General features: G+C 57.5%; 15 protein-coding genes and 1 long non-coding RNA gene across 36 annotated transcripts; 6 read left to right on the top strand and 10 right to left on the bottom strand.

Annotated features, from left to right (window-relative positions):
- Window positions 1-11505: 11505 nt before the first annotated feature.
- On the bottom strand, window positions 11506-18258 carry LOC128074280 (uncharacterized). 3 transcript variants are annotated; one of them, XR_008203150.1, is made up of 8 exons: window positions 18034-18258; window positions 17741-17816; window positions 17467-17568; window positions 17080-17142; window positions 16282-16566; window positions 14935-15066; window positions 12978-13123; window positions 11506-11911 (listed from the first exon to the last, which is right to left on the bottom strand). It is a non-coding gene; the product is annotated as an uncharacterized LOC128074280 (long non-coding RNA). The 3 variants fall into 3 exon arrangements; XR_008203148.1 differs by lacking the exon at window positions 17741-17816 and having other exon boundaries at window positions 11509-11911; window positions 18034-18256; XR_008203149.1 differs by lacking the exons at window positions 17080-17142; window positions 17741-17816 and having other exon boundaries at window positions 11511-11911; window positions 16282-16543; window positions 18034-18255.
- Window positions 18259-34600: 16342 nt separating this feature from the next.
- LOC128074279 (antigen-presenting glycoprotein CD1d-like) lies at window positions 34601-39346 on the top strand. Its single transcript, XM_052669967.1, has 7 exons — window positions 34601-35243; window positions 35674-36216; window positions 36403-36651; window positions 37505-37786; window positions 37874-38158; window positions 38245-38335; window positions 38410-39346. Exons 2-7 carry the CDS (start codon window positions 35943-35945, stop codon window positions 38543-38545), a joined length of 1317 nt encoding a protein of 438 aa, XP_052525927.1. The 5' UTR covers window positions 34601-35243; window positions 35674-35942; the 3' UTR covers window positions 38546-39346.
- Window positions 39347-39704: 358 nt separating this feature from the next.
- LOC128074278 (T-cell surface glycoprotein CD1b-3-like) lies at window positions 39705-42379 on the top strand. The gene is made up of 6 exons (XM_052669966.1): window positions 39705-39837; window positions 40128-40406; window positions 40868-41149; window positions 41238-41522; window positions 41603-41696; window positions 41791-42379. Exons 1-6 carry the CDS (start codon window positions 39777-39779, stop codon window positions 41834-41836), a joined length of 1047 nt encoding a protein of 348 aa, XP_052525926.1. The 5' UTR covers window positions 39705-39776; the 3' UTR covers window positions 41837-42379.
- A 505-nt stretch (window positions 42380-42884) lies between these two features.
- LTB4R (leukotriene B4 receptor) lies at window positions 42885-44734 on the bottom strand. The gene is made up of 2 exons (XM_052669965.1): window positions 44589-44734; window positions 42885-44112 (listed from the first exon to the last, which is right to left on the bottom strand). Coding segments are annotated over exons 1-2 (1107 nt in total). The 5' UTR covers window positions 44591-44734; the 3' UTR covers window positions 42885-43007.
- A 4234-nt stretch (window positions 44735-48968) lies between these two features.
- On the top strand, window positions 48969-75262 carry LOC128074274 (tenascin-X-like). 2 transcript variants are annotated; one of them, XM_052669958.1, is made up of 35 exons: window positions 48969-49071; window positions 49994-50214; window positions 50673-50906; window positions 51256-51368; window positions 51881-52034; window positions 52928-53719; window positions 53797-53886; window positions 54090-54377; window positions 54883-55176; window positions 55827-56120; window positions 56458-56751; window positions 57093-57380; window positions 57738-58031; window positions 58686-58979; window positions 59317-59610; window positions 59952-60239; window positions 60597-60890; window positions 61545-61838; window positions 62176-62469; window positions 62811-62965; window positions 63617-63749; window positions 64400-64693; window positions 66311-66604; window positions 67255-67548; window positions 67886-68179; window positions 69166-69459; window positions 70114-70407; window positions 70744-71037; window positions 72012-72136; window positions 72659-72779; window positions 73113-73264; window positions 73803-73899; window positions 74117-74278; window positions 74664-74827; window positions 75110-75262. In XM_052669958.1, the coding sequence occupies exons 2-35, from the start codon at window positions 49998-50000 to the stop codon at window positions 75188-75190; spliced, it is 8358 nt and encodes a 2785-aa protein (XP_052525918.1). In that variant the 5' UTR covers window positions 48969-49071; window positions 49994-49997; the 3' UTR covers window positions 75191-75262. The 2 variants fall into 2 exon arrangements, with proteins under 2 accessions (XP_052525918.1, XP_052525919.1); XM_052669959.1 differs by lacking the exons at window positions 48969-49071; window positions 49994-50214; window positions 50673-50906; window positions 51256-51368; window positions 51881-52034 and adding an exon at window positions 52512-52628.
- On the bottom strand, window positions 74217-79394 carry LOC128074275 (steroid 21-hydroxylase). Of its 5 annotated transcripts, none has more exons than XM_052669961.1 (10): window positions 78914-79394; window positions 78446-78535; window positions 77805-77956; window positions 77569-77664; window positions 77149-77256; window positions 76525-76866; window positions 75984-76153; window positions 75628-75731; window positions 75264-75533; window positions 74217-74313 (listed from the first exon to the last, which is right to left on the bottom strand). In XM_052669961.1, the coding sequence occupies exons 1-9, from the start codon at window positions 79092-79094 to the stop codon at window positions 75286-75288; spliced, it is 1491 nt and encodes a 496-aa protein (XP_052525921.1). In that variant the 5' UTR covers window positions 79095-79394; the 3' UTR covers window positions 74217-74313; window positions 75264-75285. The 5 variants fall into 5 exon arrangements, with proteins under 5 accessions (XP_052525921.1, XP_052525922.1, XP_052525920.1 ...); XM_052669962.1 differs by lacking the exon at window positions 74217-74313 and having other exon boundaries at window positions 75205-75533; window positions 76525-76710; window positions 76780-76866; XM_052669960.1 differs by lacking the exon at window positions 74217-74313 and having other exon boundaries at window positions 75205-75533.
- A 106-nt stretch (window positions 79395-79500) lies between these two features.
- On the bottom strand, window positions 79501-81259 carry CENPA (centromere protein A). The gene is made up of 4 exons (XM_052669944.1): window positions 81011-81259; window positions 80829-80926; window positions 80138-80215; window positions 79501-79724 (listed from the first exon to the last, which is right to left on the bottom strand). Exons 1-4 carry the CDS (start codon window positions 81096-81098, stop codon window positions 79590-79592), a joined length of 399 nt encoding a protein of 132 aa, XP_052525904.1. The 5' UTR covers window positions 81099-81259; the 3' UTR covers window positions 79501-79589.
- A 118-nt stretch (window positions 81260-81377) lies between these two features.
- Window positions 81378-95882, bottom strand: LOC128074263 (complement C4-like). Of its 3 annotated transcripts, none has more exons than XM_052669935.1 (41): window positions 95728-95882; window positions 95214-95403; window positions 94809-94986; window positions 94421-94491; window positions 94235-94323; window positions 93606-93688; window positions 93442-93538; window positions 92962-93070; window positions 92693-92816; window positions 92270-92382; window positions 91968-92138; window positions 91652-91837; window positions 91034-91219; window positions 90672-90827; window positions 90285-90411; window positions 90070-90141; window positions 89539-89733; window positions 89245-89359; window positions 89101-89171; window positions 88812-88951; window positions 88190-88390; window positions 87853-87904; window positions 87689-87778; window positions 87032-87229; window positions 86704-86779; window positions 86386-86542; window positions 86168-86284; window positions 85616-85781; window positions 84974-85140; window positions 84694-84864; window positions 84429-84488; window positions 84197-84290; window positions 83887-84115; window positions 83711-83801; window positions 83308-83382; window positions 83072-83174; window positions 82884-82973; window positions 82587-82676; window positions 82236-82319; window positions 81787-81919; window positions 81378-81649 (listed from the first exon to the last, which is right to left on the bottom strand). In XM_052669935.1, the coding sequence occupies exons 1-41, from the start codon at window positions 95805-95807 to the stop codon at window positions 81508-81510; spliced, it is 5139 nt and encodes a 1712-aa protein (XP_052525895.1). In that variant the 5' UTR covers window positions 95808-95882; the 3' UTR covers window positions 81378-81507. The 3 variants fall into 3 exon arrangements, with proteins under 3 accessions (XP_052525895.1, XP_052525896.1, XP_052525897.1); XM_052669936.1 differs by having other exon boundaries at window positions 83887-84112; window positions 95728-95880; XM_052669937.1 differs by lacking the exons at window positions 94809-94986; window positions 95728-95882 and having other exon boundaries at window positions 95214-95312.
- Window positions 95883-96361: 479 nt separating this feature from the next.
- LOC128074267 (class I histocompatibility antigen, F10 alpha chain) lies at window positions 96362-99083 on the top strand. Of its 2 annotated transcripts, XM_052669942.1 has the most exons (8): window positions 96362-96495; window positions 96605-96874; window positions 97103-97378; window positions 97468-97740; window positions 97814-97915; window positions 98033-98065; window positions 98203-98235; window positions 98394-99083. In XM_052669942.1, the coding sequence occupies exons 1-8, from the start codon at window positions 96429-96431 to the stop codon at window positions 98414-98416; spliced, it is 1077 nt and encodes a 358-aa protein (XP_052525902.1). In that variant the 5' UTR covers window positions 96362-96428; the 3' UTR covers window positions 98417-99083. The 2 variants fall into 2 exon arrangements, with proteins under 2 accessions (XP_052525902.1, XP_052525901.1); XM_052669941.1 differs by lacking the exon at window positions 98203-98235 and having other exon boundaries at window positions 96368-96495.
- Window positions 99084-99232: 149 nt separating this feature from the next.
- Window positions 99233-103633, bottom strand: TAP1 (transporter 1, ATP binding cassette subfamily B member). Of its 2 annotated transcripts, XM_052669940.1 has the most exons (11): window positions 103460-103633; window positions 102881-102983; window positions 102676-102806; window positions 102398-102603; window positions 101805-102002; window positions 101375-101503; window positions 101097-101282; window positions 100543-100716; window positions 100118-100277; window positions 99911-100047; window positions 99233-99760 (listed from the first exon to the last, which is right to left on the bottom strand). In XM_052669940.1, the coding sequence occupies exons 1-11, from the start codon at window positions 103548-103550 to the stop codon at window positions 99521-99523; spliced, it is 1755 nt and encodes a 584-aa protein (XP_052525900.1). In that variant the 5' UTR covers window positions 103551-103633; the 3' UTR covers window positions 99233-99520. The 2 variants fall into 2 exon arrangements, with proteins under 2 accessions (XP_052525900.1, XP_052525899.1); XM_052669939.1 differs by having other exon boundaries at window positions 99636-99760; window positions 100118-100716.
- Window positions 103634-103720: 87 nt separating this feature from the next.
- Window positions 103721-107482, top strand: TAP2 (transporter 2, ATP binding cassette subfamily B member). The gene is made up of 10 exons (XM_052669938.1): window positions 103721-103794; window positions 104035-104734; window positions 105176-105306; window positions 105376-105581; window positions 105795-105992; window positions 106067-106195; window positions 106304-106666; window positions 106734-106893; window positions 106961-107097; window positions 107174-107482. Exons 2-10 carry the CDS (start codon window positions 104133-104135, stop codon window positions 107351-107353), a joined length of 2106 nt encoding a protein of 701 aa, XP_052525898.1. The 5' UTR covers window positions 103721-103794; window positions 104035-104132; the 3' UTR covers window positions 107354-107482.
- Window positions 107483-108702: 1220 nt separating this feature from the next.
- LOC128074272 (HLA class II histocompatibility antigen, DM beta chain-like) lies at window positions 108703-111667 on the bottom strand. The gene is made up of 6 exons (XM_052669955.1): window positions 111554-111667; window positions 110509-110790; window positions 109443-109727; window positions 109249-109368; window positions 108906-108941; window positions 108703-108801 (listed from the first exon to the last, which is right to left on the bottom strand). Exons 1-6 carry the CDS (start codon window positions 111654-111656, stop codon window positions 108791-108793), a joined length of 837 nt encoding a protein of 278 aa, XP_052525915.1. The 5' UTR covers window positions 111657-111667; the 3' UTR covers window positions 108703-108790.
- Window positions 111668-111854: 187 nt separating this feature from the next.
- On the bottom strand, window positions 111855-114326 carry LOC128074270 (HLA class II histocompatibility antigen, DM beta chain-like). Of its 7 annotated transcripts, none has more exons than XM_052669950.1 (5): window positions 114227-114326; window positions 113493-113774; window positions 112607-112882; window positions 112196-112535; window positions 111855-112123 (listed from the first exon to the last, which is right to left on the bottom strand). In XM_052669950.1, exons 1-5 carry the CDS (start codon window positions 114309-114311, stop codon window positions 112021-112023), a joined length of 1086 nt encoding a protein of 361 aa, XP_052525910.1. In that variant the 5' UTR covers window positions 114312-114326; the 3' UTR covers window positions 111855-112020. The 7 variants fall into 7 exon arrangements, 6 of the variants coding, with proteins under 6 accessions (XP_052525910.1, XP_052525911.1, XP_052525909.1 ...); XM_052669951.1 differs by having other exon boundaries at window positions 111855-112322; window positions 112422-112535; XR_008203147.1 differs by lacking the exon at window positions 111855-112123 and having other exon boundaries at window positions 112210-112322; window positions 112422-112535; window positions 112617-112882; window positions 114227-114305.
- A 141-nt stretch (window positions 114327-114467) lies between these two features.
- On the bottom strand, window positions 114468-116889 carry LOC128074273 (class II histocompatibility antigen, M alpha chain-like). Its single transcript, XM_052669957.1, has 4 exons — window positions 116709-116889; window positions 115782-116048; window positions 114788-115069; window positions 114468-114696 (listed from the first exon to the last, which is right to left on the bottom strand). Exons 1-4 carry the CDS (start codon window positions 116779-116781, stop codon window positions 114536-114538), a joined length of 783 nt encoding a protein of 260 aa, XP_052525917.1. The 5' UTR covers window positions 116782-116889; the 3' UTR covers window positions 114468-114535.
- A 1229-nt stretch (window positions 116890-118118) lies between these two features.
- BRD2 (bromodomain containing 2) lies at window positions 118119-127014 on the top strand. 4 transcript variants are annotated; one of them, XM_052669947.1, is made up of 12 exons: window positions 118119-118135; window positions 122368-122668; window positions 123502-123639; window positions 123717-123858; window positions 123940-124148; window positions 124237-124608; window positions 124691-124819; window positions 124893-125147; window positions 125226-125425; window positions 125516-125826; window positions 125921-126043; window positions 126115-127014. In XM_052669947.1, the coding sequence occupies exons 2-12, from the start codon at window positions 122396-122398 to the stop codon at window positions 126243-126245; spliced, it is 2283 nt and encodes a 760-aa protein (XP_052525907.1). In that variant the 5' UTR covers window positions 118119-118135; window positions 122368-122395; the 3' UTR covers window positions 126246-127014. The 4 variants fall into 4 exon arrangements, with proteins under 4 accessions (XP_052525907.1, XP_052525906.1, XP_052525905.1 ...); XM_052669946.1 differs by lacking the exon at window positions 118119-118135 and adding an exon at window positions 118727-120634 and having other exon boundaries at window positions 125265-125425; XM_052669945.1 differs by lacking the exon at window positions 118119-118135 and adding an exon at window positions 118728-120634.
- A 489-nt stretch (window positions 127015-127503) lies between these two features.
- Window positions 127504-128225, bottom strand: LOC128074262 (class II histocompatibility antigen, B-L beta chain-like; the record flags this gene model as incomplete). The annotated part of the gene is made up of 4 exons (XM_052669934.1): window positions 127504-127654; window positions 127735-127758; window positions 127838-127948; window positions 128048-128225. Coding segments are annotated over 4 exons (327 nt in total), but the record flags the coding sequence as incomplete, so codon positions are not given.
- Window positions 128226-128229: the final 4 nt, after the last annotated feature.

Here is a 128229-nt window from a genome sequence, read left to right as displayed (position 1 = left end):
TTTAACTTTAAATTTAAAATTAAATTTAACTTTAAATTTAACTTTAAACTTTAAATTTAAATTTAATTTAACTTTAAATTTAACTTTAAATTTAACTTAACTTTAAATTTAACTTTAATTTAATTTAACTTTAACTTTAAAATTTAAATTTAACTTAATTTAACTTAATTTAAATTTAAATTTAAATTTAATTAACTTAAATTTAAATTTAACTTTAACTTTAAATTTAACTTTAAATTTAACTTTAACTTTAAATTTAACTTTAACTTTAACTTTAAATTTAACTTAACTTTAAATTAACTTTAACTTTAACTTTAAACTTTAAACTTTAACTTTAACTTTAAATTTAACTTTAACTTTAAAACTTTAAACTTTAACTTAAATTTAACTTTAAATTTAACTTTAATTAACTTTAACTTTAACTTAACTTTAACTTTAACTTTAACTTTAAATTAACTTTAACTTTAAATTTAACTTAACTTAACTAACTTTAACTTAAATTAAATTAAATTTAACTTTAACTAATTAATTAACTTAACTTTAACTATAAACTTCTAACCTTCTAACCTTAAAATCTTAACTTAACTAATTAACCTAACCTAACCTAACCCTAACTTAACCTTCTAACCTAACCTTTAACTACCATAACCAACCCTACAACCCTAACCTACTAATAACCTAACCCTACCATAACCCAACCCTACACCCACCCACCCCCACACTATACCCTTAACTACACTAACCCAACAAACCAATAACCTACCCTAACCCTAACCCTCAACCAACCACCAACCCCAACCCAAACCCAACACCCAACCCCACACCCTACCCCACACCCACCCCCACCCACCCCCCCCACCCCACCCACCCCCACCCACCCACCACCCACCACCCACACCCCACCACCACCCCACACCCACCCACCCCACCCCACCCCACACCACACCCCCACCCCCCACCACCACCCACCCACCCCACCCACCCCCACCACCCACCACCCACCCCCACCCCACCCACCCACCCCACCCCCCCACCACCCACCCCACCCCCACCCCCCACCCCACCCCCACCACCCCACCCACCCCACCCACCCCCACCACCCCCACCCCACCCCACCCCACCCACCCACCCCCCACCACCCCACCCCACCCCACCCCACCCCCCACCCCACCCCACCCCCACCCCCCACCCCCACCCCCACCCACCCCCACCACCACCCCACCACCCCACCCACCCCCACCACCCCACCCACCCCCACCCCACCCACCCACCCACCCCACCCCACCCCCACCCCACCACCCACCCCACCACCCACCCACCCACCCCCACCACCCCCCACCCCACCCACCCCACCCACCACCCCACCCCCCCACCCCACCCACCCCCACCCACCCCACCCCCCCACCACCCCACCCACCCACCACCCCACCCACCCCCACCCCACCCACCCCCACCACCCCACCCCACCCACCCCCACCACCCCACCCCACCACCCCCCCACCCCCCACCCCACCCCACCCCACCCACCACCCCACCCACCCACCACCCCACCACCCACCCCCACCACCCCACCCCACCCCCACCCCCACCACCCCCCACCCCACCCACCCACCCCACCCACCCCACCCCACCCCCACCCACCCCACCACCCACCCCCACCCCCACCCCCACCCCCACCCCCACCCCACCCACCACCCCACCCACCCCACCCCCACCCACCCCACCCACCCCCACCCACCCCACCCACCCCACCCACCCCACCCCAACCCACCCCACCCCCACCCCCCACCCACCACCCCACACCCACCCCCACCACCCCACCCCACCCCACCCCACCCCACCCCCCCACCCCACCCCAACCCCACCCACCCCCAACCCACCCCCACCCCCACCCCACCCACCCCCACCCCCACCCACCACCCCACCCCACACCCCCACCCCCACCCCCACCCCCACCCACCCCACACCCCCCACCACCCACCCCACCCCACCCACCCCACCCCACCCCCACCCCACCCCACCCCACCCCACCCCACCCCAACCCACCCCACCCCACCCCACCACCCCACCACCCCCACCCCCACCCCCACCCCACCCCCACCCCACCCACCCCACCCCACCCCCCACCCACCCCCACCCCCACCCCCCACCCCACCCACCCCACCCCACCCACACCCCACCCCACCCACACCCCAACCCCCACCCACCCCCACCCCACCCACCCCACCCCACCCACCCACCCCCACCCACCCCACCCACCCCCACCCCCACCCCACCCCACCCACCCCACCCCACCCCCACCCCACCCCACCCCACCCACCCACCCCCACCCCACCACCCCACCCCCACCCCCACCCCCACCCACCCCCACCCCCACCCCCACCCCACCCACCCCACCCCACCCCCACCCCACCCACCCCCACCCACCCCCCACCCCACCCACCCCACCCACCACCCCCACCCCCCACCCCACCCCACCCACCCCCACCCACCCACCCCCACCACCCCACCCCACCCCACCCCCACCCACCCACCCCACCCCCACCCCACCCCACCCCCACCCCACCCCACCCACCCCACCCCACCCCCACCCACCCCACCACCCCCACCCCCCACCCCACCCCCCACCCACCCCCAACCCCACCACCCACCCCCACCCCACCACCCACCCCCAACCCCACCCCACCCACCCCCACCACCCCACCCACCCCACCCCACCCACCCACCCCACCCCACCCCCACACCCACCACCCCACCCCCACCCCACCCCACCCCAACCCAACCCCACCCCCCCACCCACCCCACCCCCACCCCCACCCCCAACCCACACCCCACCCCACCCCACACCCACACCCCCACCCCACACCCCACCCCACCCCACCCCCAACCACCCACCCCCACCCCACACCCACACCCCACCACCCCCACCCCCACCCCCACCCACCCCCACACCACCCACCCCACCCCCACACCACCCCACCCCCACCCCACCACCCACCCCCACCCCACCACCCCACACCCCACCCCCCACCCACCCACCCAACCCCAACCCTAACCCTAACCCTAACCCTAACCCTAACCCTAACCCTAACCCTAACCCTAACCCTAACCCTAACCCTAACCCTAACCCTAACCCTAACCCTAACCCTAACCCTAACCCTAACCCTAACCCTAACCCTAACCCTAACCCTAACCCTAACCCTAACCCTAACCCTAACCCTAACCCTAACCCTAACCCTAACCCTAACCCTAACCCTAACCCTAACCCTAACCCTAACCCTAACCCTAACCCTAACCCTAACCCTAACCCTAACCCTAACCCTAACCCTAACCCTAACCCTAACCCTAACCCTAACCCTAACCCTAACCCTAACCCTAACCCTAACCCTAACCCTAACCCTAACCCTAACCCTAACCCTAACCCTAACCCTAACCCTAACCCTAACCCTAACCCTAACCCTAACCCTAACCCTAACCCTAACCCTAACCCTAACCCTAACCCTAACCCTAACCCTAACCCTAACCCTAACCCTAACCCTAACCCTAACCCTAACCCTAACCCTAACCCTAACCCTAACCCTAACCCTAACCCTAACCCTAACCCTAACCCTAACCCTAACCCTAACCCTAACCCTAACCCTAACCCTAACCCTAACCCTAACCCTAACCCTAACCCTAACCCTAACCCTAACCCTAACCCTAACCCTAACCCTAACCCTAACCCTAACCCTAACCCTAACCCTAACCCTAACCCTAACCCTAACCCTAACCCTAACCCTAACCCTAACCCTAACCCTAACCCTAACCCTAACCCTAACCCTAACCCTAACCCTAACCCTAACCCTAACCCTAACCCTAACCCTAACCCTAACCCTAACCCTAACCCTAACCCTAACCCTAACCCTAACCCTAACCCTAACCCTAACCCTAACCCTAACCCTAACCCTAACCCTAACCCTAACCCTAACCCTAACCCTAACCCTAACCCTAACCCTAACCCTAACCCTAACCCTAACCCTAACCCTAACCCTAACCCTAACCCTAACCCTAACCCTAACCCTAACCCTAACCCTAACCCTAACCCTAACCCTAACCCTAACCCTAACCCTAACCCTAACCCTAACCCTAACCCTAACCCTAACCCTAACCCTAACCCTAACCCTAACCCTAACCCTAACCCTAACCCTAACCCTAACCCTAACCCTAACCCTAACCCTAACCCTAACCCTAACCCTAACCCTAACCCTAACCCTAACCCTAACCCTAACCCTAACCCTAACCCTAACCCTAACCCTAACCCTAACCCTAACCCTAACCCTAACCCTAACCCTAACCCTAACCCTAACCCTAACCCTAACCCTAACCCTAACCCTAACCCTAACCCTAACCCTAACCCTAACCCTAACCCTAACCCTAACCCTAACCCTAACCCTAACCCTAACCCTAACCCTAACCCTAACCCTAACCCTAACCCTAACCCTAACCCTAACCCTAACCCTAACCCTAACCCTAACCCTAACCCTAACCCTAACCCTAACCCTAACCCTAACCCTAACCCTAACCCTAACCCTAACCCTAACCCTAACCCTAACCCTAACCCTAACCCTAACCCTAACCCTAACCCTAACCCTAACCCTAACCCTAACCCTAACCCTAACCCTAACCCTAACCCTAACCCTAACCCTAACCCTAACCCTAACCCTAACCCTAACCCTAACCCTAACCCTAACCCTAACCCTAACCCTAACCCTAACCCTAACCCTAACCCTAACCCTAACCCTAACCCTAACCCTAACCCTAACCCTAACCCTAACCCTAACCCTAACCCTAACCCTAACCCTAACCCTAACCCTAACCCTAACCCTAACCCTAACCCTAACCCTAACCCTAACCCTAACCCTAACCCTAACCCTAACCCTAACCCTAACCCTAACCCTAACCCTAACCCTAACCCTAACCCTAACCCTAACCCTAACCCTAACCCTAACCCTAACCCTAACCCTAACCCTAACCCTAACCCTAACCCTAACCCTAACCCTAACCCTAACCCTAACCCTAACCCTAACCCTAACCCTAACCCTAACCCTAACCCTAACCCTAACCCTAACCCTAACCCTAACCCTAACCCTAACCCTAACCCTAACCCTAACCCTAACCCTAACCCTAACCCTAACCCTAACCCTAACCCTAACCCTAACCCTAACCCTAACCCTAACCCTAACCCTAACCCTAACCCTAACCCTAACCCTAACCCTAACCCTAACCCTAACCCTAACCCTAACCCTAACCCTAACCCTAACCCTAACCCTAACCCTAACCCTAACCCTAACCCTAACCCTAACCCTAACCCTAACCCTAACCCTAACCCTAACCCTAACCCTAACCCTAACCCTAACCCTAACCCTAACCCTAACCCTAACCCTAACCCTAACCCTAACCCTAACCCTAACCCTAACCCTAACCCTAACCCTAACCCTAACCCTAACCCTAACCCTAACCCTAACCCTAACCCTAACCCTAACCCTAACCCTAACCCTAACCCTAACCCTAACCCTAACCCTAACCCTAACCCTAACCCTAACCCTAACCCTAACCCTAACCCTAACCCTAACCCTAACCCTAACCCTAACCCTAACCCTAACCCTAACCCTAACCCTAACCCTAACCCTAACCCTAACCCTAACCCTAACCCTAACCCTAACCCTAACCCTAACCCTAACCCTAACCCTAACCCTAACCCTAACCCTAACCCTAACCCTAACCCTAACCCTAACCCTAACCCTAACCCTAACCCTAACCCTAACCCTAACCCTAACCCTAACCCTAACCCTAACCCTAACCCTAACCCTAACCCTAACCCTAACCCTAACCCTAACCCTAACCCTAACCCTAACCCTAACCCTAACCCTAACCCTAACCCTAACCCTAACCCTAACCCTAACCCTAACCCTAACCCTAACCCTAACCCTAACCCTAACCCTAACCCTAACCCTAACCCTAACCCTAACCCTAACCCTAACCCTAACCCTAACCCTAACCCTAACCCTAACCCTAACCCTAACCCTAACCCTAACCCTAACCCTAACCCTAACCCTAACCCTAACCCTAACCCTAACCCTAACCCTAACCCTAACCCTAACCCTAACCCTAACCCTAACCCTAACCCTAACCCTAACCCTAACCCTAACCCTAACCCTAACCCTAACCCTAACCCTAACCCTAACCCTAACCCTAACCCTAACCCTAACCCTAACCCTAACCCTAACCCTAACCCTAACCCTAACCCTAACCCTAACCCTAACCCTAACCCTAACCCTAACCCTAACCCTAACCCTAACCCTAACCCTAACCCTAACCCTAACCCTAACCCTAACCCTAACCCTAACCCTAACCCTAACCCTAACCCTAACCCTAACCCTAACCCTAACCCTAACCCTAACCCTAACCCTAACCCTAACCCTAACCCTAACCCTAACCCTAACCCTAACCCTAACCCTAACCCTAACCCTAACCCTAACCCTAACCCTAACCCTAACCCTAACCCTAACCCTAACCCTAACCCTAACCCTAACCCTAACCCTAACCCTAACCCTAACCCTAACCCTAACCCTAACCCTAACCCTAACCCTAACCCTAACCCTAACCCTAACCCTAACCCTAACCCTAACCCTAACCCTAACCCTAACCCTAACCCTAACCCTAACCCTAACCCTAACCCTAACCCTAACCCTAACCCTAACCCTAACCCTAACCCTAACCCTAACCCTAACCCTAACCCTAACCCTAACCCTAACCCTAACCCTAACCCTAACCCTAACCCTAACCCTAACCCTAACCCTAACCCTAACCCTAACCCTAACCCTAACCCTAACCCTAACCCTAACCCTAACCCTAACCCTAACCCTAACCCTAACCCTAACCCTAACCCTAACCCTAACCCTAACCCTAACCCTAACCCTAACCCTAACCCTAACCCTAACCCTAACCCTAACCCTAACCCTAACCCTAACCCTAACCCTAACCCTAACCCTAACCCTAACCCTAACCCTAACCCTAACCCTAACCCTAACCCTAACCCTAACCCTAACCCTAACCCTAACCCTAACCCTAACCCTAACCCTAACCCTAACCCTAACCCTAACCCTAACCCTAACCCTAACCCTAACCCTAACCCTAACCCTAACCCTAACCCTAACCCTAACCCTAACCCTAACCCTAACCCTAACCCTAACCCTAACCCTAACCCTAACCCTAACCCTAACCCTAACCCTAACCCTAACCCTAACCCTAACCCTAACCCTAACCCTAACCCTAACCCTAACCCTAACCCTAACCCTAACCCTAACCCTAACCCTAACCCTAACCCTAACCCTAACCCTAACCCTAACCCTAACCCTAACCCTAACCCTAACCCTAACCCTAACCCTAACCCTAACCCTAACCCTAACCCTAACCCTAACCCTAACCCTAACCCTAACCCTAACCCTAACCCTAACCCTAACCCTAACCCTAACCCTAACCCTAACCCTAACCCTAACCCTAACCCTAACCCTAACCCTAACCCTAACCCTAACCCTAACCCTAACCCTAACCCTAACCCTAACCCTAACCCTAACCCTAACGTCTAACGTCTAAGTCTAAGTCTAAAGTCTAAAGTCTAACGTCTAAAGTCTAAGTCTAAAGTCTAAGTCTAAGTCTAAGTCTAACCCCCAGTCTAAGTCTAAGTCTAGGTGTCTAAGTCTAAGTCTAACCCCCAGTGTCTAAGTCTAACCCTTAGTGTCTAAGTCTAAGTCTAATCCCCAGTGTCTAAGTCTAAGTCTAACCCAGTGTCTAAGTCTAAGTAGTCTAAGTCTAATCCCCAGTGTCTAAGTCTAAGTCTAACCCCCAGTGTCTAAGTCTAAGTCTAACCCCCAGTGTCTAAGTCTAACCCTTAGTGTCTAAGTCTAAGTCTAAGTCTAAGTCTAACCCCCAGTGTCTAAGTCTAATCCCCAGTGTCTAAGTCTAAGTCTAACCCCAGTGTCTAAGTCTAAGTCTAACCCTTAGTGTCTAAGTCTAAGTCTAAGTCTAAGTCTAACCCCCAGTGTCTAAGTCTAACCCTTAGTGTCTAAGTCTAAGTCTAACCCCCAGTGTCTAAGTCTAACCCCCAGTGTCTAAGTCTAAGTCTAACCCCCAGTGTCTAAGTCTAAGTCTAACCCTTAGTGTCTAAGTCTAACCCCCAGTGTCTAAGTCTAACCCTTAGTGTCTAAGTCTTTGTCTAAGTCTAACCCCCAGTGTCTAAGTCTAACCCCAGTGTCTAAGTCTAAGTCTAACCCCAGTGTCTAAGTCTAAGTCTAACCCTTAGTGTCTAAGTCTAAGTGTCTAAGTCTAACCCCCAGTGTCTAAGTCTAAGTCTAACCCCCAGTGTCTAAGTCTAAGTCTAACCCCCAGTGTCTAAGTCTAACCCTTAGTGTCTAAGTCTAAGTCTAACCCCCAGTGTCTAAGTCTAACCCCCAGTGTCTAAGTCTAAGTCTAACCCCCAGTGTCTAAGTCTAAGTCTAACCCCCAGTGTCTAAGTCTAACCCTTAGTGTCTAAGTCTAAGTCTAAGTCTAACCCCAGTGTCTAAGTCTAACCCCCAGTGTCTAAGTCTAAGTCTAACCCCCAGTTTCTAAGTCTAAGTCTAACCCTTAGTGTCTAAGTCTAACCCTTAGTGTCTAAGTCTAACCCCCAGTGTCTAAGTCTAAGTCTAATCCCCAGTTTCTAAGTCTAAGTCTAACCCTTAGTGTCTAAGTCTAAGTCTAACCCCCAGTGTCTAAGTCTAACCCTTAGTGTCTAAGTCTAAGTCTAACCCCCAGTGTCTAAGTCTAAGTCTAACCCTTAGTGTCTAAGTCTAAGTCTAACCCCCAGTGTCTAAGTCTAACCCTTAGTGTCTAAGTCTAAGTCTAATCCCCAGTTTCTAAGTCTAAGTCTAACCCTTAGTGTCTAAGTCTAAGTCTAATGCCCAGTGTCTAAGTCTAACCCCCAGTGTCTATGTCTAAGTCTAACCCCCGTCTAAGTCTACCACCCTCCACACCTACCTTTCTCACCTACCTTCCAGTGTCCTTCCAGTCGTTGCCGTGACAAAGCAAGACACACAACATACGTGCATTGTTTAACTGTTTGTTTATTACAGCACTGTTTCCACAAGGCATGACTCATACAATCATATACATACGCGCTATACCAGCAACTACACATTGAGAAGCAAAACATGTAATGAACATGGATCTCTGATTCCAAGACTTAGTTTATAGGCGCAGCATCCACACATTCTGTACATGGCACAACACAGTTTACAGGCGCAACTTAACACATATTGCATACATGGCACGACGCAATTTACAGGCGCAGCACACGCATACGCAGTACACTTTAAGACATGGTTCACATAGATGTCAGACCAACCAGAGAAAGGGTACAAAGCCTCCACACCCCATTAGTGACACCACACTTGTGAGAATGTTGCATACCGCAACCCACCTCAAAAGCAGTGCAGATCTCAGCCCACCCAAACACATTGCAATTCTCAGAACGGCCACAAAGGGGCGCGAGTCTCAGACTGGCCGGGAAGGAACAAAATCGCCTCCGACGGCCCTTGGTTACGGGGTTGGGTTAGCCCTGCCTAGGAGCAAACAAAGCAAGGCTAGCCCAACCCCGTAACCAAGGCAAAGCTAAAGCCAATTTGGCTTACATTAATTGAATGTAAAGCTAAAGCCAATTTGGATGAAGTCAATTGAATGCAAGGCTAAAGTCAATTTGGTTGAAGCCAATTGAATGCAAAACCAAAGCCAATTTGGTTCAAGTCAATTGAATGTAAAGCTAAAGCCAATTTGGTTGAAGCCAATTGAATGCACATGCTAAAGCCAATTCGGTTGAGATAAATTGAACGCACATGCTGAAATCAGAGCAACTCTCAAAATAGCCGCAATGGGGCGCGAGTCTCAGACTGGCCGGGAAGGAACAAAATCGCCTCCGACGGCCCTTGGTTACGGGGTTGGGGTAGCCCTGCCTAGGAGCAAACAAAGCAAGGCTAGCCCAACCCCGTAACCAAGGCAAAGCTAAAGCCAATTTGGTTTACATTAATTGAATGTAAAGCTAAAGCCATTTGGTTGAAGCCAATTGAATGCAAGGCTAAAGCCAATTTGGTTGAAGTCAATTGAAAGCAAAGCCAAAGCCAATTTGGTTGATGCAAAATGATTGCAAGGCTAAAGCCAATTTGGTTGAGATAAATTGAACGCAGATGCTGAAATCAGAGCAACTCTCAAAATGGCCGCAATGGGGCGCGAGTCTCAGACTGGCCGGGAGGAACAAAATCGCCTCCGACGGCCCTTGGTTACGGGGTTGGGGTAGCCCTGCCTAGGAACAAACAAAGCAAGGCTAGCCCAACCCCGTAACCAAGGCAAAGCTAAAGCCAATTTGGCTTACATTAATTGAATGTAAAGCTAAAGCCAATTTGGATGAAGTCAATCGAATGTAAAGCTAAAGCCAATTTGGTTGAAGCCAATTGAATGCAAGGCTAAAGCCAATTTGGTTGAAGTCAATTGAATGCAAAGCTAAAGTCAATTTGGTTGAAGTCAATTGAATGCAAAGCCAAAGCCAATTTGATTGAAGTCAATTGCATGTAAAGCTAAAGCCAATTTGGTTGATGCAAAATGATTGCAAGGCTAAAGCCAATTTGGTTGAGATAAATTGAACGCAGATGCTGAAATCAGCACAACTCTCAAAATGGCCGCAATGGGGCGCGAGTCTCAGACTGGCCGGGAAGGAACAAAATCGCCTCCGACGGCCCTTGGTTACGGGGTTGGGGTAGCCCTGCCTAGGAGCAAACAAAGCAAGGCTAGCCCAACCCCGTAACCAAGGCAAAGCTAAAGCCAATATGGCTTACATTAATTGAACGTAAAGCTAAAGCCAATTTGGATGAAGTCAATCGAATGTAAAGCTAAAGCCAATTTGGTTGAAGCCAATTGAATGTAAAACTAAATCCAATTTGGTTGAAGTCAATTGAATGCAAAGCTAAAGTCAATTTGGTTGAAGCCAATTGAATGCAAAGCCAAAGCCAATTTGATTGAAGTCAATTGCATGTAAAGCTAAAGCCAATTTGGTTGATGCAAAATGATTGCAAGGCTAAAGCCAATTTGGTTGAGATAAATTGAACGCAGATGCTGAAATCAGCACAACTCTCAAAATGGCCGCAATGGGGCGCGAGTCTCAGACTGGCCGGGAAGGAACAAAATCGCCTCCGACGGCCCTTGGTTACGGGGTTGGGTTAGCCCTGCCTAGGAGCAAACAAAGCAAGGCTAGCCCAACCCCGTAACCAAGGCAAAGCTAAAGCCAATTTGGCTTATATTAATTGAATGTAAAGCCAAAGCCAATTTGGTTGAAGCCAATTGAATGTAAAACTAAAGCCAATTTGGTTGAAGTCAATTGAATGCAAGGCTAAAGCCAATTTGGTTCAAGTCAATTGAATGTAAAGCTAAAGCCAATTTGGTTGAAGTCAATTGAATGCACATGCTGAAATCAGCACAACTCTCAAAATGGCCACAAAGGGGCAGGAGTCTGAAAATGGCCTGGAAGGAACGCAGATGGCATGAGAAGGAAGCGTTGATTGGCCTGGGAGCAGAAGGGCCCTCAGGAAGGGTGCGGGTGGGTTGGATCGCTGGGCTGAGGCCGATGGGATGAACTGCAATGAGACCGAGCGCCGCATCCCACACGCTGCCTGCGATGACCTTGGTAGGGGCTTGTGGCAGAGTGACGGGAAGATCATGGAAAGGGAACGGAGCGGGGATTCGGGTAACGGTTGACCGAACCGAGCTGGCGGTGAGTGTGGGAGGCCTGGAAAGCCAATGGCGTCGCAGGGGGGAAGTCATCGACTGGAAGCGTCGAAGGCATCTTCACCTGTAATACAGAGACACGCTTTAGAAGGAGGAACGCCGAGACCCAAACGGTGCTCACCGTCAGCCCACCCCCACAAAATGTGGAAGCCAAACACCGCTCTAAGAAAAGGCTTCAGAGTAAGGTTAGGAGTATTTAACAGGAAAGGTGTTAGGGTTAGGTACATCAGGATTAGGGTTAGAGTGACCGTTAGGGAAGGCCAAGGCAAAGGCAGGAGCAAAAGGCAAGGAGAACAGCCGAGGGAACGCCAAAACAGAGGGCAAAGGGATGGGAAAGACATGGAGAACGCCAAAGGTCGCGTCAGAGGTCAGGCCCAAGAAGAAGGCCGCAGAGAACGCCAGAATGGAGACCAAAGAGATCGACGCAGAAGGCCAAAATGGAGGGCGAGGTCCGTGAGAACGCTGCAGGGAAGGCCGATGCAGAAGGTCAAGGGCAATGGCCAAAGAGAATGCGGCACAAAAGGCCAAAACCAAAGGCAAAGAGAATGCTGTAGGAGAAGACAAAACAAGAGGCCAAAGGGAATGGGCAAAGAAGGCCAGGAGCAATGGCCAAAAAGAACATGGAAGGGAACGCCAAAATAGAAGCCAAAGAGAACGCCGCAGGGAACGCCAGAACAGGAGGCCAAAGGAAATGGGGCAAAGAAGGCCGAGGGCAACGGCCAAAGAGAACGCAGCCAGGAACGCCAGAACTGAAGGCCAAAATAATGCTGTAGGGAACGCCAGAACGGGAGGGAAAGTGAACGTGGCAAAGAAGGCCAAGGACAAAGGCCAAGGGAATGTGGCACAGATGGCCAAAGCCGAAGGCCAAAGAAAACACAGTGAAGGTGGGCAAGGGCAAACGGCCAAGAGAATGCCACAGGGAACGCCAAAACAGGAGGGCAAGAGAACGCAGCAGGGAAAGCCAAGAGCAAGGAGAACGCTCCAGTGAAAGGCTGGAGGCGAGGAGAACACAGAAAGAAAAGGACAGGCAGCATCCAGGGCACCGTGAAGTGCAGAAATGAGCTCTGTGAACCCTACCTTGTGCCTCGCTAAGTAATGAGTAAACACCGGTGGGTGAGCATCGCCCTTACCTGCTGGGCAGACAATTACCAGCCAGCAAAGCGGGGTTCCGGGCATCCCAGGAAATGCAGATTCTGGTTCCTTGCTGCTGCCTGAAGAGCCGCGCATCTCCGTGCTGTCCTTACAGCGCTCAGGAGCAACGCAACTCTGCTGCCACCTGTGGGACACAACGCAGTAATGAAGGCGCTGCCCCGCATGTGTGGGGCTGCACCCTGAGCACAATGCTGTAATGATGACACAAGGGTTGTAATTAATTATAATTAACGTTAGGGATAGAATTAATGGTATTGATAGGGTTGAAGTTACAGATGGTCTAACATCAGTATTCTGCACTACAATTAGGGTTATTTGACAAAACATGGGGCATTATTTTTACGGCAGCATTCAGGGTAAGAGACATTTTCAACACTGGGTTAAGGGTTTGGTCTACAGATACGCTGCAGGTTAACAAAGTTATCGTTAGAACTCCCATTCAGCTGTGGGTTTAGGTCGAGGGTAACATTAATGCTGCCTCCCAGCTCACGCTAGAGTGCTAAAGACAAAGGGAAGCAGGACACCCAGGGCAGGCAAAGGAAAGCAGAACTCCCGTGGAAAGCCAAGGTAAATGCAAAGCAAACAGCCAAGCTAAGGCAAGGGCAAAAGCAAAGAGAGCACCGATGGAAAGCCAAGGGGAGGGCAAAGAGACCGCAGCAGGAAAGGCCAAGGGCAACGGCCAAAAGAACGCAGCACAAAATGCCAAAACAGAAGGCCGAGGGAGCACGGCATGGAATGCCCAGGAAAGGGCTAAGAAAACATGGCAGGAAGTGCCAGAACAGGAGGGCAAGAGAATGCTGCCGGGAACGCCAAAATCAAATGGTGAAGAGAATGTGGCTACAGAAAGCCAAGGGCAATGGCCAAGAGAACATAGCATGGGACACAATAACAGGGGGGCAAGGGAATGCCCAGACAAGGGCAAGGGCCAAGAGAACGTGGAAGGAAATGCCAAGGATGATGGTCAAGAGAACACGGCAAGAAACGCCAAAACAGGAGGGCAGGAGAACGCAGCAGGGAACGCCAAAACTGAATGCTGAAGTGAATATGGCAAAGAAAGCCAAGGGCAACGGCCAAGAGAAACCAGCATGGAACACAAAAACAGGAGGACAAGAGGATGCCCAACCAATGGCAACGGCTAAGAGAACATGGAAGGAAATGCCAGAACAGGAGGGCGAGAGAACGCGGCACGGAACGCCAAAACTGAATGCTGAAGTGAACGCGGCAAAGAAAGCCAAGGGCAGCGGCCAAGAGAACGTGGCATGGAACACAAAAACAGGAGGGCAAGAGAATGGAGTAGGGAACAGCAAGGGCAAAGGGAATGAAAACGCTGCAGTGAAAGGCTGGAGACAAGGAGAACACAGAAAGAAAAGGACAGGCAGCATCCAGGGCACCACGAAGTGCAATGAAGAGCTGTGGGAACACCGTGCTGTGCCATGCTAGGGAATGGATAAACACTGGTGGGTGTGCATTGCCCTTACCTGCTGGGCAGACAATTACCAGCCAGCAAAGCAGGGTTCCAGGCATTCCAGGAAATGCAGATTCCGGTTCCTTGCTGCTCCCATAAGAGCCACGCATCTCCATGCGGTCCTTATGGCACTCAGGAGCGCCGCAGCCTGCTGCCACCTGTGGGACACAAAGCAGTAATGAAGGCACTGCCCTGCAGATGTGCCTCTTTCACAAACCTGCACTCCTTTCTCTGATCAACGTGGCTGCGCTCTGCGCACGATTCTGCTTACCGGCAAGCACTGAGCTGGGAACAACAGACAAGGAGAAGGCTGAGGTACCCAACAACATCCATCTTCCATCTTCTCTGATAACTGCTCATTATACACCGCCCTCACCTTTGGTTTGGTAGGTGGGGATTCAGGAAGCAATGCCGGTCCCACAGACCCCTCCCTATCCCACACTGTGATGGGAGATCAGGTTCTGGAGCACCTGAGGACCCGAGCATCCAGGAGTCTTTGGGTCCTGATGAGACGAGTCCCAGAGCTCTGAGGGAATTCAGTGCTGCAGTCACCGAGCCACTCTCAGTGGTATTTGAGAAGTCGAGGCAGTCAGGTGAAGTCCCTGGTGAGCAGAAAAAAGGTGACAGCACAGCTGTTACTGCAGATATAAAGTGTGACCCTGGGAACTGCCAACATGTCAGTCTCACCTCTGTGCTGCAAAAAGTCATGGAGCAGATCCTCCTGGAAGGGACTCTGAAGCACGTTCCAGTGCGTCACCACCCTCTGTGTGAAAAGCTTCCTCCTAATAACCAACCTAAATCTCCCCTGTCTCAGATTAAAACCATTCCCCTTGTCCTATCACGATCCACCCTTGTAAACAGCCATTCCCCTTCCTGCTGTTCCCCCCTTCAAGTACTGTGAGGCTGCAATGAGGTCCCCCCCAAGCCTTCTCTTCTCCAGGCTGAACAAGCCCACTTCCCTCAACCTTTCCTTGTAGGAGAGCTGCTCCAACCATCTGATCATCTCAGTGCCTCCTCTGGACCCGCTCCGTGAGCTCCACGTCCTTCCTGTGCTGGGGGCCCCAGGCCTGGATGCAGCGCTGCAGATGGGGCCTCACAAGAGCAGAGCAGATGGGGACGATCACCTCACTCTCCCTGCTGGCCGCTCCTCTTTTAATGCAGCCCAGAACACAGCTGGCCTTCCAGGCTGCAAGCCCGCTCTGCTGGCTGACGTCCAGCTTCTCACCCACCAGGATCCTTCTCTGTGGGGCTGCTCTCAAGGTGTTCTTTGCTGAGTTTGCACAAACATCTGGGATTGCCCCTTCATCAGTGACATTGACAGTAGGGTGGAGTGCACCCTAATGACACCGAGCTGTGGGGTGCGGTGACACACCAGAGGGACGGGATGCCATCCAGAGGGACCTCAACAGGCTGAGTAGTGGCACTCAGCAACGCGCCTTCCAGCCCAGAAAGCCAACCGTATGCTGGGCTCCATCCAAAGATGTGCGGTCAGCAGGCGAAGGGAGGTGGTCCTGCCCCTCTGCTCTGCTGGGAGGCCTCACCTGGAGGTGCTGTGTGTGGATGTGGATGCCTGCAGTGCAGGACAGACGTGGAGCTGTTGGAGCACATCCAGAGAATGGCCACAGATATGAACCGAGGGATGGAACGCCTTTCCTATGAAGAAAGAGAGCTGGAGCTGCTCAGCCTGCAGAAGTGAAGGCTCCGAGGTGATCTGGTAACAGCCTTTCAATACTTGAAGGGAAGAACAAGGAAAGATTTAGCCTAGATATAAAGAAAATCTTGTACAGTGAGGGTGGTGACACAGTGGAACAGGTTACCCAGACATGTGATGGATGCCCTGTCCCTTCCAAGGTGAGGCTGACCCTGGGCAATCTGATCTGGCTGTGGATGTTCCTGTTCGTTGTGTGGCAGTTGGACGAGATCACCACCAATGGTACCAAGTACTCCGGCTGGGATAACCCACATCCATCACAGAGCATCTCTGGGCCAGTCCCAGTATTCAGCAGACCAGGGGCTCCACTTCATCACGCTGGGGTGATGCTGAGTACAGCGGTCCAGAAGAGGACAATCCTTGGCTTTCTATAAAGACAAAGCCAGATCTGCTGTTCAAACAGAAAGGACTGTAGGACCCCAAGGTGGTCAGTCACAACGTGCTCTGAGAACGATGCCTTGGGATCCATTACCATTGACAAATTCGTAAAGGAGATATGGGAGAGAACCAGACAAAACAGGAACAAATACCTGTTATCCCTATGCTCGAGTGGTGCAGACCATATCATGCTCAATGAGGATGAAGCAAATGGCCACTGCCATCTGGGACTGTTCTTCAGGTCCTGGTCAATGCACCTCACTCTATCGCCAGCTGTGTAGCACATTGGGCTGGAAGAATAGACCCCATGGAGCAAGGTAAGCCCCCTGCAACCCATTCGATCCCTGTATGAGCTTCCCACAGCCATCAAAAACCTGCCTGCATACAAACTAGTGCACAAACATGGGGCTCGCGATGTTCTGTTATCTGCTCGGCAGATCTCACAGTGCTTACACCACTAACCAGACAAACTCCGTCGATCCTTAAACCCCATTGAGCTGAAAAATTAGATCAACTGATTTATTACACCTAAGGGTGCACAGAATGCCCTTAAACAACTCTGCATGATTGGATGCAGTGCATAACAGCCCTGAAACAAAGAAAGAATAAATTACCCCATTCCAAAGATAAACAGCCCACACTGCGAAGGAAGCAGTGTCCAGGTAGAGATGCTGCCCTTATGGCTTCCATCCCTTAAATGTGGTCAGCATACTACCAAAAAAAACAAACAAACAAAAAAACAAACAAACAAAAAAAAACAAACAAAAAAAAACAAACAAAAAAACAAAAACAAACAAAAAAAAACACACACAAAAACAAAAAAAAAAAACAAAAAAAACCACAACAACAGGGAGATTGCAGCCCTGAAATAAAGAAGAAACCACTTACACCCTTCTCAAAGACCAAAACTCACCCATGCTTCACAGGAGACAGTCTCCAGAGATCAATGCTGCCCTTACATCTGCCAGCACTTCAGTGTGGTCAGGATGCCCCAAAAACAGGAAAGATCACAGCCCTAAAATAAGAAGGAATCACTCACCCTTTCTCAAGGATCAGACCTCACCCCACACTCCCAAGGAGACGGTCTCTAAAGACAGATACCACCTTAAAGGCTGCCAGCCCTTAAGTGGGGTCAGGATCCCCCCAGCAACAAGATATTGCAACCCTGAAAAAAAAAAGTCACTCACCCTGTTTCAAGGGTTCACACCACATTCTAAAGGAAGCGGTGTCCAGGTGCAGTCGCTGCTCCTTCTCCTGACAGACCTTAAATGTGGTCAGGAGCCCCCCAGAAAGTGAAATTACAATCCAACAATAAAGAAGAAATCAATGACCCCATTCCAAAAACAAACACTCAGCCCACACTCCAAAAGAAGCAGCCTCCATGGAGAAATGCTGCCCTTACAGCTTTCAGCCCTTAAAAGTGGTCAGGATCCCCAAAAAGGAAAGACCAAAGCCCTGCAATAAAGCATCAATCACTCACCTCATTCCAAAGGGTAGAACTCACTCCCAATGCTCCCAAGGAGGCAGTCCCCAAGCTGAATGCTGCCCTTGCTGTTTCCCAGCCCTTAAATATAGGCAGGGAGGGGTGGAGCCAAGCTCAGCCCTATCCGGTCCCACAGGTAAATTGCTTCCACCTGTGCTGGCAGGGCTGGCCACACCCCTCACCAGGTGCTCCATCACTGCTTCAGACTGTAAACAACAAAAAAAAGACTGATAACGAGCAGGTGTGGCAAGGGGAGTTTGATCAAAGGATGAGCAACAATGGCACACGTATTTTGACTGAAGTCTGTCCTCAAAGGCATTCAGTAAAATTTCTAATAGATAGGGGAGCGCAAATTTCAATACTGATACAGCACACAAATTTCAGTACTGATACAGCAAGATGCTGAAAAGCTGTGTGTGCAGCCTGGACGTCAAAGTTGAGATTACCGGTGTGATCGGAGAGAGCGCTGTCTGCCAAACTAGAGGGGACAGCTTGTGGCTCTCCAGTGAAAAACGTGTCGCCTACTTTCTTTGCAATTAAAGACCATTGTGAAAACAATTCAGGATTTGACATCCTCAAGTTTCAACCCCAAACCCCAAAGAAGTAGGGTGTCTGCAGCATGTATATACTTCGTGCAGCCCCTGTGCTCCTGGAATCAGAGATCACTGATGTACTGCAGCACCCTGTTTCTGCTGTAGCATGATGTGGGATTTCTGAAGTCATCGCAGATTTGGAGAAAAAACATTTCTGGAACACACTCCCCATATAACTCGCCCGTCTGTCTAGTTTCGAAACCAGATGGAAGGTGAAGATTAACAATAGATTATTGGCGTCTGAATCGTTACACAGCCCTGCTAGGAGCTGCTGTCCCAAACACTGCCAACATAACAGCTACTTGTCAAGCAGCCACATGTCAGTTCAGTCCTGTGGAACCCAGTGCCCCCTGTATGCCCCAGAACTCTTTCATGGCCCCACAGTGGGCTCTAGAGACACCTGGACGTGTCCCAGAGCTATGGAGTATGCAGCGAGCAGCTCCAGAGACATCATCGAACCCTCTCCCAGCTCCTCAGTGCACTCTGGGGTGTGATGGTGATGTGACACATGGAGGTAACAGGCTGGGCCAGGATGTGCCAGTGCCACCGCAGGTACCATTCGAGAAGCGCTGTGGGGCAGACGAGCATCCTGAGCTGGCAGTAACGGTGATGCCCGGTGCCACACTGCTGGGCAGCCATGTGGCCAATGTGACCGCAGTGCTGGTAGTGCACAACCCCTTTGAAGCAGGGGACACCCTGCTGGTGCTGCCTGTTGCATCCTCTGCTGGCATGTTCCTTCTCTGTCTTTTCGGCAGTTTGCTGTCTCTCTGGGGTCAGATAGTAATAGTGCACTTCTAGGGGTTCTGCTTCCTGTTTACGGGGATTATGGTGACACTGGGGTGATACTAGGGAGTGATGTGGGGGGCTGATGGGGGTTCACTGTGGTTTGACATCAAGGGGTGATGCTGTTGCAGTGGTGACACTGGGAAGGGATGTTGGAGGGTGATGTTGGGGTATTACTGAGGGGTAACATCAGGGAGTGATGCTGAGAGGTGATGACGCTGGGAGTGATGTTGGGTATCGGTGGGATTTAATATCAAGGAGTGATGCTTGAGGGGAGATACTGGAGTGACAGCGGTGCTGGAGGGATGTTAAAGGTGATACTGGTGATATTAAGCAGTAACAATTGTTAGGAGGTGCTGATGTTGGGGTGGCACTATGGTGATGTTAGGAGCGATGGGGTATCACTGGGGTGACCTCAGGCAGTGATGCTGGGTGGTGATGTTGGGGGGTTGCACTGGGTGACGTTGGGATGACCTTGGATAATAATAGGGAGTAAAGCTGGGGGGCTGATGTTAGTGTCACTAGGAGCTTTAAACAGGGAGTGATATTGGGGGTGATACTGGAGTGATGTCGGGCTATTACTGGGGATGACATTGTTGGAGTGATGCTGCAGGAGTCACGCAGGAATGATGTTGAGGTGACACTGGATTAATATTTGGCAGAGATGCTGCAGAGTGATGCTAGAGTGACATTGGGGGGATATTTTTTGTTGGGGTATCTCTAGGGGATGACATCATGGAGTGACATTGTTCAGAGGATGCTGAAAGGTGATACTGCCGTGACATGGGGGGGACATTTTCGGGATGTCATGAGTGATGTTGGTGGGTGGTATTGGGTATCACTTGGGGGGAACATTGTGGGCAGGTGGTGTGGAGTGATACTGGGCTGATATGAGGCGTGACTGTGGGGAATGATGTTGGGGTGTACCTTCAGGGTGACACTGGGGTCACGTTGTGGGGCTGGCATTGGGGGGGGGGGGGTGTCGTTGGGTGGTGATGGGGGATCACTGGGGTTGATCTCAAGGAGTGATGCTGGGGTGATGTTGGGGGTATTGCTGGGGGGTGTCATTGCTGGGATGATGCTGGAGGTGACCTGACTGCCTGTCCCCACAGCCCCAGTGAAGCTCCAGAGACGCTGGGTGACAACACGGTGACACAGAGCATCCCCATGCACTACAGGATGGGGATGGTGGCCACCTCATGAGGTGTGAGAACACTCCTGGGTTCCCCTGCACACCACAGTCCCCAAAGGGGTCTGTTTTGGCACAGCAGCGCGCATGAGCCAGTTTTAGCACAGGAGTACGCATGCGCCAGTCTCGGCTCTACAGTACGCATGCGCCGGTTTCGGCTCTACAGTACGCATGCGCGAGCCTTGGCACAACAGTGCACATGAGTCAGTTTTAGCACAGCAGTACGCCTGTGCCAGTTTCAGCTCTACAACACGCATGCGTCAGTTTTAGCGGAGCAGTACGCATGCGCTAGCTTTAGCTCTACAATACGCATGCGCCAGTTTTAGCACAGCAGTACGCATGCGCCAGTTTTTGCTCTACAACACGCATGCGCCGGTTTTAGCGCTACAACACGCATGCGCCAGTTTTAGCACGGCTGTGCGCATGTGCTAGTTTTAGCAAAGCTGTGCGCCTGCACCAGTTTTAGCGGAGCAGTACGCATGCGCCAGTTTTATCACTACAAGGCGCATGCGCCAGTTTTAGCGGAGCAGTACGCCTGTGCCAGTTTCAGCTCTACAGCACGCATGCGCCAGATTTAGCACAGCTGTGCGCATGCACCAGTTTTAGCGGAGCAGTACGCATGTGCCAGTTTTATCGCTACAAGGCGCATGCATCAGTTTTAGCGGAGCAGCGCGCATGCGCCAGTTTGAGCAAAGGGTACGCATGCGCCAGTTTCGGGTCTACAACACGCATGCGCCAGTTTTAGAACAACAGTGCGCATGCGCCACTTTTAGAGTTACATCACGCATGCGCTAGTTTTAACACAGCTGTGCGCATGCGCTACTTTTAGCACAGCTGTGCGCATGCACTAGTTTTAGCACAGCTGTGCACATGTGCCAGTTTTAGCGGAGCAGTACGCATGCGCTAGTTTTAGCTCTACAACACGCATGCGCCAGTATTAGTGCTACAACATGCATGCGCCAGTTTTAGCACAGCTGTGCGCATGCGCCAGATTTAGTACAACAGTGCGCATGCGCCAGTTTTAGCTCTACAACACGCATGCGCCAGTTTTAGAACAACAGTGCGCATGCGCGAGTTTTAGCCCTACATCACGCATGCGCCAGTTTTAGCACAGCTGTGCGCATGTGCTAGTTTTAGCAAAGCTGTGCGCATGCGCCAGTTTTAGCGCGGCAGTACGCATGTGCCAGTTTTATCACTACAAGGCGCATGCGCTAGTTTTAGCGGAGCAGTACGCATGCGCCTGTTTCAGCTCTACATCACGCATGCGCCAGTTATAGCACAGCTGTGCGCATGCGCCAGATTTAGCAAAGCTGTGTGCATGCGCTAGTTTTAGCACAGCTGTGCGCATGCGCTGGTTTTAGTGGAGCAGTACGCATGCACCAGTTTTAGCTCTACAACACGCATGCGTCAGTTTTAATACAGCTGTGCACATGCGTCAGTTTTAGCTCTACAACACGCATGCGCCAGTTTTAGAACACCAGTGTGCATGCGCCACTTTTAGGGCTACATCAAGCATGCGCCAGTTTTAGCACAGCAGTATGCATGAGGCAGTTTAAGCAAAGAGCAGGCATGCGCCAGTTTCGGCTCTACAACAAGCATGCGCCAGTTTTAGCGCTACAACACGCATGCGCCACTTTTAGCGCTACAACACGCATGCGCCACTTTTAGCGCTACAACACGCATGTGCCAGTTTTAGCGCTACAACACGCATGCGTCAGTTTTAGCGCTACAACACGCATGCGCCAGTTTTAGCACAACAGTGCGCATGCGCTGGTTTTAGGTCTACAACACGCATGCGCCAGTTTTAGAACGACAGTGCGCATGCGCCAGTTTTAGAGGAGCAGTACGCATGCGCTAGTTTTAGCGCTACAACACGCATGCGCCAGTTTAAGCACCGCTGTGCGCATGCGCTAGTTTTAGCACAGCAATGCGCATGCGCCAGTTTTAGCCGGAGCAGTATGCATGCGCTAGTTGTAGCACAGCTGTGCGCATGCGCCAGTTTTAGCAGAGCAGTACGCATGCGCCGGTTTTAGCGGAGCAGTACGCATGTGCTAGTTTTAGCACAGCTGTGCGCATGCAGCAGTTTAAGCACAGCAGTACGCATGCGCCAGGTTTAGCTCTACAACACGCATGCGCCAGTTTTAGCACTACAACACGCATGCGCCAGTTTTTAGCACGGCTGTGCGCATGCGCTAGTGTTAGCTCTACAATACGCATGCGCCAGTTTTAGCTCTACAACACGCATGCGCTAGTTTTAGCAAAGCTGTGCGCATGCGCGGGTTTTGGCTTTACAGTACACATTTGGTAGTTTGGCACAACAGTGCGCATGTGTCAGTTTTAGTGGAGCAGTACGCATGCGCCAGTTTCGACCTTACGATACGCATGCGCCACTTTTAGCTCTACAACAGTCATGCGCCAGTTTTAGCTCTACTACACGCACGCGCCAGTATTAGCATGTCTGTGCGCATGCGCCAGTTTTAGTATTACATTACGCATGCGCCTGTTTTAGCGGAGCAGTACGCTTGCGCGAGTTTTAGCGCTACATCACGCATGCGCCAGTTTTAGCACAGCTGTACGCATGCGCTAGTTTTAAAAAAGCCGTGCGCATGCGGCAGTTTTAGCAGAGCAGTACGCATGCGCCAGATTTATCGCTACAAGGTGCATGCATCAGTTTTGGCAGAGCAGTACGCATGCGCCAGTTTTAGCTCTACAACACGCATGCGTCAGTTTTAGTACAGCTGTGCGCATGCGTCAGTTTTAGCACAGCAATACGCTTGCGCCAGTTTAAGCAAAGAGTACGCATGCGCCAGTTTTAGCTCTACAACACGCATGCGCCACTTTTAGCGCTACAAAACGCATGTGCCAGTTTTAGCGCTACAACACGCATGTGCCAGTTTTAGAAGAGCAGAATGCATGCGCCAGTTTTAGTGGAGCAGTACACATGCGCCAGTTTTAGCACAGCTGTGCACATGCGCCAGTTTTAGCGCTACAACACGCATGCGCCCGTTTTAGCACAACAGTGCGCATGCACTGGTTTTAGGTCTACAACACGCATGCGCCAGTTTTAGCACGACAGTGCGCATGCGCCAGTTTTTAGCACAACAGTACACATGCGCCAGTTTTAGCACTACAACACGCATGCGCCAGTTTTAGCTCTACAATACACATGCGCTAGTTTTAGCTCTACAACATACATGCGCCAGTTTTAGCGCTACAACACGCATGCGCCAGTTTTAGCACAGCTCTGCGATTGCGCCAGATTTAGCAAAGCCATACGCATGCGCCAGTTTTATAACAACAGTGCGCATGCGCGAGTTTTAGCGCTACAACACGCATGCGCCAGTTTTAGAACAACAGTGCGCATGTGCTAGTTTTAGCAAAGCTGTGCGCATGCGCCAGTTTTAGCGGAGCAGTACGCATGCGCCAGTTTTATCACTACAAGGCGCATGCGCCAGTTTTAGCGGAGCAGTACGCGTGCGCCAGTTTTAGCTCTACAAGGCGCATGCATCAGTTTTAGCAAAGAGCACACATACGCCAGTTTCGGGTCTATTACACGCATGCGCCAGTTTTAGTACAACAGTGCGCATGCCCCACTTTAAGAGCTACATCACGCATGCGCCAGTTTTAGCACAGCTGTGCGCATGCGCTAGATTTAGCAAAGCTGTGCACATGCGCCAGTTTTAGCGTAGCAGTACGGATGCGCCAGTTTTAGCTCTACAACACGCATGCTCTAGTTTTTGCTCTACAACACGCATGCGCCGGTCTTAGCGCTACATCACGCATGCGCCAGTTTTGGCACGGCTGTGCACATGTGCTAGTTTTAGCAAAGCTGTGCGCCTGCTCCAGTTTTAGCGGAGCAGTACGCATGCGCCAGTTTTATCACTACAAGGCGCATGCGCCAGTTTTAGCGGAGCAGTACGCCTGCGCCAGTTTCAGCTCTACAGCACGCATGCGCCAGTTTTAACGCAGCTGTGTATATGCGCTAGTTTTAGAAAAGCTGTGTGCATGCGCCAGTTTTAGCAGAGCAGTACGCATGCGCCAGTTTTATCGCTACAAAGCGCATGTGCTAGTTTTAGCGGAGCAGTATGCATGCGCCAGTTTTAGCTCTACAGCACGCATGCGCCAGTTTTAGCAAAGCTGTGTGCATGCGTCAGTATTAGCGGTGCAGCGCGCATGCGCTAGTTTTAGCAAAGGGTACGCATGCGCCAGTTTCGGGTCTACAACCCGCATGCGCCAGTTTTAGAACAACAGTGGGCATGCGCCACTCTTAGAGCTACATCACGCATGCGCCAGATTTAGCACAGCTGTGCGCATGCGCCAGTTTTAGCGGAGCAGAACGCATGTGCTAGTTTTAGCTCTACAACATGCATGCTCCAGTTTTAGAGCTACAACACGCATGCACCAGTTTTAGCACAGCTGTGCGCATGCGCCAGATTTAGCACAGCTGTGCGCATGCGCCAGTTTTAGCACTTCAACACGCATGCGCCAGTTTCAGAACAACAGTGCGCATGCGCTGTTTTTAACAAAGCTGTGCGCATGCACCAGTGTTACGCTTCAATACGCATGTGCCAGTTTTAGAGCTACAACACGCATGCGCCAGTTTTAGCACAGCAGTACGCATGCGCCAGTTTTAGCGGAGCAGTAAGCATGCGCTAGTTTTAACACCACTGTGCGCATGCGCGTTTTAGCAGAGCAGTACGCATGAGCCAGTTTTAGCCGAGCAGTACGCATGCGCTAGTTTTAGCACAGCTGTGCGCATGCGCCAGTTTAAGCACAGCAGTACGCACGCGCCAGTTTTAGCTCTACAACACGCATGCGCTATTTTTAGCTCTACAACATGCATGCGCCAGTTTTGGCGCTACAATACGCATGCACCAGTTTTAGAGCTACAACACACATGCGCCAGTTTTAGCAGAGCAGAACGCATGCGCCACTTTTAGCACTACTACACGCATGCGCTAGTTTTATAACAACAGTGCGCATGCGCCAGTTTTAGCAGAGCAGAACGCATGCGCCAGTTTTAGCGCTACAACACGCATGCGTCAGTTTTAGCACATCTGTGCGCATGCGCCAGATTTAGCAAAGCAGTACGCATGCGCCAGTTTTAGCGGAGCAGTACGCATGCGCTAGCTGTAGCACCGCTGTGCGCATGCGCCAGTTTTAGCGGAGCAGTACGCATGTGCCAGTTTTAGCACCGCTCTGCGCTTGCGCTAGTTTTAGCAGAGCAGTACGCATGAGCCAGTTTTAGCCGAGCAGTACGCATGCGCTAGTTTTAGCACCGCTGTTGGCATGCGCCAGTTTAAGCACAGCAGTACGCATGCGACAGTTTTAGCTCTACAACACACATGCGCTTGTTTTAGCTCTACAACACGCATGTGCTAGTTTTGGCGCTACAACACGCATGCGCCAGTTTTAGCAAAGCTTTGTGCATGCGCCAGTTTTAGCAGTGCAGTACGCATGCGCCAGTTTTAGCGGAGCAGTACACATGCACCACTTTTAGAGCTACAACATGCATGCGCCAATTTTAGCACTACAACATGTATGCACCAGTTTTAGCACCACTGTGCGCATGCGCCTGTTTTAGCAAAGCTGTGCGCATGCGCTAGTTTAGCACTACAACACGCATGCACCAGTTTTGGAGCTGCAACACGCATGCGCCAGTTTTAGCACAGCAGTACGCATGCGCAAGTTTTAGCAGAGCAGAACATATGCGCCTGTTTTAGCGCTACTACACGCATGCGCTAGTTTTAGCACAACAGTGCGCATGCGCCAGATTTAGCGGAGCAGAATGCATGCACCAGTTTTAGCAGAGCAGTACGCATGTGCTAGTTTTAGCACGACAGTGCGCATGCGCCAGCTTTAGCAGAGCAGTACGCATGCGCCAGTTTTACCGGAGCAGTACGCATGCGCTAGTTTTAGCACAGCTGTGCACATGCGCCAGTTTAAGCTCAGCAGTACACATGCGCCAGTTTCGGGTCTACAACATGCATGCGGCAGTTTTAGAACAACAGTGCGCATGCGCCACTTTTAGGGCTGCATCAAGCATGCGCCAGTTTTAGCACAGCTTTGCGCATGCGCCAGATTTGGCACAGCAGTTCGCATGCGGCAGTTTAAGCAAAGAGTACGCATGCGTCAGTTTCGGCTCTACAACAAGCATGCGCCAGTTTTAGCACTGCTGTGCGCATGCGCCACTTTTAGCGCTACAACACGCATGTGCTAGTTTTAGCGCTACAACACGCATGCGCCACTTTTAGCGCTACAACACGCATGCGCCACTTTTAGCACAACAGTGCGCATGCGCTGGTTTCCGGTCTACAACACGCATGCGCCAGTTTTAGCACAGCAGTGCGCATGCGCCAGTTTTAGCAGAGCAGAACGCATGCGCCAGTTTTAGCACTACTACACGCATGCGTTAGTTTTAGCAAAGCTGTGCGCATGCGCTAGTTTTAGCAGAGCAGAACGCATGCGCCAGTTTTAACGCTACTACACGCATGCGCTAGTTTTAGCACAGCTGTGCACATGCGCCAGTTTTAGCAGAGCAGAACGCATGCGCCACATTTAGCGCTACTACACGCATGCGCTAGTTTTAGCACAGCTGTGCGCATGCGCCAGATTTAGCAAAGCAGTACGCATGCGCCAGTTTTAGTGGAGCACTACGCATGCGCTAGTTGTAGCACGCCAGTGTGCATGCGCCAGTTTTAGCGGAGCAGTACGCATGCGATAGTTTTAGCAACGCTGTGCGCATGCGCCAGTTTTAGCCGAGCAGTACGCATGCACCAGTTTTAGCACCGCTGTGTGCATGCACCAGTTTAAGCACAGCAGTACGCATGTGCCAGTTTTAGCTCTACAACACGCATGCGCCAGTTTTAGATCAACAGTGCGCATGAGCGAGTTTTTGCCCTACAGCACGCATGCGCCAGTTTTAGCAAAGCTGTGTGCATGCGTCAGCTTTAGCGGAGCAGCGCGCAGGCGCTAGTTTTAGCAAAGGGTACGCATGCGCCAGTTTTGGGTCTACAACACGCATGCGCCAGTTTTACAACAACAGTGGTCATGCGCCACTCTTAGGGCTACATCACGCATGCACCAGTTTTAGCACAACAGTGTGCATGTGCCAGTTTTAGCTCTGCAACACACATGCGCCAGTTTTAGCACAGCTGTGCGCATGCGCCTGTTTTAGCAAAGCTGTTCGCATGCGATAGTTTTAGCTCTACAACACGCATGCACCAGTTTTAGCACAACAGTGCGCATGCGCTGATTTTAACAAAGCTGTGCGCATGCGCCAGTTTTAGCGCTACAACACGCATGCGCCAGTTTAAGAGCTACAACACACATGCGACAGTTTTAGCAGAGCAGAACGCATGCGCCAGTTTTAGAGCTACTACACGCATGCGTTAATTTTAGCACCGCTGTGTGCATGCGCCAATTTTAGCAGAGCAGAACGCATGCGCCAGTTTTAACGCTACAACACGCATGCGCTAGTTTTAGCTCTACAACACGCATGCGCCAGTTTTAGAAGAGCAGAACGCATGCGCCAGTTTTAGCGCTACTACACGCATGCGCTAGTTTTAGCTCTACAACACGCATGCGCCAGTTTTAGCAGAGCAGAATGCATGCGCCACTTTTAGCGCTACTATGCGTATGCGCTAGTTTTAGCACTGCTGTGCGCATGCACCAGATTTAGCAAAGCAGTACGCATGCGCCAGTTTTAGCGGAGCAGTGCGCATGCGCTAGTTGTAGCACGACAGTGTGCATGCGCCAGTTTTAGCGGAGCAGTACGCATGCGCTAGTTTTAGCACCGCTGTGCGCATGCGCCAGTTTTAGCATAGCAGTAAGCATGCGCCACTTTTAGAGCTAAAACACGCATGCGCCAATTTTAGCGCTACAACACGCATTCGCCTGTTGATAGCACTGCTGTGCCCATGCGCCTGTTTTAGCACAACAGAGCGCATGCGCCACTTTTAGCGTTACAACACGCATGCACCAGTTTTAGCACAACAGTGCACATGCGGTAGTTTTAGCACAGCAATGCACATGCACCAGCTTTAGAGCTTCAACACGCATGCGCTGGTTTTAGAGCTACAACACGCATGCTCCAGTTTTAGCGCTACAACACGCATGCGCTAGTTTTAGCACAACAGTGCACATGCGATAGTTTTAGCACAGCAATGCGCATGCGCCAGCTTTAGCGCTTCAACACGCATGCGCCAGTTTTGGAGCTGCAATACGCATGCGCCAGTTTTAGCACAGCAGTACGCATGCACCAGTTTTAGCAGAGAAGAACGCATGCACCAGTTTTAGCAGAGAAGAACGCATGCGCCTGTTTTAACGCTACTACACGCATGCGCTAGTTTTAACACTGCTGTGCGCATGCGCCAGATTTAGCAAAGCAGAACGCATGCACCAGTTTTAGCAGAGCAGTACGCATGTGCTAGTTTTAGCACGACAGTGCGCATGCGCCAGTTTTAGCAGAGCAGTACGCATGCGCTAGTTTTAGCACAGCTGTGCGCATGCGCCAGTTTAAGCTCAGCAGTACGCACGCGCCAGGTTTAGCTCTACAACACGCATGCGCTAGTTTGAGCTCTACAAAACGCATGCGCCAGTTTTAGCACAGCTGTGCGCATGCGCCAGTTTTAGCAGAGAAGAACGCATGCGCCTGTTTTAACGCTACTACACGCATGCGCTAGTTTTAACACTGCTGTGCGCATGTGCCAGATTTAGCAAAGCAGAACGCATGCACCAGTTTTAGCAGAGCAGTACGCATGTGCTAGTTTTAGCACGACAGTGCGCATGCGCCAGTTTTAGCAGAGCAGTACGCATGCGCTAGTTTTAGCACAGCTGTGCGCATGCGCCAGTTTAAGCTCAGCAGTACGCACGCGCCAGGTTTAGCTCTACAACACGCATGCGCTAGTTTGAGCTCTACAAAACGCATGCGCCAGTTTTAGCACAGCTGTGCGCATGCGCTAGTTTTAGCGGAGCAGTACGCATGCGCCAGTTTTAGCTCTACAAGGCGCATGCGCCAGTTTTAGCAGAGCATTACGCATGCGCCAGTTTTAGCTCTACAACATGCATGCGCCAGTTTCAGAACACCAGTGTGCATGCGCCACTTTTAGGGCTACATCACGCATGCACCAGTTTTAGCACAGCTGTGCGCATGCGCCAGATTTAGCAAAGCTGTACGCATGCGCAAGTTTTAGCACAGCTGTGCGCATATACTAGTTTTAGCGGAGCAGTACGCATGCGCCAGTTTTAGCTCTACAACACGCATGCGCCAGTTTTAGAACACCAGTGCGCATGCGCCACTTTTAGGGCTGCATCACGCATGCGCCAGTTTTAGCACAGCTGTGCTCATGCGCCAGATTTCGCAATGCTGTGTGCATGCGCCAGATTTAGCAAAGCTGTGTGCATGCGCTAGTTTTTGCACAGCTGTGCGCATGCGCTAGTTTTAGCGGAGCAGAACGCATGCGCCAGTTTTGGCTTTACAACGCGCATGCGGCAGTTTTAGCTGAGCAGTACGCATGCGCCAGTTTTAGCTCTACAACACGCATGCGCCACTTTCAGAACACCAGTGCGCATGCGCCACTTTTAGCTCTACAACACGCATGCGCCAGTTTTAGCAACGCTGTGAGCATGCACCTGTTTTAGCAAAGCTGTGCGCATGTGCCAGTTTTAGCTCTACAACACGCACGCGCCAGTTTTAGCACAACAGTGCGCATGCGCTAGTTTAACGGAGCTGTGCGCATGCACCAGTTTTAGCGCTACAACACGCATGCGCCAGTTTTAGCACAGCAGTACGCATGCGCCAGTTTTAGCAGAGCAGAACGCATGCGCCAGTTTTAGCACAACAGTGCGCATGCGCTGGTTTTAACAAAGCTGTGCGCATGCACCAGTTTTAGCGCTTCAACACGCATGCGCCAGTTTTAGAGCTACAACATGCATGCGCCATTTTTAGCACAGCAGTGTGCATGCGCCAGTTTTAGCAGAGCAGAACGCATGCGCCAGTTTTAGCACAACAGTGCGCATGCGCCTGTTTTAGAGCTACAACAAGCATGCGCTAGTTTTAGCGCTACTACACGTATGCGCAAGTTTTAGCACCGCTGTGCGCATGCGCCACTTTTAGAGGAGCAGAACGCATGCACTAGTTTTAGCACCGCTGCGCGCATGCGCCAGTTTTAGCAGAGCAGTACGCATGCACTAGTTTTAGCGGAGCAGTACGCATGCACTAGTTTTAGCACCGCTGTGCGCATGCACCAGTTTTAGCATAGCAGTAAGCATGCGCCACTTTTAGAGCTACAACACGCATGCGCCAATTTTAACTCTACAACACGCATTCGCCAGTTTATAGCACCGCTGTGCCCATGCGCTAGTTTTAGCACAACAGTGCACATGCGCTAGTTTTAGCACAGCAATGCACATGCGCCACTTTTAGAGCTACAAAACGCATGCGCCAGTTTTAGCACAGCAGTACGCATGCGCCATTTTTAGCAGAGCAGAACGCATGCGCCTGTTTTAGCGCTACTACACGCAAGCGCCAGTTTTAGCACAGCTGTGCGCATGCGCCAGTTTTAGCAAAGCAGTACGCATGCAGCAGCTTTAGCGGAGCAGTACGCATGCGCTAGTTTTAGCACCGCTGTGCGCATGCGCCAGTTTTAGCAGAGCAGTACGCATGCGCCAGGTTTAGCTCTACGACACGCATGCGCTAGTTTGAGCTCTACAAAACGCATGCGCCAGTTTTAGCACCACTGTGCGCATGCGCCAGTTTTAGCAGAGCAGTACACATGCGCTGGTTTTAGCCGAGCAGTACGCATGCGCTAGTTTTAGCACAGCTGCGCGCATGCGCCAGTTTAAGCACAGCAGTACACATGCGCCAGGTTTAGCTCTACAACACGCATGCGCTAGTTTGAGCTCTACAAAACGCATGCGCCAGTTTTAGCACAGCTGTGCGCATGCGCTAGTTTTAGCGGAGCAGTACGCATGCGCCAGTTTTAGCTCTACAAGGCGCATGCGCCAGTTTTAGCAGAGCAGTACGCATGCGCCAGTTTTAGCTCTACAACACGCATGCGCCAGTTTCAGAACACCAGTGTGCATGCGCCACTTTTAGGGCTACATCACGCATGCACCTGTTTTAGCACAACAGTGCGCATGCGCCAGATTTAGCAAAGCTGTGTGCATGCGCTAGTTTTAGCACAGCTGTGCGCATGCGCTAGTTTTAGCACAGCAGTACGCATGCGCCAGTTTTATCTCTGCAGCGCGCATGCGGCAGTTTTAGCAGAGCAGTACGCATGCGCCAGTTTTAGCTCTACAACACGCATGCGCCAGTTTTAGAACACCAGTGCTCATGCGCCACTTTTAGGGCTACATCAAGCATGCACCAGTTTTAGCACAGCTGTACGCATGCGCCAGATTTGGCACAGCAGTAGTAATGCGGCAGTTTAAACAAAGAGCACGCATGCGCCAGTATTGGCTCTACAACAAGCATGCGCCAGTTTTATCACAACAGTGTGCATGCGCCACTTTTAGCGCTACAACACGCATGTGCTAGTTTTAGCACAACAGTGCGCATACGCTGGTTTTAGGTCTACAACACGCATGCGCCAGTTTTAGCACCGCTGTGCGCATGCGCCAGTTTTAGCGGAGCAGTACACATGCGCTAGTTTTAGCCCCGCTGTGTTCATGCTCCAGTTTTAGCCGAGCAGTTCGCATGCGCCAGTTTTAACGCTACAACACGCATGCGCTTGTTTTAGCACTTCAACACGCATGCGCCAGTTTTAGAACAACAGAACGCATACGCCAGTTTTAGCGCTACTACACGCATCTGCCAGTTTTAGCACAGCTGTGCGCATGCGCCAGATTTAGCAAAGCAGTACGCATGCGCCAGTTTTAGCACAGCAGTACGCATGCGCTAGTTCTAGCACGCCAGAGCGCATGCGCCAGACAGTACGCATGCGCTAGTTTTAGCACCGCTGTGCGCATGCGCCAGTTTTATCAGAGCAGTACGCATGCGCTAGTTTTAGCACAGCTGTGCGCATGCGCCAGTTTTAGCACAACTGTGCGCGTGCGCTAGTTTATCAGAGCAGTACGCATGCGCCAGTTTTAGCTGAGCAGTGCGCATGCGCCAGTTTTAGCACAGCTGTGCGCATGCGCCAGTTTAAGCACAGCAGTACGCACGCGCCAGGTTTAGCTCTACAACACGCATGCGCTAGTTTTAGCGCTACAACACGCATGCGCCACTTTTAGCACAGCTGTGCGCATGTGCCTGTTTTAGCACAACAGTGCGCATGCGCCAGTTTTAGCAGAGCAGTACGCATGCGCCGGTTTTAGCGCTACAAGGCGCATGCGCCAGTTTTAGCGGAGCAGTACGCATGCGCCAGTTTTAGCGCTACAATACGCATGCGCTAGTTTTTGCTCTACAGCACGCATGCGACAGTTTTAGCGCTATAACACGCGTGCGCCAGTTTTAGCACAGCAGTACGCATGCGCCAGATTTAGCAAACCGTACGCATGTGCCCGTTTTAGCTCTACAACACGCATGCGCCGGTTTTAGAACAACAGTGCGCATGCGCTAGTTTATGCGCTACATCACGCATGCGCCAGTTTTAACAGAGCTGTGCGCATGCGCTAGTTTTAGCAAATCTGTGCGCATGCGCCAGTTTTAGCGCTACAACACGCACGCGCCAGTTTTAGCACAACAGTGCGCATGCGCCAGTTTTAGCAAAGCAGTACGCATGCGCTAGTTTATCTGAGCAGTACGCATGCGCTAGTTCTAGCACGCTAGTGCGCATGCGCCAGTTCTAACTGAGCAGTGCGCAGGCGCTAGTTTTAGCACAGCTGAGCGCATGCGCCAGTTTAAGCACAGCAGTACGCACGCGCCAGGTTTAGCTCTACAACACGCATGCGCCAGTTTTAGCGGACCACTACGCATGCGTCAGTTTTAGCGGAGCACTACGCATGCGCCAGTTTTAGCTCTTCAAGGCGCATGCGCCAGTTTTAGCGGAGCAGTACGCATGCGCTAGTTTTAGTAACGCTGTGCGCATGCGCCAGTTTTATCAGAGCAGTACGCATGCGCCAGTTTTAGCACAGCTGTGCGCATGCGCCAGTTTTATCACAACTGTGCGCATGCGCAAGTTTATCAGAGCAGTACGCATGCGCCAGTTTTAGCTGAGCAGTGCGCATGCGCCAGTTTTAGCACAGCTGTGCGCATGCGCCAGTTTAAGCACAGCAGTACGCACGCGCCAGGTTTAGCTCTACAACACGCATGCGCTAGTTTTAGCTCTACAACACGCATGCGCCAGTTTTAGCGCTACAACACGCATGCGCCACTTTTAGCACAGCTGTGCGCATGTGCCTGTTTTAGCACAACAGTGCGCATGCGCCAGTTTTAGGAAAGCACTACGCATGCGCCGGTTTTTAGCGCTACAAGGCGCATGCGCCAGTTTTAGCGGAGCAGTACGCATGCGCCAGTTTTAACGCTACAATACGCATGCGCTAGTTTTTGCTCTACAACACGCATGCGGCAGATTTAGCACAGCAGTACGCATGCGCCAGATTTAGCAAACCGTACGCATGTGCCAGTTTTAGCTCTACAACACGCATGCGCCGGTTTTAGAACAACAGTGCGCATGCGCTAGTTTATGCGCTACATCACGCATGCGCCAGTTTTAACAGAGCTTTGCGCATGCGCTAGTTTTAGCAAATCTGTGCGCATGCGCCAGTTTTATCGCTACAACACGCATGCGCCAGTTTTAGAACACTGCGCTTGCGCCAGATATAGCAAAGCAGTACGCATGCGCTAGTTTTAGCTGAGCAGTACGCATGCGCTACTTCTAGCACGCTAGTGCGCATGCGCCAGTTTTAACTGAGCAGTGCGCATGCGCTAGTTTTAGCACAGCTGAGCGCATGCGCCAGTTTAAGCACAGCAGTACGCATGCGCCAGTTTTAGCTCCAGAACACGCATGCGCAAGTCTTTGCCCTACAGTGCGCATGCGTGTGTTCTAGCACAGCATTACGCATGCGCCAGTTTTAGCTCTACAACACGCATGCGCCTGTTTTAGAACAACAGTGCGCATGCGTCAGTTTTAGTACAGTTGTACGCATGCGGCTGTTTTGGCTCAACAGGGCGCATGCGCCAGTTTCGATAGACTAATACGCATGTGCCAGCTTTGGCGCTACACTACGCATGCTCTTTTATCGATATTTCACTTGTTTTACGTTTAAAGGCCATCATGTAAATACTTTAGTATTTGGTTTCCTAAAATCTGGTGCTCCGCGGGGCACCACCGATCACTACAGATCAGCGGGGGAAGGAGGAGAGTCTGAGGTGGCCAGCGCGCACATTGCGCTCCAGGAGCTCCTCTGATCCCTCTCAGCTCCCTAAAGCCGCCAACAACGCTTCCGCCCCTCATCACAGCGCGGTGCAGTTCCTCACTTTGGCCACGCGGTGGCAGTAGAGACCGCGGAAAGGGCTTCTCCATTCTGGTTTCAAGTGACGAACACAAAGTTAAACGGGGGGATTGGGTAGAAATGAAGAACAAATGAGTAAGAAAAAGAAGAAGAAGAAGAAAAGAAGAAAAAAAAGAAGAAAAAAAGAAAAAGAAGGAACAATTCTCCAAACTCAAGAAACCTGTGTTAACTGCTTATGAATATCTGTAAGAAATGATCGAATTTATATTGTCATGCTTTTTTTTTTTTTTTTTTTTTTTTAGTTGATGCAGTAAAATCTCACTATGTGGCTCATCTAATGATAGAGTAGGTTAGCAGCGAGCACAGGGCCACCTTACTGTTCTCTCAGACACTATCTTGTTGATATTTTTAATGTTTCGGGTTTATTTTTTTAGTAAATGCCTTTCTTGCATTAAAAAAAAAAAATTTAAAAACGCCAAAAAGTAAAACTTGAATTGTTTTTGAATTGTAAAAATGTATGTGGTGGTTCTGTTTATAGTAATGGGGAATATGCAAGGCGATTAACAGCGTTTTGCAAAAATCAAACTAGACTAACTTAACCATCTAAGTCTGATGACGTTATTATTACAAAGGTAATGTTAAGATCTGAAATTGTGATGTCCCTGTCTCTCTCAGCAGGGCCATTAGTGTCTGAAGGACAGTGGAGTGCTGCTGGTGGGCTGGTCTCAGTGTGCCTCCTCATGTTCCTTGTCCCTGCAGTCCATTCTGATGCGTCTCCTGGTCCCATGCTCCTTTCAAGTGACTCTTGGTCTTTGGAGGTCTCCCACTGGAGACTGACCTCAAAGTCACCTCAGGCAGGATTGCTCCTGGGACAGACTTACAAGAGGAGGAGACCACTTGTGCCATCCCTATGTGGTAACCCTTGAGGTTTCTTCGGTTCAGCCATGGGCCAGAAAGAATCCTTCCAGACCCATAGCCTGAATACCTCAGCCCAGCTCCCTGCAGAGGGCACCTCAGGGACCTCCCCAAAACCTCAGCACAGAACCTATTGGCTGCTGTGGCCACCCAGTGCCACCAGCAAGGCGAGAGCTGCCTTGAGAAGTGAGCAGTCCCTTCATCATCCTGCTGCATCTGTGAGGAGCTGCACTGCAGACACCATGCAGCCCCATGCCATCCTCCTTCTGTTCTTCTTCCCTGGGACCTGGGCAGAGCCAGAGGGTAAGTTTTAACCATGGCTTACCCTAACCCTTTCTTCTCATCTCACAAATCCTCCCTTATGGGGCTGTGGTCAAGCTGGGGGGTAAATGAAGCTGAGGTGATGGTGAGCAATGGGGGGCCCCAAGGAGCCATCAGCAATGACAAAACTGGGGACACTTCCCCCAGCTCTCTTCCCATCTCCTGCAGGCTCCCACATGCTCAAGCTTCTCCATTTCGCCACCTTCCAAAACAGCACCTCCGTGCTTGTGGGAGGACTGGGACTCTTGGGGGACGTGGAAATGGGGTCTCTGGACAGCCGCACTGGGAACATCCACTACTACCGGCCCTGGCTGCGCCCATCCTTGCCGAAAGGTGACTGGGATGTCATCGAGAGCTCCATCAAGTCATACGTGAGAGATTTCAGCAAGCTGGTACAGATGTACACCACAGTGCCCTGTACGTGTCCCTTCCCCACCCCATTTCCGAAGTCCCCTCTGGGACAGATCAAGCTTCAGTATAGTAAGGAACAGTGATCACACTGTGGCAGGCTATGATAAACAGTGCATATCTGCTGGGCAGACTGGGGACCTACAGTCACCTGAGGGAACAGTGGGTACTCTCAGCAGCCACACTACAGCCAATCCTTGCCAGCCCACCGGCTGCTCTCTACTGTCCTTCCAGACACTAGCCCTGACAGGAGGGACAGAGACATCACAGTTACAGGGCTGGACATCTCCTCGATGGGCTGTGCAGGAAATCAGACCACAGGTGCCAGATTTGGGCCCTTGGGGACACTTCAGCGTCACCACTTCTCTGTAGAGTGGTTCCAGAGAAGGGAAGTGATGTGCAGTGCTCATTCCCCGGGGGCTGACTCAGTGTCACTGGGTGCTAGGGCTAAGCCCCAGCATCCCTGCATGGGCTGTCCCCGTGTCACCACCATGGCAGGGAACATCCCAGAAGGAATAGGTTGTGCTTGGAGGGGGATGGGGTGCAAAGAGACATTGGTGCAGCACTGGATCCATTCCCCAGAGCCCAGCAGCCCCTTGGGGACTCATACATTTTCCCCAGGGCACCGAGAGAATGGTGTTCTCGGGAGGTGACAGTGCTGGGACAATATGTCCTTGTCCTGCCTGTGGCTGCAGGACACAAACATTCACTTGACTGAGCTTTGGACCACCAGGACCTTTTTTTGACACTGGATACGAGAACCAGAGTTTTTGGGCATGGGGCAACACTCAGTGAGACCCAAAGTGGCCACAGAGCTGAGTATCCCACATACCAACTCTACCACAATATCCCTTGCCCCCAGACCCTTTTGTCTTCCAGTCCTCCATAGGCTGTGAGCTCCAGTCCAACGGGACCATCAGGACCTTCTTAGACATTGCTTACGAGGGCCAGAATTTCCTCCGTTTCTGCCTGGACAAAGGCACTTGGGATCAGATGCAACATAACCAGTTGGCAGCCATAGCTGAGCACCTGATGATGAACGCCAGCACTCTCAATGAGGTGATCCAAGTGCTCCTCAACAACACCTGTGTGGACATTCTGAGAATTTTCATCCAGGCTGGGAAAGCAGATCTGGAGAGACAAGGTGAGCTGATCCTGGTGCTGCCACATCCGCCCCAGACGTGGGGGCTGAGCCGTGCCGCACTGCAATCCCCTCGTTTCCATCCCCCAGTGCCACCCATCGCTGTGGTCTTTGCCCGCACGGCCGGCCCAGCGCAGCTCCTGCTGGTTTGCCGTGTCACCAGCTTCTACCCGCGGCCCATCACCGTCACCTGGCTGCGGGACGGCAGAGAGGTGCCCCCGAGCCCGGCGCTGAGCACCGGCGCTGTGTTACCCAACGCCGACCTCACCTACCAGCTCCGCAGCACCCTGCTGGTGTCCCCCCGGGACGGGCACAGCTACGCCTGCCGCGTGCAGCACTGCAGCCTGGGTGACCGCAGCCTCCTCGTCCCCTGGGGTAGGTTGTCCCCCTCGGGGATGCGGCTCCCGAGCCCTGTTCCCTCGGCACGAGGAGCAAGAGAGCTGACTGGCTGTGTTCCTCAGAGCACTCCAAGCGGGGGCTGAGCGCTGGGCTCGGGGCGGTCCTGCTGCTGGCTGCGGCCGCCGTCGCCGCAGTGTTGGTGTGGAGATACAGGTGAGAGCACCTCCTGCCCCGCTGCTCCTCCGAGAGACCCCCGCCCCGCCCCGCAGCGCCCATTCCCGTTGCAGGAAGCGGCAGCGCTTGGACGAGGAGCGCAGCATCCCTCCGGAGGAGCACCGGAGCGCAGTGCAGGATGGGACAGCCGCGGGGCACTACGGGGGCTGCGGCCGCGGAACGCCCGGTGAGGGGAGGGGGCACAGTTGAGTGCTTCTCAGCGCTGCACCTCGTGAAGGCGCCCCAGTGCTCGCGGCAGCTCCCCCAGCCCTGATAAAGGTACCCACCTGCCCACGAGCAGCGAGCTGCACCCTCCCATTGGCACCTTCTGCATTTTATTGCCCACCCACCGCCTTTATTAACCCTATTCCGGAGATATTTGTGCCCAATTCCCCCTCCAGCGACGCCCACCAGCGGCGCTGGAAGTGCTGAGCAGCACTGAGCTCTACTGTGCTCCGAGAGGAAAGCGATGCTCAAACACTGCCTTGCTCACCATGGAGATGTGGGTGTGAGTGGGATTTGGGTGAAAACAGGCAGGTTTGAGGCAAACGGAGCGTGGAATAAATGAATAATTAGACCCATAGGTTGTGCGGAAATCCCAGCCCACAAGTACTTCCTCTGTGGGCATAACCGTGCTGTGGGGCGAGGTGCTCCCAGATGATGGGGGCAGCACCCCAATCTCAGCCCTGGGAGGAACCCATCCGCGCTCCTGAACAATTCCGGCTCTGAAAGCAGTGGATCCCAGCAGTTCCTCTGCGCACCTCTGGGCAGAACGGGGCTGGGAAGGGGCATGCAGAGGGAAGGGGCTCGAGGGAAAGCCAAGAGGGAGTGAGGAGAAGTGGTGCCCAGAGGGTACACGCACCATGGGAGCACCTGAGGGCCTCCGGGGCTCAGCCCTCACCTGGGAAGTCAAAACTCCACATTCTGGGGTCACCGCAGTGTCACCGGGGTCTGAGTGGGCAGAAGCCCCACAGCCCTTCAGGGACACCAATTGCAGTCAGGAGGGACAGCACTGGAACCATCCACCCCGGCTCTGCACTTCCCCTCGACTGAGTTTCAGTTCTGCTTTGGCCCCAGCATGGGGCCCATAGGAAAGGGGAAGAGAAATATGTCTGTTTGTGCCTGGGGGTGGCTGGCTAGGGGGAGATGGGGGCTCCTGGTCATCCCATGACCCTTTGCCCAGCACCCATCACATGCTGCAGCACCCCAATATTGGCACAAATGTCCTCACTCTCTGCCACCAGTACAGGGGTGCAGTTGCTGCGCGGTGATCCAAATGAGAACAAGTTCAGCCTCATTCCCTCATATGCTTCTTCAGCCCCCATCTTAGACCCTCCCCGAAACCTCACTGGCCAGCCCCATTGGTGGAGCGCAGCCTTTGGGACCCCACTGCACTTCCTCTTCCCACCATCCCCGCTGCACTGCCTTCGCTGCAGGCACGATGTGGCCTCACTGCCTCTTCCTCTTCCTTCTCCTCCACGAGACATGGGCAGAAGCAGAAAGTAAGTGGGAGCCCCTGCTCAACCCAGCCATCATCATGGGATCCTATAGCAGTGTGTGGGGAGGCATGGCTAAGAGACCTTTTCCTGTGTGATGGGAATAGTCTCCAGCACCGAGGGGCTGCCCCCAGCCTCACAGCACCCAAAGGGGCCCCTGTCCATGCCCACTTGCCTCTAGACTGGGGATCATGTGGATGAGCTTCTTGCCATGACACCCTGCATGTCCTTCTACAGCAGAGATGGTCACCTGGGCAATGGGGTACATCCACCATTCACTCCCCTCTTTCCTGCAGCCTCATGCCCTCCCCCTGAAGAATTACAGTTTTTCCAGCTCTTCTACACATTGCTCTTGGATAACATCAGCTCCACAGAACTGACTGGGACGGCTCTGCTGGCAGATGTGCCCATAGTGGTGCTGGATCCGCACACCTGGAACTTAAACATCTGCCGGCCATGGGTCCACGAAGCCACGGCTAAGAGTGAAGTGAAGAAGATTCTGTCCTTCTCCATGGTCGGCATACGCAATACGATTCGGTTCATGCATGAGATGGCTACAAAGGCAGGGTTGGACTGTGAGTAGGAGGGACAGCTGCAGACCAAGCAACAGAGTTTGTGGGATCTTCTAGGGGTCTGACAGCCTCCAAAAAGTGATGGGTTGTGGGGTCTTTTGGCAGGGGCTGACAGCCTCCAAAGGGTGATGGGAAACACTCTGTCTCCTGAGATTTCAGTGGAGCGCTGAAATGCATTGTGGGGTTTCTGCCCCCTGATCCTGCTCCCCTGATATGGAGGACATGTAGGATCTGCTCCCACAATTAACAGGGCCATGGGAATCACCTGGCACGAATCAAGGAAGGGGAAACACGAAGGAAAATATTGCAGGGGGACATTCTGAGGGACAAAGTGCTTGAGCTGCCACCCTGCACTGCTCGGCTCTTCTCCTTTGGCAGCTCATGTGGTCACGGTGCCCATCATGCCCACACCTCCCCAGCCATCTTCATGTCCCCATGCTCACATACCCTTCTGCCCCTTGCAGACCCACTGGTTTTCCAGATCCACACAGGCTGCAAGCTTTACACCAACGGAACAAGATGGAGCTTTGTCAACATTGGGGAAGGTGGCAGAGACCTGGTGACATACGACCTGAGTAGGGAGCGCTGGGTTCCCCAGAGGTCCACCCTGCTGGCTGAGCTGATGAGCAACACTCTCACTGACCTCCGCGCCGTGTCGGGGCTTCTGGAGCACATCTTCTCCACCTCCTTGCCAGACTACATCCTCATGCTGCACAAGGAAGGGAGGACAGATCTGGATAGACAAGGTGAGCGATCCTTGGCCCTCAGATAGCCACCCTGTTGCTCCCAGATTGAGTTGTGCTCACACTGAACTCCCATTGCTGCTGTCCCCAGTGCCACCCATCGCTGTGGTCTTCGCCCGCACGGCCGGCCCAGCGCAGCTCCTGCTGGTTTGCCGTGTCACCAGCTTCTACCCGCGGCCCATCACCGTCACCTGGCTGCGGGACGGCAGAGAGGTGCCCCCGAGCCCGGCGCTGAGCACCGGCGCTGTGTTACCCAACGCCGACCTCACCTACCAGCTCCGCAGCACCCTGCTGGTGTCCCCCCGGGACGGGCACAGCTACGCCTGCCGCGTGCAGCACTGCAGCCTGGGTGACCGCAGCCTCCTCATCCTCTGGGGTAGGGAATGGGGATTGGGATTTGGGTGGCCTGGAGCTGCCGCACGCTCACTACTATCCTCTGCTCTCTCCCCATTCAAGAAAACCCCAGTGCATCTTCCACCATCGTCGTCACCATCACCATCCTTTTCCTCACTGCCATCATCATCGGGGCAGTTTGGTGGTGGAGGCATAGGTGAGGGCTCTGGCTGTGGGGTCTGAGCTCCCCAAAATATGGCTCACAGTCATGTGAGCTCCCCATCATGGCTCACAGTGATATCCTCTTGCAGGAAACAAGCTGGGTCTGGAAGGGATTCCCGGGCACTCCTCATGTGATGCCCACCCTGCACTGAGACCCTCACTCCCTGCTCCATTTCCAAGCCAGCTGCACCGATGGTGGTGACAAAGCAGTGCCGCACCAGCAGGGGACAGAGCAGACCACAGAAGAGCATGGAGAGACAGCCAAGCGGCGTCCCAGTTCTCAAGCCCAGACCCCATGGTTTAGTGGAATTCATTGCCTTATGACAAAGTTTCCCTCTTCTCTTCCCCTAACCCTGTACTGTGTATCCAGCCTTGACCCAGTGTCTCTTCCTCATCCCAGTGCTCCCGCTTCATCCCTTCTCCTATACCCACTGTATGTCCCCCCTCACAGCCCCAGTCCTGTCCCTGCACCCCTTCTTCAGCCCATGTCCTTTCACATCCCAAAATGTCCCTTTTCTGCGCCCTGTCCTTCCCATCCCATGCCCCCATTCTGTCCCTGTCTCTCTTCCCAGCCCCCACATCCATCTGCTGTCCCCTGTGTCCCCTATCCTGTGGCTCTGGGTGAGGTTGCCTTGTTGGCCCTCAGCAAAATGGGGAAGAATGAGACAAAACTGTGAAGTTATGTACTTTATTTTTTCTTCCTGTAAAAACACAAACAGGCACAGGTGTTGCCATCACTGACTCTGGGAGGCAGGGCTGAGCCCATTGGGAGGGTATGAAGTCACCAGTGATGTCACCAAAGGATGAGGTGGCCGAGGGAAAGGGACATGTGGCCCCATCCAGCAGTGACACCATCAGCTATGACACAGCTTTGACTCCATGATGACACTCCATAGAGACCCCTGAGGACACTCCAACAGCATTCCAGATGAATTTCCTGGGACCCTGCTGTGACATCCCAGTGACACAATGATGACACCGTATGGTCCCCTGGACACCTGTCATATGCCATGGGGACACCTCTGTGTGTGGTGGTGACATCCTAGGCATGCTTCAGGACACCCCCGGGCCCCCAAACATCCTTCAGCTCTCCCAGTTCCTCCCTGAATGTCCTCACTGAGATCCACATGTTGAGACTCCCCGATATCCCCTGAGTTCTCCCAATAACCCCTAAAGGCAACCCTCCCCTAAAGCTCCCACAGTTACCCCTGGGAATCCCCAATGCAACCCTAGAGGACTCCAGGGACCCCTCCCCATGCCACCCCACAATGTAATGACAACATCCATCCAAAAGCCTTTCCATCCATCACACCCTCCCACTGTCCCCCATCTCAGTGCTTTCCAGTACCGTCCCCTCATCACCTGTCACTGTTCCCTCTGCCACTGTCCTCCCATCCCTCATCCCCACATCCTCCCTGGCCACCTCCTTGCCTCCATTCTCCCGCTGTCCCCGCGAGCTTCTGGCCCGATGGGTGACAGTCCTACGGGCACTGCTGGAGGCTGTGGAGCCCTCTAGGAGCCGAGGCAGGAGTGCAGCCCCAGCAGTGCGACACAGTCCCCGTCCGGCACAGGCATAGAGCAGCGGATTTAGGGCACTGCTGAGGAATGCCAGCGCAGTGGCTGGTGGCCGGATGGCCTTGGCAACCTTTCTTAGAGTCTCACTGCAGCTCCGCAGCTCCACCACCACTTCCAACAAGCTCCCGACATGGTAGGGTCCCCAGGTGACGGCAAAGGCGACCACCACGGCAGCCACCAACCGCAGCGTGCGGCCCCGCCGTGCCAATCGCGTCCGCCGCAGCCGCCGCAGCAGCAGCCCATAACCAACGGCCACGGCGACCAGTGGCACAGCCCAGCCCAGCCCTGTCTCCAGCAGGTTGTGGGTCACCAGCCAAGCGCTGGAACTGTGTTTCCGCTTGCACATCCCGTTCTCCACGTGCCGGAAAGCAATAGAAGGGGTGGCCAGCACCAAGGCCACCAGCCAAGTGACGGCAGCAGCCCCGTGGGCCAGCTGGGTGGCACGGTCACCTGCCAGCACTGCAGCTGATGGTCGGGACACCACCAGGCAGCGATGCAGGCCGAGCAGTGCTATGAGGAAGACGCTGGTGTACATGGCGGCTGCACAGATGTAGTTGCAACCACGGCACGCGGCTGGGCCCAGGTTCCAGTGGCCACTGCTGAGGAATTGGATGTAAACAGGGCCAGTGAGCAGTGTGGCCACGTCAGCCAGGGCCAGATGGGCCACCAGCACCATGGGGATGCTGCGGCGACGGGTGACGATATAGCTCCACAGCACAAACGCGTTGCCTGGCAGCCCTATGACCATTGCCAGTGACAGCAGGGTTAGTCCCAGTGCTGCATTGGGGATTGCAGAGACAGTCACATTGGAAGGAGGTGTGGACATGGCAGGAGACCTGTGGGGAGAGGGGTAACCAGCATCCTGCAGAGCAGACTCATGCCTACCTCCTTTGCTCAGTCTCCCCATCCCTCCCCTCCAATACTGCCCTTCCTTTTCTGTCCCATCATCCTTCCTTCCTTCCCCCCATTCTCTGAGGTCTCTTCTTCCTTTGCTACTCTCACCTCTTCCTCCTTATCTTGGCATTCTCCAGACCTCAAAGCTGTCCCCCAGACTTCCCAGTGCACCAACCACATGAATCAAGTTTTCCCACAAACCTCGCAGATGATCCCTTAGGCATCCCAATTTTTCACCCAGACTTTCTAGTTCCAAAAACCTCTCGGTCCCCTTCCAGCCTTGCCACTGATCCCATCCCACAAATCTTACAGATCCTGAAGACCTCCCAGCTGTCCATCTATCCCTCCCAGTTGTCCCAGGTGACCCTCACCAACGGCCCTGCCCTTCCAGCCTTCCCCCACTACCTCAGGGACTCACATATCCTTTCACAGAGACCCTGGCAAGGGTGATGGGTCCTCGGTGCCCCCGTTGTCAACACTGACCACGAACACTAGGTGCTACTTCCCTTCCGCTCAGTACCAGGAAGGAAACACTCACGCAAGAGGAAGAAGGCAGGGAAACCACAGGCAGGAAGGGGGCATATGAGGAGTGACTGCAGACCTTAATTTTCCCCTGCCTGAGTGGAGACAGGAGAGCGTAAAAGCTCTGATGGCACTGCCAACAGGTAATGAGATCCTCCAAAGTGTCCTCCAGGAGGATATTGCCTGGCTGTGGGGTTGGTAGGAGCACATCGAGATAGCATGGAGGGCACAGGGATGGTCTTCTATGTGCCTGCTAACACGTATGGCTAATGCACCTTCTTCCTTCCTTCATTCCTCCCTCCACCTTCCTATCCCAACAGATGAATCATAGCCTGAAAACTGGGAATCCCATAGATGATTGTGTGATGAGGCACAATCCCAAGCAAGACAAAGATCTGTTACCCAGCTTGCTGAAGGACACCTTCCCCCAGTCTACCACCACACCAAGAGAAGTAGGACTGGAGTTCTCTGACAACAGCACTCAACTTTGTATCTCCCACCCAATTCCTACAATGCTGTGACTGACAAAAAGTATCAAGACAAAAACAGCCATTTTTGCTCTCTGCTGATGCCCCCCCCAGCTCCAAAGCCATAGGCCTGAGGATCAGATGTTACCCAACAGAAAAATATAAATGGTGTCACAGACAGGATTGTAACAGATAAACTGCTGCAAAAATACAGCATGTCCCTCCCCAGCAAGGAGCGGGCTCAGAAGTTTGGAAGGACCAAGAGAAATTGGTGTCAGAATTAAACAGGAACGGGGAACAGAAATAAAAGCAAAGGGAAGTTAATCTGAGGACAAACCCCTGAGAGCAGAGGAAAGGAAAGGAGTTGCCCTGGGCATTCTTGGAGTCAGGACTGACCAGCAGCCTGTGGAAAACTGCTGCTGAATAATAACAGCTCATCTTAATTCCAATTAGACCTTAAAGGTATTCGGCAAAATGTTTTAAATACAGAAGCACAAGTTTTAATGATTAATACAGCAAGCAATTCAGCTAGGATGTCCCATGCAAACAGAACAAAACATTGTGTGCCAAACTGCCAGAACAAATTTCTGGCTCCCAGATGAAAAATGCACGCTGATCACTCACTCTGCGATTACGATTTGCAGAGAGAAATATTTCATGTTTCAGTGTTTTAAACAGAGGCCCTCAGCACCCAGTCCTTTAGTGTGAACATCCATCCCATCCCCTGTGGATACAAGGAGGCTGCACGGATTTTGCTGGGACCTCTCTTCCTCCCCCACAGCCCTTTTTAAGGCCAGCCTGTAGAGTTTAACCCTTGTTGTCCCTCAGCGAGTCTCGGTGACATAAACCTGGAACATTCTGAGTCAGGTCCTGTATTATTCCAAGCGCAGGGATGAGGTGCCAGGCAGTAAGGCACAAAGCAAGCACACGCAGAGCTGCATAAAGGTGACAAACAGGCATTGCTTTGAGAATTGCTCCCTGGTTGCTCTTCCTTACGTCAGTCCCTTGGTGTGCACAGCCAGGTGACAGCTCATTAGCTGTCCTGCAGTATCATGCAGGATTTCACACAGCACTGTGTGTTCTATCACATTGATTAGGCTTATATAATTAAGTCTCACTTCCTTTTTGTGGTGCTGTTACACATACTTGTGTTCTGGTTTTTACACTCTTGTCCTTGTATTGCTGCACCGTCACTGCTGTGGCCAACCACAAGTTTCCCCCTATGGAATTTCTCCTCACATTTTTGCATATTTGTCAGTTCAAGGAACGATTCCCTGCTGCTGCTTTTCATCACCATGATGCGTTGGGACATCTGACATAATTTTCCGGAATCCCAGAAACCACCACAAAATTGTCATGATAGGCAAAAATACAAACAGCACGAACAGTCGTGTCAGTGCGGTCAGCATTCAGCCCGGCTGTTCTGCTTCACCTCCTGAGCCAAGTGATGTAGCTGTTCCATTTTCCCTTTGACTCCTTATCTGACAGCTTAAAACAACACATTCCTTTCAACTCCTCCCACTCATAACTGTATCTTAACAGAGGTAATGGCTGTCTGTGTGGGTCTCAGTGAGGACAATCATGGAGGAATTGGGAGAGCTGAAGCATGTTGGGGTCCCAGAGGTGTCCTGAAGGATGCCCAGGATGTCACCACCACACGCAGGGGTGCCCCCAAGGCATATGAGGGGCACCCAGAGTGGCTTTGAGGTGTCACCATTCTGTCATTGGGATGTTATAGCGTGTAATGGCAATGCTAAGTCAGGGCTTGAAGCAGTGATTGAGCACCTCAGTCACCGGGAGGGTGGGAAGGTGGGGCCAACCAGGGGAGCTCAGGTGTATGCAATGCACCTGAGTGCCTGGGAGGGATGGAGCCAGAATCCACCCCTTCTCAGTCCTCATTTAAGGGCTGGCAGTGGAGGGGAGGCCATTTTGCTGGAGATCTCTGCCTACCTGAGACCTTTTGAACGTGAGCTATTTTTCTTCCTTCGTTTCTGTGTCCATGGCTGCTTTGTTTGGGCTTGTCCTTGTTTGCTTCAGAACTTGGCTAGAACTTTGCTAGCCCACTATAGGATCTGTGGGGATTAGAAAAGGGGACAGGGACAGGATGGGGGCTTGAGATGGGGAGGGCAGGTGGTATGGAAGCAGCAGGGTCCATTCAGGATAGCGTGGCTCCTGCTGGTTTGCTGTGTCACCTGCTTCTCTCCTGCCCCTTATGGCCCCGTGTGTTCCCTGTGGCACCAAAGGGCTCTGTGTGCTGCTGTGTTGGGGTCATGGAGGGAGAGAGCTGCGGGGCCACATTTAGGGTCACCTCCTGACCCCTACTTGTTATGCACACCACGCATCCCTCCCCCCCAGCCCTACGCGTGCTCGTCAACCCTACACGTGTCCCATGTCTCAGCCCCACATGTATCCCGCAGCCCCCCCCGGGTTGGGTCCGCCCAGCCGGAGGCAAAGAGCAAAACACGATCACGAGCCAGTGAACCCTGGCGGCCGTTTCTCCCACCCCGTGGGCTCTGCCCCTCCCCCCGAGGCCCTGGGGACCCCAAGCATCCGCCTCCTCCCTTCCCCAGCTCTGCCCTGTAACTCCTACACTGGGGGGCCCAACACCCAGGGACCCCATCTCACACTTCCCCATGGGGATGTGGGTGTCTGGGTGCCTCCAACCCCCACACAGTGGATCCCTGCCGAGCCTGTACTCCCCACCCCGTGTCCCACAGCAACAACAACAGCCCAGGAGGGGGGAGGAAGTGGGGGGGGGGGGGGAGGGGGGGGAGAGAAGCAGAGGGGGGAGTGCAGGGCCAGGCTGAGTCATGGCCCCACCCGGCCCTGTCTGTGGCTCAGCCCTATGGCCCCATATGGCACTGTCACGCAGCATGGTCCTATGGCACAGCCCCATAGCCTCAAGGCTCTGCCCCATAGCAAACCCACTGCAATATAGTTTCATAGCCTGGCCCCACAGCCAACCCATAGTGAGTCTACCCCCAAATTGTAGTGGGTTCTGTTTTTACTGAGAGCATTGGGGGATATGAGGCAAGCAGAATTGTGGTTACTGGGAGCTGTGCAGCAGGTGGCACTGACTTAATGGGAACACTGGGACTATTGGAACAGGTAGCACTGTGGTTACTGGGAGCACTGGGATTACTGGAACAGGTAGCACTGTGGTAGCTGGGAACCACGGGACAGGTGGCAGGGAATGCTGGAAGCTGTAGGTCAGGCAGAGCTGGGGTTCCTGGGGGCACCAGCTGTGGCTGTGCTGTGTTACTGGGATCATTGGTGCAGGCAGTGCTCAGTTACTGGTACGATTAAGACAAGTGGTGCTGAGATACTGGGAGCACTGGGATGGGCCATGCTGTGTTACTGGGATCACTGGAATCACCAGGACAGGCAGTGCTGGGTCACTGGGAGTGCTCCGGGCTGCAGCCCCCCCCGCGCTCCCCCACGCGTTGTGTCACTGCTCTGCTATGGCAGCTGGACCCCACATCTGGCTGCGCCGCCCAGATGTTTGGTTGCCACAGCGACCGCTGCCTGTAAACACATCGTGGCCCCCTCTGGGTCCGCCCGGTTCTGCTCAGCCCAGGGCGGAGGGCCCTGCGGGGGGGGGGGAGTCCGCTTCCCTTCGCTCCATGGGGAGGTGGTCCCTACATCCCCCGATGCTCAGCGTGTGGCCGATGTGAGGACATCGTGCCCCTCCTCGGCCACATTCTGCTCTGCTGCTGGCTGCTGTGTCCTGGAGCTGCCTGCTGAGCAGCCCACAGGTGCCGTGGCCACGCCATGAGGTCAGCGCTGGCCCTGCGCCCGGCCCGGGGCTATGAAAGGGCCGGAGCCGCCCCGGAGCCCTCAGTGCCGCGCTGCTGCCGCCGGGCCTGGCCCAGCAGAACCTAACAGAACCCAATTGGGCTGAACAGGGCTGAGGTGAGCAGAACTGAGCTGAGCTGAGCCAAGCCACACTGGGTTGAACCAAACCAGCCAGACCCAATTGGGTGCAGTTGGGCTCACCTGAACCCAACTGGTCCAGTTCCAGGCCCCACCCACAGGTCACATCCTGACCCCTGGGAGCAGCTCCAGCACTGGGAAAGTACTGGGGAGATGGGGGGAAGGAGGGGTGGGGATGGGGCTGCAGCATTGCTGCGTTACGGGGCTGCTGGGGTTACTGGAGGAGCTGGCTGGTGCTACTGGTGCTGCTGGAGTTGCTGAAGTTACCGGAGTTATTAGAGTTAGTGCAGCTGGTGGGATTACTGGAGCTGCTGGAGCTGCTGGTGCTGCTGGAGTTACTGGGGTTGCTGGGGTTACTGGTGCTGCTGCAGTGTCTGGAATTATTGAAGTTGCTGGATGGTTTGACTTGCTGGTGCTGCTGGCATTACTGGAGTTGCTGGTGTCACTGGAATTACTGGAGAAATTGGCATGCTGGTGCCAATTGCTGGTGTTGCCAGCATTGCTGATGTTGTCGGTCTCACTGGTGCTACTGGTGGTGGTAGTGTCAGTAGAATTATTGTGCAGTGGTGTTATTGGAATTCCTGACGTTATTTGTGTTCCCTGTGGTATTGGTGTTGCTGGGCAGGGCTGCTGATGGTTACTGGAGTTCATATATTCTGAAGGGTGGTGTGTGAAGCTACTGGAGGCAGTGGGAACTGGGATCACTGGGGTGTAGCTGGCAGCACTGGTGCTACCCCACAGCCCCAGCTCTGTATGGGACCCTCGGAGTCGGGGGGGGGGGGGGGGGGGAAGAGTGACACTGGGGGTGTGAGGTGGGTGTAACCCCACCCCACGGTGTCGGAGACCTTTGTGTGTCCCCTGGGGGGTCCCTGTGCCGCTGGCATCCGTCCCCTCCCTGCAGGATCATGACCCCGGGGCTGCCGCTGCTGCTGCTGGCGCTGGCACTTCGGAGAGCGCAAGGGAATGCGGGAACATCCCCCGGTCCTCCCCCTGTCCCCCCGGAGCTCTCCTGTGGGGCAGAGGTGCTGGAGGCGGTGCTGGGACGGCTGCGGGCACTGGAGGGAGAAGTGAGGGCGCTGCAGGGACAGTGCGGGGACAGCCTGGGGCCCCAGGCTGGCACTGGTATGGGGGCGAGGAGGGGGGAGATGGGGACATGGAGGGTGTGGGGATCAGGGATATGGGGGATGTGTTGGGGAGAATGGGAGATATGGGAAGACTTCGGAGATATGAGATGTATGGGGCTGTTTGAGGGATGTGGGGGGACAGTGGGGACATGAGGGACGCGGCAGGGAGCATGGGGATAGGGACGTAGGAGCTATGTAGGGGATGTGGATGGGAGGACAAGGGGATGAGGGGGATGCAGGGAAATGTGGAATGTAGGATGATGGAGAGTAACGGGGGAACATGGGTGATGTGGACAAGGGAACAGTGTAGGACATGGGGAGGACATTGGGACGTGGAGGACACAGGAGTGCATGTGAGACATAATGAGCTGTGGGGGTGTGTGAGGGACATGTGGGGAGACATGGAGAAGTCAAAGGGAGGTGTGTGGCTCACGAGGACCCTGCTCAACCCCACAGGGAGCACAGCAGCGCGGAGGCTGTGTGACACCCCTGGGGCAGGGGGCTGCTGTGGGTGCCGCATGGGGGAGGCCGGGGATGGTCTCCCGTGTCCCGCACCCCGCTGTCCCTTCGACTGCAGTGACCAGGGACGTTGCCGGGCTGGCCGCTGCCACTGCTTTGAGGGCTTCACAGGACCATTCTGTGCGACTCCCATCTGCCCCCCTGGCCGTGGTGGGCCCCACTGCACCCTCGGTATGTCACCAAGCCTGCTGCTCCCTTGGCATCTGGTCCTGATGCCGCTTCCAAGTATCCTTGTCTGTCCCCCAGTTTCCTCTGCTGTCCTTCAGTGCTCTCCCAGTGTCCCCATCCCAGTGCTTTCAGTTGTCCCAGATCCTTCCAGTGCCCTGAGTGTCCTGGTGTTCCCATGGCTTGGGCACTTTTGTTCCTTGGAAACTGCCTCCATGTCCCCATATTGTCTTCATTCCTTTGACCTACTGTCTTGTGGTGTTCTGAGGGTGTCCCCAAGCTGTGGCTGCCTCATCCTGTAGGGCTCAGAAGTGTTCCTGTGGGGCCACCTCCCATCTGGGCTCTTTCCCTGCAGAGATCCCCTCAGTGACGCTGCGCCTGGCTGCGCGCAACCAGACGTCCTTCCGTGTGACCTGGCCGCGGCCAGCCAAGCCTGTGGATGGCTATGAGGTGGCAGTCATCCCCATGGTGAGCTGGAGACGGGGATGGGAATGAGGACGCATCCTCAGCACAGTGATGTCCCAGTGTGGTGGCTCCATTGTGTCTGCAGTGTGAAACTTGTCCCCAGGATGGGCTGGTGTCCATGGTCATCGACTTCTGCCCCATTTGGGGGCATCTCTAAAGTGTCCTCATTGTGTCCCCAGCATGTCTCCAAAGTGCCTATTGTCTTCAGACCATGACAGAGGCCAGTTCACACCATTGCAGCATGGCTCAGGAGTGGAGACATCTCCCCACTGTGTCCCTTGTGCTGAGGATTAGTCGTGGTGGTGTCACCCATCTGCTGCTTGTCTCCAGCACATCCTCTGTCACACCTGTGGCACTCCTCTGCTGCCCAGCATGGAGGCAGTGATGTGTCCCCATGTGTCCCTGAGTCATCTCCCAGCTCTAGGAGAAGCCATTGACTGTGGCCACCTGCCTGGTTCAGGAAGAGGTCCCACATGGAGTCTTCAGTGTGTCTTTGATGTGTCCTTTGTCCCCAGGATGAACCAGCAGCACTGACCACCCACGAGCTGCCTAGTTCAGCTGTCACCTTTGAAGTGACAGGGCTGACACCTGGACAAGCTTTTGAGATCTTCATCCAGGCCCAGCGGGAGCAGCACCTCGGGGCACCGGGCACCTTGCGTGTCCGCACCTGTATGTGCCATCTGCTGTGGGACAGGCATGGGGACAGAAGGGGCATGGGATGGCGTGGGCACAAAAATGGGGGCAGGGATGACATTGCGAGGGGGCAACATGTATGGAGACAGCATTCAGCACAGAGATGGGAATGAGCATAGCACAAGGACAGGCATGGGGACAGGAATAACGCAAGCACGGGGTGGGGACATCATGGGCGTGGGGTCTGAGGTGGGGACAGGGATGATTGAAGTGGGGACAAGCGTGGGAGTGAAGATGGAATGGGAACAGGGATGGGAATGTCGCAGATAAAGAGATGGAGGAAGGAACAGGCGTGGGGTACGATTATAGGCAGTCATGGGGCAGGGATGGGTACTGGAATGGGAGCGGAGATGGGTGGTGTTTGCAGCCTCTGTCTGTCCCCATGTGTCTTTATTGTTCCCATGGCTCTGAGGGTCCACATGCATCTGTCTGTCTTGCAGAGCTCTGTGTGTCAGCAGTCTGTCCCTGTGGGTCCATATGTCTTCCTGAGCCTGTCCATCTGAATGTATCTCCATGGGGCTGTGTGTCCCATGGGCTCATCTGTTCACTTGGGGCCTTGTGTCCCTTCAGGTCTGTGTGACCCCAGAATATCCCCATGCATCCCCATGGGTCCACGTGTCTCTACATATCCTGATGCTTCCCTGTGTGTCCCTCTGTCTCTATCTGTCTGCGCCCGTGAGTCTGGATGTCTCCAGGCACTCCCTATGGTTCCCCAGTGTCCAATGTCCACAGTCTGTCCTTAGGCATCTGTTTGTCCTCCTCTGTTCCTGTGTCCCTGTGTCCCTGTATCCATCCCTGTGTCCCTGGGCTGTGGCAGATGAGGGATTTTGGGGACAGGCTAGTGACCTGGATCCCTTCTGTTTTCACAGTGCTTGCCCAGTCTCTGCCCAACCAAGGGGGGCTACGGGGGACCCCTACATTTCTGGCATCTCCAGTGGCCCCAGCGTCACCATCAGCCCGAGGGTCTCCAGCATCCCCACGGTCCCCAGTGTCCCTGGGGTCCTTGGGGTCACCAGCATCCCTGAGGTCTCCAGTGTCCCCGGAGTCCTCAGCAGCACCAACTTCCCTGGAATCCCCATTGTCTCCAGAGTCCCCAGTGTCCCCGAGGTCACCTACATCTCAATGGTCCCCAGCATCCCCACAGTCCCCACTATCCCCAGCATCCCCTGTGTCCCCAGTGCTCCCAAATGTCCCATCCCTGCATGAGCTGGGGGTCAAGCTTTCTTCCTACAATGGATCCTTGCTGCAGCGCCTAGAAAGCCACCTCCGGGCCACAGATTTTCCACTCCGAGGCAACCAGACAGTGCCTGCAGTGGCCCGTGCCATCCTCTCCTACCTGCTTCGCCGCAGCCCGGCCTTGCTGCGTCATCAATTCCTCCGCCACCTCCAGCAGAACCCCCACCCCAAACCTCAGGTGTTGCCAGGAGCTGCTGGTGAGGCCCTGGTGGATTTGGATGGGCTGCGGGGTCATGCGGAGACCATAGTGATCCGCTACCAGCTACTGGAGGAGCCGGAGGGGGATGAGGGGGAGATGAGGGTGCCAGGGGACACCACAGTGGCCCGGGTGCCAGGGCTGGTGCCAGGGGCCACATACCGGGTGGAGGTGCACGGTGTGGTGCGGGGACGTGTCTCCAAGTCCTACACTTCCCTGGTGACTGCAGGTAGGTGACAGGGGTGGGGATGGGGACAGCGTTGCTTGATGGCATCCAAAAACTCCACGCTACTCTTCGGATTGCAGGACTGGGTGACACCAGTGAGCCTCCACCAGAATGGAAGAACCTCTATGAGATGGAGGGGACTGAGCCCCAGGGGGCCATGGCCAAAGCAGGTAACCCCAGATGGTGGCAATGGGGTAACTCAGATGTTCACCAGCACTTGGTATCCAGGTTGATGTGGTTGGATGTTTGAATGGTGAGATGGGTGGATGGAGGAGTGAATAAGGGGATGAATGGAAGGACAGACTGAAGGTTGAATGCAGGTTAGATGGATGCATAGATATTTATACCTTGCATCTTGACATGACTGTTCCAGCACCATCAGAGGAGGAACCACCACAGCGGCCCCACCTAGGCACGCTCACAGTCTCCCACGTGACTCCAAACTCCATCCAGCTGGAATGGAGTGTCCTGGAGGGCTCCTTTGACTCCTTCACGGTGCAGTACAGGGATGCACAAGGCCAGCCACAGGCACTTGCGGTGGACGGAGAGTCGCGCACAGTGACCGTGCACGGGCTGTCGCCATCCCGCCGCTACAAATTCAACCTGTATGGGGTGTGGGGGCGGAAGCGCATTGGTTTCATCTCCACTGATGCTGTCACAGGTGAGGCTACTGTGAGCCCCCCTTTGGATCACTTCAAACTTCAAACTTGGGAGACAAAGGAACAAATCTTGCCCCTTGATTTGATGCTGTGAATGACTGTGTGCAGGGTCTGAGGGCTGGAGAACTGAAAGGATGGAAAGCTGGATGAGGGTGTGAGTGGCCCATGTGTTGGTTGTAGGTAGATAGATAGGTGGGACAGAGGGTGCCGACTGAATAGATGCAAAAATGGATTTTTGGATGAGTGGAGAAAATGAATGCGTGAATGGATGGGAAAAAAAGAAAACAATAGTGGATTTATGACAGTCTGGATTAGCTAGCAAAAAAGATAATTAAGTAGATGAGAATGGAGGGGAAAATATGGAGAAAGAAAGTTATATAGCTTTCTGTGCTGAGTGAGTGGCGGCTATAGCTGACTGGATGCACATATAAATAGATAAACAATAGCACAAATGAGTGCATAGGGGAAAGGACGTCTTTCTTCTATGTGTATTTTGTTGTGCTAAAGCTTCAGCAAAACCAAAGGAAGAATCACCTTCCTCACCACGCCTGGGTGAGGTGACGGCATCGCACGTCAGCCCCGACTCCGTGCAGCTGGAGTGGAGCGTCCGCGAGGGCTCCTTTGACTCCTTCACGGTGCAGTACAAGGACGCGCAAGGCCAGCCGCAGGTGGTGCCCGTGGACGGTGGGTCGCGCTCCGTGAGCGTGCCCGGGCTGTCGCCGTCCCGCCGCTACAAGTTCAACCTGTACGGCGTGTGGGGGCGGAAACGGCTGGGCCCCATCTCCACTGATGCCGTCACAGGTGAGGGCCGGAATTGGCACCTGGTGGGCTCTGGGTTTCCTGGAGGTAGAAAGAGAAACATGGCGTGGGCTGTGGATCTTGATTTCCTCTGGCAATGGGATGAACCCGATTAGGGTGCCTTTTTTAGGGAAGGATCCGTGAAATGTTGCGCTGAAGTATGAAGGGAGCGATGGGGAACGGGTGGGGTGATGGCTGCCCTTTAAGATTGTGGCTGTTGAAGCATTTGTTTGATTGGATGAGCAGATACATGAAGGAGCGAAAGGATGGATGGAAGAACTTAGGAATAGGTGGATGGATGGAGAAGGGATAGGTAAATCCTTGGTGTGCTGGTACAGTGGATGGATATGTTCACAGATGAGTTAGATAACTCTTGGATGGAAGAAGGAGTAAGCATTGCTTGGTCTGTCAAACTGCGCTCGTGGTTGTGTAGGGAAATGAGTGGATGGAGGTACAGAGAGAATCCTTGCATGAATGGTGGGACGGTAAGCTGGTTGAATGGTGGTGGTGTGAAGCAATGGCAGTTGGGTTAGATGGTTCAAGTGCTCAGAAGATTCAGAGTGGATGGAAAAAGGGTACAGAGAGAGGGTGGCTGGATATGACTGATGGGCAGGACCATGCTGTTATCCTGCGCTGTGTCTTCTGTATTGCAGCTGCAGAAGAGGTGGAGGAGCAACCACCATCCCAGCCGCGCCTCGGAGTGCTGACAGCATCCCATGTCAGCCCCAACTCCGTCCAACTGGAATGGAGCGTCCCCGAAGGCACCTTTGACTCCTTCACAGTGCAGTACGTAGACGTGCAGGGCCAGCCGCAGGAGCTGCACTTGGACAGTGGGTCCCGCACGGTGACCGTGCCTGGTTTGCTGCCGTCCCACCCCTACAAGTTCAACCTGTATGGGCTGTGGGGGCAGACACGTCTGGGCCCCATCTCCACTGACGCCATCACAGGTGAGGGTCCCCGCATGCTGCGCCTCTCTTGAGAGGGCCTTGAGCTTGGCGCGTGGCGTGAGCAGTGTGATGGGCTGTGCTGGTGACTGGCGTGTGAATGGAAACGGAAAGGTTCTGTGGCAAAGCGGGGGAAAGTATGGAGGGATGGGAGCAAGCAGGGTGGGAGGAGTAGGGGGTAGTGATGAGTGGAGAGGATTGGGTTGCATGGATAGAAGTATGGATGGAAGGTTGGGGTGGGATAACTTGTCAATCGGGACAGGTGGATGTTTGGAGAATGGTTGGTCAGCTGTTGAACGTGAGGATAATAGGATGGGTGGACATGGACTTTGTGCTGCAGCTGCCGTGCCAGCAGTGGAGGAACCACCTGCTCCACCACGCCTGGGTGAGGTGACGGCATCGCGCGTCAGCCCCGACTCCGTGCAGCTGGAGTGGAGCGTCCCCGAGGGCTCCTTTGACTCCTTCACGGTGCAGTACAAGGACGCGCAAGGCCAGCCGCAGGTGGTGCCCGTGGACGGTGGGTCGCGCTCCGTGAGTGTGCCCGGGCTGTCGCCGTCCCGCCGCTACAAGTTCAACCTGTACGGGGTGTGGGGGCGGAAACGGCTGGGCCCCATCTCCACTGACGCCGTCACAGGTGAGGATGCAGTGTGCTCGTTCCTTGTCCTGCTACTGACGTTGGGCTTGGCATATGACCTGAACCTTTAATGGCCCGTCCTGCTTACAGACCTCTTGGTTGAGAAAGAAGTGTTTTCTTGTAGAATGGAAAGTCTGTAGGGATGAGTGCATGCAAGCTTGGAGGAAGAATTGTTGGAAGGGGGAATGATTGATAATTTTTGTGGAATGGTGCTTGGGTAAATTTGTGCTGAGAGCGGAACCGGATTGTTGGATGAATGTTTGTTTGGTTGTTGTGGGCATGGAGGATTGCTTGTGTGGATGCTTTCAGCGCTGATTGCTTTTACTGTGTTGCTGCTGTAGCTCCAGCAGTGGAGGAACCACCTTCCCCACCACGCCTGGGTGAGGTGACGGCATCGCATGTCAGCCCCGACTCCGTGCAGCTGGAGTGGAGCGTCCCCGAGGGCTCCTTTGACTCCTTCACGGTGCAGTACAAGGACGCGCAAGGCCAGCCGCAGGTGGTGCCCGTGGACGGTGGGTCGCGCTCCGTGAGCGTGCCCGGGCTGTCGCCGTCCCGCCGCTACAAGTTCAACCTGTACGGCGTGTGGGGGCGGAAACGGCTGGGCCCCATCTCCACTGATGCTGTCACAGGTGAGGATGCAGTGTGCTCATTCCATGTCCTGCTGGCAGTGGGCCCGGCATATGGCAGGTGCCTTTCATGGCTCCTCTTGCTTACAGTCATCGTGCTTGAGAAGGAAACGTTTCCTTGTTATTGGTTTGGAATGTCTGTAGGGATGAGTGCCTGCAAGATTGGAGGAAGCTTGGAGGAGGGAATGGCTGTTAACTGTTTTGTGATGGATGGACGGAAGGATGGATGGAAGAGTTCTTGAATAAACTAGTGCTCAGAGCACAGCTGTATGGCAGAATGCATGTTGGTTGGGTTGTTGAATGGATGGAATGTAGATCGGGTGGATGTTTTTGCAACATATTACTTCCTGTGCATTGCAGCTGCCGTGCCAGCAGTAGAGGAACCACCTTCTCCACCACGCCTGGGTGAGGTGACGGCATCGCGCGTCAGCCCCGACTCCGTGCAGCTGGAGTGGAGCGTCCCCGAGGGCTCCTTTGACTCCTTCACGGTGCAGTACAAGGACGCGCAAGGCCAGCCGCAGGTGGTGCCCGTGGACGGTGGGTCGCGCTCCGTGAGCGTGCCCGGGCTGTCGCCGTCCCGCCGCTACAAGTTCAACCTGTACGGGGTGTGGGGGAAGAAACGGCTGGGCCCCATCTCCACTGATGCCGTCACAGGTGAGGGCCGGAATTGGCACCTGGTGGGCTCTGGGTTTCCTGGAGATAGAAAGAGAGACATGGCGTGGGCTGTGGATCTTGATTTCCTCTGGCAATGGGATGAACCCGATTAGGGTGCCTTTTTTTGGGACGCATCCATGAAATGTTGCGCTGAAGTATGAAGGGAGCGATGGGGAACGGGTGGGGTGATGGCTGCCCTTTAAGATTGTGGCTGTTGGAGTATTTGTTTGATTGGATGGGCAGATACATGAAGGAGCGAAAGGATGGATGGAAGAACTTAGGAATAGGTGGATGGATGGAGAAGGGATAGGTAGATCCTTGGTGTGCTGGTACAGTGGATGGATATGTTCACAGATGAGTTAGATAACTCTTGGATGGATGAAGGAGTAAGCATTGCTTGGTCTGTTGAACTGCGCTCGTGGTTGTGTAGGGAAATGAGTGGATGGAGGTACAGAGAGAATCCTTGCATGAATGGTGGGATGGTAAGCTGGTTGTCCAGTATGTGGCTGTGTGAAGCAATGGCAATTGGGTTAGATGGTTCAAGTGCTCAGAAGATTCAGAGTGGATGGAAAAAGGGTACAGAGAAAGGTTGGTTGGATATGACTGATGGGCAGGACCATGCTGTTATCCTGCCCTGTGTCTTCTGTATTGCAGCTGCAGAAGTGGTGGAGGAGCAACCACCATCCCAGCCGCGCCTCGGAGAGCTGACAGCATCCCATGTCAGCCCCAACTCCGTCCAACTGGAATGGAGCGTTCCCGAAGGCACCTTTGACTCCTTCACAGTGCAGTACGTAGACGTGCAGGGCCAGCCGCAGGAGCTGCACTTGGACAGTGGGTCCCGCACGGTGACCGTGCCTGGTTTGCTGCCGTCCCACCCCTACAAGTTCAACCTGTATGGGCTGTGGGGGCAGACACGTCTGGGCCCCATCTCCACTGACGCCATCACAGGTGAGGGTCCCCGCATGCTGCGCCTCTCTTGAGAGGGCCTTGAGCTTGGCGCGTGGCGTGAGCAGTGTGATGGGCTGTGCTGGTGACTGGCGTGTGAATGGAAACGGAAAGGTTCTGTGGCAAAGCGGGGGAAAGTATGGAGGGATGGGAGCAAGCAGGGTGGGAGGAGTAGGGGGTAGTGATGAGTGGAGAGGATTGGGTTGCATGGATAGAAGTATGGATGGAAGGTTGGGGTGGGATAACTTGTCAATCGGGACAGGTGGATGTTTGGAGAATGGTTGGTCAGCTGTTGAACGTGAGGATAATAGGATGGGTGGACATGGACTTTGTGCTGCAGCTGCCGTGCCAGCAGTGGAGGAACCACCTGCTCCACCACGCCTGGGTGAGGTGACGGCATCGCGCGTCAGCCCCGACTCCGTGCAGCTGGAGTGGAGCGTCCCCGAGGGCTCCTTTGACTCCTTCACGGTGCAGTACAAGGACGCGCAAGGCCAGCCGCAGGTGGTGCCCGTGGACGGTGGGTCGCGCTCCGTGAGTGTGCCCGGGCTGTCGCCGTCCCGCCGCTACAAGTTCAACCTGTACGGGGTGTGGGGGCGGAAACGGCTGGGCCCCATCTCCACTGACGCCGTCACAGGTGAGGATGCAGTGTGCTCGTTCCTTGTCCTGCTACTGACGTTGGGCTTGGCATATGACCTGAACCTTTAATGGCCCGTCCTGCTTACAGACCTCTTGGTTGAGAAAGAAGTGTTTTCTTGTAGAATGGAAAGTCTGTAGGGATGAGTGCATGCAAGCTTGGAGGAAGAATTGTTGGAAGGGGGAATGATTGATAATTTTTGTGGAATGGTGCTTGGGTAAATTTGTGCTGAGAGCGGAACCGGATTGTTGGATGAATGTTTGTTTGGTTGTTGTGGGCATGGAGGATTGCTTGTGTGGATGCTTTCAGCGCTGATTGCTTTTACTGTGTTGCTGCTGTAGCTCCAGCAGTGGAGGAACCACCTTCCCCACCACGCCTGGGTGAGGTGACGGCATCGCATGTCAGCCCCGACTCCGTGCAGCTGGAGTGGAGCGTCCCCGAGGGCTCCTTTGACTCCTTCACGGTGCAGTACAAGGACGCGCAAGGCCAGCCGCAGGTGGTGCCCGTGGACGGTGGGTCGCGCTCCGTGAGCGTGCCCGGGCTGTCGCCGTCCCGCCGCTACAAGTTCAACCTGTACGGCGTGTGGGGGCGGAAACGGCTGGGCCCCATCTCCACTGATGCTGTCACAGGTGAGGATGCAGTGTGCTCATTCCATGTCCTGCTGGCAGTGGGCCCGGCATATGGCAGGTGCCTTTCATGGCTCCTCTTGCTTACAGTCATCGTGCTTGAGAAGGAAACGTTTCCTTGTTATTGGTTTGGAATGTCTGTAGGGATGAGTGCCTGCAAGATTGGAGGAAGCTTGGAGGAGGGAATGGCTGTTAACTGTTTTGTGATGGATGGACGGAAGGATGGATGGAAGAGTTCTTGAATAAACTAGTGCTCAGAGCACAGCTGTATGGCAGAATGCATGTTGGTTGGGTTGTTGAATGGATGGAATGTAGATCGGGTGGATGTTTTTGCAACATATTACTTCCTGTGCATTGCAGCTGCCGTGCCAGCAGTAGAGGAACCACCTTCTCCACCACGCCTGGGTGAGGTGACGGCATCGCGCGTCAGCCCCGACTCCGTGCAGCTGGAGTGGAGCGTCCCCGAGGGCTCCTTTGACTCCTTCACGGTGCAGTACAAGGACGCGCAAGGCCAGCCGCAGGTGGTGCCCGTGGACGGTGGGTCGCGCTCCGTGAGCGTGCCCGGGCTGTCGCCGTCCCGCCGCTACAAGTTCAACCTGTACGGGGTGTGGGGGAAGAAACGGCTGGGCCCCATCTCCACTGATGCCGTCACAGGTGAGGGCCGGAATTGGCACCTGGTGGGCTCTGGGTTTCCTGGAGATAGAAAGAGAGACATGGCGTGGGCTGTGGATCTTGATTTCCTCTGGCAATGGGATGAACCCGATTAGGGTGCCTTTTTTTGGGACGCATCCATGAAATGTTGCGCTGAAGTATGAAGGGAGCGATGGGGAACGGGTGGGGTGATGGCTGCCCTTTAAGATTGTGGCTGTTGGAGTATTTGTTTGATTGGATGGGCAGATACATGAAGGAGCGAAAGGATGGATGGAAGAACTTAGGAATAGGTGGATGGATGGAGAAGGGATAGGTAGATCCTTGGTGTGCTGGTACAGTGGATGGATATGTTCACAGATGAGTTAGATAACTCTTGGATGGATGAAGGAGTAAGCATTGCTTGGTCTGTTGAACTGCGCTCGTGGTTGTGTAGGGAAATGAGTGGATGGAGGTACAGAGAGAATCCTTGCATGAATGGTGGGATGGTAAGCTGGTTGTCCAGTATGTGGCTGTGTGAAGCAATGGCAATTGGGTTAGATGGTTCAAGTGCTCAGAAGATTCAGAGTGGATGGAAAAAGGGTACAGAGAAAGGTTGGTTGGATATGACTGATGGGCAGGACCATGCTGTTATCCTGCCCTGTGTCTTCTGTATTGCAGCTGCAGAAGTGGTGGAGGAGCAACCACCATCCCAGCCGCGCCTCGGAGAGCTGACAGCATCCCATGTCAGCCCCAACTCCGTCCAACTGGAATGGAGCGTTCCCGAAGGCACCTTTGACTCCTTCACAGTGCAGTACGTAGACGTGCAGGGCCAGCCGCAGGAGCTGCACTTGGACAGTGGGTCCCGCACGGTGACCGTGCCTGGTTTGCTGCCGTCCCACCCCTACAAGTTCAACCTGTATGGGCTGTGGGGGCAGACACGTCTGGGCCCCATCTCCACTGACGCCATCACAGGTGAGGGTCCCCGCATGCTGCGCCTCTCTTGAGAGGGCCTTGAGCTTGGCGCGTGGCGTGAGCAGTGTGATGGGCTGTGCTGGTGACTGGCGTGTGAATGGAAACGGAAAGGTTCTGTGGCAAAGCGGGGGAAAGTATGGAGGGATGGGAGCAAGCAGGGTGGGAGGAGTAGGGGGTAGTGATGAGTGGAGAGGATTGGGTTGCATGGATAGAAGTATGGATGGAAGGTTGGGGTGGGATAACTTGTCAATCGGGACAGGTGGATGTTTGGAGAATGGTTGGTCAGCTGTTGAACGTGAGGATAATAGGATGGGTGGACATGGACTTTGTGCTGCAGCTGCCGTGCCAGCAGTGGAGGAACCACCTGCTCCACCACGCCTGGGTGAGGTGACGGCATCGCGCGTCAGCCCCGACTCCGTGCAGCTGGAGTGGAGCGTCCCCGAGGGCTCCTTTGACTCCTTCACGGTGCAGTACAAGGACGCGCAAGGCCAGCCGCAGGTGGTGCCCGTGGACGGTGGGTCGCGCTCCGTGAGTGTGCCCGGGCTGTCGCCGTCCCGCCGCTACAAGTTCAACCTGTACGGGGTGTGGGGGCGGAAACGGCTGGGCCCCATCTCCACTGACGCCGTCACAGGTGAGGATGCAGTGTGCTCGTTCCTTGTCCTGCTACTGACGTTGGGCTTGGCATATGACCTGAACCTTTAATGGCCCGTCCTGCTTACAGACCTCTTGGTTGAGAAAGAAGTGTTTTCTTGTAGAATGGAAAGTCTGTAGGGATGAGTGCATGCAAGCTTGGAGGAAGAATTGTTGGAAGGGGGAATGATTGATAATTTTTGTGGAATGGTGCTTGGGTAAATTTGTGCTGAGAGCGGAACCGGATTGTTGGATGAATGTTTGTTTGGTTGTTGTGGGCATGGAGGATTGCTTGTGTGGATGCTTTCAGCGCTGATTGCTTTTACTGTGTTGCTGCTGTAGCTCCAGCAGTGGAGGAACCACCTTCCCCACCACGCCTGGGTGAGGTGACGGCATCGCATGTCAGCCCTGACTCCGTGCAGCTGGAGTGGAGCGTCCCCGAGGGCTCCTTTGACTCCTTCACGGTGCAGTACAAGGACGCGCAAGGCCAGCCGCAGGTGGTGCCCGTGGACGGTGGGTCGCGCTCCGTGAGTGTGCCCGGGCTGTCGCCGTCCCGCCGCTACAAGTTCAACCTGTACGGCGTGTGGGGGCGGAAACGGCTGGGCCCCATCTCCACTGATGCTGTCACAGGTGAGGATGCAGTGTGCTCATTCCATGTCCTGCTGGCAGTGGGCCCGGCATATGGCAGGTGCCTTTCATGGCTCCTCTTGCTTACAGTCATCGTGCTTGAGAAGGAAACGTTTCCTTGTTATTGGTTTGGAATGTCTGTAGGGATGAGTGCCTGCAAGATTGGAGGAAGCTTGGAGGAGGGAATGGCTGTTAACTGTTTTGTGATGGATGGACGGAAGGATGGATGGAAGAGTTCTTGAATAAACTAGTGCTCAGAGCACAGCTGTATGGCAGAATGCATGTTGGTTGGGTTGTTGAATGGATGGAATGTAGATCGGTTGGATGTTTTTGCAACATATTACTTCCTGTGCATTGCAGCTGCCGCGCCAGCAGTAGAGGAACCACCTTCTCCACCACGCCTGGGTGAGGTGACGGCATCGCACGTCAGCCCCGACTCCGTGCAGCTGGAGTGGAGCGTCCCCGAGGGCTCCTTTGACTCCTTCACGGTGCAATACAAGGACGCGCAAGGCCAGCCGCAGGTGGTGCCCGTGGACGGTGGGTCGCGCTCCGTGAGCGTGCCCGGGCTGTCGCCGTCCCGCCGCTACAAGTTCAACCTGTACGGGGTGTGGGGGAAGAAACGGCTGGGCCCCATCTCCACTGATGCCGTCACAGGTGAGGGCCAGAATTGGCACCTGGTGGGCTCTGGGTTTCCTGGAGGTAGAAAGAGAAACATGGCGTGGGCTGTGGATCTTGATTTCCTCTGGCAATGGGATGAACCCGATTAGGGTGCCTTTTTTTGGGACGCATCCATGAAATGTTGCGCTGAAGTATGAAGGGAGCGATGGGGAACGGGTGGGGTGATGGCTGCCCTATAAGATTGTGGCTGTTGGAGCATTTGTTTGATTGGATGAGCAGATACATGAAGGAGCGAAAGGATGGATGGAAGAACTTAGGAATAGGTGGATGGATGGAGAAGGGATAGGTAGATCCTTGGTGTGCTGGTACAGTGGATGGATATGTTCACAGATGAGTTAGATAACTCTTGGATGGAAGAAGGAGTAAGCATTGCTTGGTCTGTCAAACTGCGCTCGTGGTTGTGTAGGGAAATGAGTGGATGGAGGTACAGAGAGAATCCTTGCATGAATGGTGGGACGGTAAGCTGGTTGAATGGTGGTGGTGTGAAGCAATGGCAGTTGGGTTAGATGGTTCAAGTGCTCAGAAGATTCAGAGTGGATGGAAAAAGGGTACAGAGAAAGGTTGGTTGGATATGACTGATGGGCAGGACCATGCTGTTATCCTGCCCTGTGTCTTCTGTATTGCAGCTGCAGAAGTGGTGGAGGAGCAACCACCATCCCAGCCGCGCCTCGGAGAGCTGACAGCATCCCATGTCAGCCCCAACTCCGTCCAACTGGAATGGAGCGTTCCCGAAGGCACCTTTGACTCCTTCACAGTGCAGTACGTAGACGTGCAGGGCCAGCCGCAGGAGCTGCACTTGGACAGTGGGTCCCGCACGGTGACCGTGCCTGGTTTGCTGCCGTCCCACCCCTACAAGTTCAACCTGTATGGGCTGTGGGGGCAGACACGTCTGGGCCCCATCTCCACTGACGCCATCACAGGTGAGGGTCCCCGCATGCTGCGCCTCTCTTGAGAGGGCCTTGAGCTTGGCGCGTGGCGTGAGCAGTGTGATGGGCTGTGCTGGTGACTGGCGTGTGAATGGAAACGGAAAGGTTCTGTGGCAAAGCGGGGGAAAGTATGGAGGGATGGGAGCAAGCAGGGTGGGAGGAGTAGGGGGTAGTGATGAGTGGAGAGGATTGGGTTGCATGGATAGAAGTATGGATGGAAGGTTGGGGTGGGATAACTTGTCAATCGGGACAGGTGGATGTTTGGAGAATGGTTGGTCAGCTGTTGAACGTGAGGATAATAGGATGGGTGGACATGGACTTTGTGCTGCAGCTGCCGTGCCAGCAGTGGAGGAACCACCTGCTCCACCACGCCTGGGTGAGGTGACGGCATCGCGCGTCAGCCCCGACTCCGTGCAGCTGGAGTGGAGCGTCCCCGAGGGCTCCTTTGACTCCTTCACGGTGCAGTACAAGGACGCGCAAGGCCAGCCGCAGGTGGTGCCCGTGGACGGTGGGTCGCGCTCCGTGAGTGTGCCCGGGCTGTCGCCGTCCCGCCGCTACAAGTTCAACCTGTACGGGGTGTGGGGGCGGAAACGGCTGGGCCCCATCTCCACTGACGCCGTCACAGGTGAGGATGCAGTGTGCTCGTTCCTTGTCCTGCTACTGACGTTGGGCTTGGCATATGACCTGAACCTTTAATGGCCCGTCCTGCTTACAGACCTCTTGGTTGAGAAAGAAGTGTTTTCTTGTAGAATGGAAAGTCTGTAGGGATGAGTGCATGCAAGCTTGGAGGAAGAATTGTTGGAAGGGGGAATGATTGATAATTTTTGTGGAATGGTGCTTGGGTAAATTTGTGCTGAGAGCGGAACCGGATTGTTGGATGAATGTTTGTTTGGTTGTTGTGGGCATGGAGGATTGCTTGTGTGGATGCTTTCAGCGCTGATTGCTTTTACTGTGTTGCTGCTGTAGCTCCAGCAGTGGAGGAACCACCTTCCCCACCACGCCTGGGTGAGGTGACGGCATCGCATGTCAGCCCTGACTCCGTGCAGCTGGAGTGGAGCGTCCCCGAGGGCTCCTTTGACTCCTTCACGGTGCAGTACAAGGATGCGCAAGGCCAGCCGCAGGTGGTGCCCGTGGACGGTGGGTCGCGCTCCGTGAGCGTGCCCGGGCTGTCGCCGTCCCGCCGCTACAAGTTCAACCTGTACGGCGTGTGGGGGCGGAAACGGCTGGGCCCCATCTCCACTGATGCTGTCACAGGTGAGGATGCAGTGTGCTCATTCCATGTCCTGCTGGCAGTGGGCCCGGCATATGGCAGGTGCCTTTCATGGCTCCTCTTGCTTACAGTCATCGTGCTTGAGAAGGAAACGTTTCCTTGTTATTGGTTTGGAATGTCTGTAGGGATGAGTGCCTGCAAGATTGGAGGAAGCTTGGAGGAGGGAATGGCTGTTAACTGTTTTGTGATGGATGGACGGAAGGATGGATGGAAGAGTTCTTGAATAAACTAGTGCTCAGAGCACAGCTGTATGGCAGAATGCATGTTGGTTGGGTTGTTGAATGGATGGAATGTAGATCGGTTGGATGTTTTTGCAACATATTACTTCCTGTGCATTGCAGCTGCCGCGCCAGCAGTAGAGGAACCACCTTCTCCACCACGCCTGGGTGAGGTGACGGCATCGCACGTCAGCCCCGACTCCGTGCAGCTGGAGTGGAGCGTCCCCGAGGGCTCCTTTGACTCCTTCACGGTGCAATACAAGGACGCGCAAGGCCAGCCGCAGGTGGTGCCCGTGGACGGTGGGTCGCGCTCCGTGAGCGTGCCCGGGCTGTCGCCGTCCCGCCGCTACAAGTTCAACCTGTACGGGGTGTGGGGGAAGAAACGGCTGGGCCCCATCTCCACTGATGCCGTCACAGGTGAGGGCCAGAATTGGCACCTGGTGGGCTCTGGGTTTCCTGGAGGTAGAAAGAGAAACATGGCGTGGGCTGTGGATCTTGATTTCCTCTGGCAATGGGATGAACCCGATTAGGGTGCCTTTTTTTGGGACGCATCCATGAAATGTTGCGCTGAAGTATGAAGGGAGCGATGGGGAACGGGTGGGGTGATGGCTGCCCTATAAGATTGTGGCTGTTGGAGCATTTGTTTGATTGGATGGGCAGATACATGAAGGAGCGAAAGGATGGATGGAAGAACTTAGGAATAGGTGGATGGATGGAGAAGGGATAGGTAGATCCTTGGTGTGCTGGTACAGTGGATGGATATGTTCACAGATGAGTTAGATAACTCTTGGATGGAAGAAGGAGTAAGCATTGCTTGGTCTGTCAAACTGCGCTCGTGGTTGTGTAGGGAAATGAGTGGATGGAGGTACAGAGAGAATCCTTGCATGAATGGTGGGACGGTAAGCTGGTTGAATGGTGGTGGTGTGAAGCAATGGCAGTTGGGTTAGATGGTTCAAGTGCTCAGAAGATTCAGAGTGGATGGAAAAAGGGTACAGAGAGAGGGTGGCTGGATATGACTGATGGGCAGGACCATGCTGTTATCCTGCGCTGTGTCTTCTGTATTGCAGCTGCAGAAGAGGTGGAGGAGCAACCACCATCCCAGCCGCGCCTCGGAGTGCTGACAGCATCCCATGTCAGCCCCAACTCCGTCCAACTGGAATGGAGCGTCCCCGAAGGCACCTTTGACTCCTTCACAGTGCAGTACGTAGACGTGCAGGGCCAGCCGCAGGAGCTGCACTTGGACAGTGGGTCCCGCACGGTGACCGTGCCTGGTTTGCTGCCGTCCCACCCCTACAAGTTCAACCTGTATGGGCTGTGGGGGCAGACACGTCTGGGCCCCATCTCCACTGACGCCATCACAGGTGAGGGCCCCCGCATGCTGCGCCTCTCTTGAGAGGGCCTTGAGCTTGGCGCGTGGCGTGAGCAGTGTGATGGGCTGTGCTGGTGACTGGCGTGTGAATGGGAACGGAAAGGTTCTGTGGCAAAGCGGGGGAAAGTATGGAGGGATGGGAGCAAGCAGGGTGGGAGGAGTAGGGGGTAGTGATGAGTGGAGAGGATTGGGTTGCATGGATAGAAGTATGGATGGAAGGTTGGGGTGGGATAACTTGTCAATCGGGACAGGTGGATGTTTGGAGAATGGTTGGTCAGCTGTTGAACGTGAGGATAATAGGATGGGTGGACATGGACTTTGTGCTGCAGCTGCCGTGCCAGCAGTAGAGGAACCACCTGCTCCACCACGCCTGGGTGAGGTGACGGCATCGCGCGTCAGCCCCGACTCCGTGCAGCTGGAGTGGAGCGTCCCCGAGGGCTCCTTTGACTCCTTCACGGTGCAGTACAAGGACGCGCAAGGCCAGCCGCAGGTGGTGCCCGTGGACGGTGGGTCGCGCTCCGTGAGTGTGCCCGGGCTGTCGCCGTCCCGCCGCTACAAGTTCAACCTGTACGGGGTGTGGGGGCGGAAACGGCTGGGCCCCATCTCCACTGACGCCGTCACAGGTGAGGATGCAGTGTGCTCATTCCTTGTCCTGCTACTGACGTTGGGCTTGGCATATGACCTGAAACTTTAATGGCCCGTCCTGCTTACAGACCTCTTGGTTGAGAAAGAAGTGTTTTCTTGTAGAATGGAAAGTCTGTAGGGATGAGTGCATGCAAGCTTGGAGGAAGAATTGTTGGAAGGGGGAATGATTGATAATTTTTGTGGAATGGTGCTTGGGTAAATTTGTGCTGAGAGCGGAACCGGATTGTTGGATGAATGTTTGTTTGGTTGTTGTGGGCATGGAGGATTGCTTGTGTGGATGCTTTCAGCGCTGATTGCTTTTACTGTGTTGCTGCTGTAGCTCCAGCAGTGGAGGAACCACCTTCCCCACCACGCCTGGGTGAGGTGACGGCATCGCATGTCAGCCCCGACTCCGTGCAGCTGGAGTGGAGCGTCCCCGAGGGCTCCTTTGACTCCTTCACGGTGCAGTACAAGGACGCGCAAGGCCAGCCGCAGGTGGTGCCCGTGGACGGTGGGTCGCGCTCCGTGAGCGTGCCCGGGCTGTCGCCGTCCCGCCGCTACAAGTTCAACCTGTACGGCGTGTGGGGGCGGAAACGGCTGGGCCCCATCTCCACTGATGCCATCACAGGTGAGGATGCAGTGTGCTCATTCCATGTCCTGCTGGCAGTGGGCCCGGCATATGGCAGGTGCCTTTCATGGCTCCTCTTGCTTACAGTCATTGTGCTTGAGAAGGAAACGTTTCCTTGTTATTGGTTTGGAATGTCTGTAGGGATGAGTGCCTGCAAGATTGGAGGAAGCTTGGAGGAGGGAATGGCTGTTAACTGTTTTGTGATGGATGGACGGAAGGATGGATGGAAGAGTTCTTGAATAAACTAGTGCTCAGAGCACAGCTGTATGGCAGAATGCATGTTGGTTGGGTTGTTGAATGGATGGAATGTAGATCGGGTGGATGTTTTTGCAACATATTACTTCCTGTGCATTGCAGCTGCCGTGCCAGCAGTAGAGGAACCACCTTCCCCACCACGCCTGGGTGAGGTGACGGCATCGCGCGTCAGCCCCAACTCCGTGCAGCTGGAGTGGAGCGTCCCCGAGGGCTCCTTTGACTCCTTCACGGTGCAGTACAAGGACGCGCAAGGCCAGCCGCAGGTGGTGCCCGTGGACGGTGGGTCGCGCTCCGTGAGCGTGCCCGGGCTGTCGCCGTCCCGCCGCTACAAGTTCAACCTGTACGGGGTGTGGGGGAAGAAACGGCTGGGCCCCATCTCCACTGATGCCGTCACAGGTGAGGGCCGGAATTGGCACCTGGTGGGCTCTGGGTTTCCTGGAGGTAGAAAGAGAAACATGGCGTGGGCTGTGGATCTTGATTTCCTCTGGCAATGGGATGAACCCGATTAGGGTGCCTTTTTTTGGGACGCATCCATGAAATGTTGCGCTGAAGTATGAAGGGAGCGATGGGGAACGGGTGGGGTGATGGCTGCCCTTTAAGATTGTGGCTGTTGGAGTATTTGTTTGATTGGATGGGCAGATACATGAAGGAGCGAAAGGATGGATGGAAGAACTTAGGAATAGGTGGATGGATGGAGAAGGGATAGGTAGATCCTTGGTGTGCTGGTACAGTGGATGGATATGTTCACAGATGAGTTAGATAACTCTTGGATGGATGAAGGAGTAAGCATTGCTTGGTCTGTTGAACTGCGCTCGTGGTTGCGTAGGGAAATGAGTGGATGGAAGTACAGAGAGAATCCTTGCATGAATGGTGGGATGGTAAGCTGGTTGTCCAGTATGTGGCTGTGTGAAGCAATGGCAATTGGGTTAGATGGTTCAAGTGCTCAGAAGATTCAGAGTGGATGGAAAAAGGGTACAGAGAAAGGTTGGTTGGATATGACTGATGGGCAGGACCATGCTGTTATCCTGCCCTGTGTCTTCTGTATTGCAGCTGCAGAAGAGGTGGAGGAGCAACCACCATCCCAGCCGCGCCTCGGAGAGCTGACAGCATCCCATGTCAGCCCCAACTCCGTCCAACTGGAATGGAGCGTTCCCGAAGGCACCTTTGACTCCTTCACAGTGCAGTACGTAGACGTGCAGGGCCAGCCGCAGGAGCTGCACTTGGACAGTGGGTCCCGCACGGTGACCGTGCCTGGTTTGCTGCCGTCCCACCCCTACAAGTTCAACCTGTATGGGCTGTGGGGGCAGACACGTCTGGGCCCCATCTCCACTGACGCCATCACAGGTGAGGGCCCCCCATGCTGTGCCTCTCGTGAGAGGGCCTTGAGCTTGGCACGTGGCGTGAGCAGTGTGATGGGCTGTGCTGGTGACTGGCGTGTGAATGGAAACGGAAAGGTTCTGTGGCAAAGCGGGGGAAATTGTGGAGGGAAGGGAAAATGCACGATGGGGGGAGTAGGGGGTAGTGATGAGTGGAGAGGATTGGGTTGCATGGATGGAATTCTGGATGGAAGGTTGGGGTGGGGTAACTTGTCAATCGGGACAAGTGGATGTTTGGAGAATGGTTGGTCAGCTGTTGAACGTGAGGATAATAGGATGGGTGGACATGGACTTTGTGCTGCAGCTGCCGTGCCAGCAGTAGAGGAACCACCTGCTCCACCACGCCTGGGTGAGGTGACGGCATCGCGCGTCAGCCCCGACTCCGTGCAGCTGGAGTGGAGCGTCCCTGAGGGCTCCTTTGACTCCTTCACGGTGCAGTACAAGGACGCGCAAGGCCAGCCGCAGGTGGTGCCCGTGGACGGTGGGTCGCACTCCGTGAGCGTGCCCGGGCTGTCGCCGTCCCGCCGCTACAAGTTCAACCTGTACGGGGTGTGGGGGCGGAAACGGCTGGGCCCCATCTCCACTGATGCCGTCACAGGTGAGGGCCGGAATTGGCACCTGGTGGGCTCTGGGTTTCCTGGAGATAGAAAGAAACGCATCGCCTGTGCTGTGGATCTTGATTTCCTCTGTCCATGGGATGAGCTGCTAAGTTCCCGTTTTGGAATGGCTCCATTAATCAGTGCACTGAATTACGACGGGACCGATGAGGAGTGGATTTTGTGATGCCTGTTCAGATGGGTGTGTGTGTCTTTGAGTAGTTGACGCTTGGTTGCACGTGCAGATTCTTGAGTAACGAGCTTTGGGCTCTTGCCGCAGTGCCTTTGTGCACTGGAATTGCAGTTGGATGGGCCCTGCCAGGTTCCACTTGCACACTGTTGTCAATAGGAACTTTTCCTGAGCTCTGGAGAGATTTTATTTGAAGGATGGATGGATTGCTCATGTTGTAGTTTGCTTGGGGATGACAGATGGAATGAATTAATTTTTTTTAATATAAAAAGAACTTGTTTGGTGAACATGTAGCAACTGGTTGGATGGAGGGATGTGAGTTTCTGTGGAGAAATGGTTGTTTGGAAGGACTGTTGGATGCACTGTTGAGTGTTGGAGGGATCTACATTCGGGGAAATGCATTGTTGGCCTCAGTATACAGTCTGTAGCAGAGTTGAAAAGGACCGGGATGGCTTCACACAGGAATTAAGCCCTACTGCTGAAAGCAGTGTTCAAACTCAGGTAGAGCTGGATGGTTGATGGTGTCACGGGTGGGAGGTGTCCCTGTGGGGGTGGTGCCTAGGAAGTTATAGGAGATCTATATGGCACCCTAAAGCCCCCTGTGGGTGGGGGTCACTGGGACACTGCAGTGGGGTGGGAGTGTCTTGGTGGTCAGCAGGTGCTGTAGCTGTGAGCAGGGCTCTCAAGAGGCCTTTGGGGGGGGGGTTCAAAAGGAGTTGGTGGGAGGGAGAGTGTGGGACATCCAAAGGAGGGCTGTGGGCCTCAGTGCCCTCCATCTCTTCCCAGGTGCCCCAGGAACGCTATGGGTGGGCACGCTGTGGCCCCGCAGTGCTCAGCTGCATTGGGCGCCCCCCCATGTCCCTCCGGATGGCTACAACCTCACCTACGGACCCCTCGGAGGCCCTATGAAGGTAACGCCCCATAGAGTTCCCTGAACTTCCCAGGGGACCTCAGTATCTCCTGGGGTACCCCAATATGCCTATGGGGGGATCCTAGTAACCCATAGGGCTGCCCTGCAACCCTGTTTGTGACCCTTGAACTCCTCCTGGGGATCAGCACGGCGTCTCTGAGGACCCTAGTGCTCCTCTGGGAACCCCCCCAGCCCCCTGAGATCCCCACTCACCCCTTTGGAGACCCCAGTATTCCTTGTGGAGACCCATATCTCCCCGCAGGGATCCCAGTGCCCCTTTGGAGACCCAGATAACCTCCCTGGGGACCCTGTTCCCACCGTGGGAAACCCAAAAGCCCCCAAGCATCCTAAGAACCCTACTGCATCCCACTATCTCTTGAGGTCCTCAATAACTAACTCCCTTTGCAGCACTCCCATCCTCCTCCTGGGCCCCTTTATGCTCCCTAGAGACATTAAACGCCCCTGTAATGCCCTTTAGGGACCCCCATAGCAGCCCAATAACCCTCCCATGTCCTCCCCCCAGACACTGCAGCTGCCCCCTGAGGCAACATCCAAGGAACTGTGGGGCCTGGAGCCCACTGGACACTATATGGTGCAGCTCCGGGGCCGGGGGCTGGAGCCCCTCGAGACCACCTTCAACACCCGTGAGCTGGGAAAGGAGGTCCCTTGGGGGGGGAAGGTGCACCCAGGTGTCTGGGCACTTGAGTGGGAGACTCTGGGGTGCCCAAATATCTGGATGCTTTGTGGTGGTGGGAACACACGGATGCTGGGTCCTGAAGAGGGGGGTACCCAAAAATCTGCATCTTTGTGTGGGGGGGCTCTGGGATTCCCAAGTGCCTGAATAATGAGTCTCTATGTAGGGGGGTTCCTTAGGTGGGGGGTCAGTAGGATGCCCTCGTCCCTTGATAGGTGAACAGGGACCCCCAACTGGTTGGGTCCTGTGGATGGGGGCACCTACACTGCACTTTGTCCCCCAGCACCCCTTCCTCACCCACACCCCCGGGACTGTGCTGAGGAGCAGCTCAATGGACCAGGGCCTTCACGAGAAGTCCTCATCTTCCTCGGGGGCGACCAGCGACGGCCACTGCGCGTCTTCTGCGACATGGAGAGCGATGGGGGAGGCTGGCTGGTGGGGCTGGGGGCAAGGGGAGGAAGTGGGGGGTGGGGGGCTATGAGGAGTCTGATGGGCAATGGGTGTCATGGGGTTTGGGTGGGTGGCTGGTGGTTGCCATTATAGGGGTTGGGTTGGCAATAGAGGAGTCCTGTGGAGCAATTGGGGGCATTTGGGGCATCTGGGGAGGTTCTGGGGGGGTTGAGAAGCAATGCAGGGGGAGTGGGGGGAGGCTGGAGGGGAGGTTAATGGGAGGGTCTTGTGGGGCAACTGGGGTAATTCTGGAAACTGCAGGGGGATCCCAGTGTTCTGTGAGACTCACATACCCCCTATACTATCCATGGGGATCCCAGTAACCCCCTGGAACTATAAATGCAGGAGCAACTCCCAGGGAGAAATTTGGGGCTGTGGTGGGTCTGGGAGAGGAAATAGGATGCCCTGGAGGGCAACACAAGGGTCTCAGGGTGCAGTGTTGGGGGTTTAGGGGGAGGTAATGGGGGGTCTGGGGGCAGTGTGGGGTCTGGGGGAGATTCTGACCCCACCCCCACACCCAAAGGTGTTCCAGCGCCGCATGGATGGGGGCATCAACTTCTGGAGGGGGTGGGAGGAGTACGTCCACGGCTTCGGGAACATCTCCAGGGAGTTCTGGCTGGGTGAGGACCTCAAAACCTGGGGAGACTGAGGACTGGGGTGGGGGCGAGATCCCCACCGGGGTGGGGATGGCTGATGGCTGCAGGACGTGGGACTGAACCCCACTGGGATGCGGGGTGGATCCCAGATGAGTGTGTGGGGTGGGGGGTGTAGGGTGCGGGGCAGGGCCCCAGTTGGGTCTGTGGGGCGGGGATGATGATGGCTGTGGGATGTGGGCAGGAAATGCGGCGCTGCACGTGCTGACAGCTTCTGGGCCCACGGAGCTGCGCGTGGACCTCCGGACGCCGTCAGACAGCGCCTTCGCCCGCTATCGGGATTTCGCCGTCGGTGGTCCTGAGGACAGTTTTCGCCTCCATCTCGGGGCTTACAGTGGCACAGCTGGTGTGTGTGGGGCTGGGGGGGATCCTGGAGGGTTCCTGGAGGGTATAAGGTTAACCTTGACTCATGGGAGGGCTCTTGGGGGCACCCAGATCACGGGGTGGGGGGGAATCCTGGGGAGAATAGGGGACAGTCCCTTTGCCCACAATAAGGGGGCTTTGCAGGGGTCTTTGGGATCATTGACCCAGTGGGATCTTGAGACCACAGGGAGCCCACAAGGGTTCGGGGGGAGAGGGGGGAAGAGGAGGCTCTGCCCCACAGGGTGGTGTCTATGAGGATGTGGGGACTCCTGGGGGTCTGTGGTTCATCCTTGGGGCTCTGAACCCTATGTGGGTGTCCTGGAGAGCTCTCTTTAGGAGTCCCCATAACTTTGCTGTGGGTCCTACAGGGGATGCACTGTCCTACCATGCTGGGAGCCCCTTCTCCACACGGGACCACGACCCCCGGGGCCGCCCCCGGCCCTGCGCCGTTGCCTACACCGGAGCCTGGTGGTACCGCAACTGCCATTATGCCAACCTCAACGGGCGCTATGGGGTGCCCTACGACCACCAGGTATGGCTATGGGGGCTATGAAGGGGTCTGTGGGGATCATAAACGGGTCTGTGGGGGCATAAAAGCAACCCAATGAGACAGGAGGGAGGGAGTCACTGTGGGGCCATGGGGGTTATGTGGGGTAAATATGGAGGGCTACCCCCCAATGTTCCTTTAGCCTTGTAGAAGCTGCAGGAGCAGGGAAGGGAGTACTTTGGGGCCCCCTGTAGGGCCTATATGTGTCTGTAGAACTGCAGTAAGTTGCCTATAGGGTGTGACCAAATCCCCCCTCCCTCTCTGCAGGGCATCAACTGGTACCCCTGGAAGGGCTTCGAGTACTCCATCCCCTTCACAGAGATGAAGCTGCGGCCGCAGCGTGACTGAGAGCACTAGAAAGGTTGTGGGGCACAGTGAAGCCTTTATGGGGTCAATAAAGCTGCGAGTAACCAGCACTGACCCACGCATCCCACACACTGGGCTCAGGAGCTATGGGGCGGGCAGGGCACGAGGCGCACACGGAATGGGGCGCAGCGCAGCACGGTGCCGGCGGTGACCCCCAAGTTGGGCAGAGCCCCATCAGAAGGCGGCTCCAGGCGGAATCGCTGTAGGATGTACCCCAAAAACACAAAGAGCTCTGCCCGAGCCAGCGCCTCCCCCACACATGAGCGTGCCCCACAACCAAAGGGCAGCAGCGCTCGCCAGGGGGCCCCTGGTTGCAGGAACCGCTCTGTGGGGCAGAACAGAGGTCAGAGAGTGGGTGTAGAGGGAGGAACCCACCCTGGGGTTCAGGGCCCACATCTGTGGGGTGGACCCACACATACCGGGCAGGAACTCAGCAGGACGGTCCCAGATCTTGGGGTCGTGGTGCGCAGCAAAGAGGTTTGGGATAACGATGGATCCCGCGGGCACTGGAATTCCGGCAATGCTGGGAAGGGACAGGCTGCTGCTGGGATGGACTGGGAGACCCTACAGTGGCCAACTGGGACGTACTGGGGCTTAATGGGGGCTGATGAGCTCTACTGGGCTGACCTACTGGTAGGGCCACGGGCTGCAGCAGTCCACACTATTACAAATTGGCCTACGTTCATTCTAGTGCAAAACACTGACAGTGGTGCATGGTTCTGCAGGCAGATGTATGGCCCCATACTGGTCCATACTGGTGCATTACTGGCCATACCTGGAGTGGCGCCGGGCGCAGTGTGGCAGCGCGAGAGGCGCAGGGGGCCGCAGGCGCAGGGTCTCGGTGACGGTAGCGCGGAGCAGCGGCAGTCGTCCCATGTCCCCTGGCTTCGGGGTCCCCGTGGGGCCCAGCACCTGGTGCAGCTCTGCACGCACTCGGTCCTGCACCTGGGACAGGGGATGTGTGTCAGAGCGTGTCACCAAGTGTCACTTCAGGTCGCTCGTGGGGTGGCCTTCCCCTGTGCGGGGACACAGACATCGGTGTGGCACAGAGGTGACACGAGCGTGACACTTTGGTGGTGGCCATCATACAGGGGACACCAGGGACACAGGTGGGAGCACCCCAGAGCCATTATCCACACAAGGAAATGGACATGGATGTGACATGCATGTGGTGCAATAGGGAAGCGCAGTAGGGTACGGGAGGGGACACCCAGCACACACGTGGGGACACCCTGGGGGTACGTGGGGATGGGAGACGGGCATGGGAACTATGGGGAAGCAGATGTGGCTGTGGCACAGATGTGATGTGGTGTCACCTGGGGGTGGTGCAGCAGGAAGGCCACAGCCCACAGCAGAGCTGCCGCTGTTGTTTCGGTGCCACCGATGAAGAGGTCCACGAGGGCCATGTGCAGGCGGTCCCCCCCCAGCGGCCCCATGGGGACAGTGGGGTCCCCCCCCAGCAGTGCCCCCAGCACTGTGTCCCTAGGGGGGGATGTGCAGCCCTGTAGGGACACATGCGTTACCCCCTGCAGCCGTGTCCCCCCTCTGTCCCCATGTCCCCACATCCCCACCTGGTGACATCGGATCTGGGTCTCCACGAAGGCGTCGCGGCGCTCCACCAGGCGCAGCAGCTCCCGCAGCCCCGGGTTGGGCAGCACCTGTGGGGCACAGGGACCCCCCTCAGAGCTTCTCTGGGCCCATACCCCATACCCCATCCCAGCCGTTGAGAATCCCCCCAGCCCAGCAGAAACCCCACAATACCCTCCCAGGGCTCTGTATAACCCCTTTAACCCCCCTCAGCCCCTACAGACCTCCCAGCCCCATCTGTAACCCCCCAAGGACAATATAGCCCATTCTCACTATAGACCCCACATGGACCTATCCCTCCTTCCCAGCCCCATGCTGATCCCATAAGCCCTATAGGGCCCCGTAGGGCTCACCCTTAGTGGAGGCAGCACATCCAGTGCCCGCACACTGGCCCAGCCCCACACCTCCAGCAGTTCCACCACACAGCGTGTAAAGGAGCGCACCTCTGCCTCGGGGGGCATCTGTGGAGTACAGGGCCTGGGGTCACCCAGAGTGACTTCTGGATCCCCCCAGAGTCTTCTGAACCTAAAGAGGTATGTGGTTATTTGGGTCCCTCTAGAGGTGGCTGGGTCCCCAAAGGGATGCCTGGATATCTGAGACCCCAAGTGGCCCCCGAGCATTTCGGATCCACCCTCCTTGGACACCTGGGTCACCCCAAGATCCCTTGGTCCCCTCCAGTGGCACCTGACATCTGAGACCCCCAGTAGTGGCACCTGAGTCCCCCCGCTCCCCGAGGTGACACCTAGACCCTGCATCCCCCCCGGTGTCCCCACCAGGTCCCCAAAGGCGAGGCGGCAGATGGTGCTGCAGGTGTGGAACGCAAATGCCTCAAAGAGGTCCACTGGGGCAGCCCCGTAAGAGCTCAGCTCCTGTGGGGAGGGAAATGGGGTCGCTGAGGGGGTGCGGGTGCCCCACAGGGGGGTCGAGGTGAGTCAAGGGGATGGGCAGCTCAGCCCTGGATCAGATGGGATCCACCTGGGGTTGTACGGCCCCGTGTTGGGGTGCTCACCTGGCACAGCGCCCAGCCCTGCAGCTCCAGGAGAGGCTCCAGGTGTCTCACAGCCCGCGCCAGCGCTCCCCGCGTTGCCCCCCGCTGCCGCCGCCACTCTGGGGATGCGTCCCCCAGCGCCAGGTCCTGCCCCCCCCGCGACACCAAGGACGCTGCGGGGTGACACCCATATCACCCCGGCACCCATGGGACCTCTCAGAACACCTCACACAACCGCAGGGATCCTTGGGGACCCATCCAGAGTCCCCCAGGCACCCCGAGACCTGTCCAGCACCCGTGGGGACTGTCAGAAACGTTCTTCCCCCCAAAAAACGCAACCAGACCCCTTCAGAAATCATGGGGACCCCCAGTTCCCCCTCCAGATACTCAACAGAGAGCTGCAGGGACTCCCCTCCACCCAAAACCCAGGAGGATCCCTCAGAACCCCCACAGACACCAATTCGTAATCTCCAGAACCTATGAGACCCCCCCCAGAACCCCCAAACCCCCTCAGATACCCATAGAGATCTTCATGGACCCCTCTTGGGACCCTCCCCAGAACTACAAAACCCAAAGAACCACCCTTGAAGATTCACAGGGCCCCCCCTCGGACTCACCCCAAACCCTCATGGGAGCCCCCAACCCCTGCAGCTCCCCCATACCCAGGTAACTGTGGGGGCGTCCCACGAAGTCTCCCCAGCGCCGTGCCAGCGCCTCACGGATGGCAGCTGCAGAGCTCAGCACCACCACCTCTGGGGGGGGGCAAGAAATGAGTGGGTTGGAGGGAAGGGACCCCCACGGGGACCTTGAAACCAGGGGCGGGGGGAGAAGTGAGAGGTACCAGGATAAAGTATGGGGCGGTGGGAGGGGTTAGGGATCCCAAATTATTTTGTGGGGGGTAGAAGGAGGGGACAAATGTGAAGGGGGGCAGGAAGGAATTGGGGGGCAGTGTTTGGGGGTCCCTCCACCCTCTCAATGGGTAATTCCAGGGAGATTGTGAGGTTGGGGATCTTAAAGGGGGAAGGTTCAAGGTCCAAAGGAGGGGGATTTATGGGGAAGAGGAGGCCATGGGGGTTCCAAAGGGGAGTCAAGGGGATGAGGGGGGTCATGAAAGTGCCCCCCCTACTCACCACGCCCCCCCAAGCGCAGACACAAGGGGTCCCCGTAGGTCCGGGTGAGGATGTGGAGGTGCTGTGGCCCTCCTGGGTGCAGGAGGTGCAGGGCCCCCCCCCATGGTGCCCCCCCCCACCTGGCTGACCCCCCCCAGATCAGGGCCAGGAGGAACAGCAGCAGAAGCATCACCACTGCCATTGTTCTGTGGGATGGGGGGCCCCGGTTCTGCCCCTATAACACCTTATAAGGGGGAGGGACCCCAAAAGCTCCACCCCCCCCACCCCCCCCCCCAAACCCCTCCTACCAGAAGAGAAGAATTGGGTTCACTCCCCTGAAATTATCGTGTGCCCACTCCAAATCATGATAAAATTTATGGGGGTATCCTGATAAAAATACAGGAGTTTCTCCCCCCACAAAGTGCTCCCAGCACCACGGGGTGCCCCCTTCCAAAAAAATAATCGCTCACACTCCCATTGTGTGCCCACCAACCAGCAAAGATCCCCCAAACCCACCCCCCCACCCTCTACCCATCCATCCTCCCAAGCGCCCCCCATCCCTCTGCTCACCACCTCCCCAAATCCCCCCCCATTACCACCATCCCCCCCAACCCAGCAGCAGAACCCCATCACCGCTCTGTGCGCCTGTGTGTGTGAGTAGGGGAGGGGGTGTTTATTGGGGGTGGGGGGGGGCAGCTCAGAACCCCTCCCCCTGCAGCCCCCGCAGGCGCCGTGCCAGCTGCAGGTCCTTGGGGTACAGCGTGACGCGGCGCGCGTGCAGCGAGCACAGGTAGGCATCCTCCAGCAGATGCACCAGGAACGCCTCCGCCGCCTGTGGGACCCCACAAAGCAGGGAGGGGTCAATTCCCACCTCCAGGCCACCCCACAAATGCCAGTCCTCCAAAACAACCCCCGGAACACCCCAAAAACAACCCCTACCCCCAACCTCCCTCCCTAAAACCACGACCTCAAATAACTCCACAGCTCAAAAACCTCCAATCTCCCCCCCCAAAACAATCCCCAATCCCAAAACAGCTCGCAGCCAAAGACCCCTCCTCAAGCCCAAAGAGACCCCCAGGCACAAGGGGTACCCCCAAATCCACTTTCCCTTCACCCCAAAAACACCTTTTGGGCACTACAAAGCCCCCCAGCTCCACCCAAAGTATCCCTCAGACACCCCCAACCCCAAACCATGAGACCCTTCAAAACAATGCCCCCTCAAAATAAACCCATAAGGCCCCCCACCTCCTGTAGGGCCAATAGGGCCATAGCTTGCCACTTGTAGTCCACGCCCCGCGTGAAGAGCAGGCAGATCTCCCGCACCTGGGGGGACGACAGGGGGGCATGGGGACACTGAGGGGACACAGGGAGGGGGCAGGGAGGGGGGGGGGTGGCATGGGGACACTGAGGGGGGCGAACACAAGCGTGGCATTGAATCATGGGAGGTGACGGGGGGGCTCAAGGACATGGGGGGGACACTGAGTGAAGGATGCTGTGTCCCTGACGGGCGGGACAGAGGAGGTAAGAAGGACACGGGGGGAGGTGGGGCACAAGGACACGGGGGATGTCCATGGAGGGGGGGTTGGAGGTGCAGAGAGGTTGGGGGGGGTCTGAAGGGTCGAATTTTGAGGGGGTGTTGATTTTGGGGGAAGATCCCACTTTAGGGTAAGTCCCATTGGGGGGAGGGGGGGCTCTCATTTTGGGTATGAAGGGTGCCGTTTTGGGTATGTGGGGGGTATTTTTTGAAAGGCCCGGTTGGGGATGCTCCATTTTGAGGGGTGGGGGTCCCCCCTTCTATGTACGGCCCCATTCTCGCGGTGTTCCATCGGGGGGGGGGGGGGGAGTGATTCATATTGGGGCCCCCAAATCTCATGTTGAGATCTCATTTTGGGGGGGGGGGGTCCCACGTTGAGTGGGGGGGATGGGGTCCCGTTACCACACGCGCGAAGGGCTGGCGGCGCAGCAGCAGAGCGGTGCTGCTCTGATAGCGGCGGATCTCCCGCAGCGCCCTCTGACCGGGCCGGTACCGGCGGACTGAAACGGAGCGAAGAGACGGGAAAACAACGGCGATAAAGGCTCAGCCCCACACCCCCCAGCACCCCTTCCGGCTGCACTCACCGCGGGGCCGCGCGGGAGGAGGCGGCGGCGCGGCGGCGGGAGGGGGGCGGCCCCGGCGCCGGGGGCTGCGCGGTTTGGGCCGCGGCATTGGGGCGCTCCGATGGGCGCCGCCGGAGTTCGAATCGCGCGCCGCGGAGTGACGTCACTTCCGGCTGCCTCACGGACGGCGTGCAGCGCCGCTCTGCGCCGCCGGAGGGCCAACTCTGTGGTGGCTCGGAGGACTGTGCGTCTATTAAACCCGTTCTGATCCCACTTCAATCCAGTATGACCCCAGTTGGACCCATTCTGATCTTTTTTGACCCAATGTGATCCCTGTTTGTTCCAACACAGTTCCAATTGCTCCCACTCAAACCCAGCACACTTCCGGTTGTTCTCAACACGGTCCCAATCAACACTACTTTATTTCCAATCCATCCCAACTGATCCAACATTGGTGCCAGTTCAACCCAAAAACGGTTCCAGCTGCACTCAGCATGCTCCTGGTGGCTCGCAGTGGCTCACAGCTGGCAGCCCAGTTGGCTCAGGCGGGTGCAGAACTCCTGCAGTTGGGCGCAGTGACCCCGCAGCCGTGTGGCCCTACAGCGTCCGGGGGACGGCACCTCCTCCACCCACGAGTGGGGGCCCAGCAGGAACTGGGGGCTGGAGATGGGGATAGGGTCAGGGGTATTGGGGTATGGGGTCAGGATCAGGGACACGGGGTTAGAAACACTGGGATACGGGACATGGGAACATGAGAACACAGGCACATGGGGACATGGGGCACAGCCCCTTCTCACCGCCCCTCAGGGTCCTGTGTCCCCCCGCTGCCCCCCATCACCAGGTAGATGTTGTGGGGCTGCAGGCGCAGTGGGCAGCTTTTCCGCACCAGCAGCCGCCTCCGCTCCCCAGGAGCTGCTGTTGTGTCCTGACCTGCACCAGTACACACACTATGAACTCACCAAACTTTCCCAGTACCACTCAAAACACTCTTGTATTGTTCCAGTATGGCTGAGACCCCCCCCCCAGCACTGCCCAATGCTACCCTAGTATGGCAAAATATATTCCAGCATCCCCTTCTCACCCAAAACCTCTTCCAGTGTTCCCATTATACTCATTCAGTCTCTACCAGAATTCCCAGTTCACCCAGTCTCAATTTCCAACCCTTACCAGTCCCTCCCAGTACTCCCTGCTTCTCCCAGCACTCCCATTCTCACCTTCCAGTCCTTCCCAGTGCCCTCAGTCTCACCTCCAAGCAGCACCTCTTTGATTTCTGTCTCAAACGCCATAAAAGCCCCAATCTCGCTCTGGGAAAGCACCCGAACCACCAGTGCTGGGGATCAGAGAGGGCAAGGGGTCAAAGGGGTCATGGAGGTCATAAAGATGGGAGTTCTGGACATCATAGGGCAGCTATGGGGTTTGGGGGTCAGAGGGATAATTGGCGAGAAAACTACAGGATCCTAGTGAATGCTTTTGGGGTTCAGGGGTCACTTGTGGGGTACAGCGTGCAGCTGTGGGGCTCAGGGCCAGGCAGATGGAATTTAGGGCAGTTAAGGTTTGGGATGCAGCAGGTCTGAAGTGCAGTGATTTGGGGTCTCACCATAGTCCACACGGGGGCTGTAACAGGCAAAGTCGTGGCGGTCATCAGCTGTCACCTCTTGTGTCCTCCTTTGGGCATGGGGACACCCCCCTGGGAACCCCCAACATCAGTAGGGTGCCCCAACATCATCAGGGCCCCAAAACACAAGGTTCTTGGTGAGAGTTCTCTCCACGTCCCGCATGTCTCTTCCCCACGTTCCCCCATAAACCCCATAATTTCACCCCAAGATCCTCAAAAGTTGGGTGGAGGGGTTCACTGGATGGGGGTCCCACAAATGGGGTCACAGTGGGGTCCCACCTTGGGCGCATTCACAGATTTTGGGGGAGCACAGTGTGGCGATGGTGCTGCTCCTTTGTGGGGCGTTGTAGAAGACGGTGCAGCGCTGCCCTGGATGGGGCACAGAGGAGTCAGATGGGCCACGCCTCCTCCGATGGCCACACCCACCAAGACCCCACCCGTTTAGGCCCCGCCCACTGAGTGCCCACCGGGCTCGTAGTAGTCATAGATGGCTGCCATTGCCGGCTGCATGTGGCCCACGGCCACCTCCTGGGTGGCCCCAAAACTGAGACACTGCCGCTCGGGGGGGACCTGGGGACAGGAACGAGAACACGTGGGGGAACAGGGGATGTGTGGGGAGAACGGGGTATGGTGTGGGGACAGGGACATAGGGGATACGGGATCACAGGGCCATTGAGGTTATGGGTGACACAGGGGGACACACCTCATCCAGGTACAGCACCAACTGGTTCCCATCCAGCTCATAGTGACTGATCCAGCGATCCACCACGTCCCGCAGCTGTTGTGGGACAGCAGCACCTGGATACGTCCTTCCCCAACACCCACATCCAACACCCCAACACTCCAACCCAGCAGCTCCACCTCAACAGCCCTGCACCCCAACATCCTCAGACCCAACTCTCCGACCCCAGCAACCCCAACTCGATGTTCCAGCACACCCAACCACAACACCTCAAACCCCAACAGCCCCATAAGCCACGACTCCAACATTCTGCCACCCCAACGACTCCAACACCCCAACGACTCCAACACCCCCAAACCCGAAACCCCACATCCCATAACTCCCCTCAGCTCCCCTACATCCCCCAAGTCCCTCGGGCCCCTACCTTGTCCAGGTCTGCCCTATGGGGTGAGAAGCCACTGAGCAGAGAGATCTCCACCACCGCCATCCCCGTTAGTGCCACCCCTGGGCTCCGCCTACAACAGGCCACGCCCATCAGCAATAAGCACCGCCTATCAGCAGGAAGCCCCGCCCACTGGAACAGGAAGCTCCGTCCCTCACCGGAAGCAGACCAGAAAGGCCACCTCGTGGGCAGGGCTCTGCGTGCTGCGGCGTCGCCGCTTCCGGGCATCCCATAAGGACATGGGGCTGAGTGGGGCGGGGCCATCTGCTTGCCCCGCCCCTTCCACAGGCCCTGCCCCTTCCATGGGCACTGCCCCTTCTGTAGGCTCCTCCCCCTCTTTAGGCTCCGCCTCCTCATAGTCCTCATAGTCCTCATAGTCCTCATCTGCTGGGGGTTGGGGTATGCAAAACAGGGCCGAGGCCACGCCCCCTGCGAGGAAAGGGCGGGGTCTTTGGGGCGGGGCCTCACCGTGGTACAGGATGGGGCCGGTGATGGCCACCTCCAGGTGCAGCGCCTGGCACGTGGCGTTGGGAGGTGACAGCAGGCGGAACTGGCGGAGCACCTGGGGACAGCAGGGGGACAGCGTGACATCGTGATGGGACAGCAGGACACCGTGACAGCATGAGGGGACACCGTGAGGGGAGGTTGTGAGGGGACATCGGCTCTTGGAGGTGACACCGATGTCCATGCAGCCACCCACCGTCAGCGTCCCTTCGCCGTGTCCCTCCACCTGCACTGTCACCGGGCTGCCCAGAGGCACCTGGGGGACATGGGGACAAAGCGAGGACACAGGGACCCCAAAACCTCGTGTTGATCACGTCCTACCACATCCCCCACATCCCACGTTCCCCATGTCCTACCATGTCCCATCCTACCATGTCTCCATGTCACATCCTACCAGGTCCAGATACGTCCCCTATGTCCTCACATCCCCCATGTCCTGCCACGTCCCACCACATCCCCACCTGCAGCTCCTGCTCCAGCGGCTCCAGCCCCGGCTTCAGCGTCACCTGAGTGCCACCAGCCCTCCCCCGGGCGCCCCCCGGCCAGGAGAGCCCCAGGTTCAGCCCCGCTGTGCTCCCACGGCCCCACTGCAGCCACATCTGGGCCAGCGCCTCCAGGGCCACCACCGTGTCCTGCAGGAACACCGAGCAGGTTGGGGACACAGTCACCAAAGGGGACCCCGGGGATCGAGTCCCCTTCACACCGAGGCACACAGGGGGCTCCGTGAACCCCCCCCCTCACCTGAGTGGAGTGGAAGCCACCTCCATAATTGCTCTGCTGCCGGAGCCACCGTGCCGCCCTCCCAGCCCCGGCGATGTCACGGCTCTGCAGCAGTGCCAGAAGGGCGTAAGCCGTCGCCTCCACTGTGGCTGCGGGGCCACCAGATGGCCAGAAGGTCGCACGGCCACCTGCATGGGGACGGAGTCACGGGGGACTCATATGGGGTCACGGGGGGCTCATATGGGGTCATGGGGGGTCCTATGGGGTCATGGGGACCCAGAGTGGGTGTGGAGAATGGATCTGAAGAAGAATTTGAAGAATCACTCTGAAGAATTAATTACAAGAACGAAATCAAAGGAAAGTCAATCTGAAGAACAGTTGTGGAGAAGAACCCATCCGAAGTGGAACGAATCTGTGGAACTTGAACAAGAATTAATTTTAGGAGGAATTAATCAGGAGAAGGAAATCAAAGAAGAATCTGAAGAACGAACGTGAAGGAGAGTAATCTGAATAGGAATGAATTTGAAGTATATGAAGAAGAGTTTGAGGAAGAACAAAATTGAAGGATTTGAATGAGAGTGAATCTGAAGAAGGGGCCAGAGGGGTCCAGGAGCCACCCATGGTGACAAAGGCATCCAATGCCACTGCCCCATGGGGACGCACCGTGGGCGCTCCGGGCCATGCCCCGCAGGCGTTCCACTGCCGGATGCGGCCCCGGAGGAGTGGTGTCCACCAATGCCAGTGCATAGGCTGTGATGGCCGTCCCATACGTCCCCAACTGCTCCACGCGGCCCCGTAGGAACGTGGAGGCTCGGGACAGGGATTTGTCCTGTGGCAGTGGGACATGGAGTGTGGAGAAGTGAAGAGACGTGGGAGACAGGGAGGCGTGGGGGATACTGGGGGACATGGACATGGGGGACACTAGGGAGACATGGGGATATATAGGGACATGGGACACAGAGGGATGAGGGGACACTGGGAGACGGGGGGACATGGAGGGATGGGGGACAGTAAGGGATATGGAGGGATTGAGGGACACTGGGGGACATGGGACATATGGGAACATGGGGGGTAGGGATGAACGAGAGATGGAGGAACACTGGGGGGACATAGAGGGGACCGGGGACATATGAAGGACGTGAGGATGTGGGACATGGGGGCACAAGGGACACATGGTATGGGGACCAAGACACCGGATGGGGATATGGGACGCACCAGGAGGGGCAGCTCAGGGCTGTCCGGGGGCAGCAGAGTGCGGGCACCATGGAGGGCCACCACCACGAATGCTGTCAGCGACACGGTGGCCTCTGGGCCGGGGTCTGCCACACCACCCTGGGGACATGGGGGTGAGACAGCGTCATGTGGGGACAGTCTGCAAGGACCTTCAGGGGACATTGCACGGGGACACTGCATGCAGCAGGGATGTCACCCACCTGCATCTCGCGGTGCACCACAGCCCTGTGCTCCAAGAAGGCGCCATCTGGGCGCTGCTGCCCCAGCACCCACCGCAGGGACGCAGCAGGGCCACTGGCAGCCACTGGCAAATAGGGCCGGGACAGGGCCAGCACACGCAGCACCAGAGCCGTCAGCCTGTGCCAGGACACCGTGTCACCACATCCCCAAATCCCCACGGACCGCATCTCATGCCCCTGTGATGTCCTCACATCCCCACGTCTCCATGTCCCCACACCCCAATGTCCCCATGTCCCACTGTTGTCCCCACGTCCCCACACCATCCCCGCTGCCCTCACCAGGTGCTGCTGTCCCGGTGCAGCCATGCCCCATAGGAGCCGTCACTTTTGCGGAAGCTCTGCACCCGCTCAAAGCCTGTGGGGACATTGGAGACCATTGGGGACACCGCAGACATCCTGGGATATCCCTCACAGCACTGCACCTCCACACGGAGCACTGCACACCCCATTGCAAACATCAAAGATAAATGCAAGCCATGAAGGAGAAATGCAAACCCATAGAGAAATGCAAACCTCATTACATCCCCCATACAGCACTGCGTCCCTTGGAGCACAGCCCACCCCATAAAGCACAGCCTGCCCCATAAAGCACAGCCCCACAGCTCACCCTGCTGCAGGGTTCTGAGGCCACGCTGTCGGTGCCCGGGGGGCAGCTGCCCCCACCCTTCGCTCTCATCCAGGAACCGCAGAGCAGCAGCAGTAGGTGCCATTGACATCAGGGACTGCTCCCCACAGCCCCGGGGGGAGCGGAGCAGAGAGTCTCCCACCCCCAGAGCGCCCTGCAGCGCCCAGCCTGGCACCTGGCCTAAGACAAGGGGGGCAGGGGGACATGGGGAATGTTGTGGGGACAGGGGGACACAGGATGGTGTGGGGATGGAAGGGGATATGGGGTCACAGGGGTGTGGGATATGTGACATGGGGATAGGATGTGGGATAGGCATGGGGACATGGATGGGGATGAGCAGGGGGACATGGGGACATTGGGACACCCATGGGGATGTGCAGAGGGGCACACATCGGGGGACACAGGGTTGTATATAGGGGACATGGGGATGTAATAAGGATGTGAGAACGTGTGGGGACACCCAGGAGACACACACAGGGGCACAACATGAGGAGACGGCCGGACACATGGGTATGGGGACACAGGGACAGAAAGAGGATCAGGGCTGGACATCAATCTCCCCAACAAATGTCCTCCCACGTCCCCATGTCCCCTGTGCCCACCCTCATGTCCCCACTCCGTGTCCCCATCCGCACACACCACTGACACGGATGCTCATGCTGAAATCCCCATCAGGGACGATCTCAGCAGGGACATCCCCTGGCAGCTCCAGGCTCCGGCTCCGCTTATCTGCAGGGACACCACACCACAGGGTCAAGCCCCACGTCCCCATGTCCCCACTGTCCCCCAGCCCTCACACCCACCATCTGTGTCCAGGACGTAGGTGGTCTCCTCCAGGAGCAGCTCTCCCTCGGGCTGCAGGAATGGGCGGCACCGTTCCCACCAAGGACATGGGGACACATGAGGGGACAAATGCAGTGCCCAGGGCCACCGAGGACCCAGTGTCCCCAAATCCCACAAGGACTAAAATATCCAGGGCCACCACAGTCACGGGGACATGGTGTCCATGAACTTCAAAGTGACAATCCCAGTATGCAAGACCACCAGAGACCCGCAAGGACAGCAATGTCCAAGAGGTCACAGGGCACAGGGGACCCCAGAGGTGACCCAGGTGACCAGAGGGGACTCTGCTGATCTCACCTCGACATGCAGGACTCGGGTGACGCGGTCTCCCAGCCCCCACGGCCCGCGGGCGGTGACGGTGATGGGGATGTCCCCAGGCTGGAGGGCCACCAGGGTAAGGGGTGCAGCCACTGCCCGCCCCGGGGGCAGCTCTAACATCTGGGGGACCCCATCCAGCGCCGCGCACACCCCGTCCACTGCCGACAGCGTCACCGTCACCTGCATCACCATCACTGTCACCCAATGCCACTAGGCTGTAGGTGGCCATGGGACAGTGGGGGACTATGGGACAGTGGGGCAGATCGGTATCCATGTGCCACAGGGGGATATCTATGGGGCAAAAGTGGTAGCAGGTGTCTAAGGGGGGATCTGTGGGGTAGAGGGGGATGTACGAGGAGCAGGAGGCAGCTATTGAAAGGAGAAGGTAATCTGTGGGGCACAGGGGGTTAACCATGGGGCAGAAAGAAGGTATCTATGGGGTAAGGTATATCTGTTAGAGGGAAAGAGATATGTATGGGGCAGCAGGGCAAGTATGGAGCACAGTGGTACCTATGAGAGCTATCTATAGGAAGCAAAAGGGTATTTATTGGAGAGAAAGAGGTATCTTTGGGGTGCCTATGGGGGTTTCTATAGGGCTTACGTTGATGCTGCGGGGCAGCCTGCTGTGGATGAGGGGCTGCAGCTGCAGCTGCTCTCGGGGACGGATGCTGGGGGGCAGCCGAAGTGCCACACGCACGTCCTGTGTCACCGTCACCCGCTGCGGCTCCGCCACGCACAGCCCTGCCAGGACCTCATCACTGCGGGGCAGCGCAGGGACACGGCAGGGACACAGGGACATTCGGGGGGTGGGGGAGAGGGGGGACATGGGGACACCACAATGGGGACGTCCGGGGGACACCGCAGGGCCACTGAGGGGTGGTGACACTCACCGTGTCTGGGGACAATGGCGACTGCCTGAATCTCCCACGTAGTGATGGAGTCAGGGAGCAGCACTGAGAGCCTGGGGAGATGGGGACATGAGGAAATTGGGACATGGGGACATGGAATGGGGACATGGGGACACAGGTACACACCGTGCTGTGCCAGCGACACGGACACGTTGCCACAGCCAGCTCTCAGGGAAGAAGCTCCTTGTGGGGACGTCCTCATCATCATCCAACAGCTGCTCTGCCAGCTGTGCCTCCAGCACTGCCATGGGGACAGCAGGGGACATCCTTACATGTGGGGATCCCAGGTCATGGAATCCCATGGCATGGGACGTCCCCATGTGCCACCCCCCATGGGGATCCCCCATCCGAATGTCCCCACATCAATAGAGATCACCAATGGCCACCCCTCCCCGCTATGGGGACACTGCTGACACTCACCCCGTGCCAACCCCCCGCGCTGTCCCCTCCGCCGCAGGTTCTGTGCCACCTCACAGCACTGCAGGAAGGCGTCTCGGCAGCCCCCCGCCGTCGTCACCCGCTGTCCCCGCTGCTGGCACGTGGCACGGATGGGCAGCGCCGTCGCTCCGTCCCGGCAGCAGCGCCACATCACCGCGTTATCGCGCCACGGCCCCGCTGCGGGGACACGGGGACACGTGTGGAGGTGGCACCACTGGGACACATGGAGTCGGGCCAAGGGATGGGGGACAAAGCGTAGGGAGATGAAGATGGGGACAGGAGGAGATGGCAGATGTGGGGACACAATGGGAATAGGGACACTGATGGCCCTGATGGCTGGGGGCAGCCAGGGGGCATGAGGATGAGGTGATGTGGGGACACGGCGACACAGAGGCAGTGACATGGAGATGAAGTGACAGGGGGATGTGGTGACACAGGGACACGGCGATGGGAGAGACAGAGACAGACACTGGGACACAGGGATGGGGTGACATGGGGACATCGGGCACTCACCCTTCTCCTCCAGCAGCTTCAGCAGCTCCAGAGAGCGGCGTTGGCGGGTGGGGGCAGGGGGACAGTGGGGGGCTGTGGTGGGGAGAGCCCCGTCACCATGTCCTCATGGCCCCACGTCCCCAAATCTCAATGTCCTCATATCAGTACCTTGCCATATTCCCACATCCCCGTGCCCCATATCTCCCTGTACCCCCCATGTCCCCGTCCCCACTCACCTGCCTGCACTGTGGGGCTGCCACCCTGCAGTCCCAGCACGAGCCCTGCAGCCCCAAAGATCCCAATGGCATCAGGGCCGCCCCCAGGGCTGCACCCCAAATCGCTGCTGCCTAGAGCCGCCTCCACCTGGGACACAGAACGGCGTCACCCCCCGTCCCCAAATATCCCCAACATGGCCACATGGCCCCATTTCCTCCAGGCAGCCCTAAAGGGTCACAGGGATTTGGGGGATCCTGAGAGTTTGGGGGAGATCTCAGGGCTCTGAGTGTCGGGGCTTTGGGTTTTGCGGTGTGCAAGGATTTGGGACATCCCCAATCTGGGGGAGTTTGGGAGTCACTGAAGGTTTGGGGGATGAGGGATTTGGTGTCTGAGGGATTTGGGGTCACCTTGGCAGCGTTCAGGCGGTGCCGTGGCTCCAGGCTCAGCACTGCAGTGTCGATGGCCCCAATGGCCACTGTCACTGGAGTCTCCGTTGTCACCGTCACCGTCAGCGGGTCCTGAGGTCGAAGGGTGGTCCCGCGAAGAGGGACCTTCACCTGCACCTGCAGCCATGGATCCCAGTATGTCCCAGTGCTCCCAGTGCCACCAGAGCTCCCAGTGCTCCCAGTCCCTCCCAGCACTTCTAGTACGACCCAGTTAACCCAGTTCTTCCCAGTTCCCCCAGCACACCCAGTCTCTCCCAGTCCTCCCAAGTCCTTCCCACTTCTTCCCAGCCCCCCCAGCCTCCCCAGCCCCCCAGAACACCCACCTGCTCATCACAGCCCCCCTGCACAGCCCCCCCCCACGAGGCAGCCACCACATTTCCCCCACTCAGGAAGAAGGCGACCACGTGTAGATATGGGGCCATGTCTGCTGTCACCGGCAGTGCCACCTCCGTCAGTGTCACCTGGGAGGCCACCGTGTGGGCCACCACCACCCTCCCACGGGCCATTGCCTGCAGAGACATGGGGATGTGTGACACCGGGCATGGCAAGCAGTGCAGTGTGCATGCCTAGCGTGCAACTCACATGCAACGTGCAAACACACATGGGACATGCAGCATGCGTGAGAAGCTGTGTGCAACATAACATGCATGACACACATCCGATGTGCAGCTGGGCATGCAACATGCAAGTGACATGTGTGCAGTGCAGCATGCAACACAATGCACGCCACGCCAATGCATCAGGGCATGCAAACCACACACACACTGCAATATGCACACAAAACATACAGCAAACGTGCAACGTGTAACAACACGCAATGCACACATGGCACCATGTGCACACAATGTGTGACACAGAACACGCAAAACACAGCGTGCAACAGGCAACGTGCAACAGAGCACACACAGTGTGCAACACAGCACAGAAGTGCTGGAGCTCACCAGGAGGTGGAAGCGCTGCGGGGCAGGGGGTGGCCCCACATGGTGCAGCTGCAGCCGCAGCTCTTCCCCGGGATGGAGCGACCCCCGGGGACCCCCCAGCACCAGGAACCGCCCAGACACCGCCGCCATCGGGGTCACCAACAGCTGTGCCCGCGCTGGGGGGACACCGGGCTGTCCTGCTTCCACCTGAGGGTCCCACAGACACCACAGTGCATGGAGAGCCCAAGTCCCATATTACACATCCCACACCCCATATCCCCACGTTCCCATGTCCCCATATCCCCCACCCTGTGTTCCCACATCTGTCCCCACTCACGCTCAGCTCCATCCTGGTGGCTCCTTTGGGGACATTGATGGGGACAGTGATGTCCCCGCTGTTGTCCGCCCGCAGCTCTATGAGGGGCGGTGCGGAGGCTCCGGTCACCCCCACCGTCACTCTCACGGGGACCCCCGGGGCTGCGCCTCCCCCAGCCTGCAGCACCCGACCCTGCGGGAGCACCATAGCACGCACCGGGTGAGAACTGAGCATGCGTACGGCCTCGCGCAAGAATGCAAAAGCGCGCCCCGAACACGCAGACATCTGCACCCCTCTGCACAGTCACGCGCAGATTTGCTCACCACGAGGGTGTACGGCGCTCCGGGCACGAAGAACCGCGCGCTCCTCTGCAGCTGCAGCGCCCATTGGGACCGGACCAGCGGCACCAGCAGCTCCCGCTCCACGAGTTCCCCCCCTGCGGGACACCGTCAGGCCACGCCTCCTCCTCACAACGCCCTCTGACCACGCTCACCCCGTAGCCACGCCCTTTTCTGTGGCCATGCCCCCTTCGTGGCCTCACCCCCACTTCGGGATCCCAAATCCCCCTGAGACAAGAAGGGGTCCCAAAATCCTCGAGGGACCCCAAAATCTTCCTGGAACCCTCGAAAACCCCTTTGAAATCCCAAAGCCTTCGCAAGACTCCAAAACCCTTTTGCGACCCCAAAAACCCCTCTGGGACCCCAAAAGCTTTCAGGTCCCGCCCCCTTTTCCGAAGTCCCGCCCACCTGCCGATTCGACCACGCCCACCGCCAGGCGCAGCTGCGCCCCCTGCAGGTCTGTCAGCGCCACGCCCGCCGCTTTGGCCACGCCCACCGGGGACACCTCCAGGGAGGCGTGGCCTTCTGTCACCTGGGGGCGGGGATAGTGAGAAGGGGAGTGGCTGTGGGTAAGGAGGCGTGGTTATGAGAAAGGGGTGGGGAAGAATGGGGTAATGGAAAGGGGCGGGGTTATAGAAAGGGGCGGGGTCAACCCCCGGTAGGTTTTGGGGTCTCACCTGGCACTGCTGCTCCAAGCCCCGCAGGAAGCGACCCCCCCGGCCCCCGGCATCCCGCAGCCCCACGCGCAGCTGTGCACGGCCCCACACTGGCGCTCCATCTGGGAATCTGGGGGTCCAAAGGATCAGTGGGGTCAGGAGGTCCACAGCAGTTAGTAGGGTCAGGGGGGTGGATCCCAAAGGCCAATAAGGTCAAAGAGAGAGATCCCAAAAGTTAATAGGGTCAAGGTGCCCCAGAGGTCAATAGGGCTGGGGGAACCCAAAGGTTATAGGGTGAAGGATTGACCCCAAATGACATCAGGGCCACTGATTTAGGGTGGATTGGAGGGGAATTGGGGGAATTCAGAAGAGCTGGAAGGGATTTGGGAGAAGACGGATGGAAATTTTTGGCTGGAATTTGTGGGGGACCGGGTGGGATTTGGGATTTGGGTAGGATTTAGATGGGGATTTGGGGGGATTTTGTCTCCAGGGGTCCCGTACTGGACGTGCAGGTGGATGCGCAGTGGGGCTGGTTCGGGGTCACTCAGCACAACGAAGCCACGCTCGGGGCGGATGCGCACCTCAAAGCCAGGCAGCACTGGAGACAACAGATGGGGTTATGGAGGGTATGGGGGCACAGCAGGGACCCCCCGGACCCCACTCACCATATTTGCGCACCTCGAAGGCAGTGGAGCCGTTGGTGCTGGGACTGGCAGCCAACTGTGCCCGTATGTGCCACGTCCCTGGGCTGGGGACACAGGGGCATGGTGACCCTATGGCTCCCATAGGATCCCTCTGGTGTCCTATAGCCTCCCACAACCCTGAATGGCCCCCGTGGTGTCCTATGGCCCCTTACAGACTCCCATGGTTCCCTATAGGCTCCTACTACAGTCTTCTATAGACCCTATAGTCCCTTATAGCCCTCCTCATAGACCCCTGTGGACCTCTAGAGCCCTCCAGAGCCCTTTTGGCTCCTATATTCTACAGCTTCTCAGAGTCCCTAAGGCCCTTATGGTCCCCCATATCCACCTACAACCCCTGTAGACCCCTATAGCCCTTAAGGTGACCTACAGTTCCCCCAAACCCCCTACAGCCCCAGCCCTGTATTCCCCCATAGTGCCTATCACCCCTATGGTGTCCTGTAGCTCCCCACAACCCCCTGTAGCTTCTATGGCCATTATAATGCCCCAGTAACCCCACTACTTTGGCCCATCTGCAGCCCCTGTAGCCCCAAATCCCCACAGCCCCCCGTCCCACCCCATGGCCCCCCATTGCCCCCTATAGCCCCACTCACAGGGCGATGTCAGGCAGCACCAGTTGGTCACTCAGCACCGTGTCCAGGGGCACCCGCTGCACCTCCCGCACTCGTGCACCCAATGGGTTCTGGGGGGACATGGAGGTACAGGGTGAGAACCCAGCCTTGTAGGGCCACCCAAACCCCACAGGGTTACCCACAGCCCCAGCCTTATAGGGCCCTTACCGTGATGGTGACCAGGATGGGTTCGGGGTTCGGCTGTAGGTCAGGGTCCATGGAGAAGACCCGGAAACGCACTGGGGACAAAGAGACAAATGGGGACAGGTGGGGGTTATGGATTTAGGCATTTAGAGTATATTTGGAGGGCTTTGGGTGACCAGGGGCATTCGTGGTGTGTTGGGGTGAATTTGGAGGAAATGGGTCAATGGAGGGTGAAAATGGGTGGGTTTGGGGGAATTTGGGGAATTCATGGTAGATTTGGATGGGATTTGGGGAGAATTTTGGGGTTTATTTAGGGGAGTTGGAGCATTTGGAGCACTGGGGGGAGAATCGTGGGCAGATGAGGGATGGCTTTAGGGTTGGGGGGCCCTCCAGGTGGACTGGGGGCACTCACCTGTCTGTCGGGGGGCATAGAGAGGTTTGTCTGTCTGTACAATGAGGTGACCCCTTGGCCCCCCCAGGGCCACATGCAGACTCCGGGTGATGGGGGGGGTCAGGTTGGGGCTGTGGGCCTCTAGGAGCATCCCCCGACCCCACAGAGCCCCACAGCGCTCAGCCTGCACTGGGGTGACCTGCAGGGGACATAGGGACGCAGCAGGAGACATTTGGGTTATGGGGATAAAGGGGGAGCTCTAGGGAAATGGGAGCTCTGGGGAAGGAGATGTGAGGTGACATGGGTAAGGGTGCACATGTCTCTGCATTCCACGGGGGTGTCCCCAATCCCCTCACCCCACAGGAACACCCCAGAGTCCATCTGCTCCATAGGGACATCCCCCCACATCCCACAGTGTCCCCATACCTCAATGTGCAGGAGCTGGTTGAAGTTGTTGTGGGGTGTGAGGGCAAATGGGACTGGGAGGGCGCAGGGCCCAGCCCCACGGTCCCCCTCAGCCCATGCAGTCACTGTCCCCATCACCGGCCCCACAGCTGCCACCAACAGCCCCATAGGGGTCCCCAGGGCCATGCGCCGGGGGGCCACCAGCACCAACCTGAGGGAACACTGCTTGAGCCACCAGCCCCATAGCTGCTCCATAAGCCCTCCCAGATCCCATAAGCATGAAGATACCCCTTAGGTCCATAGTTCCTCCCAGACCCCAGAGGAAACCCCCCCAGCTCTGGCCCCATAACCCCCTCAGCCATGCAGAAATCTCCCTCAATCCCACCAGGCTCCATCACATCACAATCCTATAGCTGCCCCCAGCCCCAACAGTGCCCCATAGTCCCTCACAGACGTTGCAAGACATTCATAGTCCCATAACTACCCCACAACCAACCCCAACCCCATAGCTACCCCAACCCGCAAAACCCCATACTCAGGGTCCTGGGAGCTGCCATCCATTAAGGGAGTGAGGAAGAGGAGGAAGAAGAGGCTGAAGGCCCAGCGAAGCCCCATGGCTCCTGCGGTGTGGGGCAGATGGGGGTAGCAGTGCAGGGGCAGCGGGGTTGGGATCAATCATTAACAGGAGGCAGACAACAGGGTCCACCTGCAGACCCTGAGGGCATCGACCTCAGCTGGGCCCACGTGGATGTGGGGAAGCGGTGCGGGGCGGTGCTGCGGGGAAATGACACAGATCCCAAAGGGAGCCCTGGGGGACACCACTGTCACCGCCCCCCCCAGGACACGGAGCCGCTGACCCTATGGACGCGACCCCCCCAAACAACTCCTTGAATGGAATGGAGGATGATTTCTCCTCCACTGCCCCGTCCCGCCGACAGAAACCCTCGGCCCTCTCCCCTGGGGGCGGGACACGGCCCCGTGGGGACACAGCCGAGTTCCCCGCTGCTCCGAGGCCCGGGGGGTTCCCACACCGCGCCCCTCTCCTCCCCCACTCTGCGCTTTCGCTTTCACTTCACAACCTGCAGGAGCGCATTCTGCCTGGCGCCCGATGACGTAACGCACGCTCCCATCCGCCATTGGCGGGGTGGAGGCGGAGGAACCAATGGGGGCGCGGGGCGGTGCTGAGGAGTCCAAAAAGCCGAAGGAGCGGTGCGGGGCGCGGAGCGGTGCGCAGCGATGGGGCCGTGCGGGGGCCTGGGCCTGGGGCTGCTGCTGCTCAGCGCCGCGTGCGGGGCAGCGGGCGGTGAGTGCGGCCGGACCGGGACCCCTCCCTGCCCGTAACCCCAGCCCGGGGCTGTGCCCGTGGGACCCCCACCCGCGGCTCACGGCCCCGCTGCGCTCCGACCCCGCAGAGCTGCACTCCATGCGGTACTTCTGCACCGCGATGACGGATCCCGGCGCCGGGCTGCCCTGGTTCGTGTATGTGGGGTACGTGGACGGCGAGATCTTCATGCACTATGACAGCACCGCGCGGAGGTTCGTGCCCCGCACCGAGTGGGTGAAGGCAGCTGGAGCTGTGGATCCCGAGTACTGGGAGAGGAACACCCGGAATGCACAGAGCACTGAGCAGATTAACCGTGTGAACCTGAACACAGCGCAGGAACGCTTCAACCAGAGCGGCGGTGAGCACGGCCGGGGCCGCGGCTCCGTGGGTGCGGGGCGGGGCTCCATGGCGCAGTGCCGCCCGCGCCCCCCAGGCCTGGCCCTGCCCGGCGGCACCGTGCCGGCGCTGCCCGTCACAGCCGCACCGAGCTCGGGGTGCCGCGTCCCGGGGGACCCCAACCCCTCCCCACTGCAGTGGGACCCCGGAGCCGGGGGGGCCCCTCATCCCCTGCCCGGCTGTGTTTCAGGGTCTCACACGGTGCAGCGGATGTGCGGTTGTGACATTCTTGAGGACGGCACCACCCGGGGGTATGTTCAGTATGCCTATGATGGGAGAGACTTCATTGCCTTGGACAAAGACACGAAGACGTTCACTGCGGCAGTTCCAGAGGCAGTTCCCACCAAGAGGAAATGGGAGGATGATGGGAGCATTGCTGAGGGGTGGAAGCATTACCTGGAGGAAACCTGTGTGGAGTGGCTGCGGAGATACGTGGAGCACGGGAAGGCAGAGCTGGGCAGGAGAGGTGAGGGGGGGTGGCGGTGTGGGGCTGGAGGTGGGGCGGGGGCTCAGCATGGGGAGCTCAGCCCGGCCCTCACTGCCGCCCGCCTGCAGAGCGGCCCGAGGTGCGAGTGCGGGGGAAGGAGGCCGACGGGGTGCTGACCTTGTCCTGCCGCGCTCATGGCTTCTACCCGCGGCCCATCGTCGTCGAGTGGACGAAGGACGGCGCGGTGCAGCACCAGGACGCCCACACGGGGGGCGTCGCGCCCAACAGCGATGGCACCTACCACACCTGGGTCACCATCGATGCGCGGCCGGAGGACAGGGACAAGTACCAGTGCCGCGTGCAGCACGCCAGCCTGCAGCAGCCTGGCCTCTACTCGTGGGGTGAGTGAGGTGCTGTGGGGCTGGGGGGCTCCGGGCTGCCCCTTCCCCTGCTGACGACCCCACTCTCCTCCAGAGCCGTCAGAGTCGAACCTGGTCCCCATCGTGGTGGGGGTGATTGTTGCCATTGTGGCCATCGCGGCTGTTGTTGGATTCGCCATCTACAGAAGCCGTGCAGGTAAAAGCAGATGGGTGCAGGAGGACAGCGGGGGCTGTGGGGGGATCTGAGGTCCCCTTAGGAGCCCCTATCCTGGCTGTGATGTGAACCTGTGCTGACACATCTCTCTGTGTGCAGGGAAGAAAGAGAAGGGCTACAGCATTGCTGCTGGTGAGTGATGAGGCTGCCTGGTGCCAGGGCAGTCCTGGGGCCCCTGCTTTCTCCCAGGTTCCCATTCCTGGTGCTTGGAGCTGCTCCATGCCCCATAGTGAGTGCGGGGGGGGCTCATGGCTGTTTTTCCCTTACAGTAAAGGATGGTGGATCCAACGGCTCAGCCACAGGTGCGGTGTGGGGCTGGGGGTTGGAAGGGGTCCCTGTGCCCTCTGTGGTTGTGCCCCCAGGGCTGGGCTGTGCTGGGGTTCTGCAGGGAGACCCCCAGAACAGAGGGTTGGGATGGGAATGCAGTCCCATGGGACACCATCTCTTCTCATCCCCACAGGGAGCGACCGCCCCGTCATCTGAGCGCTGTGCTTCAGCGTGCAAGGGGAAGGCTGTCCCCACCAGCGTTTGGGTTGGTGCTGGACACAGCCCCATCCTCTCAATCTCACACATCCCCCTCTGCTTTCAATGCTGACTGTTAGCTTTGCTTGCACTGCTTCCTATGAAATAAACTGATGAGCGTTCTGTGCTCAGCTTGTCTGCCGCGTGCTCCATGCTGTGGTTGGGGATGGGGTGGTGAGAGGGCTGTGTCCAGGTTTGGCTGCTCAGGGTGCTGAGTACCTGCTGCCCTGCTGCTTTGCTCCGCCTGCTGCTCACTCCCCCCATGTTTTCCCCCCCCCCCCCCCCCCCATCACCTCCCCTCTGGGACCCCGTGCTGATGGCTGCCTGCTCCCTGTCCTAGATGAGCTCTGGTTTTCCCAATGCCATCCCTGTGTACTGGGATCTCCTTGCTCCTCCTCCCCGCTGTCCCTGCATCTGTTCCCCCTGTGCCCCCAGCTGGGTGTCCTGCAGCACTTCCTCCCTGCTCCCATCCTGCTTCCTCTCTAATCCTCACTCTTGCCCAGTCCACATCCCTCATCCCTCCCTTCCCCAAATTCGTGTCCCTGCTGTGCCCCTCTGCCTGCAGTTCTGTGTACTCCCCACATTGTACCCTACACTCAAATAAATATGGTTGTTTTGCTGCCCTCCAGCCCTCTCCTGGTTTCTTTCCCACTGTCTGGGTGTTGCTGGGGGCTCTGATTTTTCCACTGAGGGTGTGGGGAATCTGGGGGTCCCTCACTCTCCCTGCACTTCCTATAGCCCCAGGATTCCGCACCATGAGATCCCAACACAACACCCCTGGGTACAAACATGCAGCTTTATTCCCGGTTCTGTGTCACACCCCTGGCCCTGGCACTCAGTGACACTGCTGTCCATGCAGTGGCCGTTGTGTGTCATACAGCAATGATATGGCAGTGTGTCCGGCTCAGCATCCATGTGCCCATGGCACAGCTCTTGTGGTCCCTTATCGCTGTCCTGGTGTTCCCATCTCCACCCTAAGTGTCCCCATTCTCAGTCCCAATGCTCAGTGTCCCCATCCTACCTCCTACTGCCCCCACCCCCTGCCGTCCCCATCCTTAACTCCTGCTATCCCTCATCCCCACTCCCTCTGTCCCCCTTCCTTGGTGCTCCCTGTTGTCCCCAGTCCTGCAGCAGGTGCCACGTGGGGCTTCCGGGGTGCAGCACCTCGTGGGGGGGTCCCTGCTGGCGCACCTCTCCCCCATCCAGCACAGCCACTCGCTGTGCCCGCGCTGCCAGGGCTGCCCGGCCCGTCACCATCAGCACTGCACGCCCCGACCCTCTGGCTGCGAGGATCTCCTGTTCCACCTATGGGAGAACTGGTCAGTGGGACGTCCCCAGCCACAGCCAGGGACTGAGGGCCTCCAAGGGTGGGGACCATGGGGAACGGAGTGCAGACTGAGGGAACGCAGGGCTGAGGGGGATGTGGGGACATGGAGGACATGGGGGACATCCCACCTGCTGCTGGCACTCAGTGTCCAGGGCGCTGCTGTGCTCGTCGAGGATGAGGATGCGGGGGTCCCGCAGCAGCGCACGGGCAATGGCCACCGCCTGCCGCTGCCCCCCGGAGAGCTGTCCTCCCAACTCGCCCACCTCTGCGGGGATAGGGGGTCAGGATGGGAGGGAACCCTACAGGGGGCATGAAATGGAGCGAGGACACCGTACCTGTGTCGTAGCCTTGGGGCAGGTGGGTGATGAAGTTGTGGGCGCCCACCTTGCGGGCAGCTGCTGTCACCTGCGCCCGGCTGCAGCACCCCAACCCATAGGAGATGTTGGCGTGGAGCGAGCGGGCAAAGAGCAGCGGCTCCTGGGGGACCACGGCCACCTGCAGTGGGAGGAACAGTGGGGACACAGCGGGGATGCAGCAGTGGAGGTGATGGGGATGGCTGGGGATGTATCAGGGACACCTGAGGACGTGGCTGGGGACATGGCAAGGATGGCTGGGGACTTGGCTGGGACACTGGGGAACACGATGGTGATGGCTGGGGACCCAGACATCTGGTGACCCAACGAGGATGCCTGCTGATGTGCAATGACACTCGGTGACCCACGGGGACAACCAGGAGCCATGGGGACATGCAGTGACTCACCTGGCGGCACAGGTAGGAGTGCTGGTAGCTGGGGAGGGGGTGGCCGTCCAGCAGCAGGCGCCCGGCCGTGGGCTGGTGCAGGCGTGACACCAGGGCCACCAGAGTGCTCTTCCCTGCACCCGGGGGTCCCAGCAGCGCCAGCACCTCCCCAGGGCGCAGCTCCAGCGATACGCCCTGGGGACACAGATGTCACACCCACGGTGTCCCTGTACCCACCCCTTCATGGCCCCAAGGCCTTCCTGCTGTGTCCATCTGTCCCTGTTCCCCCCCGATCTCGTTTTGTTTCCACACCTCTGGTATCACACCTACACACCATGCCCTCCCCACCATGTCTCTGTCACTCATCGTGTCCCCGTGCCATATCCCCACCACATACCATGTCCCTGCACCCTCAATGCCACGTCCTCGTGTTCCTCTGTGACACCCCCATACCATCCTTGTTGTATCTCCTTGTGTATCTCCTTGTTTCATATCCTCACGCCCTGTCCATCATGTTCCTGTGTCCCCACACCTGTCACACTGTCCCACCACATCCCCATGTCCCCTGTGCCCACCTTGAGGACGGGCTCCTGGCGCCCAGGGTAGGAGAACCAGACGTCCTCCAGCTGGAGGTGGCCCTGCAGGTCACTGGGTGCCACTGTCCCTGAGGGTGCAACCTGTGGCTCCCGGTCCAGGAACTCAAAGATCTTCTCCGAAGAGCCCACAGCCTTTGTCAGTGTGGGGTAATAGCGGAGCAGGACCTGGAGACAGCGCGGTGATACAGCCAGGAGGGCAAGGGGATGTGGTGGGGGGACGTGGGGACACGGGGACGTGGGCATCCCCTCTGGCTCACCTCCACAACATCAGTGAACTGCATCTGGTAGAGGAGGAAGGTGACAAGATCCCCAGTGCTGACGGTCCCTGCAGCCACCAGCTGCCCCCCATAGTAGAGGATCCCCACCTTCAGGGCCAATGCTGAGAACTGAGGATGCCATGAGGTCACCAGGGGACACCTCCCCATGGGACACCAAGTTCCCAGCCCCACTCTGTCACCTCCCCATGCTGTCAGTGTTGTGCCTGCCACATCCTGATGTCCCTGTGCCATCATATCCACATCCCACAGTCCCCATGCCATCATATCCTCTGTCACCCCTGTGCCATTATGGCCCCCAGCCCCTCAGCATGCTGTCCCCATCTCCTGACATCCCAATGCCATCACATCCCCACGTCCCCCAACCCCATCCCATCAAATCCCCATGCTATTGAGCCACTCCATCCCGTACACCGCTGGTCCACACAGAGACGGTATAGAGGGCCACATCCTTCTTCTCCAGGCGGTGGCTCTGCTGCAGGCGCTGCCGGTAGTGCGCAGCCGCCCCATCCTCGTTGGCGAAGCTGCGCACGGTGGCCATGGCTTGGAAAGTCTCCACTGCCACCTCGCTGGCCTGGGCCTGCGCCTTCTGCATCTGTGGTGCCAGGGCCTGGGGACAGCAGTGTCACTGCAGGGCGGGTGGAAGGGGAATGGGGGCTGGGGAGGGGACAGTGCATGTATGGTGGTAGAGTGAAAAGGATGGAGGGGACGTAAAGGGGATGGTGGGCGCGCAGAGGTGGGGATGTGCAGAGGACAGTACTGATGTGGAGGAGACAATGGTCACACATAAGGAATAGTGAGCACATGGCAGGGATAGTGGACACATGGAACGGGTGGGGGGGCACGTGGAGGGACAATGGTCACACAGAGGGGACAACAGGCAGGAGGATGGGGGGTACATGGAGGGGACAATGAGTACATGACGGTGACATGGGGCACATGAATGGCACAACGGGCACACAGTGGTGACCAAAGGCACGTGGAGGTGCAGACAGCAGCCCATACCTGCCTGAAGTGCCCCACAGCCCTGGGCAGGGCCAGCAGCAGCGGCAGCGCCAGCATGGTGAGCAGCGCCATGCGCGGGGACAGCCAGGCCATGGTGGCGAAGAGGCAGACGCCGCGTGCCAGATACCAGAGCAGGAGGCTCAGCGCTTCGCCCAGCGCCTCACGCACGTCCTCTGCATCCCGTGTCACCCGTGTGGCCACATCCCCTGCCGGGTGACAGCACCATCAGTGCCACCCGAACTTATCCCCACGTCCCCTCCCAGCCCGGTGCCCCTCACCGGCCCCGTCGGCGCACAGCTCGGCGATGTCCTGCCGCAGGACGGCAGCGAAGACACGGCGCTGCAGGCGGCTCTGCGTGCGGCTCAGCGTCCCCACGAAGGTCACATCGCACACCAGCTCGGTGACAGCACTGTGGTGGCAGTGAGGTGTCAGGGGGTCCCGTGCTGCCCTCCGCTCACACCACGTCCCCCCCCGTGCCAATACCTGCTGAGGCCCAGCAGCACCATGGGTAGGATGGCCGCCAGCTCGTCCTCGCGGGCCACCCAGTCGCTGGCACGTCCCATGTAGTAGGGCACAGCCATCTCGCCTGTCACCGCAGCAGGGTCAGGGCACGGGGACCCCCCAAGGGACGGTGCCCTGGAAGTTCTGTGCTGCACCCCCAGTTTGGTGCTGCACCCCCAAATCTCAGCGGGGAACCCCCAAAGTGCTGCTCTCCAGTTGGCTGCACCCCCCACCCCACCCCAATCCCATCTCCATCCCCACTCCATCACACCCCCATTCCCACCCCATCTTCAGTCCCCATTCCATCCCCATCCCAAACCCAGACCCAGTTCCCATTCCTTTCCGTATTCCCACCCCCTCCTACCCAATCCCAGTTCCAAACCCACACCATTCCCATTCCATCCCAACCCCATTCCCATTGCCTACCCTATTCCATGGCTATCTCCATCCCCATCCTATCCCATCCCCATCCCCACCCTTATCCTCGTCCCCACTACAACCCCATCCTCATTCAAACCCCAATCCCACTCCGATCCCACCCCCACTCCCCCCGCCCCGTACCCAGTGCCGAGGCCGCCATCAGACCGATCACCGCGGCGCAGCGCCGGCGCTCGGGGCTCAGCGAGAGGAGGAGGCGGCGACCCGCGCCCATCGCTCCTGTCGCGACTCCGATCCCACTCCGGCCTCGATCCCAATGCCCGGCAGCGGCCGCAGCTTCTCGGAAACCAGAGCGTAGCTCATTGGCTGAGGCCGTGCAGCAGCGGCGCCGCTCATTGGTCGAAGCGGTGTTGCATCATCAGTTGCCAGGCAAGTCGGAACACTGCAGTTTGGAGAGGGGCGGGGAAATTGAAAATGAAAGTAACGGCGGAGCGGGGAGGGGATGGAGAGCGGCGGCGGTGAGGGGCCGGAGGGGGCTGGAGGGGGTTGGTAGGGGCTGATGGGGACTGGTGGGGACTGGTGGTTACTGGTGGGGACTGTCGAGGGGCTGGCGGGGAACTGGTGGGGACTGGAGGGGTTTGGTGGCCACTGGAGGGGGCTGGAGGGGTTCGGTGGCTGCTGGTGTGTGCTCCAGAAGGGTCCGTGGGGAGCCGGGCTGGAAGGGGGGGCCATTCTCAAAGCACTGCTGTGTGTTCCAGGTGCTGAGAGGAGCTGAGAACCCGCGTCAGGAGCACCCCGAAGAGCCCACCCGGTCCTGCTGTGCATCAGAGGCTCTGGGGGTCCCCACCCCGCAGCCATGGTGATGCGGCCCCACGTTCTGCGCCTGTCATGCACGCTGCTCCTGGCCGACCTGGCCCTCATGGTGGCCCTGGCCCACTTCTTCCCAGCACTGGCTCAGTTGGGCCGGGTGGGCTCCTGGCTGGAAGCCGGGCTGCGCCTACTGGTGCTGGGGGGGGCCGGGTGGCTGCTGGCCCCCAGGGGACCCCACGGGGCTGCGGTGCTGCTGAGTCTGGGCCCAGCCATCTTCCTGACCCTACGGGGCTACGTGGGGCTGCCTGGAGCCACCCCAGTGCTGCTGGCCACAGCCACGCCGTCCTGGCTGGTGCTGACCCATGGGACAGCCGTGGTGGCATTGCTCACCTGGAGCCTCCTGGTCCCCACTGTAGCTGTGGGAGTGAAGGAGGGAGAGGCCTGGGTGCCCCTGAGGCGGCTGCTGGCCCTTGCCTGGCCTGAGTGGCCCTTCCTCAGCTGCGCCTTCCTCTTCCTTGCCTTGGCTGCGCTGGGTGAGACCTCAGTGCCTTACTGCACTGGGAAAGCCCTGGATGTCCTCCGCCATGGGGACGGCCTCGCCGCCTTCACCGCTGCTGTCGGCTTCATGTGCCTGGCCTCTGCCAGCAGGTAGGGACCCCACATCCCTCCGCAAAATCTCATCCACCTCTGGTGGTCATCGGATGGGCTTGAGGGTCTCTTTCCATTCCTGGTGGTCATTTGATTGCTTTTGAGGTCTCCATTCACTCTTGGTGGTAATCTAAGAGCATCTGGGGTCTTCATCCCCAGATTTGGCCAACCCCTATTGATTGTGTAGTGAATTTAGGCACCTCTGTCCCTAGACCCACCAACTGCTCATTGTTGTCTGATGATTGTTGTCTGACCCTAAAAGGGTCTCCATTCCCAGACCCCTTCCAACCCTACTGGGTTTTGGGTTGACCACGCATTGACCTTTGGTTGTTGTTTGATGGGTTTGGGGCTCTTTGTTGACTCTTAGTGATTGTCTGAAGGGTTCTGGGCTCTCCACTGACCCCTGATGGGTTTTGAGTTCAACCCCCAATTCCTTCCCAGCTCGCTGTTTGCCGGCTGCCGTGGTGGGCTCTTCTCCTTCATCAGGTTTCGCTTTGTTTTGCGCACCCGTGACCAGCTCTTCTCCAGCCTGGTGTACCGGGACCTCGCCTTCTTCCAGAAGACCACAGCAGGTACAGACTGGGGGCATTTTTGTTCCTGTCCCCACGCCATACCCCAGCTCACCCCATTCAACCCCGCAGCTGAGTTGGTCTTCCGGCTGACCACCGACGTGACGCTGGCAAGCAACGTGTTGGCACTCAACATCAACGTCATGCTGAGGAACCTGGGGCAGGTGCTGGGGCTCTGTGCCTTCATGCTGGGGCTGTCCCCGCGCCTGACGATGCTGGCGCTGCTCGAAGTGCCACTTGCTGTTGCTGCACAGAAAGTCTACAACACCCGGCACCAGGTGATGGCAGGGGTTGGGATGGTGGGGATGGGGTGGCAGGGATGGAGACAACAGCAGTGGGATGGGAACAGTGGGAAGAGCAGGAGAGCAGGATGGGGACTGTGAGTCCAGCACAGCCAGGATGAGATGGCAGAAAACAGCAGGGCAGGAATGGAAGTGGAATGGTGAGGACTTGGCCATGCCATGCGTGCTGACACCCACTGTTCCCCCCAGCTGCTGCAGCGGGCCGTGCTGGATGCAGCAGCCGACGCTGGAGCGGCAGTGCAGGAGTCCATCTCTTCCATTGAGACAGTACGAGTCTTCAACGGCGAGGAGGAGGAGGAGCACCGCTACAGGCAGGCACTGGACAAGACCCTGCAGCTGCGGGACCAGCGGGACACAGAGAAGGCCATTTTTCTCCTCATCCGGCGGGTGAGGCTGGCATGAGGAGACATCTTGGTGTCCATGTGGGATGGGGACATCCCCTCTCAGCCCCATCCCTGCAGGTGCTGCAGTTGGCCGTGCAGGCTCTGGTGCTGTACTGTGGGCACCAGCAGCTCCGCGAGGGGACCCTCACTGCTGGCAGCCTCGTCGCCTTCATCCTCTACCAGACTAAAGCTGGCAGCTGTGTGCAGGTGAGGTCAGGCAGTGCGTCCTCTGCCACTGGATCCCCATGATTGTGGCCACATCCCTGTATCCCCACCGTGGGTGCTGTGCCTGGGGGTCACAGCTGTGCCATGCAGGCGCTGGCGTATTCCTATGGTGACCTTCTGAGCAACGCGGTGGCCGCCTGCAAGGTCTTCGATTACCTGGACCAGGAGCGAGCTGTGGGCACCGGTGGCACCTACGTGCCCACCAAGCTGCGGGGCCACATCACCTTCCATCGCGTGTCTTTCGCCTATCCCACTCGCCCCGAGCGCCTCGTACTGCAAGATGTCACCTTTGAGCTGCGCCCTGGTGAGGTGACAGCGTTGGCGGGGTTGAATGGCAGCGGGAAGAGCACCTGCGTGGCACTGCTGGAGAGATTCTATGAGCCTGGGGCTGGGGAGGTGCTGCTGGACGGGGTGCCGCTGCGGGACTATGAGCACCGCTACCTGCACCGCCAGGTGAGGGGCAGGGGGGAGTTGTGGCCACAGCAAGTGGTGCTGGGGCTCAGCATCTTCCTTGGGGCAGGTGGCACTGGTAGGGCAGGAACCCGTGCTTTTCTCCGGCTCCATTCGGGATAACATTGCCTATGGGATGGAGAACTGCGAGGAGGAGGACATCATAGCAGCTGCGAGGGCCGCAGGCGCTTTGGAATTCATCTCTGCCCTGGAGAAAGGCTTCAGCACCGGTGAGTGCAGGGAGCCGGGGGGGGGACCCGGTTGTCTGAGCACACTCATCCCCACCCCGTCCTGCAGATGTAGGGGAGAGAGGAGGGCAGCTGTCGGCAGGGCAGAAGCAGCGCATCGCCATCGCCCGCGCTTTGGTGCGGCGTCCCACCATCCTCATCCTTGACGAAGCCACCAGCGCTCTGGATGGGGACGGCGATGCGGCGGTGAGCACTGAGCAGCGTGCAGGGGGGAAGGTCCGGCCCTACAGTGCGTGCTGATGGGCAGCTGTGCGTCCTACAGCTGCAGCAGTGGGTGCGGAACGGGGGGGACCGGACGGTGCTGCTCATCACCCACCAACCACGGATGCTGGAGAAGGCTGACCGCGTTGTGGTGCTGGAGCACGGCACGGTGGCTGAGATGGGGACACCTGCTGAGCTGAGGACCCGCGGTGGACCCTACAGCCGGCTGCTACAGCGCTGACAACCATAGGGCAGCTGGAGTGGGATGCGATGGGACACGGGGAGCAGTGGCTGGCTCTGCTCCTGGCTGCAGGATGGGAAGTGTGGGGTGCTCTGGGATTTGTATGGAATAAAGTGGAGATGCTTTGTAGAGGAACGAGTTGGGATGTGGGGTGTGGGCAGCTCAGCCTCAGTGCATGGTTGGTTATGGAAGCCGAGTGTTTGCCTTCAAAATGTGGTTGGAGCAGCACTGTACACTATGGGGGGGAGGCACAGCTCAACCCAAAGGACAATTTCCAGCCATGTATCCGCATGAAAGCCATGAAAGCCTCGCACAAGGGAGTGCGAGGGTGAACGCAGGGGGAGGAGGGAGCAGCAGTGTGTGATGGAGTGGTGAGTAAAGAGTGTGGAGTGGGCAGAGGAGGGATGAGGGGAGGGGGTAAGTAATCAGCGTGGGGCCACATCTGTGCCCAGAGGAGCTGAACTGGGACTTGTCCCCCCTGACCCCCCCACGCCATCCCCAACCACGGCCCAGAGCAGCCTGCAGGCAGGCTGAGCACAGATCTGCAGGGCCACCTCCAGCTGGACGACATCTGGATCTCCTACACCAGGCCGGCGGTGTGACACAGAACTGGGAATAAAACTGCATGTTTCCACCTGGGTGAGTTGGGATCTCAGGGTGGGGAGTCCCAATGCTATAGGAAGTGCAGGGAGAGTGAGGGACTCCCAGACCCTCCCCTATGCCCCCCCATTGGTTCCTCTGCCTCCGTCCCGCCAATGGCGGACGTGAGCGTGCGTGACGTCACCGGGCGCCAGGCAGAATGCGCTCCCGTGGATTGGAAATCGAAAGCGAAAGCGCGGAGCGGGGCAGAGGACGGGAGCGGTGTGGGACCCCCCGGGCCCCCCCGACCACCGAGCGGGCAGCAGGGCTGTGTCCCAACGGGGCTGTGTCCCTGAGCAGGGGAGGGGGCCGAGGGCTTTAGGGGGGCAGGGGGCGGTGGGAAGGGAAGGAGCCGTCAGAGCACGGCTGGGGGGCTGCGATGAACCCCCTGGGTGTGGGGTGCATGGAGCGCTTCTTCCACCTCGGAGAGGTACAGAGGGCGGAGGAATCCTCTGGGATAACACTCCAACCGTGAGTCAATGGCTCAGTTCAATTTTGTCCCCTGCTTAATTAGGGCGACTCATGACCTATATCCAGGTCACTTATGGAGGCACTGAGCAGAACTGGCCCTGAAACACAGACCCCACAAGCACCCGGTCATCTCCCCATGCACGATGTCACTCATTGTCACCATCATGGACACGATGACCCCAAACAACCTCTCCCCGGTGACATCAACCCATCCCAATAAACTCGCAGAGACACCAACAGAGGCTGCAGAGTGTCTTTAATGTCAGCACCATGGCTCAGGGTTGGGGATGGGGACACACAGGGACAGTGGGTGACAGAAGGTGTCCATCAGATGCTGCCTGCGGGGACATGGGGTGAGAGAGGGGGTCACTATGGGGTGAGAGATGGGGTCACTCAGCCCTTATTGATGGCAATGGGACAGGGACAGGTTGGGGACACTCACCTGAAGGGTAGTTGTGACCGGGAAGTGGGGTGTAACCTAAAAGTGAGGGAATGGGAGGGATGAGTGGGGCTCTTGTCACACATGGTCACATCCCATAGAGACTCATATGACCCACAGAGAACACATAGAGATCCATAGGGACACATAGAGACCAGTAGAGACCTCACAGAGGCCAATAGAGAGACCCACAGAGGCCCCACAGCAACCCATAGGGATCAACAGAGACCCCACAGGGACCCGTAGAGAATAAAACATCCACAGCAACCCGCAGGGACCCATAGGAACCCCACAGAGACCCCTTAGAGGTCCATGGAGCCCCTCAGGATCCCTCCCAAGCACCCACCTGGGGCAGGGGGCTGGGCCCGCCAGCAGTAGACACCAGTGAGAAGCAAGCCGAGCCCCAGAACCATCGTGACAGTGGCCACAGCCACCATCAGAGTCACCTCTAGTGTCAGCCCCGGACCTGCGGGGACACAGCCAGCAGTGACACAGCAAGGACACCGCTGTCCCCGTGTCACCCTGTCGACCCCAACTCACGCCAGTCCTCCAGGAGGGGCTCTTCCAGGCTGGCGTGCTGCACTGAGCACGTGTAGGTGTCCCCCAGCCCCGGGGCCACTGAAAGGGCCGCCTGTGTCTGGTAGGTCCAGTTCCCATTGGGGATGGCGGACACGGGCGAGTGGTCTCCAGGCCCCACGATGTCCCCGTTGTGCAGCCAGATGATGGTCACCTCGGGGGGGTAGAAGCCCCACACGTGGCAGGTGAGGCGGATGGGCACGCTGGGGTTCCCTGTCTGTGCAGGGATGATGCGGACCTGGGGCTGGGCTGGAGCAGGGACAGGGACGGTGAGCAGCAGGGGTGGTGAGCAGCAGGAGGCGTGGATGGCCCCTGCCCCATTCTCTGCAATGCTTCCTCTGTGCAACGCCCCATGCAACTCACTGTGCAACTTCCCCATCTCACTGCCCTGTAGGATTCCCCGCGCAATGCTGTGTGCCACATCCCCACGGGACGTCCCCACGCTCTGTGCTTTGTCTGCTGCAATACCTCATGGGACGTCCTCTGCAACAGCCGGGAGATGCCTGGTGCATTCCTCTGTGCAATGTGCAATGCAGTGCGCTCTGCAAAACTACCCTACAGTGCGCCATGCAACATCCCCGTGCAGCAAACTCCATGCAACACGCCGAGCAATATTCTGTGCAATTTTTCCTTGCAGCATCCCCATGCTTGGGACCCTTAAGCAATGCCCCACGCAGAATGTTCAGCAAAGCCCCCATGCAATCCTCCATATACAACATTCCCATGCGTTATGCTTTGCAGCACCCCTGTGCAATCTTCCATATGTGCTTTGCAACACCCCTGTGCAATTCTCCGTGCAACTTTTCCATGCTACACCCCCCTGCTTGAGAACCCCAAGCAACACTCAACACACCACCCTCATGCAGTGCCCCATGCAATGTCTCCATGCAACAACATCCCCGTGCAACACCCCATGCATCATTGCTATGCATCATTGCTATACAACATCCTCATGCAACGTCCCCATGCAACGCCCCATGCAACACCACCTCCGTGCAACACCCCATGCAGCCCCATTTGCAATGCTCACTCCTCCGCAGCGCTGTCTGTGCCCAGAACCGTGCAGCCACTTTGCTGCACGCCCGTCTCCGCGCCTCTGCGCGCTGCACCCAGGTGCTGCCGTTGTTGAGGGCGCTGGCAATCCGTCCGGCCACGTTGTGCAGCAGCTTCCAATCGCAGGCGTTGAAGCGGCGGACGTCGGGGTCGTAGCACACCAGGGGGTTCTTGTTGAAGGCCACGGTGAGGTCGAAGCCCAGCAGAGAGCCGTTGGCTGCCAGCGGGCAGGAGCTGGCCATGTGCACCATGAAGGCACCTGAATTGAGGGGACAGTGGGGAGGTGGCAGTGCTGGCAGTGACCCCATCCCATTTGGAGCCCCCCAGAGGTCCCCATGGGGACACAACAGTGAGCTGAGCTCAACACTGGGATCCCATGAGATCCCTAAAGCCTTTGCTGGGAGTCCTAAGGGTTGAGACTCCCCGAAGTGGCCCCAATACCCCACAAAGCTGAGCTCCCCACAAAGTGCCCCCACCATCCCATAAGGCCGAGCATTCCCAAATCATCCCTAGCAACCCAAAAGGCTGAGGCCCCCCATCACCCCAAAATCGTCCCGTGAGTACCAAAGCCCTGAGATCCCCCAAATTGTCCCCAATATCCCTCAGAGCTGAGTCCCCCTCCAAACTGAGCACAACATCCCATAAAGTTGAGACCCTCCCCCCAAAAGGACGCCATTATCCCAAAAGGCTCAGCCCACCCTAAAGCCCTCCCTGGGGGTCCTGAGGGCTGAGACCACCCCAAAGTGGCCCCAATATCCCAAAAGCTGAGACTCCCACAAATCATCCCCAAAGTCTTAAAAGGCTGAGATCCCCAATGCCCCCCCCCCACGATGCCGTTAAGCAGAGCCCCCCCAAACCCCTACCATGATCCCATAGAGCAGAATCCCCCCAGAACCCCCCCAGAGTCCCTCCAAATCCCTCCCCACAAACCCATAAAGCAGAGATCCCCCACGCCCCCCCCACCAGAGTCGCATTAAGCAGAGCTCCCCCCCCCCCCAACCACCCCAACCCCCAACCCCCACCTGCCCCCCGCGTTCCCAGCAGCAGCCCCAGCAGCACCAACATCGCGGAGGGGGGAGCGGGAGGGGTTGGGGGGGCGGCCCCTCCCCTCCCTCCACCCCACATCGCCCCCTTTACGGATGTGGGGCGGGGGGGGGCACTGAGCAGCCAATCAGAAACGGCGTCGCGGTAGCGTCATCTGTTACCGGAGCAGAATGAAGCGGAGCCGACGCTTAGGGGACATAGACGTCTGGGAGCACTGGGAGCACTGGGAGCACTGGGAGCCCCACCCACACAACGTGGGAACGAGAATTAGAGCGAGGCTGGGGTTGCAGATGGTTTTATTGGGGGGTGAGAACCCCTCACCCCAAATTGGGGGTCCCCATGCTGGGACATGGGAGTTCCGGTCATTGAGGTCCCAAACTGGGGAACAGGACCAGGATGGGGACCACGACTGGGACTGGCATCGGGATGGGAACCTGGACCAGGGTCAGGGATAGGGACCAGGAGTAGAGCCAGGACCGGGACCAGGACTGGGATGGGGACCAGGACCGGGGTGGGGGTCAGAAGCAGAATGAGGACCAGGACCAGGACTGGGACCAGAACCAGAATGAGGACCAGGACCAGGATGGGGACCAGAACCAGAATGAGGACCAGGACCGGGATGGGGACCAGAACCAGAATGAGGACCAGGACCAGGATGGGGACCAGAACTTGGACGGGGATCATTTTGAGGACCAGGACTGGAATCAGAACCCGCATCAGGATGGGGACTGGAACCAGCATCAGGACCTGCCACACAGAAGATGATGAATGAGGAGGGACACCCCACGCTGGACAACAGAGCCTTGGTGTCACACACATCCCCAGCACTGTGTCCCCATCCGTCACCCTGTGGCCGCTGACAGAAGCTGAAAACCCCAGCGCTGAATGCCACCAACCCCAAGGTCAGCGCCATGGCCGCCACTGCCACCTGCGCCATCATTCCCGGAGACAAATTGGGACCTGTGGGAACAGCAGAATGAGCCATGGGGGACTGTGGGGGCCGGGTGCCACATCCCCGTCCCCAAACTCACTCCAGTCCACCTGCAGCGGCTGCTCCAGGCTGGAGTGCCACACTGAGCATGTGTAGGTGCTCCCTGCCGCAGTGCTGGCCCTCAGCGTTGTCTGTGTCCTGTAGGTCCAGTCGCCGTTGGGCAGCAGTTCGGTGTCATCCGAGGCCAACACGAGGCCGTTTTGCAGCCACTGGATGGTCACTGCGGGTGGGAAGAAGCCCCAGACGTGGCAGATGAGGCGGACGGTGTCGGGGTCGTTGGAGATGCGGATGGGGACGATGCGGACCTGGGGTGGTGCTGCAGCAAAGGGGGGACGGTCAGAGCTGGGGACCGTCCCCTCTGTCACCCTGCAGGGTGGTTGGTGGGACAGTCCATGCGATGTCCCCGTGCATCGTGCTGGTGCATCACCCTATGCCACATCCCCATGCAGCGTCCCGGCGCAATCTCCCGCTCAGTTTGTTTGCAATGTCCCCACGCAACGTCCCTTTGCGTTCCCTTTGGGTGTCCCCATGCGATGCCCCCTAGAACATCCCGTGCCATGTCCCCTTGTGACGCCCCTTTGCATTTCCCTGTGCAAAGTCCCTCTCAATTCCGCATGCAACGACCCCATGCTGCATTCTGTGCTTTCCCCATGCAAATTTCTCGTGTGCATCCCCTGCAATGCTCGGTGCAAAGTCCCCATGCAACGTCCCTTTGCAATCTCTCACTCCATTGCTTTGGAACGTCCCCAAGCAAAGTCCCATTCAACCCCCTGCATGATGTCCCCATGCAATTCCCTTTGCAACATCCCCGTGCAGCGCCCCCTGCAATGCCCAGCTGTGCATCACCCCGTTGCAACACCCCCATGCAACAACTCCTTGCAATGCCCCCCGTTTGCAACGCTCCACTTGCATGCAGCAGTGCTCACTCCTCCGCAGTGCAGTCTGTGCCCAGAACTGTGCAGCCAGCTCAGTGCACGCCTGTCTGCGCGCCTCTGCACGCTGCACCCACGTGGCATTATAATTTAGGATGAAGGCGACAAAAGTGGCAACGCCGTGTAGCAGCCCCCCGTCACAGGGGTAGAAGATGTGGGCGTCGGGGTCGTAGCACACCAGGGGGTTCTTGTTGAAGGCCACGGTGAGGTCGAAGCCCCCCAGGGAGCCGTTGGCTGTCAGCGGGCAGGAGCTGGCCACGTGCACCACGAAGGCGCCTGCGTTGGGGGCACGGGGTGGGCACAGCGCTGGGGCTGCACCCCAAAGTCCCGGCTGCACCCTAAAACCCCATGCTGCGCCCCAAAAACCTCATGTTGTACCCTGAAAGCTCATAGTGCACCCCAGAAATCCCACGTTGTACCCTAAAATCTCACACGGCGCCCCAAGAACCCCACATTGTGCACTATGAATACATGCAGCAGCCCATGCTGCACTCCAAAGCCCCACACTGTACCCTAAAACCCCATGTTGCACCCTAAAAACTCACACTGCTCCCCTAAACCCACGTTGCACCCCAAAAACCCCATTTTGCACCCAAAAAACTCATGCTGCACCCCCAAACCCCCCATGCTTCTCCCCAAACCCACACGTCGCACCCTGGAAAGCCCAGGCTGCACCCTAAAACCCCCCATGCTTCACCCCAAAAACCCCACGCTGCCCCACGTCCTACCTGCTGCCCCGCAGCTCAGCGCCAGCCCCATCGCCCCCAGCACCCCGAAACCCGTCGGCCCCATGGCGAGCACTGCAGCCTTCATCCCCCCCGTCCCCCCGCCGTCCCTCCTCCTCCTTCTCTTCCTCCCCACGTCACCCCATGGGCGGTGCAGTGGGATCAGACTTTGCTACCTGGGGACAACGCCCAACCCCGTTAATTACCACCCTTCCCGGTGCGGAGACAAACGAAGACACGGCGCTGAAACGAAGGGCTTTAATTACATCACTGCCACCGTTCCCAAGCCGAGGGAGCAACTCGTGGAGGATATCAATGAGTACGGGGTCGATGTCCCCGCTGTCCCCACATGCTGCGCCGGCGGGCAGAAAGCAGCAGCCCCAAACCCAGCAGTGCCAGCAGGACGCCCAGCGCCGTCACAGCGCCGCACACCGCCATGGCCAACGTGTCCGAAGGGATGGGGTCCTGCGGCACTGCGGGGACACAAAGCGTTGCTCCCTCTGCCCACACCCCAATCGGCCACCGCTGCGGGGACACAAAGCATCGCCCCACGTCCCCACTCACCCCAATAAGCCACCACAGAGATGTTGTCCCTCTCGCGGGTGACAACGCAGGAGTAGATGTCACCAGAGTGAGGCGTCACCGCCAGGTAGGAGAAGCGCATGAAGCTCAGGTCCTCCATGGGGATGTAGGTGAGCTGGGTGACGCCGTCGGTGACGGGGACGCCGTCCCGCTGCCAGCTGATGGTGATGGCCGGGGGGAAGATGTTGCCCACCATACAGACCAGGGTGTTGGGATAGCCCAGCTGCAGCGGCTGCTGCAGGAAGACGTCAGCCACCGGGATGCCTGCAGGGGGACACATCCATGGGGACACATCAATGGGGACGCATCACTGGGGACGCATGAATGGGGGATGCATCACTGGGGACAGCATCATACTGGGGAAACATCACTGGGGATGCACCACTGGGGATAGCATCAGCTGGGGGTACATCAGGGAAGTTGTACTGCTGGGGACACGTCACTGGGGACAGCATGGACTGGGGACACATCAGTGAGGACACATCACTGGGGACAGCATCGATTGGGACGTCCATTGGAGGCAGCATCAATGGGGACAGCATGACAGGGGCTAACATCAGTGGGGATGTCCACTGGGGATGCATCAGTGGGGATGGTATCAGTGGGGATAAATCAATGGGGACAGGATCAACCGGGGATGTCCACTGGGGATGCATCAACTGGGACAAGATCAGTGGGGACAGCATCAATTGGGGGTGTCCACTGGGAACACATCAGCAGGAATGAATGAATCAAGACAACTTCAACAAGGACTTCACCAGTTGGGGATGTCAACTGGGGACAGCATCACTGGGAACAGGATCAACTGGGGATGTCCACTGAGAACACATCAATGGGGACAGCGTCAGTAAGGATGGCCACGGGGGACGCATCAATGGGGCTGCATCAACTGGGGATGTCCACTGGGGTCAGCATCATAGGGAACCCATGGCTGGGGACCCGTCGGCAGGGCCATAGCGGGGACAGCAGCACCCACCCTTGGCTTCAGGCATTGGCAGCAGCTCAGTGGCGATCTTGGTGAGCCCGTCGTGTAGGTTGCGGCACAGCGTGGTGTCGTGCTCCAGCTCCTGGGGCTGCTCGGTGCCTGTGGGCCACGCGGGGCCATCGGGGAGCTGCGGCAGCCACTGCAAGCTGGGGACATCGAATGAGAAGAGCTGCTCCGAGTCGAAGGCTACCGACAGCCCCAGCGACGGCGTGTCCGGCTGGCAGAAGAGCACCTCGGACAGGGTGTGCAGCGATGGCTCTGTGGGCACAGACAGGGTGTGGGACACGGGGACAGCAGGCACACACGCACGCTGCGCACGGACACGTCTGCTGCAGGCACGCTCACTGCATGTGTACACACTGCATGCTGAGTGCAGCTCAACTCTTGCACGCTTATGCTTCCTCTTGCACCGATGCACCAACAATGCCTCGCACAACCTCTGCACTGATTAGCGTGTGCATCCTCCTGCTCACATACTCTGCACTAATGCACAAAGCACTCTATTCACAGCCCCTTGCACCGGTGCACGGCCACTCCTTGCATTAATGCACAGAGCCTCTTGCACAAATGCACGCCTGTTTGCACTCCTCCCTTGCACTAAAGCACAACGCATTCCTTGCACAGTCTCTTGAACCAGTAGTGCACGGCACCCCTTTCACTCCACTTCTCACACTCAACCCCTAATGCACTAACCACACCATGCACAGCCCCCTGCATGCGCGCAAGCACCCTCCTGCTCATCCTCCCCTTGCATCAATGCGCAAACACCCCTTGCACAACTCCTTGCACCAGTGCATGCCCACCCTGTAACCCAGAGCACGATCCACTCCTTGCACAGCCCCTTGCGCTCCCCATACACGCATCTTGGACACCCCTGGCACTACCCCATGCCCACCCCATGCCCCCACTTCTCCCTACCGGCTCTGACGCTCCCAAGGGCCGCCCCCAGCAGAGCTGCCACGAGCGCCCCGCGCCCGCTCGCAGCCCCCATCCCTCAGCTACCGGCAATCACTTTCAGCCAATGGCCGTGCCTCGCGGCTCTACGCGTCAGTGGTTGCCAGGCAGAACAAGCCCGCAGGACACCCGTCCGCGTCATCGGTTGCTAGGCAGAACAGATCCGCAGGGAACACCGGCGCTGTGACAGGCGGCGATTGTGCGGCTCAACCAATGGCTGCGCTCCGCAATTACCTTGCGTCACTTGTTGCCAGGTAGAAGAAACTAGCGGGGAGTCCCGACGCTGTAATAGGCGCTAAACCACCCGCGAGCAATTAGTAAGTATCGCTAATTAATGAAGGAGGGGACAAGTGGGCTGCGTAGATCGCCGGGTGCCTCATCACAGTGCGGATGTTGCTTTTGCGATGGATTTTGAGAGAAAAGCCTGAGGTTTGATGGTAAAAACGTGTTTTATGTGTAAAACTACATATTTGGGGGATAAAAGAGTGGGATATGGAGGGTAAAAGTTGGGGTTTGGAGCCGAGGGGGCATCTTCGGGGCGTGCACTACACTCCCTGCAGCAGTGGCTGCTCGCACTGCAATGCACCGCACTGCAATGCGCACTCCGAGCTGGAAGCGCTGCACCGCAGTCAGGTCTGCACAGCCCTGCGGGCGAGATCGGCCCTCTGCAATGCCGGCAGCTGCACCCCTGCAATGCCGTACGCATCCTGCGCGCATCCTTGCAATGCCAGGCACTGCTACAGGCGCACACTCACGATCCTAAGCACCGCCGTTGATGCACCCCCGCAATGCCATGCATCCCCACACATGCACGCATGCGATGCCAGGCACACCCATAGGTGCGCCCTTGCAGTGCTGTGCACTCCCATAGATACACCCTTGCAATGCCATTCACCTCCACAGCTGCACCCTTTGCAATGACATACGCGTCCAGAGGTGCACCTTGCAACGCCAGGCACTCCCGTAGGCGCACCCTTGAAATACCACCCTACAGATGCACACTTACAACGCCGTGAATCTTCATGGCTGCAACCTTGCAACGCCATGCAACCCCACCGCAGCACCCCAGCAGCACTGCGCACCCCCACAGCTCCACCCCTCCCTCCTCCCTCACATGCCCCCTGCACTGCGCATGCGCCCCATCACCCCCCTTGGAGCGGCGATAGGACCCCGCAGAGTCGCCCGGACTCCATGAATGGGGCCGTCGGAGTGGCGCGGGGGTATCACGTGACGGCGGGCGGCCAATCGCGGCGCAGCTGACGTAGCGCGTGGCTCCTTTTTCTGCCCTGGGATGTTTTTTTTGATTTTTTGCCCCAAAAACGGGGCTTTAAGGGGGCGACGAGAGGATGATATCGGGTCGGGGGCCGTGGCCCTCCGTGGGAGCGGCTCAGGTGAGTGAGGATGGGGCAACTTCGCCCTTTTTTTATGATTTTATTTTATTTTTTTAACCAAAAAGACCCAATCGGGGGGGGGGAGGACACGTGAGCACGAGCTGTCCATCAAATCTGGTTCCGCCCGCCCGCCATAGAAGAAACCAATGGGGGGCGAAGACGGCGGGCAGACGACCAATGGGCGGCGCCGCTTTGTGCGCGGCGCTTTTGGGGCGAAAAGCGCCATGTTTGGGTGTTCGCGCGGGGGCGGCGGCGGGGAGGGCCCGCGGGGATCCAAAGTGCTGTGTCACGGGGCGGGGGGGGGGCGGCACCGCGGAGCGCCGTGGGGGGACCCCAAAGCCCTGTTGGGGTCCGGAATGGCTGCGGGGGGGTCTTTGAGAGCCTTTGGCGTGTGGGGCCGGAGGGGTTCGGGGTGGGGAGGAAACGGGGGGTCTGTGGGTTACGCGAGTTGGGGGGGGGTCCTGGGGCAGCCTGAGGTTGCGCGGGGGGTTGCATTGAGCACAATCAGATTTGTCTTGGGGCGTTGGGGTATCCGTGGGGTATCCAGGAGTGGGTTTGGGGGGGGGGCTGGGGGGTGGCACTGAGCAACCCCGGATGGGAGTGGGGGCTTTGGAGAGGCAGTGGGGCACCCCGGAATTGGCTCCGGGGTGGCACTGAGTTTCTCAGAATTGGCGTGGGGTGATCGTGAGGACCCCGAGGTCAGCGTGGGGCGGCTGTGGGGTGGCACTGAGCACCCTGAGATCGGCGTGGGGTGGCCTTGAGGACCCCAGGATTGCTGCGTGGAAGCTCTGAGCGCCTCGAAATTGCTGTGGGGTGGCACCGAGTCCCCAGGATTGCCACGGGGGGAGGCAGCGGAGACCTCCGTGCTCTGGGGTGGCCTTGAGAAACTAAAGATTACTACAGAGGGGCTCTGGAACGTCTCAGGATCGTTCTGGAGTGGTTCTGAGGGACCGTAGAACCGGTGTGCGTGTTGGCGGGGGGAGGGAAGGGTTGAGACCTCCAGCGTTGGTGTGGAGCGGCCTTGAGGGATCCAGAATTGGTTTGAGGGGGGAAGGCTTTGAGGGTCCCAGTTGTTGTGGGGTGGTATTGAGACCCCCCGAATTGCTGTGGAGTCGCTTTGGAGTAGCTGTGAGCCCCCCAGGATTGTCGTGGGGAGGAGGGGCACGGAGCACCTCAGAACAGCCATGGGGTGGCCCCGACCCCCCCCCGAATCGTTGTGGGAGCGGGGCAGGGGATGGTCTGAGGGCCCAGGGCCACCGCAGGGTGGCACTGAACCCCCCAGGACAGCGCTGAGGTTCGCGATTACCTCAGGACCCCTCAGGATCCCCGGGGCCCGGCTCACCGCCTCACCACAATTCAGCCCACGGCTCGCGGACCGCTGTAGCTCCGCTGTAGCTCCGCTGCCCGATGGCCGCTGGCGGCCGGGGGAGCCCCACCGAGCCCCGTAGGGACAGATTGGGGTCCGCTGAGCCCCCTGAAGAGCCTTTGGGCGGAGGGTCCGAGCCCCCGGGACGCTCGCGCCCGTTGGCCGCCGCCACACAAAATGGCGCCACCCGCCTCAGCCCTCCCCCTCCCTCTGCACCTTCGCGCGCGACAACAACAGCCAACAGCGCCGCCCTCACGTGATCCCCGGTGGCCAATCGCCGCGCCGGGAATGGCAGCGCCGACCAATGACAACCATAGTGCCGGGCGGAAGGGCGGGGGGGAGCGGCGCGGGTGAGTGGCGTGTGCGGCGGCCAAGAGGAGCGCTGCGCTCTGAGCACTGCCGCCCAATGAGGCAGCAGCGGGGCGGGTGCAAGCGGGTGGCTGACGTCAGCGCGCCCGCCCACCAATCAGCATCCAGGTGGTGTCTATATAAGGGCGGCCGGGGGCAGGCCGAGCGGCGCCATTTCGTGGGGACGAAGGGACGGTGCGGGTCGGGCTCGGCGCGCGCTGGGGGGCGGCCCCAATCCGCCTCCATCCTCCACCGGGCGGGCCCAGCCCCCGCCTTCGCGCTCCCGGACGGCTCCACCGGACCCTCCCCGGCCTCCGTAGCGACCCCTGCCTGCGGCCGCCGGCACCGATCTCTCTTCGGGGCCTACGAGCCAAGATGGAGCCCTCCCGCTGAACCATCCGCCTCCATCCGCCCTCCGCCCGCCTTCCATCCGCCTCACGCCTCCCTTCTGAGGATCCATCCGGCTCCCAGCGGCATTCCTAATCCTATATCGGCGGCGTCGCGGCGGGTTCCGAGCGCAGCGGAGAGCAGGAAGGTCCCCCCTCTCCATCCAGGCCCCGCCGCCATTTTCTCCGCTGATGTGAGGGCGCGCGGCGGGGCCCGGCCGGAGCCGCCGCCTCATGCCCGGCCGAGGGCCGCTGCCTTAACGGGCGCTGCTCGGTGGGCAAAGTGGGGGGGACGTCGGAGGAGGCGGCGGCGGGAGGAGGAGGTGGAGGAGGAAGGCCGGGAGCCAGGGCCGGGCACGCAGCCGCCGGCATGCTGCAGAATGTGAATCCCCAGAGCAAGTAGGTGATGGGGGGCAGGAATGGGGGCCGGGGGGGTTGGCGATCCGTGGACGGGGATCGCAGGGCTGTGGGGATGGCGGTGTGGGGCTGCCGTGTCCCAGTGTTCCACGTGGGGCCGATTGCATCTCGTTTTCCTGCCGGTTGTCCTCGTTTATGTGCTCCTCAGTCCTGTGGATCGATTGCTTGGGGACGGGGACGTGGCAGCTCCGCAGTCCCCATGGATCCTGACGGGGACCTGGATCTTACAGGGCTTTCACTGTTTATCTGCTCTCTGTCCCCATCGATTCTTTGGGGTCAGGGACACAGGCTCTCAGCCCTATGGGGAATCCGTCAGCCTCTCTGTCTCCATAGATCTGACAGAGGCATGGGGACCTGAATCCTAAGGGGAGATGAGGCTGATGTATCCAAAATCTCTGTACCTGATATCAGTTGTATCCCACTGAGATGCTGCTTCTCCCTATTTATTCATTCCTTGTACCTGTGGGTCCTTTGGGGACTGGGACGTGGTGACCTGGCGCCCTTTAGGGACCCACTGTTCCTTTCCATTCACCCACCAAGCTGCTTTTAGGGCTGTGGATCCTACAGAGGACCTGGTAGGCTGCTGTCCCCATGGATCCTAGCAGGGACACGGGGAGGTGCATAGTATAGTCATCCCCATAGATCTTCTGGGGACAGGGATATGAAGCCCTGGGTCCTACAGTGCATCCGACAGTGCTGTCCCCATGGATTCTTTGAGGACAGGGACATGGGACCCAGTTCCTAAATCCCCATTTATCCATTCCCCATCCCCGTGGATCCTTTGGGGTCAGGGATATAGGCACACAACGGCTCCCTGCCGCTGCCCCTTCATTGCCTGCGGATTGGGGTGCAGTGTGGACCTCCACCAGAGATACAGGGCTTTTGTGTCGCAAAGCTCTGAATTTGGGGTCACTGAATCCCATTTTTCTGCTGCTTGTTCCCGCTTATCCACCTCCCATTCTTGTGGATCCTTCAGGGATGTGGGGACCTGGCAGCCCTGCAGTCCATACGGATTCTGTCAGGGACACAGGGGCACAGGTCCTACAGGAGCCTGGCAGCCCTGCTTTTCCCATGGATCCTGTGTGGGCAAGCCCCATTTATCCACTCCTCGACCCCTGGTCCTTGGGGTCAGCATCACAAGGGCCTGGCAGCCTTTAGGGCCTTGCTGATTGAGCTGCTTTCAGGGGCACTGTCCCCACACTGAGGGGTCTCACCCTGTCCTCCCGCCCTACTGCACCGCTGATGGGGCCGCTGTGTCCTTGTGTCACCTTCCTTCCTTGTCATTCCCACCGCGTCCTTGGCGGGATGGGGGACACCCTGGGAGCTGTCTGAGAAAGCAGCCCCAGTACTCGACATTCCCTGTATTTTCCTAGTGATAAATTCTCCTCGTGCTGCAGATATCCCGCATCTCCCAGCTGCTTAAATCATTTTCCCACTTAAATTCTGTGCCCATTACCAAACAACTGGTGTCCACTGTTGTGTTTCCAGTTTAGGGTCTGAGTGGGTGCTGCCTTGTCACGCTGTAGCGCAGGCTGTCATACCCCGGGGTGGTGAAACTGCTGGGCACCGAGGTCACCCCCCTGCACCGCCTCTTTGTTTGCTGCCACCTTCTTCTTTTTGATTATTTTTTTGCTGTTTTTTGAGCCGTTTTGGTGCGCCTTGGCGGTGGAACGCTGGCCCCGTCCCCGCTCATGATGTCTTTTGCTCCCTTGCAGGATTCTGGGGGAGGGAAATGCCGGGCTTATGGGTTTGGCAACGGAATCGACCCCGGGCAAACGCATCCGCAAACCCTCGCTGCTTTACGAGGGCTTCGAGAGCCCCACCATGGCCTCGGTGCCGGCCCTGCAGACCCCCCAGGCAAACCCCCCTCCGCCAGAGGTCTCGAACCCCAAAAAGCCCGGCCGGGTCACCAACCAGCTGCAGTACCTGCACAAAGTGGTGATGAAAGCCCTGTGGAAGCACCAGTTCGCTTGGCCTTTCCGTCAGCCTGTCGACGCCGTCAAGCTGGGTCTGCCGGTAACGTGCCCCCTCCTGCGGGTCCCCCAGCATGGCTGTGTGTCCCCACATTTGTCCCCCGGGTGCTGAGGGCCACCCCGAGCCGCGGTCCCCAGCCTGAGAGTGCCACAGGGACGGCGTTGTCCCCTCTATGGGCTCCACCACAGAGATGCAGCTGCAGGTGCCTGGGCTGTGCTGGCCTCGCCCTCTCTTAGAGGCGTAACCCCAACCCCACGGGCTCTGAAGCCCCCCAGTAGGTGACCTGTTGTCCTCAGAGCTGCCGTCCCCTCCCAGTGCCACCGCACGGGTATGGCTGAGGAGACGCAGCTGCTCTAGAGGGAACCCGGACGTTTCCTCACCTAATCTCTTGTGCCCTGAATGCGTTTTGCAGATTCCCATCCATGAATTTGTAGAAGACATCTTGTGACCCCAATATTAAACGCCAGCCCCCCGTGCACCTGTGGCGCCCAAGGATTTAAAGCCCAGAGGTAAATTCCACATAGGTTTGCTCTTACTTTAGCGTTAGCGGCCCCATTTGCACCTCATGCTGCGGACAGCGGTGTTTTGGCTGTCCCCATAGCGTAGGCGCCCCACAAGAGCACCTGAAGGTCCCTTCAGAGCAGCACGGTGGCACTCTCGGGCGGGGACCAGACCCGGAGGTGTTTTTCCATCCCTTTGCACCCCTTTGCCCTGCTTTTGGTGCGTGGTGCGAGAGCGGATCTGTGTGCGTGTCAGCCTCCGGATGCTTTGGGGGATGTTGAGCTCCTAAAAACCCCCGACAACCGCTTCTGGGGCCGGGAGGGGTGCGGTGCGATCACCTCCGTGGCGCTGACTGTCCTCCATCCGCTGTGCAGGATTACCACAAGATCATCAAGCAGCCCATGGACATGGGGACGATCAAGCGGCGCTTGGAGAACAACTACTACTGGGGGGCAGCTGAGTGCATGCAGGACTTCAACACCATGTTCACCAACTGCTACATCTACAATAAGGTGAGGGCTGTGGCGTGGATTCTTTGGGGTCTGCGGTGCCACCTCTGCATCCCGTGACGTTCCGCTTGTCCCCGTAGCCCACAGATGACATCGTGCTGATGGCCCAAACCCTGGAGAAGATCTTCCTGCAGAAGGTGGCCCAGATGCCACCAGAGGAGCAGGAGATCGTGGTCCCGGTGGCCAAGAACAGCCACAAGAAGGGAGCGTCGCGGGCGGCAGGTACCTGGGGCTCTTTGGGTTGCGCTTCAGGTGGAGCACTGGAGGTACTTGGCTGCTAACGGCGGTTCTGCCTGTCTGCAGCGCTCCTCGCAGGCCTCACAGCTGCTCAGCAAGTGCCGGCTGTGTCCTCTGTGTCCCACACCGCTGTGTACACCCCGAGCCCCGACATCGCCACCACCATCGTCAACATTCCCCACCCGTCCGTCATCTCCGCTCCGCTCCTCAAATCGCTGCACTCCGCTGCCCCGGCCGTGCTGGCTGCGCCTGCGCCCACCCAACCCGTGGCCAAGGTGGGAGATGGGAGCTCTGTGCTGGCGGGAGGAGGCTCCGTGGGCAGCGCCGGGCCTCGCGCTCATCAGCCTTTCTGTGTTTTGGTAGAAAAAGGGCGTCAAGCGGAAAGCAGACACCACCACCCCCACCACCACCGCCATCATCGCCACCAGCGGCGAATCCTCCCCGTCGGCCACGCTGCTGGAGGCCAAGGCGGCCAAAATCCCCGCGCGGCGCGAGAGCGGCCGCCCCATCAAACCCCCCAAGAAAGACTTGCCGGATTCCCAGCAGCACCAGACCTCCAAAAAGGGCAAATTGTCGGAGCAGCTCAAATACTGCAATGGCATCCTGAAGGAGCTGCTCTCCAAGAAGCACGCCGCCTACGCGTGGCCCTTCTACAAACCGGTCGACGCCTCGGCGCTGGGGCTGCACGATTACCACGAGATCATCAAGCACCCCATGGACCTCAGCACCATCAAGGTTCGCTCGGGGACCCCGCGGGTGTTGGCACGGCCTCGTGGGGGTGGCTTTGAGGTCTGCTCACCCCCTTCCCTCCCCGCAGCGGAAGATGGAGAACCGGGACTACCACGACGCGCAGGAGTTTGCCGCCGACGTCCGGTTAATGTTCTCCAACTGCTACAAATACAACCCGCCCGACCACGACGTGGTGGCCATGGCCCGCAAACTGCAGGTGGGTGGGGTCGCCCAGCAGCCCCAGGAGCCCCCAGCCCACCCGGCTCACCCCTCTGTGTCCTCTCTCTCAGGACGTCTTTGAGTTCAGCTACGCCAAGATGCCCGACGAGCCGCAGGACGCCAGCCCGCCCTCAGTGTCCGCCCCGCTGCTCGGAGCCCTGTCCAAATCCTCCTCCGAGGAATCCTCCAGCGATGAGGACGATGAAGATGAAGACGATGAGGATGATGATGAGGACGAGAGCAGCAGCGAGAGCTCGTCGGAGAGCGAGGAGAGCTCGGACTCAGAGGAGGAACGCGCCAACCGCCTGGCGGAGCTGCAGGAGCAGGTGAGGACCGGAGCCGGGCCGGTGCTGCTGCCTGTGCCCGCTCCCCATGCCCGCCTCACCCCCTGTCTCCCCCCACAGCTGCGGGCCGTGCACGAGCAGCTGGCTGCCCTCTCACAGGGCCCCGTTTCCAAACCCAAAAAGAAGCGGGAGAAAAAGAAAAAGAAGAAATCGGAGAAGCACAAAGGGAGAGGAGGAGACGAGGAGAGCCGGGCGCGTCAGGCGCAGCTCCGCAAAGCCAAGAAGGGCGGCGGCGGGGGGAGCGGCGGGGGCGGCTCCAAGTGAGTGCAGGCTGCTTTTTGGGGGACAGTGGTCAAGCTGTGGGGTGACTCCTGAGGTTCATCTTCCTGATGGTGCTTTGCTTCCTGCAGGAACTCAAAGAAAGCAGCAAAAGCGGCGCTGCCGCCTCCACCCGCCCTCTATGATTCAGAGGAGGAAGAGGAGAGCAAACCGATGACGTACGATGAGAAGAGGCAGCTGAGTCTGGACATCAACAAACTGCCCGGGGAGAAGCTGGGCCGCGTGGTGCACATCATCCAGTCCCGGGAGCCCTCCCTGCGCGATTCCAACCCCGAGGAGATCGAGATCGACTTCGAGACCCTCAAACCCTCCACGCTGCGCGAGCTGGAGCGCTACGTGCTGTCCTGCCTGCGGAAGAAACCCCGCAAACCCTACAGTGAGAGTGAGTGGGGGGCTGCGTTCAGGAGGGGACGGCCCTGAGGGGAGGCCCTGGGGGGGAGGCGGGGCGGCGTGGGGCTGAACCCAACCTCTCACAGCCATGAAGAAGCCGGTGGGGAAGACGAAAGAGGAACTGGCACTGGAGAAGAAGCGAGAGCTGGAGAAACGGCTGCAGGACGTCAGCGGGCAGCTCAACTCCGCCAAGAAACCCCCAAAAAAGGGTGAGCGTGGGCTCCAGGGTGGGATTGGGGTGCGATCCACCGTGGTGCTGAGCACTTCTGTCCCATTGCAGCCAACGAGAAGCCCGAGTCGGCGCAGCAGGTGGCCGTTTCGCGGCTCAGCGCCTCCAGCTCCAGCTCCGACTCCAGCAGCTCCAGCTCCAGCTCCTCGTCCTCGGACACCAGCGACTCGGATTCGGGTTAAACCCCACAGCACTGCGTGGGGCGACGTCCCAAGCGGCTCTGCAGGACCGGGCTGGCGTGGAGCGGACTGGGAGCCCCCCAGCAGCCCAGGGGACGCCCCATGGACTCCGCTGGGGGTCCCGGTGTGACCGGAGGCCCCTGCGCACCCCCAGGGCAGTGTGGGGCTGTGGGGTCGGACAAGGGGGGGTCAGCAGTGCCCCCCAGCAGGTTTTACTGTTTGTTGTGTTAGGGTTGGCTTTTCTTTTTTTTTTTTTTTTTTTTTTTTTTTTTTCTTCTTTCTCCTGACTTCTGGGATTTTTTCCAAAACAAAGGGGGGGGGAGAAAAAAGGTTTGGGGTTTTTAAGAAAAATTAAAAAAAAAAAAAAAGAGAAAAAATTTAAAAAAAAAATTAAAAAAAAAAAAAAAAAAAAAAGCATTTAAAGAAGGAAAACCACACCGTGAGGGGCTCTGCACCCCACCCCGTTGTATCTGGAGGTTTTAATTTATTGGAGCTGCCCGGCCCCTGTACATAAATCCCCCCGGCACGCAGCGCCGCATGTTCCCACTGGGGGAGGGAGGGCCACCCCTTTTTTACGTTGACTGTATAATTTTTTTCTACTCGTTTTGGGTTTTTCCCCCCCCCCCCCCCCCCCCCTTTTTTTTTTTTTCCCCCCCTTCTTTCACCCTCCTGCCCCACTGTTAGACCCTTAGAGCCGTGTTTTCATCTTACTGTATGTTTCCAACCTTTCGATTCTTTAACATGTAAATAAAGAAAATATTATTCGAGTTGAGCCGGGCTGTGTCTGCGTGTCCTCTGCCGGGTGACAGATGACGAGGTGACAAATGGTGCTGTGTGGGCTGTCACCACCCCGTTCTTGTAGGGACAGAGCCAGGGCCCCGTGTCTGCGTCCCCTCACCACTGGTGCTGGCTTTGGGTTATCATAGGGGTGGGCCGGGTGGTCAATAGGGAGAGATGAGGGAGGGGACGTGAGGGGTTTGGGGGAACATGGGGTGACCACTGAGGGACCCCAGAGGAAACACGGGGTGACAGAAAGGTGATGTGTGTGACCGTGGAGTCTCAATGAGGGCCGTTGGGTGGCCGTGAGCTCCCCATGGGGGGAAATGACCACCAAGGTTGAGTCCAACCCGACCCCAGGCCCACCACTCCGTGCCCCGCGGGGCCCATAGGGCGCTGTGTTCGCTTCCCCACGAAGCTTTCACTTCCCTCCCCCCCCGCGGAACGGAAAGTCCCCAACGGTTCACGGGCAGCGAACAGCAGCGACAAAGTCAGCGCGTTTATTAGGATGGGGACAAAACGTGCATCGTGGTGACGGGACGCGGGGGCAGCCCGAGGGAGAGCCGAGGCGACGGCAGGAGATGCGGGGGGTGCGGATGGAGCGGCTCGGCGGGGCAGCAGCTAATTCAGCATCCCTGCGGGGAGACACGGGCAGAGCTGAGCCCCGCGCCGGGCTCGGGAACGGGAAGGGGAACGGGACGGGGCGGGACGTTACCTGGAGCGGCGGCGACGGGGCGCCCTGAAACACAGCGAGACGACGTCAGCGCGCCCGCAGACCCTCCACCCCTCCCCAGCGCAGCCCCGCTCCCAGCGCTCACCTTTCTGACCGCGCAGGAACACGACGAGCCCCAGCGCCAGGAAGACGAGTCCCAGCACGAAGCCCCCCACGCCCGTCAGCAGCTTGCTCCTGCCCGCGTCCGACGGCGGCTCTGCGGGGACCAAGGTGGGGGCTCAGCGCCGGGGGCCGCGCTCCCGCTCCCGCTCCCGCTCCCGCTCCCCCCGCGGCGGGCCGGGGCCCGGGGCCTTACCCCAAGGCTGGCTGACGGGCTGCCGCAGGCTGCCGTGCTCCACCCGGCACACGTAGCTGTCCCCGCGCCGCGGGACGGTCTCCAGCACCACCAGCACCTGGTACGTCCAGTCCCCGTTCTGCATCACGTCCGTGGACACCACGCGCTCCGTCTCCTCGCGCCCGTTCACGAGCCACTTCACC

Source organism: Tympanuchus pallidicinctus, unplaced genomic scaffold (genome assembly GCF_026119805.1).
Source record: "Tympanuchus pallidicinctus isolate F22 unplaced genomic scaffold, pur_lepc_1.0 scaffold88, whole genome shotgun sequence".
In the NCBI taxonomy this organism is placed as follows: domain Eukaryota; kingdom Metazoa; phylum Chordata; class Aves; order Galliformes; family Phasianidae; genus Tympanuchus; species Tympanuchus pallidicinctus.
Note: the sequence above shows the minus strand (reverse complement) of the source record. Positions and strands in the feature narration are given on the sequence as shown.

Coding starts and splice junctions, on each gene's coding strand:
- LOC128074270 (XM_052669949.1), bottom strand. CDS start 114,311: ATGAAGGCTGCAGTGCTCGCCATGGGGCCGACGGGTTTCGGGGTGCTG. Junction 113,775..114,226: donor GCTGAGCTGCGGGGCAGCAG/GTAGGACGTGGG, acceptor CCCCCAACGCAG/GCGCCTTCGTGGTGCACGTG. Junction 112,883..113,492: donor ACAGACTGCACTGCGGAGGA/GTGAGCACTGCT, acceptor CCTTTGCTGCAG/CACCACCCCAGGTCCGCATC.
- BRD2 (XM_052669945.1), top strand. CDS start 120,606: ATGCTGCAGAATGTGAATCCCCAGAGCAA. Junction 122,669..123,501: donor CCGTCAAGCTGGGTCTGCCG/GTAACGTGCCCC, acceptor TCCGCTGTGCAG/GATTACCACAAGATCATCAA. Junction 124,820..124,892: donor CCATGGCCCGCAAACTGCAG/GTGGGTGGGGTC, acceptor CCTCTCTCTCAG/GACGTCTTTGAGTTCAGCTA.
- LOC128074275 (XM_052669961.1), bottom strand. CDS start 79,094: ATGGCAGTGGTGATGCTTCTGCTGCTGTTCCTCCTGGCCCTGATCTGG. Junction 78,536..78,913: donor TCTGCGCTTGGGGGGGCGTG/GTGAGTAGGGGG, acceptor GCCCCCCCCCAG/AGGTGGTGGTGCTGAGCTCT. Junction 75,534..75,627: donor TCCTGCTGAGTTCCTGCCCG/GTATGTGTGGGT, acceptor TCTGCCCCACAG/AGCGGTTCCTGCAACCAGGG.
- LOC128074272 (XM_052669955.1), bottom strand. CDS start 111,656: ATGTGGGGTGGAGGGAGGGGAGGGGCCGCCCCCCCAACCCCTCCCGCT. Junction 110,791..111,553: donor GCTGGGAACGCGGGGGGCAG/GTGGGGGTTGGG, acceptor CCCTCAATTCAG/GTGCCTTCATGGTGCACATG. Junction 108,942..109,248: donor GGCCCAGCCCCCTGCCCCAG/GTGGGTGCTTGG, acceptor CCTCACTTTTAG/GTTACACCCCACTTCCCGGT.
- TAP2 (XM_052669938.1), top strand. CDS start 104,133: ATGGTGATGCGGCCCCACGTTCTGCGCCTGTCATGCACGCTGCTCCTG. Junction 105,582..105,794: donor TCTACAACACCCGGCACCAG/GTGATGGCAGGG, acceptor TGTTCCCCCCAG/CTGCTGCAGCGGGCCGTGCT. Junction 106,667..106,733: donor ACCGCTACCTGCACCGCCAG/GTGAGGGGCAGG, acceptor TCCTTGGGGCAG/GTGGCACTGGTAGGGCAGGA.
- LOC128074274 (XM_052669958.1), top strand. CDS start 49,998: ATGACCCCGGGGCTGCCGCTGCTGCTGCTGGCGCTGGCACTTCGGAGA. Junction 53,887..54,089: donor GGGGGCCATGGCCAAAGCAG/GTAACCCCAGAT, acceptor TGACTGTTCCAG/CACCATCAGAGGAGGAACCA. Junction 60,891..61,544: donor CTCCACTGATGCCGTCACAG/GTGAGGGCCGGA, acceptor TCTGTATTGCAG/CTGCAGAAGTGGTGGAGGAG.
- CENPA (XM_052669944.1), bottom strand. CDS start 81,098: ATGCCGCGGCCCAAACCGCGCAGCCCCCGGCGCCGGGGCCGCCCCCCT. Junction 80,216..80,828: donor GCCAGCCCTTCGCGCGTGTG/GTAACGGGACCC, acceptor TCGTCCCCCCAG/GTGCGGGAGATCTGCCTGCT. Junction 79,725..80,137: donor CCCTATTGGCCCTACAGGAG/GTGGGGGGCCTT, acceptor GGGGTCCCACAG/GCGGCGGAGGCGTTCCTGGT.
- LOC128074279 (XM_052669967.1), top strand. CDS start 35,943: ATGGGCCAGAAAGAATCCTTCCAGACCCATAGCCTGAATACCTCAGCC. Junction 36,652..37,504: donor GATGTACACCACAGTGCCCT/GTACGTGTCCCT, acceptor CCTTGCCCCCAG/ACCCTTTTGTCTTCCAGTCC. Junction 38,336..38,409: donor GTGTTGGTGTGGAGATACAG/GTGAGAGCACCT, acceptor TTCCCGTTGCAG/GAAGCGGCAGCGCTTGGACG.
- LOC128074273 (XM_052669957.1), bottom strand. CDS start 116,781: ATGGGGGCTGCGAGCGGGCGCGGGGCGCTCGTGGCAGCTCTGCTGGGG. Junction 115,070..115,781: donor GCCAATGCCTGAAGCCAAGG/GTGGGTGCTGCT, acceptor GTCCCCCTGCAG/GCATCCCGGTGGCTGACGTC. Junction 114,697..114,787: donor CTCTGTGGTGGCTTATTGGG/GTGAGTGGGGAC, acceptor GTGTCCCCGCAG/TGCCGCAGGACCCCATCCCT.
- LOC128074267 (XM_052669942.1), top strand. CDS start 96,429: ATGGGGCCGTGCGGGGGCCTGGGCCTGGGGCTGCTGCTGCTCAGCGCC. Junction 96,496..96,604: donor CGCGTGCGGGGCAGCGGGCG/GTGAGTGCGGCC, acceptor CCGACCCCGCAG/AGCTGCACTCCATGCGGTAC. Junction 97,741..97,813: donor GCCTGGCCTCTACTCGTGGG/GTGAGTGAGGTG, acceptor ACTCTCCTCCAG/AGCCGTCAGAGTCGAACCTG.
- LOC128074278 (XM_052669966.1), top strand. CDS start 39,777: ATGTGGCCTCACTGCCTCTTCCTCTTCCTTCTCCTCCACGAGACATGG. Junction 40,407..40,867: donor TACAAAGGCAGGGTTGGACT/GTGAGTAGGAGG, acceptor TGCCCCTTGCAG/ACCCACTGGTTTTCCAGATC. Junction 41,697..41,790: donor GTTTGGTGGTGGAGGCATAG/GTGAGGGCTCTG, acceptor ATCCTCTTGCAG/GAAACAAGCTGGGTCTGGAA.
- LOC128074263 (XM_052669935.1), bottom strand. CDS start 95,807: ATGGGGCTTCGCTGGGCCTTCAGCCTCTTCTTCCTCCTCTTCCTCACT. Junction 93,071..93,441: donor CGCATCCACCTGCACGTCCA/GTACGGGACCCC, acceptor TTGGACCCCCAG/ATTCCCAGATGGAGCGCCAG. Junction 89,360..89,538: donor GCGCGGGGGGTTGGCACGGG/GTGAGTGTCAGC, acceptor TCCCCATGGCAG/TGCTGGAGGCACAGCTGGCA.
- TAP1 (XM_052669939.1), bottom strand. CDS start 103,550: ATGGGCGCGGGTCGCCGCCTCCTCCTCTCGCTGAGCCCCGAGCGCCGG. Junction 102,807..102,880: donor GTGCTGCTGGGCCTCAGCAG/GTATTGGCACGG, acceptor CTGCCACCACAG/TGCTGTCACCGAGCTGGTGT. Junction 100,048..100,117: donor GCCCCAAGGCTACGACACAG/GTACGGTGTCCT, acceptor CTATCCCCGCAG/AGGTGGGCGAGTTGGGAGGA.